Consider the following 144,179-nt stretch of genomic DNA (forward strand, 5'->3'; position numbering starts at 1 on the left):
AGGCTCTTCAAAAAATTAAAAATGGAACCACCATATGATCCAGCAATCCCACTTCTGGGATGTATCCGAAAGGGCTGAAATCACTACCTGGAAAAGATATCTGCACTCCTATGTTCACTGCAGGATTATTCACACTAGCCAAGATATGGAAGCGACCTAAGGGTGTGCCTATGGATGAAGGGATACAGATGCATGCACCTGAACAAGGAAATATTTTTCAGCCCTGCCAAGGTAGGAAACCCTGCCCTTTGCAACAACATGGATGGACCTTGTAGGCTAAGTAAAATAAGTCCGACATAGACAAATACCGTATGAACTTATTTATTATATGTGGAATATAAAGAAGCTAAAGTCACAGAAATAGAGACTAGGTGGGAGCTGCCAAGAGTTGGGTGGAAGAAATGGGTGAAGACGGTCAAAGGGTACCAGCTTCCAGTTATAAGATGAGTAAGTTCTGGAGATCTAAAGTACAGCACAGTGACAACAGTTAACAATACTATATTACATGCTCGTAAGTTGCTAAAGGACTAGATCTTAAATATCTCATTTCCCCCCCACACACCTCACAAAAAGCTACTTATGTAAAGCAGTATATATGTTAATCAACACTATTATAGTAACCATTTCACAATGTGTGTATCAAATCATCACATTGTACACCTCAAACTTACACAATGTTATATGTCAATTACATCTCAATAAAGCTAGAAAAAAAACAGTATAGACAAAACTGAAAAAGAAACTGCTGTTCAGTATTTAGTCACTTACACCCAGTCAAATTCACTAATAATCAGTGTGCCATAAACTAGAAAAATGTCATTTCCATGCTCTGCTCTTCAAACATGAGCCTAGAGCTTGGCAACACGTCCCCACAGATTTGACATTCTCTGCACCTGAGTTGTCTCGTCCCCTGGTCCTGTCTGGGTGACTCGTGCAACTGTCCATGACGGAGCCTCCCTCGGCACCTCAGCCAGGGGCCTGCTTCCTGTGGCCCAGCCTCCCAGACGTCAAGATCTCTGAATAGAAGGTTTAGACATTCCATTTCTTTTTGCCCCCGATTAGTAAATCGAGATTCAGCGGCTGAGGCCTCCTGTTAGAAACTGCTAAGTTTCCACGTTCATATGTGAAACGATGAGAAAGTGCCTATCATGTAAACAGCCTGTTTAAATGCTGCGAGGCGCTGTTTAAGTTATATCATTAAATGTTTTAATTGCAGTACAAAATGCATTCAGTCAGATGTGCCACCTTCGTAAATCTTAAGTTTATAGCTTGATGATTTTCAACACGTGTATATACCCATATTAACCACCCAGATAAAGATGCATAAATTTCCCGTATCCCAGTTTGTTCCTCCCTCCCAGTCAATACCCTTCTCTCCCACGCCGTGATTCCCCACACCGCCATCAACTAATTTTGCCGCTTATTAAACGAACGCTGGATGTATGGAGTCATATATTATCAACTCCTTTGTGTCAGGCTTCTTTCACTAAACATACTGTCTATGCATTTTCTCATGTTGTTGCATGTAACAGTAATCTATCCCTTTTTGTTGCTGAGTAGAATTCCACTGTATGAATATACCACAGCTGGTTGGTTAATCCAGTTCTCATGTCGATGGACATTTGGGTTGTTCTCACTTGGGGGCTAGAATTGATAAAGCTGCTATAAACATTCTTGTGCATGCTTTCATTTTTCTCGGGTAAACACCTCGCGGGGGAGTTGCCGGTCATAGAGTAGGAATGTATTTTAACCTTATAAGGAAATGCCAAACTGTTTTCTGTCATTGCCCTTTTACCCTACCAACAGCAATGCATTTTCTCGTTGCTCCACATTGTCACCAGGATCGAGTGTCATCTGTCATTCTAGTTCAAACCATTTCAGTACGGGCGTCGTGGTATTTCACTGTGGTTTTAATTTCTATTTCCCCGATGACTAATATGGTTGAGCAAGGTTTCATGTGCTCATTACCATCCTTTCATCTCCTCTTGTGAAGTGCCTTTTCAAGTCTTCTGTGCAAAAAAAAATTTTTTTTTTTTTTGGATTGTGTCTTTATTATTGAGTTGCAGTTCTTTGCGCATTCTGGATAAAAATCTTTTGCCAGATACGTGCATTGCAAATAATTTCTCCGAGGTTAAGGTTTGCCTTTTTGTTTCTTTACTGGCGTCTTCAGGAGAACGATTTTTTTTTTCTTGGTTTTGAAAAAAAAAAATCCAGTCAGAAGATATTTAATATAATGGTCAGTGCTTCTTACCTCTTTTCTAAGGAATCTTGGTTTACTCCAACTCCACAGAAATATCCTCTTTGGTTTTTCCCTTTTGCGAGTTTTATGGTTTGCGTTTACATTTAGAGTCTATCATCAATCTCAAATTAACTTTTGTGTGTTGTGCAGGGAATAAATCAAGGTCCCTTTTATTCCCCATTCAGATATCTAGTTTCCATTCAGATATCTAGTTTCTGGCACAATTTGTTGAAGAAATTACCTTTGCATTATTTAATTTCCTTTGTACCCTCGTCAAAAATCAAATGAACATATATGTGTGGGTCAATTTCTGGACTTTATGGTGTTCCATTAATCTGTTTTTTTTTTAATTTTTTAATGTTTATTTATTTTTGAGAGAGAGAGACAGAATGTGAGGTGGGGAGGGTCAGAAAGAGAGGGAGACACAGAATCCGAAGCAGGCTCCAGGCTCTGAGGGGTCAGCACAGAGCCCGACAGCACGTGGGGCTCGAACCCATGGACTGAGATCATGACCTGAGCCAAAGTCGGTCATCCAACCAACTGAGCCACCCAGGCGCCCCAGTCTGTTTGTTTATCCTTATGCCAATCCGGTACCGTCCGGATTACTGGAGCATTAACAGAAATTATGAAACCAGGTAGTGCAAAGGCTTCCACATTTCTTCAGCTTTCTCATAGTTGTTTTGGTTAGTTTAGGCCATTTACATTTCCATATGAGTTGTCACATCAGCCTGTGAGTTCCTACAAAAGTTCTGGCTGAGATGTTTGATTGAGATGGTGTTGAATCTATTGACCAATTTGAGGAGAATGAACATTATAGCAATATTGAGTTCTTCCATGCACAACATGGCATACTTCTCCATTTATTTAGGCTTTCTTTAATGATTTTCTGCAACTTTTTAAAAAAATTTTTTAATGTTTATTTATTTTTGAGAGAGACAGAGACAGAATGGGAGTGGGTTAGGGGCAGAGAGAGAGGGAGACACGGAATCCGAAGCAGGCTCCAGGCTCCGCGCTGTCAGCATAGAGCCCGAACTCAAACTCACAAGCTGAGAGCTCATGACCTGAGCCGATGTTGGACACTCAACCAACTAAGCCACCCAGCCGCCCCTACTTTCTGCAACAATTAAAGTTTTCAAGATCTAGATCTTGCATTGCTTGAATTTTTATTGTTAAATATATTCCTAAGAATTCATGCTTTTTTAATGACATCATAAATTTTATTTTTAAATTTTGTTTCCCAGTTGTTTATTGATGTTATGTAAAAATAAAATTTATTTTGGATATTGAGTTTGTACCCTGTAAACTATTGATTTATTAGTTCTGGTAGTATTTTGGGTTTTTCTGTTTTTTGGTAAATTCTCTCATATTTTCCATGTAAACAATTATTTCATCTGCAAATTAAGATAGACTTATTTCTTCCTTTACGATCTCTATGTCATTTATTTCTTTTTCCTGTCTTGTTGCCCAACTAGAATATCCAGTGTAATGTCAAATAGAAGTGGTAAAATGAACTTTCTTGCCTTGTTCTCTATTGTAAGGAAAATGTGCAATATTTCTTCATTAGATATGATGCCAACTATTGGTTTATTATAAATACGCTCTTTCAAAATTGAGGAAACCACTTTCTATTCCTAGTTTGCTAAGACTTTTTAAACATGAACCTGTGTTGGATATTGCCAAAATTCTTTTCTGCACTATATAATCATGTAATTTTTCTTCTTTATTTTGTCAATATTGCAATTTGCGTTCACAAACATATTTGAATGTTAATTCAAACTTGCATTCCTGGAAAAAACATCACTTGGTGATGTATTTTCTTTTATATACTGCTGGATTCGGCCATTAATATTTTATTATACATTTCTACCTGTATTCATAAAGAATATTGATTTATAATTTTTTTGTAATGTACTTATTAGTTCTTGGTATCATCAGTCATATGGTTTTTGAAAGAGTTTTGTGTAGGACTGGTATTTTTTTTATCTTTAAATTCTGATAAGATTCAACAGAAGAACCATCTGGACCTGGGGCTTTCTTTGTGGAATGTTCCCATTACAAATTAAATTCATTTAATAGGTATTTTTAGAGCTTCCATTTTTTGCTTGCTTTTGAAAGTTGTATTTTTCCAGGAGTTTGTTCTAAGTTCTTGAATGTATTTGCATAAAATTGTTCATAATATTCCCTTTTTGTGTTTTTAACATCTATCCTGTATGTTACAGTATCTCCTTTTCCATTCTTAATATTATTAGTGCTTTATCCCTTTTCTCTTGATCAATCTTGTTAAGGATCAATCAGTTTCATCAATCATTTTAAGAACACACTTAGATTTCTTGATTTTCTCTATAGTTTGCTTCCTACTTTATTAATTTCTTCCTAATCTTTATTGTTACCTTTATTCTACTTATTTTGCTCTTCCTTTTCTAGCTTCTTAAGGTAGAAGCTTCCTGCATTTATTTAAAATCTTTTTTTTTCACTTTCTAAGATAAATATTTCAAGTTCTAAATTTCCTTGTGAGGAAATTTCACTACACCCTACAAAATTTGGTATGTTGTGTTTTCATTATCATTTGGTTTGAAATACTTTCCATTTCCCATAGTGATTCCTTCTTTGATTCACAGATTATTTAGAATTGTGGGAGACTTTCCAGACATCATTTTGTTTTGATCTCTAATTTAATTCCATTGTTGATAGAAAAGACATTCTATCTTTTAATCTTTTGAAAAGTTTATTGACTGACATTACTGAGACTTATCTTATGGCAGCACTGTAATCCTGGGTGCAGTTTTCAAGAAATATCTATATATCCTAAATAGGTCAGGTTGAATGATAATGCTGTTCACAGTATTGTAGTCATACTGAACCTCTGTCTACTAGTCCCATCAGTTACTAGATTTGTCTGTCCCTCCTTTGAGTTCTGTCAATTTCTGCTTCGAGTATTTTAAATCTTTGTTATGGTGCATATCTGTTTCAGGCTATTCTCTCTTCTTGATGCAGTGACCTTTAAATCATCATGAAATGACCCTCTTTATCCTTGGTAATACTTTTTGTCTTAAAAGTTGGCTTTATCTGATATTAATATAGGCTCTCCTATGTTCTAGTTGCATGCTATATCCTTTTATTGTCTCTTTTTTTTTTTTAATTTTTTAATGTTTATTTATTTTTGAGACAGAGAGAGACAGAGCATGAATGGGGGAGGGGCAGAGAAAGAGGGAGACACAGAATCGGAAGCAGGCTCCAGGCTCTGAGCCATCAGCCCAGAGCCTGACGCGGGGCTCGAACTCACGAACCGTGAGATCGTGACCTGAGCTGAAGTCGGACGCTCAACCGACTGAGCCACCCAGGCGCCCCCCTTTTATTGTCTCTCTTTACCTTTAAGGCATATAGATGGAATTTTTGTATTTTTAACCCTCTGTGATGATGTTTGCCTTTCCATTGGAATGTTCAGTCCATTTACATGTAATGTAATTATTGACTGTGTTTGGTATAAGTCTACTTGTAGTCTATCTCTTTGGGTCTTTAATTTTTGTTCCTCCTTCTATGACTTCTTCTGGATTAACTAAAGAGTTTTCTTTTTGTCTCAGTCTACCTTCTCTATTATAATATGTATTATTTACTTATAACAGTCTGCCTTTAATTAATAACACTGCCTTTAATTAATAACATATAATATAAGAACCTTATAATAATATAATTCCATGTATACTACATCCCATCTTTTGTGCTATTGTTGTCATATATTTTACTTTTATGTACTCTGCAAACTCTAAATAATTATAATTATTTTTGCTTTAAATGACCAACTGAACTATAAAAAGTTGAAGATAAGAAGGAAAATTGCCAATAATATTTACCTATACATTTTGCATTTTCAGTGTTCTTCTTTTCTTTGGATTTGAGTTCCCATGTAATTTTGCTTTGTTCAGCTTGGAGAACTTTCCTTAGCATTTCTTGGAATACAGGTCCCTGGTAACAGTTCTCTCAGCTATCCTTTACCTGAAAATATCTTCAATTCTTTTTTGATATATGTCTTTGCTGGATCTACAACTCCAGGTAGACAGCTTTACTTTGTCTTTCTCTTGGCAGCCCTTTAGAGAGATCTTTTGCACTGGCTTTTGACTCTGTGGTTTTTAATGAAAGTCAATCCTCATTCTTATCATTGCTTTCGTATGTGTTTTCCTCTCTGGCTACTTTTACAAATTATTCTTTATCTTTGGTTTTCAGATATCTTTGGTTTTACTCTGATATGCTCCCGTTTTTGTGATTGTTTGTTTTTTAATCCTCTCTGCTTGAATCTTGCTGCATTTTTGAATTAAAAAAATTTTTTTTATGTTTATTTTTGAGAGCGAGCGAGCAGAGGAGGGGCAGGAAGAGAGAGGGAGACACAGAATCTGAAGCAGGCTCCAGGCTCTGAGCTGTCAGCACAGAGCCCAGTGTGGGGCTTGAACTCACGAACTGTGAGATCATGACCTGAGCTAAAGTCTGACGCTTAAGCTACTGAGCCACCCAGGTGCCCCTTGCTGAGCTTTTTGGATTTGCATGCTGTCATTTTTTTTTAAAAGAAAACATTTGGCTAATACTTTTTCTGTTCTGTTCTCTGTTCTCTTCTTCTAAGACTCCAATCACATATATACTAGAGTATGTGATCCTGCCCCACAGGTCATTGAGGCACTGTTCATTTTATCAATCTTTTTTATTTCTGTGCTTTAGTTCAAATTATTTCTATTGATTTGTCTGTTCACTGACTCTTCCCTCTGTTCTGTCCAATCTGTTGTTAATCTGTAATCTCATCCAATAAATTATTAATTTATTGATAATATTATCTTTTTTAGATTTATCCCATTTAGTTCTTTCTTTTTAAGAATTTCCAAAAGTCTTCTGAAATTTTAATGTATTATATCCCATCCACTCTTTAATAAATTCACTGTATGTTTTCAAAAGCTCTTTTCTTCTAATTTCAACACCTGGGTCATTTGGGGAGTCTTTTTCTATTTACTGGTTTTTCTCTTGATTATGCATTACATGTCCTTATTTCTTCACATGTCTGATAACATTCTATTGTATATTGGACAATGTGAATGATACTCATTCTAGATCCTGTTGTGTTCTTCTAAAGAGTGTTGAGGTTTTTTTCCAGCATTAAGTTAGATCACTAGCAGATAAACTTGGATTTGTGGAGGCTGTTTTATGCTTTGTCAGAAAGAATATTTTTGGTTTTGCCTTTAGTCTGTTTTAATTTTACCTTTAGTCCTTGGGTGAATCTCTTTTCCTGGGACATAGTCTTATACATAAGGTAGGGCCCTCCTAGGACTTCATTGGAAAGCCCCTTGACTTTGCCTTACCCTTCTAACTTGGCAGGATTCAAATTACAAATTCTGCTTCCTATGTAGTAGGCAACAGTTGAATTCTCTGCTCAGCTCTTTAATCCCTCCAGATTAAAAATCCCTTGAGTTCTTTGGGGTCTTGTCCATCCATGGATATTTCATACATGAGTCAAGGATTTGAATAATGTTCATACACATATTTTGAAGTTTCCTTCTCTGTGGTTCCCTCCTTGTTCTGGATTTTTCGCTTTGATTTTCAGTCTTTCTGACAGTCCCAGACTCCATCTGCTGAACTCCTCATGACATTAAGATTGTGGTTTCCGTGTGATAACTTCCTCTTTAACCTAAGTTCAGGAAAAGGCTTTCCAACTGTCAGTTACAATTCAGAGACAATAAAAACAAATATTACTACATTTAACTACATAAAAGTTAAAAAAAATTTTTTTTTGCATGGCAAAAATCACCACAAATGGTCAAAAGACAAGTGACAAACTGGGAGAAAAATTATGCAATGTGACAAAGGGCTAAGGTCTTTAATACAGAAAGTAGTCTTAAAGACGGATGGACAAAAGACCAAAAGCTCTATGGATAAATGGGAAAATGATATGAATAGACAATACATGAAAAATATGTTAAAATGGCCCTCACACTGACAAAAAATGTTCACTCACTTACTTACACTTTTTTAAAAAATTAGTTTAATGTTTTATTTATTTTTGAGACAGAGAGAGACAGAGCATGAGCAGGGGAGGGGCCGAGAGAGAGGGAGACACAGAATCCGAAGCAGGCTCCAGGCTCTGAGCTGTCAGCACAGAGCCCGACGCAGGGGTGGAACTCACGGGCTGGAACTCATGGAACTCATGACCTGACCTGAAGTCGGACGCTTAACCAACTGAGCCACCCAGGCGCCCCTCACTTACTTATACCTAAAGAAGTATAAGTTAGACCAAAACAGAGATACCATTTCTCACCTATCAAATTGGATCAAATTGGGGGTTGGGGGAAGCATGAGGACAGGTTCTGTTGATGAGACTGTGAAAAAATGAACATTATCTGGTGGTGAGGATGGGGGCTAGGGATGCAAAGTGGTACAACTGTTCCAAAGCAGAATTTGACAATATCTAACCAAACTACATATGCACTTACTTTGGGCCCAGTGGTCGAATTTCAAGACATCTTCCCTGGAGATACACATTAAGCAATACTAAAATTTATATGCATATGGCTATTTACTGCGGCATTATTTCTAGTTGAAAAGTACTGAGAGGAAGATTAAGTGCCCATGTATTAGAGAAGGGTTAAGTAGGTGACAGCACATCCACAGCATATTATTCTGATGCCATTTTTAAAAATGAGATGGATCTCTATGAAGTGATACAGAGTAATTCCCAAGACATACTACTGTTAAGTGGGGGTGTGGTGGGGGGAAGTCTAGAAGAGTATCTATGGCATGCTATCCTTCATGTAACAGAGAAAGCAATATAAGAAAATACACATGTTCCTGTGTATTTGGGGGGAGAAGAATAAAGGAAAAATAAGCTAAAAACTAAATAAAAATAAAAAGAACACCTCTAGGAGTATGTAGAGGGGAAAAAGGAAGAAATAAAAGTGTGGATGAGTATACCTTTCTAAAAGCTTTAAGTCCTGGAAACTTAGTAGTGCTTTACGTAGCTAAACCATGAATGGAGTAAAATCAACCAGGAAGATCCCAAAGTAGGAACAAATAGGAACAATTGAACTTACATAACAAACAACATAATCTCACTAAAGGATATGGAGAAGGAAACGAAAGTAAATTGGGAAATACTATTTTGTTTCGATACTATACGCTAAAAGAAGAATACGATATTCTAGTTAGTAAATGCGCTTCTCACAGAGGTATGGGTTAGCAATTCTGAAACTACTTACTGTGCATACTAAGGAAGATCAAATAAGTAAACACATATCAGACAATGAAATCCAGGTTTCTCACTGTCTCAGAGAAAGAAGTTACGAATAGCAAAGAGGGAAGGCTAGAATGAACCTTGTGGTTTTGGATTGGAATCAGAGGTATCAGCATAAGCTTGTGGTCTATACACACATACAGGTCTTGTGAGAACGTGTGAGTTAGTAAACATACATTTATTTCCTAGCTTAGAACAGCTAGAAGCAGTGACACCCCAGCAATCATCAGCACACCCAGAAACCAGGTGTTGGTTTTTAAATACCATTTTCCAATAAAAGGAAGCGGGGTTTCTTGGAAAATGATTATATGTCTGGCAGGGAAAATTCAAGATATGATACATTTTGTGGCAACAGAAAATAAGGAAGTGCTTACTAAAAAAGAGAATAGTGACATATCGAAGGGATATAAGGAATAAGTAGAAGGAGCTCTCAATAGCCAAAACTGGAACAATTTGAGCAAGAAAATAAATAATGATGGTATCAGACTGCAGCCCAAACACAGAAACGATATTGCTGAGTCTACACTGATATAAATAATAACTAATTGAATAAATAAGTAGTTGCAGGAGAAGGGACAGTTCTTGGTTCTAATTAACTAATGTAATCGGGATGGGGGACACAGAAATTCCCCACTAGGCATACACCATAGTATTCAACATTTCCAGGAAGATTCATAGATGGACACGGGTAAAAGTTTGAGGAAAAACAGGATATCTACATAATCAAGCATCAGTCTAATCTCTGCTCTTGGTGACTATGTTACCTTGAAGAAAACACTAGCCTTCTTCATCCTCAGGTTGCCTATCTGTAAATGAGCGAGTTTGACTAGTTCACCCTGAGGGACCCTTCTAGTTCTCACACTCCAAAGGAAATGACCACACCTCCCAGGGAGTAATCAGGAATACAATTTTCTTTTCCTTTCCTTTCTCTTCACTTCCCCTTCCTTCTTTCTTTTCCATTCGCTCCCCATAGTAGGTTTCCCTAGGAAGAGAATTTAGGGTGCTCTCTATGAGAGAAAGGTGGAGTAAGTCAGAAGTGAGGGAAAAAGAGAAAATGCAACTGGGCTGCTACAGGGCGGAGAAGAAAGTAAGAGAGAGGAACACATCACAGAACAGAAACATTTCCTATGACCAGCAGCAACAAGGGGAAAGTGCCAAGCTAATGCTTGGGAGCACCATCCACTGGGGAAGCAGGCGCAGTCAGCCTCAGATCTTCTTGCCCATCCACTCTGGGGTCTCACAAGACCAACATCTACCCTTTCCTCAGCCACCAAGTACGGCTTGCTGTGAGAAGTGGCAGTCAGTTACCCTCTCCCTTTCTCTGGAGTTGCAGGACTTTAAGCCTTATCTCTCACTGAGAAATGGGCACATGCTCCCCATTGAAGGAATTTCAAGCACCGGTCAGCAGAGAAGGAGCCACACTTCTGCACAGGTGGCCTTTGCATAGGCAGCACCCATGCTGCGAAGGTACAAAGGCCCCTCCATCAGACTGTCCTGGTCTTCTGATCATTTCCTCAACTCAACTTGAGTAAGAAGATGCATCAATATCAATGCAAAGTATGAACTCAGGAAATTTGGTTTCTAATCCTGTTTCCTAGCTTTGATGATCTGTCTCTGGAACAAAGCTCTTGGCATTTCTGTGCTATGAGATTTTTAGTAAAACACCTGCTATTCAGGCCACTGTATTGGCTTTTAAAAATGTAACAAACACAAGCCAGCTGCTGTCACTCTCTTGTTCCCTCTCCCGACCCTCAAACTCTCAGAGAAGCACAAACAAACCGGCACCAGAGTTTTTCCTCTCTTTGGGCTTGTCGACGATGGCAGTTCCAAGATCCTCTCCGGATCTACCAGCTACCTGGTGACCAAAGCTCCCGAGGACCTATGACCGATGGACATCATTACAGCCCTACCTGCAGCACCAGCCATGTGTATGCCATCCAATACCTAACACAGTACCTAACACATTTTGCACAGACAAGAACTCAGATAAGATTCCAAACCCCAACCTGCTGACCTGAGCGAAGATGCTGTCAGTCTAAAATTATAACAAACAAAATAGCTGGCATCATCTGTTAGAAAGACAGTCTTTACAGAAGTACTCTGGCTTTATTATGTTCTCAAGATCTAAATTAAGAGTTTTAAAGGCGCGCGCACACACACACACACACACACACACACACACACACACGCAGTCAGGTGGCGCGCTGACCACAACAGTAAAAAACCATATACAGAAAGCTCTAGAAAGTCACATCTCTGATAACCTTATTTCCAGCCTCCTCACCAATTCTTCTCCATCCAAATCTCAAACTCTGAATAAGGAAAAATAACTTAGGGTAGTTGTTTCCAAGTTAGTTTACTGCCCCTGGATTTTGAGAATGATTCATAATGTTCATCGGCAGACTGCTTCCCTTTTCACTTTAACTCAGACTTGCAGTGTGGTGGAGGGCACCATGAATCAGATTTGTAAAATCACTCTTTTCCAGGTCATTCTTACACACCCTACCAGTGTGGTAGAAGAAGGTTACAGGTGCTAAGAGATGGAACATGAATCAGCTCCCAGTGAACTAGAACTATCACCCGATCTGGATTCACATCCCTCTACCCACCCAATGTTTGTTATGTATATTTGGAAGTAAATAGTCATTTGTTAAACATATTGTTTACGGAGGGCCTATATTTTTCCCCATAGCTTTTTCTCCATACAATGACATAAGTCCTTAACAGAATATTCTCAAAGTGACAAGCCATTGTTTACGAGTTTACTTTTTCTTCCCACTAACGGGAAAATGATGTAGCAGTCTTGATGAGCGAGATTTGCAGCATGACTTTGGAAAATTGGAGAAGGGGGGCTTCTAAGGGAAGCTATGGGGCTGTGCTCCCTTTGTGGCCACCAGCACACTGAAGGACACTTCCTGGCCCTATTTTCAGTTTAATTCTGGGTAGGAGGCAGATAGGCTATCTAATGTGAGAAGAGGTTGGCTAAGTAACTCTAAAATAAAAAGAGCATTACAAAAAATGAAGAAGAAAAGCCGATTTCTGAAGCCCATTCATATTTTCACCCCTTTAAAAGATTCTGAACCAAATCACATGCTTGTTTTTACAAGATCTTGGCATTCTAGATGAAATCACCCACCTTTGGACATTGCACAAAGACTACTGTCCCACCTCCATGTGAGTTAGATGTTCAAATTACTGAACAGATTGTTTTATTTCAAGATATACCAAATTAATGTAGGTAGACATAAGCCAACATACAGCTAGCTGAATAAACAGCTGAATCAAAAATACAAACTAAGATATAGAAGTCAATATTCTTTCCTCTAAGCTTGTAGCTTTGGCATAATTTAGCACTTAAGTTATTTCATTTTCGTGGGTTACAACTAGCAGACTTATCCCAAGGCAGAAGCATATCTTAATAATTTGTGGTCTTCCCATGCTTAAGCCCTAGAAAATTGTCCTGCTCAATGAATATTTAAATTGACCATGAAAATAGTTACATTAATGATAGCAGCTAAGATAATTAACATGAGGGCAAGGTTTATTATTTTTAAAAAGTTCTTCTCCTTCTTCTCTTCCTTCTCCTTCTCCTTCTTCTTCTTCTTCCATGTTCTACCTTATTCCATCCTTGCAGCAAGTTTGTATTATGTCCACTCTTATCCCAAATGTATAGATATAGAAGCAGAGGCTCAGAAGCAGTAAAATATATTTGTCTGATTTGAAAACCCTTGTATTTCCTTGCCACGCCATGTGCCTAATTTTCTTTTATGTTCAGAAAACACGTGTGGGTGCAAATTTTCTTTCCTCAAAATTAGAAAATCAATACTCATGAACAATTTGCTCTCTTGCAGAGAACAATTATAAGTAAAAAATGGCTCTGAAAATTTAGTAAAGTACCAGGGAGCATCTAAATACCATGCCGAAAACAGAATAAAAAGTAGGTATTTTGCAGCGGACCTATGTTTCTAGTGTCAGTAAAATAAAAATACAAAGAGAAGATGACAGGCTCCCAAATCCTGAAGATAAAAAAGTTAGAAAGCTGGAGAAATAAAGTGTTAGGAAAATGAATGTGGAGAAATGCATGGCTGGGGAAGTACAATCTGGTTCGACATTTGTGGAGAACAATGTGGCAGTATGTAAAGCCTAAAAACTGCACACTGTTAAGAATGTTCCTAGTGGCACCGTCTGTAATATAAACTGAAACCCAAGAAGCATTAGAATATCATACAATCATGCTCTTATTGACAAAGAAAGAATGCCGTCTCATTTTATTAAGTGGAAATATTGATTAAAACATTACAAACTCCTTTTGTATTTTGCTTCAAAAAATGTGTGCATCAGTGCCGAAGCTCTTAAACAATTTTTGCTTGCAGATGCCATATTAGTTATCTATTGCTGTACAACAGATTATCTTCAAATTTAGCATCTTAAAACAAAGAAACTTTTGTTATCTGACATGGCTTCTGAGGCTTAGGAATCTGGGCATGTCTTGAGTGGGTGCTTCTGGCTCAGGCCTTCAGAAGGCTCCAGTCAAGTTGTTGACTGCCCTGGTCCCTGTCGTCTCTGAATATCTGAATATGGCTGGAAGAGGCACCTCCATGCTCATTCACATAGCTTTTGTCAAGACGGTTCAGTTCTTTGCCAAAGTTCTTGCTCATGACGTGGTTTCCCTCAGAGCGAGGGAGAGACCGAGAGAAAGAAACTAAGACAGAAGCCATGGTGTCTTTTTAACACGATCTCAGAAGGGACATCCCATTACTTCTACTGTATTCTATTGGTTGCACAGACCAGCTCTGGCACAATGTATAAGGATGTGAGTAGCAGGAGGGAGGGATCCTTGAAGGCCATCTTGGATTCTATCACAGCCCATCCTCATCCCTTCCCAAGGGCCTCAAAAATCTCATCCCATTACAGCAGTGATTCAAATCCCAGAATCCCATCATCTAAGTCTAGCCTGGGTACAGATTAGGTTTCCAAGATGTCACTCCTTAAGTACAGTTCCTTTTGATTTGAAGGCTTTTTTTTTAATATAAAATTTATTGTCAAATTGGTTTTCATACAGCATCTAGTGCTCATCCCAACAGGTGCCTTCCTCAATACCCGTCACCCACCCCCCCTCCCATCCACCCCCCATCAACCTCCAGATTGTTCTCAGTTTTTAAGAGTCTCTTAAAAACTGATTTGAAGGCTTTAAAGAGACAAGTTATCTGTATCTGGCTGTACATGGCCAATATACAATAGTGGGAGAGGACTGGATAACCACTATACATATTCATGCTCAAAAGGGAAGAAAATGAGAGGAATAAAGGGGTCAGTGATCCATAGAAATTCTGAAATCCAGCTGATCAAATGTCAGAAGTTTTTTTTTTTTTTTTTAATTAAGATTCAGTCCTACCCATGTCCAGCTGTTTTTATTCTCCACAGCCCTTGGTTTTCTTCCTCTGAGGCATTCTTTCCATTATCATGAAAGGTCCGCATCTTTGTGACTGAGTAGTTTTCTCAGCCTGCTCTCAGCTTGTAGAAGTTTCATGGCTCAAAGGCTCTATTCATTTTGTGCTATCTCTGTCCCTTTCAGCACAAACTGAAAAATGTGACTGATATAATTCTCTTAGAAACTTTATACATCTTCTGTGAATCTTTTTTGGGGTTCAGTCCATTAGACAAAAAAATCCATATCCACAAATCTCTTTGAGATAGGCCTTCGGGGTGTGGAGAAGGCTAAAGAAGGATGCCTTTAAAAGCACCCTAGAAGCCTACAGTTGGACTGAAAAGATCCGTGAGGCATACCCTTAATCTCTTCAGAGGGCCTTTTGCCCTACTGAAGACCCATCTTTGATCTTTCTCAGTTCTTAAAAGGATTTCACTTACATATTGGGCTTTATCTTTAGACCGTGCATTCCTGAGAGTGCTCTGGATTATATCTTTGCTCTGAAGCCATCTTCTATGCTTCTTTTGGGTAGGATTAGGTCTTCCAAAAATATATATTGAAGCACTAATCCCCAGTATCTGTGAATGACACCTTATTTGGAAATAGGGTCTTTGCAAGTTAAGATGAGGTCATCCTTGGAGTAGGGTCGGCCTTAGTCCATATGACTCGGTGTCCCCATAAGAAGAAAAGAAGATATAGACACACAGACTGAAGAATGCCACACGGTGACAGAAGCAGAGATTGGAGTGATGCGGAGACAAGCCAAGGAATACCAGTTGCCAGGAACCACCCCTGTGGTACTTTGTCATGGCAGCCACAAGAAATTACAAGATGGTGAGCCTGGGAATCTTCAAAACCACGGCAAGTCTTAGTTCCTTCCTGTTAAACACTGTTTCCTTCAGCTTCTCTCTGTCTTTTGGCGTTGTACTCTAAGCAGCCAGAAGAAAGCAGACCCTGTGGACACTTTCAGGCGCTGAGGTATGTTTTCCACTTTCTGTGTCACTACAGACACAACAGTGTTGCTTAAGTTCTGCCGCTCCATAGCAAGAATCCCCTTTCCTCCAGTTTCCAATAATATTTACTCACTTTCCTGTAAGTCCTCACCCACAGCTTTATCAAAGCCCAGACGGCTTCTATGAACGATTTCTTCAAGACATTTTAGGCTTCTATTGAGCTCTTCTTCTCTAAGACTCTTCTCGAAGCTCACTCCTGGTTCCAAGACCACACCCACATTTTGAGTTTGGGTTACATCATCACCTAGCTTGAGGTGCCCAAATCTGTGTGAGGTATCTATTACTCTGTAACACATTGCCCCCAGATTTAACAGATTAAAACAAACGCTCATTATTCAGAGTTTCTGGAAGTCAGGAATGCAGAAGCTGCTTAGCAGGGCCGTTCTGGCTTCATGTATCTCCAGGTTAAAACTTAAGTCAGTTAAAACTCAAGACAAGGTTTCCCACAGAGTGGGTAATCCAAGAAAGAGAGAAAGAATGAGCAACAGAGTGACCAACATGGAAGTCACCATGTTTGTTTTTTTTAATAATCTCATCTCAGAGGGGACATGTTATCACTTCTGCTGTATGTCACACAGACCAATTCTGGTACAATATGGGAAAGGACTACGCAAGGGTGTAAATACCAAGAGGGAAAGATTCTTGGGGGTACGTTGGAAGCTGGCTACCACAGATATATCTTATTTGGCACATAAAAGTTCACAGTTATAGCATCATCAATTTGGCTGTGTACTGTTTCACACTTTTGCATTTTTTGTAAGAGCAACATCACTAACGGTTATGAGGTGAATTATGTTTCCTCCAAAATCCATACTTGAAAGTCTCAATCTGCAGCACCTCAGAATGTGATGCTATTTGGAGATAAAGTCTTTAAAGAGGTGATTAAGTTAAAATGAGGCCATTAGGATGGGGCCCCAGTCTAGTCTGACTGATACGCTTAGAAGAGGAACAGACACCAGGAAGGGCATGCACAGAGGGAGAATCGTGTGAAAAGACATCAAGAGGGCAGCCATTTGGAAGCCATGGGGAAGACCTCAGAGGAAACCAACTCTGCTGACACCTTGGCCTTAAACTTCTAGCCTCCACAACTGTGAGAAAATAAATTCCTATTGTTTAGCCAACCAATCTGTGGTGTTTTGTTATGACAGCCCAAGTAGACTAAAACACCAACCTTCTGAAAGACATCTGAAAATATCTTGCTGTTGCCCAATCTGTATTTTTTTTTAAAAATCATTTTTGTTTTGATGTATATAAGTACACATCAACATATATAATTAGATTTTTCTATATAAAATGTATATAATTAGATTTATTTCTAAACTAAGCATCTATGCTTTCATTAGGAGAACTAAAACTCATTCATTTTATAGGCCATTTTAAATCTAATGCTCTAATCTAGAGGCGGATGCTGGAGGGATTTAAGTCTCTTTATAATGGAAATGTATGAGAAGATGCCTCTCCCATGATTTTTTTGTGGATTGAATTTAGGGATCATATTGTAATGGAAAAGGTGTTTTCAAGGAATTACCAGATCAGTGCAGTTGAAGACCAGATTGTTAATCTTTTGGGGCCAGAGACAGAGGACTTGCACTTAGCCAAATCAGACAAGAGTCAAGGGGATGTCACAATGATCAGGAAGCAGATTTCAAGAAGCAATCCTGGAGAAATTCTCAAACCAAGGAGCCCTCTTAAAACAGCCCTCTCGCCATGATGCAGGCAGAGCAAAAAAAAAAAAAAAAAAAAAAAAAGCAGCACTGGGGAATCTTTAAGGACACTAAGAACATGCTTTCTAATTTGTTCCTTGCTCTGCCTCTGATTACACAAGCTTCTGGTCGTTTATTTATCTTTGCTGTGTCTTCTGTAGCGATTTGGATAACAGGCATCCTGTGTTTGGTACTCATATTAACTTACAATGTAATGAGACGTATCTTAACCTAGGGTTCCTTTAATGATCAAAGTCAGAACAAAACAGTGTCTTTTGCCTACCCTGCAATTAAAGTAAGAGATTGAGCATGTTTTTACTCTAGCTTCTATCTCACCTTAAAATATATTATAAACCCAATCTATTGTAGAACCAGTGAGTCAAATTTTTTTAATTCATGTTTTTCCCCAAAACACATTTTTAGATTCTGAACTTTGCAACTATTTTTTTTTAATTTTTTAAAATGTTTCTTGTATTTTTGAGAGAGACAGAGTACAAGAAGGGGGAGGGGCAGAGAGTGAGGGGTACAGAGGATCTGAAGCGGGCTCTGTGCTGTCAGTACAGAGCCCATCGTGGGGCTTTAACTTGGGAACGGCGAGATCATGACCTGAGCCGAAGTCAGGCACTTAACCGACTGAACCACCCAGGCACCCCTGAACTTTGTAACTAGTTTTAAAAAAACACCTACTTATTGGTTGGATTTAGGGGGACCACAAATCCTTTTATATCTTGGCCTCCTTATGTTGGAGCTATCAATTTTGATTTTTTTTAATGTCCTATAGAGCATGTCTTTGAATAATTTTAAGAAAGGCAAAATGAGTAAAATTGTTCCCTTTTAAAAAATTTTTAATGTTTGTTTTTGAGAGAGAGAGAGAGAGAGAGAGCAAGCATGAGCAGGAGAGGGGCAGAGAGAGAGGGAGACACAAAACTCAAAGTGGGCTCCAGATTCTGTGCTGTCAGCACAGAGCGCGAACTCACGAACTATGAGATCATGACCTGAGCTGAAGTCGGACGCTCAGCTGACTGAGCCACTCAGGCACTCCCAATGGTTATTTTTTAAATATATCCGATGTACATTTCCCCCCCAGGGAACAATGTGTCCATTTAACACAGAGACCATGATTTTTCAATTCCAATAAGGGCTAAAAATTATTCCAGTCATCAACTTCGATGGCAGCCAAATGATGGCTTGCAGGCGGAATTCGAAAAGTCAACACAAAAGGGTTCAACAGCAGCATCAGGGCCTCAGAGCAAGTGGGGTTTTCAGGGCAGACAAATGCCCTGTAGGAACTCCAGCCACTTCCAGAAGCTTCTGATTATCCTGACTTATCCTCTACTACATTTAGCAGATAGTTCACCAGCAAGAATATGCCTTAAACACATGTCAAAAGGAAAAAAAGAAACACACACACACACACACACACACACACACACACACACACACACAACGTATCTTTACCTTGTAATGAATTCTGGCCACCAAACTCCGGCGAAGAGCCCTTTCGCGAAAATTCACTGCTTTCAACAGAAAGGCGAGATTACCGACTGTGTCCACATCAAATGCCAAGAAACTGATGGAAAAACACAGTGACCATTATTATTATTTTGTCCTCACCAAAGAATTCAATTTGAGAAAAACAGACAGGGTTTGTTCTGTCAAAAATAATTTTTTTTTTCCAATAGAAAAGTAGTGTAAGTACAGTTGAGCCCCCTTCACCTCTCTCACTCGCCGTATTCATGCTTCTTTCAATATTCTGATGGGTACCTGGCTCTAGTTTATCCTATGTGGTTGTCCTTATGGTGTAAAGATAATTTGGCTTCCTGCTTCTTTTCACTTACTATTGTATTAGAGATAGTTAGTCAATATTTTATATAGTCTTTCTTCATTAAGAACTATATAATTTGCATCCATTGGGTTTATGATAATTTTCTCAACCATTGTTGGGCATTTGTTCTAATGATTACAGTGAATATTGCTCATCAAATACATCTGTCACAAAGTATTTGTCAAAGGCTAACATTTCTTAAATACGTAATGTATCAGGACCTGTGCTAATTACCGCTGTGAATTATTCAACAATCTCAAAATTTCTACGATGCAGATACTATAATTATTCAATGTATAGTTTGGGAAACTGAGGCTCAGCAAGTTTCAGCAACCTGCTCAAGGACACATGGGCAGAACACGCTCAGGCTCGCGTTTTGTCTTAGGGAACACTTGTATTTGAGGAAAGAGGAGGCCAAGAGGTCAGTGAGTGGGCTGTGGGCAAGTGCAGGGTAGAGTGTCCGGCAGAGATAATGACTCTCTTCAGCAGGTAGTCATTTCTATCTTCCCTATCTGGCAATGAGGAAACTGAGGCACAGGGGAGGTAAGAGACTTTGGCACAAAGAGACTCAAAACACCTGTCTCCCTTAAAGCCCTGCAGGCTTTTCATGTGGCTGCCTTTTGTGCTAATTTTGCACCCTCCCATCCTCTGCCCCATGAAACGTCTGTCTTTGGAACTTGGACAGACAGTGAAGGGCTTAATTCACACTTACAGCTTCCCATAACTTAGCCACACCTTTGTGCCCCCCTTGCCCCATATTCTTGGAAAATAAGTTGTCATAAGACCCAAATAATTTAGAGTTTCACTAATTAAAATTAAACCCACAAGTAGCTGTTGTTGCTTAATCAGAAGCCATAAGAGAAACATTACGAAGCAATTGATACAGTGCTTTTGAGAATGTCAAGCACTGAATTAATAATTTCCCTCCGTGTAGACAGGAAAGATGGGAGGTCATTTTCATGCCAATTATCAGGAAATTTAACTTGTATCAATACTTATTCTGAATCTGGTCATTAGAAAGTTGAGCTTCTGTCCTAGTTTACTTAACAAAAAGTGAAAGAACTCTCACATTGTATTGAAAAGTATGTTTCAGTCATTCTAGAGACTTACTATGAAGCCTAGAGACTGTGAATTTTGTTATTAGAACCTATCTTTTTTGTAATGTTTACTGTGGAATACGATCCACTTGAGGTTGTGAACTACATGTGCTACAGGATGTGGATCTCACCCACCTGCCCTATCATGAGTCACATGCCAAGCACAACCACATCACATAGCTTTAGAAACCCACCCAGCATAAAAAACTGTGAAGACTCTTAAAATTAGGGATATCGCTAAAGGCAACCTCCTTGTATTTTATAAGAAGGTCAAAATGACTCTAAATTTAAGTTAAATTCGAGTGCACATCATTAGTCATCAAGGAAATGCAAATGAATACCACAGCAAGGTAGCATTATATGTCCACCAGAATGACTATAATTAAAATACTGACATCATCAAATGTTGACAAGGATATGGAGCAACCGGAACTCTCATACTTGTTGATGAGGTGTAGAATGGCAAACCACTTTGGAAAAAGTTCTCATAGTTTCTGATAAAACTAAAGAAACACATACCCTATGACCCAGCAATTCCACTCCTACTATTTACCTAAGAGAAATAAAAACATATCTTCACAAAAAGGCTTGCATATGAATATTCACAGCAGAGCTACTCAGAAGAATGAAAAATTCAAAACATCCCATGTGTCTCTCCATCAATAAGAAAATGGAAAGCAAATCCTAGTATATCCGTAAAATAGAATACTACTCAGCAATAAAAAGGAACAAGCTAGAACACATGACAACATGAATGAATCTCAGAAAGCATTATGTCATGTTAGTAAGCCAGCCACAAAAAATACATACTGTATGGTTCCACTTATACAAAATTCTAAAACAGGATAAACTAATCTGTGGTAGAAAAATATCAGATTAGTGGCTGCACCTGGGGAGGTGGTCACAGGAAATGACTGAAAAGGGACATAAGAGAACTTTCTGGAGCGGTGCTAGTGACCTATTACTTAACAAGAGTTATACAGGTATATATCTGCATTTGTCAAAATTCAGTTAATGCACAGTTAAGATTTGTGCATTTCATTGTATGTAAGCTCTACAAAGGAAGAAAAAAAACTGTAACCAAATTTTGAACTCTAGTGAATAATGTTCATGCTGAATCATTTAGAAGTATGCTGATGTCAGCTGTTTAGTTTGACATGCATCAGGGAAAAAAAGATGAATTGATAAGTGCGCTGAGGAATTGATACATGGATATACATGTGATATAACAAGCACAGTAACATGTTAATAGTAGAATCTATATGGTGGGTTTATAAATGTTCACTACACGTCTTTCAATTTGGTCAATACTTGAAAATGTTCATAATACAACATGGTAAAACTTTTCAGCATAGTGCAGAACTTCAACTTCCTCAGCTCCCACACCTCCTAAGGATCCATGGGGGTGATGAGGGCAGCCAGAGCTCCGCTGGCAGCCCCAGGGAGAGAGGGAGAGGCAGTCCCAGGGGGAGGGGAGAGGCAGCATTCATCAGGACAAGGGGGCAGAACTGAGCTGTTGCAGAACCAGCTATAGCCACTCTCAGAGCCACGCCCTGCCTCCCTCACCTAGTCTCTGGAGACTAATTCCTCCCACAGTCCAGATGAATGGGTAGCTTCTGAGTGTCCACACAAATGACTGCCTACTTGGAGGCATTTCAGGGCACCAGGAAGTCCTCAGCCCATCCTTCTTCACGCCCCCGCCTGCTCGTGGGTACGTCTCTCATGAGTTGTCAATATGACCGCCATCTGATTGTAGGTTCCATGAAGGCTGAGAACCCACAGTCACTGCTGCATCACCGACGCTGACAGAAGTGCCCAGGGCACTGAAAACATGTTGGATGATAAAGGCTTTTCTCAAGATACATAAAAACCAGAGCAAGGTTTGGGGATGTAAGTAGATAAACAGACAGACTGAATCAGTAAAACCTGGAGGTATGCGACAGAGATGTATACTGTTTTAGAGGTTAATAAGCGAGACAAAAATAAATGGACTGGAACTTTCCAAATATTTACAAGTGGAATACTGTCTTTGGCACATCTCAAGTCTATCCCAGAAAATTTGCTAGGAATATAAGTTTGCATATGGGTGAGGGTCTGCTGTGCCTTCAAAATGATGGAAAGGAGCCCTGCTCTGCTATGTGGAAAAGAAATGAAAGGGCAGATGATGTGCTGCCAGTTTGGGAACAAGTTTCCTGAACGAATGGAGCTGATTCCGATGGGAGTTGTACTGTTCTTTCAACTCCTTATATGTTCAATAATTTTCAAACTGAAGAATTGGAGGAGGGGGGGAAGCTAACAGTACTATACATTGCCCACTCAGGGCTAGAAATATTAAAAAGACGCAGTGGCTTTACAGAATGTACAAGGACAAATTGAGACATTACAACTAATAACGAGTTAAGTGAAACAGTCCTAGAATATGGGACCTGATGTTTTCAAGCTTTAAGATAGATTAGAGTTTGAAAAAACAGGAACCTGACCAGTATGAAGGAAGGAAGGAAGGAAGGAAGGAAGGAAGGAAAGAAAGAGAGGGAGAAAGAAAGGAAGAGAGAAAGGGAGAGAGAAAAAAGAAAAAAAAGGACAGATTACATATTTCTTAATTTCACTTTATGCTAATAGACATGAAAAGTGCCACACACTATCATTTATTGTGTTTCCCATGTTTTATTTATTTTTATTATTTTTATTTTTTTGAGAGAGAGACAGAGACAGAGACAGAGTGTGAGCAGGAGAGGGGCAGACAGGGAAGGAGACACGAAATCTGAAGCAGGCTCCAGGCTCCAAGCTGTCAGCACAGAGCCCGACGCAGGGCTCGAACTCATGAACTGTGAGATCATGACCTGAGCTGAAGTTGGACACTTAATCAACTGAGCCACCCAGGCACCCGTTTCCCATGTTTTAAATCAGGATGATAAAATGACATTTTCTTTTCTTTTTAAGTTTATTTATTTTGAGAAAAAGAGAGAGAGAACATGTGTGAGTGAGTGCAGGGCAGGGGTTGGGGGGGCACAGAGAGAGGGAGAGAATGTCCCAAGCAGGATCTGTGCTATCAGTACAGAGCCCAATATGTGGCTCAATCCCATGAATCATGAGATCATGACATACCCGAAATCAAGAGTTCGATGCCTAACCTACTGAGCCACCCAGACACCCCTAAATGACATTTTAAAATAAATAGTTTCCTTGGAAATTAGTTCAACACATTTTAGTTATGGAGACCAATAATCTTCCTCCAAATAAAAATAACAATTTAAAAAATGCACAAAAGTTGAAAAGCACAATAAACTCCTCAAAAGTAGGAAACAAAACATTTATGAGCATAGATCAATGAAATAAAAAACAAAGTTACCGCAGAGAGGATCAACAAAGAGGAAAGTTGGTTGTTTAAAATAACAACAACAACAACAACAACAACAACAACAAACAACCATCTGGTAAGATTAAGCAACAAAAAAGGAGAGAGAAAGCACATGAAATTAATTCTAGGAGTGACAAATGGGACAGAACTACAGATCTAGCAGAAGTTAAAAGGATAATCAGTGAACAGTATGAAAAACCTTATACAAATAAATTCAAATCTAAGTGGATAAATTCTTAGAAAATATTATTTATGAAAACTGACACAAGAAGAGGAAGCCTAAATGGTCTTAAAACAATTAAACTACACTTGATGCTGGAACAACATGAGGGTCGGGACCCTGACCCCTGTGCACTCGAAAATCTGCATATAACTTCTGACTCACCCAAAACTTAACTCCTCATAGCCTACTGTTGTCTGGAAGCTTTACCAATAACAAAAACGATCAATTAACACATATTTTGTATGTTATATGTATTATATACTATATTCTTGTAGTATAGTAAACTAGAGAAAAGAAAATGTTATTAAGAAAATCATAAGGGAGGGGCGCCTGGGTGGCTCAGTTGGTTGAGCGTCCGACTTCGGCTCAGGTCATGATCTCACAGTCCGTGAGTTCCAGCCCCGCGTTGGCTCTAGGTTGACAGCTCAGAGCCTGGAGCCTGCTTCAGAGTCTGTCTTCCTCTCTCTGCCACTCTTGTACTTGCAATCTGTCATTCTCTCTCTCAAAAATAAAGAAAAAGTTTTAAAAAAGGAAAAAAAAAAAAAGGAAATCATAAGGGAGAGAAAATACATTTACAGTACTGTATTATGTTTATCAAAGAAAGTCTGCATGTAAGTGGCCCTTTGTAGTTCAAACCCGTTTTGTTCAAGGGTCAACTATAATTGAATTAGTAGTTTAAATATTCCCCCAGGCCCAGATAGTTTTCAAATAGCTTATCAAATTCTCCCACAAAATAAGAAACTACTCCCAAAATAGCTTTATGAAACCAGTAAAACTTGACATGAATTCAAATCAGGGAACTACAAGAAAGGAAAACAGTAGGCCAATAAGTAAACAAAAACCCTAAAACAACACTAGCAAGCCAAACTCAGGAAAATATTAAAACAACGATGCAGCATAACAAAAGTGAATGTTTCTCAAGCATGCAAGAGTAGTTTAACATTAAAAGATTTATGAGGCTTATTTATCACATTAACAAGTTAAGGAAGAAATAGATCATTTCAATAGATGCAAAAAAAATCATTTGCAGTAAAATCAATAAAATTTGTCACCTACTAATGACAAAAAATGTATTAGAAATAACAGTAAGTGGAGCTTCTTTAGGAAGCAAAGTGTATCTATCAAAAACTTCAGCAAATATCCTTCTTAGTAGTGAAACGTTAAGCTAAGTCTTTTTAAAACCAGGAATAAGACAAAAGAACACCTTCTACATGAAAAAGAATAAAAGCAATAAAAAGTGGAAAGAAAGGCGTAAAAAGTCATCATTTGCAAATGGTATGCTTGTCTGTGTTAAAAAACACTCAAAGAATCTATAGACCCAGAAGAAATTTTTTTTATGGTCAGGTTTATAGACAAAAGTCAACTGCATTTATGATAAATGGGCAACAAAAAAACATAACTTCAAAACTATTCTTTTTACAATAACAAAATCATAAAGTACCTAGTAATCTATCGAAGAATGTACTATGTATGGAAAAAATTATAAATTTCTGGAAAACACTTAGAAAACGAAAATCTTTGAGACGAGGGTCAGTTTTATAAATATGTCAATTTTTCTGCAAAGCTATAAGACAAAACACTTTCAAAGAAAATTATAGCAGATTTTTAAAAAGTGTGGTAAGATATACATCGCATAAAATCAATCATTTTAACCCTTTACAAGAGTACAGTTCAGTGGCATTAAGTACATTCACAATGGTGCACAACCCTTACCACCATCCCTCTCCAGAACTTTTTCATCATCACAAATGGAAATTCTGTACCCACTCAATAATAACACCCATTCTCTCCTCCTCCCAGCCCTTGTAACCATGTTCTACTTCCTGTATCTATGAATCTGACTACCCTAGATGCCTCATAAAACCACAGTCATAGAATATTTTCCTTTTGTGTCTGCAGGTTTTTGTTTTTTGTTTTTTTTTTCTTTATCTCTCTCTCTTTTTTTTTTTTTTTTTTTTTTGAGAAATGTAACAAACTGATTCCAAAACTTGTATGAAAGGGCAAAAGTCAACACAACTCTGAATTATATTAAAACAATTTTTTTTAATGTTTATTTATTTTTGAGAGAGAGAGAGAGACAGACAGTGTGAGCAGGAGAGGGGCAGAGAGAGAGGAAGACAGAATCCAAAGCAGGCTCCAGGCTCTGAGCTGTCAGCACAGAGGCTGACATGGGGCTTGAACCCACGAACCAGAGGTCATGTCCTGAGCCGAAGTCAGATGCTTAACTGACTGAACCACCCAGGCGCCCCTCTGAATTATATTTTAGATACAATAATAAAGGTTATAATTACCAATCTAGTATAATTGCAACAATGTATTGTATTGTTGGATTAGGATACACAAACAGACTAGGAACAAAGCACCACCAGAATGGCCTCCCACATGTGTAGAAATCTATATGAATGCCAGAGCAGGCACTGAAGATCACTAGTAAAAGACAGTCAATTTGGTAAGTGGTGCTGGAACAACAGACAATCCCTACAGGAGGCAAAAAAATGAAGTTAGATCCCTTCCTCACACTACAGGCATAAACCTCTAACGGACTCGAGAATTAAATGTGGAAGGTGAAACGCTCAAACTGGTATTTCATGATCTCAAAGTAGACAAGATGCACAGAGTGTGGAATATAAAAGATTGATAAATTCAATAGTAATTTAAGAATTTATGTTAAAAGGCACCATAAAGAAAATATAAGACAAGGCACAAACTTGGAGGAGGTAGTTGTAACATCTGTAACAACAAAGGATAAAAAACAAAAACAAAAACAACAACAACAAAACTCAGTAAGAATTAAAAAAAAGAAAGAAAAAGAAAGATTGGCAAAACACACGGACAGGCATTTCACATGAGAGGAAATAAAAGTGGCAAATACACTTGTGAAAGCATGCTCAACTTTAATTAACAGTAATAAGGAAAATGCAATTTAAAGTCACAGTGAGAGATCTTTGCGTGTGTGTGTGTGTGTGTGTGTGTGTATTAAGGCTGATTAAGACTGATAATCCCACATGTTGGTGAGGATGGTTCCACGGGACACATGCTTCCGGTGAAGGTATACATCTGCAAAATGACTCTGAAAAATAATTTGTTATGATCTAGTGAACTTGAACACTGGTATACTCCCCACAACACAGCACTTTCACTCCTATGTACTACTGAGGAGTGTTTTTCAAACAACGGATTGCACATCTCTAATTGGTTGTGAAATCAGTTTAAAGGATTGAGGTCAGTATTTTTAAAAAATAAAATTGAAAACTATCAGAGACCATTACGAGTAACAGGAGAAGCAAGGTTTCATGAGATGTTTGCTTTGGTGGTGTCTGATTCGGGGTGTGTGTGGAGTGGGGAGCTCTATGGATGTGTGGGCGTCAGTGGTTGATGTAAAATTTATTTCTTATTCTGAGTCACAGCAACTAAATTTGAAGGCCCTGTAGAAACCCTTACACATATTACTCAGAAAACGTGCAAGATTTTTCACAGGAGATTTGTGCAAAATATCAAAAGCACAACCCTCATGTCATGTCCACTGATGTTGGTTATTAGAATGGCTACGTAGATGGGGACATATACACATGATTAAATATTATAAACAAAGAGAACAGTTCTTCATCCACACACATAACAGCTGAGATGAATCTTAGAAACAACATAGAGTGAAAACAGGAAGCTACAGAATACCACATACGCTACCCCTTACTTATCAAGCTTAAAGACAACACTAAAAAAATCAATAAAAACAAGCAAAAGCATGGATCCTGAAGCCAAACCACCTGCATTCAAATCCTAGCTCTGTCACTCCCTAGCAAGTAACCATGGGCAAAATAACCTCTATGCCTCAGTTTCCTCATCTGTGAAATGGAAACAGTAACTTACCTCATGGGGGTACTTAGGATTAAAATCTCTGAAGTGCTGGGAACAGTGGACACACAACGAAGAAGGCACAGGAGGAGAAAGAACAGAATTAACGGTGTTCTGGTTCTCAAGTTGGGGAGTGGGTGAACGAGCACTGATGCTACAACAATCGTGCATTGCTCGTCCGTATGGAATATTAAAAATTTCCACAAGAGTGGTTGTGCCACGACGAGGTTCCATGCACTCAGGCTCGATAGTAAGACACTGGGGGCCAAGGACGGTCACAGCCTGAGCAGTCACCTACCTGGTTCTCAGCTTGTCACTCCCAGACTCAGCCCAGTCTCGGAACACGGGGGAGAATGGTTTCTCTTGATGCTGTTTGGTATATCGAGCCAGCAGTTCCCGCACCACAACCTATGCAGACAGTTTATCACTTGTCAGTCATTTGTCAAGAATGTAAAGAGGTGCTAGGGTGTCTTTAAATGCTGGAGCCAGAGAAGGGCTAGTTGCTTCTAGCAAACTCCTTGAAAGGAATCAAATGCAAACCCTATCCTTCCGGAGGTCTCTGTCTCCCATGGCCAATGTGTGGTGCTTACACTCCCACTGTCCATCCCTCCTCTATGGCCAACTCGCCTAACTGGCTAACTACCTACTGCTCTCTCGCCCACCTGAGACATCAGCCTTTAATGCCAGTCCTGGGACCAAGCAGTTGAGTTGACACTTCAAATAAAACCTACTTGCCTTCCCTGAACCAGACAGATGGATGGTCTATTTTCTTTTTTGCCTCTAATATTCTATGGCTGATGAGGCTTTGGGGAATAGTATTAAAATGTACCCATAAAACAAGCTCCATCAATCCTCTCCCTCAGCAGCTTGAAACTTATAAGTTGACCCTAACATACCGCATGCTTTTCCAGTTTTGTTAAAAAAAAAAAAAATGATGTCCGTGTCTAGGCTGCTACAGATAGAGGTACACACAACAGTCGGCAGCAACTGCTAGATGTGTTGGTGAGACCACCTTGGACAAACCTGCCTGCCAAGCCTCTAGCTGACTGCCATAGTGTGAGTGGGGCCAGGCAAGGCCAGCAGAAGAACGACACCATATGAGCCCAACCCAGCCCAAATTGCTGACCCACAGAACCAGGAGCTAACAATTGTGTGCTGTTTTAAGTTACTCAATTTGGGGGGCACCTGGGTGGCTCAGTGGGTGAAGCGTCCGACTTTGGCTCAGGTCATGATCTCACGGCTTGGGGTTTGAGCCCCACATCTGGCTCTGTGTTGACAGCTCAGAGCCTGGAGCCTGGTTCTGAGTGTGTGTCTCCCTCCCTCCCTCCCTCCTTCCCTCCCTTCCTCTCTCTCTCTGTACCCTCACAGGTTGTGCTCTGTCTCTGTCAAAAATAAATAAGTAAATAAACATCAAAAAAAAATAAGTTACTCAATTTTGGGATGATTCGTTAGGTAGCAATTTATAGGTGATTCAATCACATACAGAACTACCTTTAGAATATTTCCTTCTTTCAGCCGTAGCAATCTCTTACTCGACACATCCCCAAAGGCAAGGGAATTAAAAGCAAAAATGAATTACTGGGACCTTATGAAGATAAAAAGCTTCTGCACAGCAAAGGAAACAACCAACAAAACTAAAAGGCAACCAACGGAATGGGAAAAGATATTTGCAAATGACATATCGGACAAAGGGCTAGTATCCAAAATCTATAAAGAGCTCACCAAACTCCACACCCGAAAAACAAATAACCCAGTGAAGAAATGGGCAGAAAACATGAATAGACACTTCTCTAAAGAAGACATCCGGATGGCCAACAGGCACATGAAAAGATGCTCAACGTCGCTCCTTATCAGGGAAATACAAATCAAAACCACACTCAGATATCACCTCACGCCAGTCGGAGTGGCCAAAATGAAGAAATCAGGGGACTATAGATGCTGGAGAGGATGTGGAGAAACGGGAACCCTCTTGCACTGTTGGTGGGAATGCAAATTGGTGCAGCCACTCTGGAAAGCAGTGTGGAGGTTCCTCAGAAAATTAAAAATAGACCTACCCTATGACCCAGCAATAGCACTGCTAGGAATTTACCCAAGGGATACAGGAGTACTGATGCATAGCGGCACTTGTACCCCAATGTTTATAGCAGCACTCTCAACAATAGCCAAATTATGGAAAGAGCCTAAATGTCCATCAACTGATGAATGGATAAAGAAATTGTGGTTTATATACACAATGGAGTACTACATGGCAATGAGAAAGAATGAAATATGGCCCTTTGTAGCAACGTGGATGGAACTGGAGAGTGTGATGCTAAGTGAAATAAGCCATACAGAGAAAGACAGATACCATATGTTTTCATTCTTATGTGGATCCTGAGAAACTTAACAGAAACCCATGGGGGAGGGGAAGGAAAAAAAAAAAAAGAGGTTAGAGTGGGAGGGAGCCAAAGTATAAGAGACTCTTAAAAACTGAGAACAAACTGAGGGTTGATGGGGGGTGGGAGGGAGGGGAGGGTGGGTGATGGGTATTGAGGAGGGCACCTGTTGGGATGAGCACTGGGTGTTGTATTGAAACCAATTTGACAATAAATTTCATATATTGAAAAAAATAAAATAAAATAAAGAATGTTTCCTTCTTTGTTTCAGATACATTTATGTTTCTACAGAGATTATATAAAATGTTGTATATACTTTCAGTCAACAGTATATCTTAAGTGATATTTTTGGTTCACACTGCTGTCTCTGATCCTAATTATCTGTTTAATGGCTGTACAATATTTTTTGTTTGGAACCATCACAGCTAATTAAAGATTCCTATTCACTTATTTAGATTGTTTCCAATTTTATACTGTCATTAATTTGATATCAGTATATTCAGACGAATAGCATTCATTGTCCCTTTTTTGTTGTTGTTACTACCTGAGAATAAATCACATGACCTCATGTGATGCAAAGATCCTTATAAAGGACCACCCAGCCTATAAGAAAGATGCTAGAAACTTGTCAAGGCAGATCTGCCTAGGGGAGCTTTATTGGCAGTGCTGGGCAGAGCCAGTCATGCAATTATTCATTGGCTCATCTTAACCAGCAGGGGATCATGTCACATCCAGGGTCCTGTCAAAACCCATGTCAAACCCATGCAGCCAATTGATAGCCCAGAGCCTAACTCAGTTATACCAAAGCTTTCAGGTTCTTCCCATCCCAGGCTCATGGAAGGACTAAAGTCCCTTGCTCTCTGAAGTTAGGGGTGGCCACAGGACTTGCTTTAGGCCAGTGACGTGCAAGCTGGTGGATGTTCCCAGTTGTAACACGTCCCTATCCCTGGGCTTCGGTCTCTGCTGGAGGCTGCCATGGTAATCCCATGCATTGGCTTCCAGACATTGTCTTACTGTGTTGTTATGTTTATTACAAATTCCTTTTGTTTCTTCGAAATATTGTCTTGAATTATTGAGATTATATCTCCAGATAAGTTATAGTATCCATGATTTCATTTCAGGATAGTAGAGGGGGTATTACAAAATATTGTTTACAAAAAACAGGGCATTAGGTCCAATACGTTTAAGAATCACAGTACTGTATTATGAGTCAAAGGACATGAACATTTTCACGTCCGCTGCTATACAAAACAAGTGTAAACATCAAAACACTCCCAGCAATGGGAAAAATGGGAGGGGAGAAATTAACTAACTTTAACTAGAATTCAAATTATATAGTGATCAAGTTTGCTTTCACTGACACATCACTAGGATTAAGTGTACATTCTTTGTTTTTGCTAATCTATTAAATTTATGATGGCTATAATTCCACGTCCCTTGTGTTACAAGAGCAACATCATTCCAAGCATTAAAAATTCCTTTCTCTGATTTCCACCCTTCTGTATCTTTACCTTCCTCTATTTTCCTTCATAGCAGTAATTGCTGCCTGATGATAAAGAGCAAAAGCAACTTGTTTCTTGGCTTCTTATCTTTTTACTGCCTGTAAGGTAAATGCCAGGTCACAGTTGGTTCATTCTTATGTCGTCAGACAACGGGCAACACGGAATGGAAAGCGGAAGGATCTTTCTTGAATGAATGAATAAATAAATAAATCCCCTTCCTGTTTTCAATATCTCATCCAACCTGCTCCATTCCTTAATCATTTCCTTTCCTTTTTGTCACTACTTCCACCTTTCCGTTTTAAGCAACTTAAATTGGAAAAAAATAACTCACCTTAGCTAGAATTAAAATTAGAATGATACAATAATCCAGCTCAGGGGCTAAACTTAAGAGAAAAAAAAAAAAACAGACAAGTTGGGCGCTGGCAGATCGGTTATTTTGGATCTTTGCTCCCTTTTCTTTCCCTTTTGTTCCTGGCTCTTGGCTTCTTTCCTCCTTTATTAGGTCACGTGACAAAAAAATATGATGTAAAAACAAGTTTATTTCCTGCTGTTGATACCCCTTGGTGAAAGATTAAATGACTAAAGTTATCAGCTACCATGCTGTTTGGGCATTACAGTCTCTAACTCCAACACTTTATTTGATAAATGACCAGAGAGGCAAAGAGATCAGTCACCATCTTGACTGGGCATGCCATGAAGATGTGCTTGTTTTCACTCATAGGTGTGCTCCTAAATACATTACAATATGCTATGGTGTGTGTGTGTGTGTGTGTGTGTGTGTGTGTGTGTATGTACACATACATATACACATATTTTAACTTCCTATTTTAAAATAATTATAGACCCACAAAAAGTTGAAAACCTAACATAGTACAGAGAGGTTTTATGTAGTCATCACTCAGATTCCTCCCAAAGTGATATCTTTCACAGTAATAATGACTACCCCAAATCAGGAAATTCAATATAATTTTTACACATTGACTATCTTAGTTATAGTAGAGATTTCATTATTTAAAAATGAACCCAGGGAACCTCAGTCGGTTAAGCATCTGACTCTTGATTTCAACTCAGGTCATGATCTCATGGTTCACTTCACGAGTTCAAGTCCCACACTGGGCTCTGCACTGTCAGTGCTTGGGATTCTCCCTCTCTCCCTCTCTGTGGCCCTTCCCCATTTGCACTCTCCCCCCACCCCCGTCTCAAAATAAATAACCTTTAAAAAGGAAAAAGAAAAATGAACCCAGTAGTAGATCATTTTGGGAAGTGAAATATTATCTTGTAATACAAGCTATTACACCCTTATCTAAGTCTGGTGTTTTGAATACTTACACAAGATTTTCTTAAGACAACTTGTGATGTTATTTCTTTCTAGGTGACTGTTTTTGTGGTCATGTTGTTTCTGTGGTTATCTGCGCAGTTAGTTCTCTGGTTCTAAATATGAATACTCTTTTTCTTCCATATACTTGATTAATTCCCAGCGCACCTGCTCAGGAACCCCTTTCTTAAGGGAACTCTAGGGGCCTGAGTAGTCAGAACAGCCATGTTCTTGCCTTTTAAAAAAGATCCCATCTGCAGGAGGAATCACGCTAATCTACAGCCAACATTTGGAAACTATGAGTCTAAGCAATTGTGCAGAATAATGACATCATAAACATGCATTTATAATGAATATCATATGTATCAGGCAACACTGATTATATAGCATCAATAAAACTTATTTTTTTTTAGGTCAAATGGCTTTTCAAGGTACCTATGAAGCAACTAGCATTTCTATATACTAAGTACCTCACTGATTTATGCCAGGTACAGTGAAACTTGGATGAAAAAGTCTTAACAAGTGGTATCGGCTGCCAAGACAGAAATCCTGAGAACCAATTAGAATAGAAAACATGGTGTCTTAGGAAAACCCCCCAGATATCATCCATTATGTAACAAGGATGAGCCAGGAAGTGGGGCTGCACTCAGGCTCGAGCCATATAGGGGGATGGAGCCACTCAAAGGGGCAATACTTATGGCATTGGGGTCCCAAATCATGCCCTAGGCAGGACTGGCTATGTAATTTGGAGCCCAGTGCAAAATGAGAATGCAGGGTCCCTTGCTCAAAAATTATTAAGAATTTCAAGATGGTGAGAGCAGAGTATTAAACCAAGCATAGGCCCTTCCTAGAATGAGGTCTCATACAACTATACAGGTTTCACCCCACAAAGCTGGACTTGGCCCTCAGGACCTCAGTAGGATTGCCAGACACAAATGTAACTGCGTGTCCTGTATCTTTATTACAACTACATCTGGCAACTCTAGGTTCCTGAGGACAGCTTAGGTGCCACTCAGGGTGTGAGGTTGTGAGAAAAAGCTAAGTGGACGCGATTCTCTAAGCCCTTAACTTTTTTCCTCTTTAAGGTGCTAGACATCCCATCAAAGTGAGATTTCTTTGAGGAGAATCTTTAAAAATTCCTTGCCCAGAAGAAAAGGAAGGAAGATAGGGAGGGAGGGAGGGAGGGAGGGAGGGAGGGAGGAAGGAAGGAAGGAAGGAAGGAAGGAAGGAAGGAAGGAAGGAAGGGAAAGGAGAGAGGGAGAGAGGGAGCCAGGGAGGGAGGGAGGGAGGGAGAGAGGGAGGAAGGAAGGAAGGAAGGAAGGAAGGAAGGAAGGAAGGAAGGAAGGAAGGAAGAGGGAAGAGGGAAGAAGAGGGAAAAGGAAGGCAGGGATAGGAGAGCGAGGAGAAAAGAGGAAGAGCTATTTTAACAGATAAACACACATGTACGATGCCGTGAGTAATTGTTGGGCCTTCAACATGGATTTGAACTTAATACTTTAGGAGGATGGATGAATCCAAAGCAGTGATATAAGCTCAGCAAAAATTCATGCACTGCTCAGTAGAACTTAGGAGTGATCAGTTTTCAGGAGGTTTTGTTGTTGTTGTAGTTGTTGTCGTTAAATCTGGATCAAATTTAACTTATTTTCCCAATGTCTTCTCCCAGTAGGAAATAAAGTACATCTTTGTGGTTTTCTTCCTTCATCCCACCCACATTTATGGAGCACACACTGTGTACAAGGCACCTACTGTCTATATTGAGTATAGGGGGATCACAAAGATGAATAAGAAACATCTGTCCTTCAAGGGGCATGGATAAGCTTTATTTATTTGTTCATCCATTTGTTCAGTACCTAATGGTAACAGCTGCCTTTTTTTTTTGGGGGGGGGGGTCATCTAGTAAGGCTAAGAACTGTTCCAAACTCTGTAAGTGGAATGATTAATTTAATCCTCCTGACAACTTTGGGTAGAATCATCCCATCACCTAGAAAGGCAACTGAGGCCTAAAGAGGTCAGCCTGCCAGGGTCACACAGCTAGAAAGTGGTGGCACTAGGACTTAAACCCAGGGTCCACGTGTTTAATAATCCCACACCTACACCGCACCTCCTGGGTGGCAGGTTCTGTGCTGGGCATTGGGGATACCAAGAGAATTCTAGAACCCCAGAATGCTGGGGAGACAGGCAGGAACGGTCAGTAGGACAGAATAATGGGATGAAGGTGACAGAGGAAATTCAAAGGCCACTGGGCACATGGTTTGTCTCCCTCTTTCTCTGTTTGAAACATTTTTCCCCTTCCCTTCCCCCATGGTCTTCTGTTAAGTTTCTCAAATTCTACATATGAGTGAAAACATATGATATCTGTCTTTCTCTGGCTGACTTACTTCACTCAGCATAATACCTTCCAGTACCATCCACGTTGCTACAAATGGCATGATTTCATTCCTTCTCATTGCCAAGTAGTATTCCATTGTATATATAAACCACACCTTCTTTATCCATTCATCAGTTGATGGAAATTTAGGCTCTTTCCATAATTCGGCTATTGTTGAAAGCACTGCTATAAACATTGGGGTACACGTGTCCCTATGAATCAGCACTCCTGTATCCTTTGGATAAATTCATAGTAGTGCTATTTCTAGGTTGTAGGGTAGTTCTCTTTTTAATTTTTTGAGGAACCCCCATGCTGTTTTCCAGAGCGGCTGCACCAGTTTGCATTCCCACCAACAGTGCAAGAGGGTTCCTGTTTCTCCACATCCTCTCCAGCATCCATAATCTCCTGATTTGTTCATTTTAGCCACTCTGACCGGCATGAGGTGGTATCTCAGCGTGGTTTTGATTTGTATTTCCCTGATGATGAATGACGTTGAGCATCTTTTTCATGTGTCCGTTGGCCATCTGGATGTTTTCTTTAGAAAAGTGTCTATTCATGTCTTCTGCCCATTTCTACACTGGATTGTATGTTGTTTGGGTGTTGAGTTTGGTAAGTTCTTTATAGATTTTGGATACTAATCCTTTATCTGATATTTCATTTGCAAATATCTTCTCCCATTCCATCAGTTGCCTTTTAGTTTTGTTGATTGTTTCCATCACTGTGCAGAAGCTTTTTAACTTGATGAGGTCCCAATAGTTCATTTTTTGCAGGAAGGGAACTCTTAAAAAGCTTACCCCCTTGTCGGCACTCCCCCCTCCAGGGATAGGCACAACCTCATCTATCAGCTTCTGGGGCCATGTTTGCGAGAACAGAAGCTTTCAAAGGAGGTGAGCAGGCTAAGGCTAGGAGGTCTGCAACCTACCGAGTGCCAGGCCCTGTGGCTCAGTGCACCCCACAGACATGTTTTCTTTGGCCTCCTCCTCCCCCACCATTTCACATTAAAAACCAATGATGTGTTTCCTCTTCTCTTGAAAAATTGGGAATTTATGGGAAGCCTAAACCCATGTTCCCTTGAGGCAGCAGTCCATGGGAAGTAAGTAGCAGCAGCCCCCTGGAGAGGGGCAGGGGCCCACATCTGCCCCAGTTCCCCACTGCACTCTGAGATTTCAGGGGCCTACTGCAGTTACATAGATCTCTGCCTGGCTCTGAAGACCCTTGATCTGGTGACCCCTGGTGTGAGCCTCATCCAAGGATCCCAAGGATCCCTATGTAGCCAGTTGTAGGGAGCCTGGAGATGGGCCCCCACTCCCACTGCCTAGCCTCATAAATCAGCCATTTGTGGCCAGCCCACTTCTCCCTGAATGGTGGAGCCCAGCTCAGGAGCATACCTACCTCGCAGGACAGATGCTACTGGTCCGCTATCTGAGACTAGCTGCCATTGACCCCCACATAGTCTTTTCTTTCTGGCCCACACCTTCTCTCACTAAAGAGGTGGAAAATGCCCAGTGCTCACCACCCACCCACCCCCCCCCCCAGTTCCCCTGCAGCTAAGGCATTGGCAAGCTGCACAGTCCTAGCCAGTGGGACCTGAGAGGAATTTAGCGGAGGGCTTCCGCACAAGGTTTCTGGAATGTCCTCTAAGATGCAGATGAGACCACCCAGGGACCACTCCTGTCACTGGAGTTGAATGCTAGAAAGAGGCTTGGGCCTTAAGGACAAACAGGCCACTGAGTCAGCTCTCGGGTTACCATGGAGGATGATATACATTCTTATGGTGTAGACCATGTTGGTGTGTATTCTATTACACCAGTGGGACTGGTGTATTCTATTACCAGTGGGACTGGTAGCCCCACTGGCAGCTGGGTCCAAGTTGAACTCCCTGACTAGTTTGCCCATGTTCCCCTATACAGGGCTGCTGCTGCTGTCCCAGGCCTTCTCAGCCCCATCCTCCAACCCTTGCCTCCCCTTCGGCTCCACGCGCTCATATCTGCCCCTTGAGGCCAAGTTTCCCTGTAGTGCACCACACATGTGTCCAGCTTCTCCTGAAGTCCACCCCCTAACAACAACAAAATGTCCAGTGTAGTTGGAAGAGATATTACTGGTACACTTATTTTCTTCTATTTAAAAGGTAAAGCAACTGAAGTTTTAAATCTGCAGCAAAAGAAATAAATGGGAATACGGAGAATGTTAAAACGAAACAAAAAAGAAACACTATGAAGTTTTCTACATCTTGAGTAAGGCACAAACCCCTTCTGAAGGAAAACAAGAATTCTCCTTAACCCCCAATGTTGACTTAAGTTGTTTCAAATTATAATGTTCCTTAAACATGTTCAAACATTTAACCAGATATAAACACCTTATGTTTGTGGCTCTTGTTCCATTATAAACTATGAAATGAAATACAAGCAAAACTATAAAACTAATGAGATTCACATCAACAGACCTAATAACATGTGGCAGACTGTTTTGCAGCATGAACTTGGCCCTCCCTGGCCGTGGGGGTTCCTATGGATGGGCTATGCCCCATGCCACTGGGGGCTGCGGGGAAAGGACCTTCTCCTTCCAGTCTCTGACTACGAAACCTTCCGTTAACAGCACATCATACCAACCCATTGGCCTTCACCTGGCACAAAGACCTTGTTTTAGTCATAGAAAACCTACACCAGTTCCTTCTTCGTTGGTTCCTGGTGAGCAAGGTGAATGTTATTTGGTGCCAAAGGGCTTGCAAATATGAAGATGAAGGCCAGCATCCCCTGGCAGTCTCTGGTTTTGTGGTTGTTATCCAGACAACTGACATAACTCACTTAGATTATTTCTGTTTAGAGTATCATCAGAATTAAAACAAATAATTAACACATTCTTGTAAAGTACTCATAGATCCCAACTTGAAAAACAATGCCAAGACCAATCTCACTGTACAGAAAATGAAGTCACTTTGGGGAGCAGAGAAGGAAAGACAAACAAGTAGGCCAGATTCAGAAGGCTCCCTTTCTTCAAAATCTCACACGTGGGGTCCTTGAGGACAGGGTTCAATATTTAGCTGCTAAAACATCTGGTTTTGAAAAAAAATGATGCCAGCTTTGTGTATTGGTCATTGGATTTAAAAAATAGAAAAACAGAATGCCTGTTCAAATTACTTTGGTTAGCTTTTCTAAGAGGGCATCGTCCCCAAGTCCCTCCAAGTTCCCCCTAATGATCACATTTTGTAAATACTTCATATCAGTTCTATCCCCTAAGCAGATCTTCAAGCTGTCCTCCTCACTCCATTTCAATGCCACCACCCTGGCCTGGGCACCACCACCTTCCTAGAGGGTGACACTTGGTCCCAACCCTACTCTTGGCTGCCCCACCCATAACCTTCACATCCTTCACTAGGCAGCCTCTGCCTGCCTCTCTGGTCTCATTTCATGCACTTCCCCTTAATTTTTACTGCTATCATCAGAGGTGATTCTGGGCACAACCCTATCTGCAGGTCTTGGGGAAGATCTCTTGAACCATTTGCCCCTGATTCTGCTGGGTCCAGCAGGCCCTCAGCCTACCCCTTTCTTCTTTCTCCCCAAGAGCCCTCAGAATAAGAAGGCAGCTGATCCTTCAGGTAAGCAGACGTGTTATCCACAGCCCCATCAACCCCTGTACCAGCCGCTCCTTAGACCCCTGCTTTTGCCATCCAGATCTCAAGCCCTTTAGAACTGGTGCTCCATGACCCTGCAATTGGGTTTGAACCAAATTTCACCTTTGATTTTAGGGGTATCTGCACTTTTCTCCTTCTGTCATCTCAACCTCACCACCTGCTGCTCAGCTACAACCAGAAGGTTGGGACCCCAGAGAGAATGTTCTTTCCAGTTTACTGCATGGGTCCTTCCAGGAACAGGGGGAGTCCAGGTTCAGCCAATGCTCTATCCTCATCTAACATCATACTGGTCCCAAGGCCCCATTCTAACCCCCGAGGTCCCAGCTGTCTAGGAGAATGTGGAATTCTCTCCAGTGGTGGAGGGGGGGAGAACACTAGGGCTGGAGGGTAAGGGGTGTGCATGCATGTGCATGTGTGTGTGTGTGTGTGTGTGTGTGTGTGACAGAGAGAGAAACACACCGGCCTTTGTTCTCTCTCTCATAGAGGTCTTCCTTTTTTGTTACTCTTCATTCCTTCTCTTTCCTCACTTCTTATACTTAAAGGAGGGATTTTTTTTAATGGTTTTAAATATACCCAATTTTTAAACTTCAAGCCATACTAAGTGGTCTTAAGTAAAAAGTAAAAGTCTCTTGCCCAATCCCTTTTCTCTAGGGCCTCACTCCAAAAACAACCATTTTTAAGTGGGTTTTGTTCTGCTAGAAGGAGAAGCTTTCAAGTGTCAAGGTGAAACAGATTCTCATGTCATGTTTTAGTTTGCTTCGTATCTGGAGCATGCTTCTTTTGAGTGGTTTTATTTTTCCTGGAATCTTAATGGATTTCCCCCCACCCCATCACCTTGTTTCAAGAAGAAACATAGGCCTTTTCCATCATATCACTAAGATCTTCCTATTTCTTAATCATTCTATTTGTTGAACCGAAATAATTTCCCTCTTGAAGCCATTCTTTTGATCCCTCTGACTTCCTGTTCTAATTTGGACTAATCGTGTTCCAGACTTGCCACACAACTACTATCCAGGTATTTCTTTATACATACTCCCCTGGGATTAGCTCCAGAAGGCACACATTTCTTTATAATTCTTAATTCCTTTTATGCTTTTCTGCAGTTCGTCGACAAGCAATACTTTTCAGGAAGTACATGGCAGGTAAACTTACTGAGCAACTGAATATCTATACATCTTTATTTTGTTTCATATTTGATTAATAATGTGGCTACCTATGAAATTTTACATTCAGGATAACTTCATTCCAAATTCCTTTTTTTTTTTTTTTAAGAAATCTCTACACCCAACATGGAGCTCAAACAACCCCAAGACTGAGTCACATGCTCTACTGACTGAACCAGCCAGGAGCTCCACTTTCTTCCAAATTCTAAAAGCATTGTTTCATTTTATTTTAGACTCTTGCCACTCAAAATGTGGTCTGCAAGCCAGCAGTCTCAGCAAGGAGCTTGCTGGAAATACAGAACCCCAGACCCACCCCAGAATCTGAATGTCAACTGGATCTCTAGGGATGTGTGGGTGTGTTAGACTTGAGAAGTAATGTTTCAGCCTTCAGCACTGCTGCTAAGAGGACTGAGTCAATCTGCTCTCTTTTCTTGGTAAGTAACCTGAAGTGTTTTTCAGTCTAGGATTTAGGGACTTTCTCTTTGTCCTTACCTGGTGATCTGAAATTCTCCAGGCTGCTTTTAGGCTGTGACCTTTTCCATTAGGTCCTGCCAATTTCAAGACTTGTGCCTTTCTTCAGATCTGGGGGATTTTCTTCTTTTATTTCTCTAATTTTGTCTGCCTCTCTGTCTTCTCTTTCAGGAATGTCATTGATTTCTCTGTTTGATCATCCGTATCTTTCAGCCTTTCCCTTTTATTTCCCTTCACTAGTTTTTATGATCTTCATTCTGAAAAAAATGTTTTTTCAATTGATCCTTCAGCCCTTCTATTGGATTTTTAAAAATTTGCAAACATCTAACTTTAATTTACTGTGTTTCTCTGCACTGTGGTTACTATGGTTTAATGTAATGCTCATTTTTCATAGCAGGCTGTTCTTATTTCATGGATGCAGTGTTGTCACACGTCTTTAAGGATACTAATTCATTTTCATTTTTCTGTTTTGTTTCTTCCAGTGCCAGCAGTTCTGTTTGTTAATCTTGCTCCTTCTTTATGATATTGTTGATTTTCCTTAAATGTCTGATCATCCTCATTAGATAATATCACAGAATTATTGTTCATTTGCTTAGGTATGATGATGGCATTGTGCTCATGTAAGAAACTGTATTTTAGAAAATGAATGTTGAAGTTTTTAGAGATGTCTGCAATTTACTTTCACAGGTTACACATGCGCACACACACACACACACACACACACACACACACAGAAGAGAGAAAGAGAGAACACTTAAATATAGCAAAGTATTAACACTTGGCAGTGGAGACTATACCCAAGTGGAGAATATAGTCCAAGAGTTACTGTACTAGTCTTTCAATTTTTCTCTTGAAATTTCTACTTGGAATTTTTCTAAGTAAAATTTGGAAATAATAAGAAAAACAAAAGAAAAATATCTGAATATGTTTGGGAGAATACCTCTGAGGGGGCCTAAAATCTCTAAGGAATCTGTTTTCCTATAGGAAACCAGAAGCTTACATGGTCTTTAAGCAAGTTAGACTACAAGTTATTTGCATTTTTGCATATTTGCTCTGCTTGCAGAGTAATGAACAATGTATGCAAAGACTCTGAATGATAATCTTTAGGAAATCTGCCAGAGCGGATTAGGAAGGCACCTGTCCTGCTGTATCTCTAATGAAGCAAAGGAAGTTATAATGGGATTTCATGGGTGTGGGTAGTAATTGGATTTGGTGGAGGATGTAATTAAATTTCACCAAGGGCCTACAACCTCTGCCCCAGGAAAATGATGAAAGGGTCAGAGGACATTCCATCTTGCTTAAAGGGAAATATGTAAAGCCTGTAGAAACTCTATAGTGCATGCCTACTCTGTCCCCATCTCCTCAATCATGGGAGGGCAGCCCCACCATTTTCAAGATCACTAGAGTCTCACCTTCAGGCAGAGGGCTGAAAGCACTGTAGATAAGCCTGGTATACTGTAAAAGTCCCTGACCAGTTTCTGCTGTCCCCTAGTCTCCTGAATTTTCTATTTCTACTTCAGGAAGTGGAATCAGAGCAAAATCCAGCCCAGAGGAAGGTAGCCTCCCCAATACGGGCAGATTCCAACACTCAAGTGGAAGGTGGTCAGGTTGACCACTGCAGGCAGCTAGAGCCACCTTCGCCATCATTGTGTGGTGCCAGGTAGCCTGAAAGCTCTGGGAACAAAACAGGACATGTCGATTGATAGGTTTCCTATAGGGTGTTTCAACTGGTGGCAAGCAGGCAGGCTGACCCTCTCCCCAGCACAGAGCTAATGTGCTTAGGGGTCTCAGTCTCTCACCCCAGGAGACCAAACCTTCCCTGGGAAGGCTATCAAGTGTCGTTTCCGGAGCAGGTTTCCAGAGTTGTGGCAGATGTTACTGGTGCAGTCAGGTGCTCTGATGTGGGAGCCTGGCCACCTTGCTGTGAGGCAGGCCTTTACAGAAATGCCTGGCTCTCTGCACCAACCCCTCTTCTGCTCTCAATCCCTGTGACTCAGTGTCTCTCCAAAGACACCCCAAAGTAACAGCTCTCACCTCAGGCCCTCTCCACTTCAGTTGACTCATCAATTCCATCCCATCTGCTTTCCGTTTTGCAGAACTATGTCAAGTTCCTTAAAACGACCTGGTTTGAAGGTCATTGGCTATCTCCTTCCTAGCAGACTGAACCATTCCTGGCTTCCTTCCTCAGCCTGGACCTTGAAGTCTTTCTGTGGGTTCTTACTGCAAGGATACTCTGCCTCTTTGTGCTGGCACACAGCCTCCCTCTAGCGCAGCATCCCTGCGTTACTGCCCACTGTTGTCATCAGACCATCCCTCTCATTGCTCATGCACCCATTTACATGACAAATGGCAAGCAGTCCCTATTTCTACCTATGCTTCCACTTTCACTCATAGTGAGAAACTGTGACCATCCCATAAGTAAACTAAAACAACCTGTCCACGGTGCCCACAAGCTAAAGTTTGCAGTTAAAGCACTGAATCATAACTTCAGACTCAGGTGATGCTGAACCACATGCTAAGGTTTAAAACATACTCCCCAAAGAGAAGGTTGTTGAAAAACCTCACACACTTGGATCACCAGCTGAGATGGAGAATGTGGATTAGTGCAATGTCTGATTAGTGAATATTCTGAAGGAGAGGTTTGTTTTACTTTGTTTTGTTTTGTTTTTAAGCAATGTTTAGGTAGGAGGGAGAAAAAAAGAGCAGGGAACTGTCAGTCTATCCCAAATTAAATGGCAATTCTTAAATAATTCCCCCTAAATTATTTGCTTAACTATAGATATCTCTGAAAGCTAAAAGGGGGCAGGGGAGAGCTGCCAGTACGTATCCTGTAACATTTTAGTTTTCAACAGACTAAACTTATAACTGAATAGCATTCCAAAAACTTCTGCATTACTCTTTAAGTTAGCCATTTCTTCATTGTAAATTTTATTTATTATAAAAATTCATTTCAATATAAACAATTTTTCAATCATCCAGTGCCTTTACAACATAATGATCTCCAATATTTTTATTTCTTTTTAAACTTATTCATGCAGAGTTTTCTATTTGTTTTCTTCTTTCATTTTTTGTTTTTTCTTTACTTTCTATTGTCATGTAATTGTAAGAATGCAGTTGTAAGAAAGGATTCAGAGAGACCCCATGTACCCTTTATCATAACATCTTACAGAACACTGTATTGTTCACAGTTCAATATCACCAGGAAAAACGATGCTGGTACAATCCACAGAGGTCACTCAGTTTTTGCTACTTTTACATGCAGTTGTATGTGTGTGTATGCGTGTACGCATGCATGTGTGTGTGTGTAGTTCTATGCAGTTTTATCATGTATGTTGATCTATGTGACCACCACCACAAGCAAGATACAGAAAATTTCCATCCCAAAGATCCCTCATGCTACCTTTTTATAATTACAGCCACTTCCCTGTCTTTTCCCTCCCTCACCCCTGGCAACACTGACCTGATCTCCATCACTGTAACTTTGTCATTCCAAGAATGTTCTAGAAATGGGATCCGGGTGCCTGGGTGGCTAGGTCGGTTGAGCATATGACTTCGGTTCAGGTCATGATCTCATGGCTTGTGTGTTCAAGCCCTGCATCAGGCTCTATGCTGATAGCTTGGAGCCTGGAACCTGCTTAGGATTCTCTCTCTCCCTCTGTCTCAGCACCCCCCCTCCCCACCAAATAAATAAATGTTAAAAATTTAAAAAAAAGAAATGTTAAGAAATGGGATTATACAGTATGGGACCTTTTTGGATTGGTTTCTCTCACTCAGCATCCAAGTTGTTGAGAGTATTACAATTCTTTGTTTTTTTCTTGCTGAGTAGTACTCCATGAACATACCACTGTCAGTCTGACTGGTCACCCAGTGAAGGACATTTAGGTTGTTTCCAGTTTGGCATCACTACGAATACACTGTCTATGAGCACTCGTGTGCAATGCAGGTTTTTGTGTAAACAGAAGTTTTCACTTCTCTGAGAGTAACTGCCCAAGAGTATCACTGCTGGGTTTTATGGTAAGTACATGTTTAGTTTCTTAAGAAACTGCATACTTTTCTAAAGTGGCTGTAACATTTCATGTACCCACTAGTAAATGGGTATATATGAGTGATCCAGTTTCTCTGCTTCTTTTGGCATTATAAAAATATTAATATTTTTAAGATATTAGCATTTTGATAGGTTTACCGTGGTATCTCATGGTGGTTTAAATGTGCAATTCCCTGATGGCTAAGGATGTTACCTATCTTTTCATGGTCCCATCTGTCATTGGCATTCCTCTTCAGTGAAATGTCTGTTCATGTCTTTTGTCTATTTCATAATTGGATTGGTTTTTGTTGTTGAGTTTTGAGGGCTCTTTCTATATTCCGGACCCAAGTCCTTTGTCAGATATATGGCTTGCAAATATTTTCTCCTAGTCTTTAGCTTGTCTTTTCATCCCTATTCCTAGTCTTTCACAAAGAAAAAGGTTTTAAGTTTGATAAAGTCTAGGGGTTTTTTTTTCTTCCATTTATGAATTGTGCTTTTGATGTCAAATCTAAGAATTTTTTCTGGTCTGAGCTCTCAAAGATTTTCTCTCACGTTTTTTTGGAGAAGTTTTTATAATTTTATGTTCTATATTTAAGTAGTTTATTTTGAGTCAAAACTTTTATAAGGTAGGAAACTTAGGCTGAGGTTCATCTTACTGCCTATGTATGCTCTATTTCTCTAGCACTAGTTTTTGAGAAGGCTATCATTCATGCATTGATCTGTTTTTGCAACTTTGTTAAAAATCAGTAGGGCATATTTGCATGGATTGATCCATTGATGGGCACTTAGTTTCCATAACTTAGCTATTATGAATGATGCTACAATGAACATGGGTGTGCAGATGATCCCTTCGAGATACTGGTTTCAATTCCTTTGGACATATACACACGAGTGGGATTGCTGGATCATAGAGTGGTTCTATTTTTAATATTTTGAAGATCCTCCATACTATTTTCTATATTGGCTGTACCAACTTACATTCCTACCAACAGTGCACAAGTGTACAAGGGTTCTCTTTTTTTTGCATTCTTGCCAATATTTTTTATCTTTTTTTTTTTTTAAATAAAAGTCATCCTAACATGTGTAACCTGTTATCTCATTGTGGTTTTGATTTGCATTTCCCTGGTGATTAGTGATGTTAAGCACCTTTTTATATATCTCCTGGCCACTTTTAGGTCTTCTTTAGAAAAATATCTATTCAGTATTTTGTCCATTTTTAAATTGGGTTATTTTTTTTTTTTGCCATTGAGTTGTACAGTTTCCTTGTGTATTTTGTATATTAACCCCTTATCCAATATATGGTTTGCAAATATTCCCTCCCATTCTATAGGTTGCCTTTTCATTTTGTTGATTGTTTCTTTCTGAGCACAAGCTTTTTAGAATGATGTAGTTCCATTTGTTTACTTTCACTTTTGTTGTGTTTTGGGTATCATACCCCAAAAATTGTTGCCAAGACCAATGTCTAGGAGACATCGGTTTTCTTCTGGCAGTTTTACAGTTTCGGGTCTTATGCTTAAGTATCTAATCCATTTCAAGCTAATTTTTGTGAGTGGTGTAAGACAGGGGTCCAATTTCATTCTTTTGTATGTCAATATCCAGTTTTCCCAGCACCAGGTATTGAAGTGATTTTCCTTTCTCCACTGTGTGTTCTTAGCTCCCTTGTCAGATACTAGTTGACTGCACATGCATGGATTTACTTCTGGGCTCTTGATTCTGTTCCATTGGTCCACATGCCCTTCTTTATGCCAGTACCACCACCGTTTGACTATATTTGTAATAGAGTTGGAAATCAGGAAGTATGAGGCCTCCAGCTTTGTTCTTTCTCAGGATTGCTTTGCCTATTCGGGGTCCTTTGTGGTTCCCTACAAATCTTAGGATTGTTTTTTCTATCTGTGAAAAATAACATTGGAATTTTGATAGGAATTATGTAGAATGTATGGGTGGCTTTGGGTAGTATGAACATTTTAATAATATTAATTCTTCCAATCCACGAAATGGAATATTTTTCTATCTATTGTGCCTTCTTAAATTTCTTTCTTCAAAGCCTTATAGTTTTCAGTGTTCAGATCTTTCACCTCCTTGGTTATATTTAGTTCTAACTATTTTATTGTCTTTGATGCTGTTATAAATGGGATCGCTTTTCTTTATTTCTTTTTCAGATATTTTGTTGTTAATGTACAGAAATGCAACTGAATTTTGTATGTTGATTTTGCATTCTGTAACTTTACTAAATTCATTTATTGGTTCTAGAAATTTTTGGTGGATTCTTTAGGATTTCTATATACAAGATCATGTCATCTGCAAACAGAACAACGGTAATTCTTCCTTTCCAATTTAGATGCCCTTTCTTTTTCTTGCCTAATTTCTCTGGCAAGGACTTCCAGCACTATGTACAGTAGGAGTAGTGACAGTTTGCACCGTCTTGTTCCTGACATTAGAGGAAAAGCTCTCAACATTGCACTGTTGAGTATGTTATTGATTTTTAGTTTCATACAATTGTGGTTGGAAAAGATACATGGTAGGATCTCAATTTTCTGAAATTTGCTAAGATTTGTTTGTGACCTAACATGATCTATCCTGGAGAATGTTTCACGTGCATTTGAACAAAAAAATGTGCATTCTGCTGTTGTTGGCTGGAATGTTCTGTATATATCTGTTATATCCATTTGATCTAAAGTATACTTCAGGTCTAAAGTTTCCCTATTGCTTTTCTATCTGAATGACCTATGCATTATTAAAAGTGAGATGTTGAAGTCCCCTACAATTACTGCACTATTTCTCCCTTCAGATCTACTAGCATTTGCTTAATATGCTTAGGTACTCCAATGTTGGGTCCATTATATTTACAATTGTGATAACCTCTTAATGACTTGACCCACTTATCATTACATAATGACCTTCTTGCCACCCATTAGATTTTGACTTAAATTCTATTTTGTCTGATATAAGCGTAGCTACCCCTGCTCCCTTTTGGTTTCTATCTGCATGGAATATCTTTTCCATCCTTTCATTTTGAGCCTTTATATGTCCTTAAAGTTGAAGTAAGTCTCTTATATGCAGCATGTACTTGGGTCTTGTGGGATTTATTTTAATCCATTCAGCCATTTTATGCCTTTTGACTAGAGAATGTAATCTGTTTACATTTAAATAATTATTTATATGTAAGGACTTACACCATCTTATTGTTTTCTGGATGTTTTGTAGTCTCCTTGCTCCTTTTTTCTTCTTGCCATCTTCCTTTGTGATTTGATGATTTTCCATACAGAAAATCACTTTGCTTCTCTTCTTCTTACCTTTCGTGTCTACTGTAGGTTTTTGCTTTGTAATTACCATGAGACCTACGTAAAATATTTTGAGCTAATAGCAACTTCAATCACACACAAAAATTCTACCTTTTTGCTTTACATTTTTTTAGAGAGAGAGAGAGAGAGAGAGAGAGAGAGGATCCCAACCAGGCTCCACACTCAGCGCTGAGCCTAACAAAGGGCTTGATCCCACAACCGCGAGATCATGACCTGAGCCTATATCAAGAGTTAGACGCTCATCTGACTGAACCACCCAGATGCCTCTACATCTTTTTATATTGTGTATCTCTTAACAAATTATTGTAGTTATACTAGTTTTTAATACTTTGTCCTTTAATCTTTATACTAGGGTTGAATGATTAACATGCCACCATATTACAGTATCAGAATATTCTGAATCTGGCTATACGCTTACTTTTACTATTTTTATGTTTTATGTTTTCTTACTAATCATGTCCTTTCATTTCAGCTCAAAGAATTCCTTTCATCATCTCTTTTAAGGCAGGCCTAGTGGTGAAGAACTCTCTCGGCTTTGGTTGCTTGAGAAAGTCTATAGTTCTCCTTCATTTTTGAAGGACAACTTTGCTAGGTTAAATATTTCTGTTTAGCAGGGTTTTTTTCTTTCAGCATTTCAATATATCATCTCACTCTCTCCTGGCCTGCAAAGTTTCTGCTGAGAAATCCACTGACAGCCTTATGGGGGTCCCCTTGTATTTGAGGATTTTTTTTCTCTTGTTGCTTTTAAAATTATTTGTCTTTTAATTTAGACCATTTGATTATAATATACATTGAAGAAGATCTCTTTGAGTTGAACGTCTTGGAGGGCTTATGAGCTTCTTGAACTTGGATATCCAAATCTCTCCCCAGATTTGGGACATTCTCAGCCATCATTTCTTTAATAAACTTTCTACCCTTATCTCCCTCTCTTCTCCTTTTGCGATTCCAATATGCATAGACTGTTCCTCTTGATGGTGGCCCATAGTTCATGTAGGCTTTCTTCACTTTTTTTCCTTCTTTTTTCCTTTGTTCTCCTCTGACTGGATAATTTCAAATGATCTGTAGCCCCCTTCACAAAATCTTTTTCTGCTCAATCAGGTCTGCTGCTGATGTTCTCTACTGCATCTTTCACTTTATTCATTGTATTTCCCAACTTTGTAATTCCTATTTGGTTCTTTTTAATGATTCATATATTTTTGTTAAATTTCTAATTTTTTTCATGTATTGCTTTACTTATTTCATTGAATTATCTTTCTGTGTTCTTGTAGCTCATTGAACTTCCTTAAAACAGCTATTTTGCATTGCTTATCAGGAAAATTGCAGATCTCCATTTCTTTGGGGTCAGTCACTAGAAAATCCATATGTCCCTTTGGTGGTGTCATGTTTCCTTCATTTCTCGTGTTCCTTGAAGTCTTCCACTGCTGTCTTCACATTTGAAGAAGTTATCACCTCCTCTAGTCTTTACTGACTGGCTTTGGGAGAGAAATACCTTCCACCGGTCCTCTTATGAATTGAAGCTTTCTCAGACCTTCTATAGATACACATGTTCCACACCTCTTATTCCCTCTTAGGGAATAGTTCTTAAGACTGTATTACTTTTTTTGATCCTGCAAAACCAGGATTCGTGCTTATAGTTTCTCGTTTGCTCCCCCCTTGGGTGGTACTGAGGGCTCAAGTTTGTATGCTTTCTTCTAACCCCACAGGGTCAGGCTGGCTTTCTTCAGGTGCTCACTAGCTGTCTGCAGAGGCTGGCTCTTGCTGCCCTTGGGAATGTACACTGATAACTGGCCATGGAGTAGCAATGAGTGTGACTCGGCATGTAGAGTGTTGTGGGTGTCCGTGGACCAAGCTGGAAGATCTGTAAGTGAAGGGTCCCCAGTGGTTCATAAGTGGGTTTCCTGAAGGAGTCTGCAAAGCAGTTAGTAGGATCCATATCCGACTGATGTCAGCCCTGGCTGCTATTCTCCCAGCTACTCCTTGCAGTCCATGTCATGCAACACACCTCAGAAATCTGGGTAAGAGGAGAAAGAAATGGGTCTCTTGGGCAATGTCCCACACATCTGGGGAAGCTGGGTGTTCACTTACACACTCTCACTTTCCCCTGTGAGGAAAATCACAGGCCGAAAGATCTCTTTTGTCACTGAGCTGTGTTGCCTCAAGGGAGAGGTAACATGGCTAAAGTGAAACTGTTCCTCTTACTCTCTTCAATGCATCCAATCTCAGATTATTTTTTGCTCCAACAATGTGCTGGAACTTGGTGGACTCATGGACTTATACAAAGGCACTGTTACCCTTGGATGATTATCAAAATTGGTGTTCTCTGGGGGTAAGATGGCAGAAAACTCCTATTCCACTGTTTTGATGTCGTCAATAAACTTGTCTATGTCTACAAAAATCCTTTGTTGTGATTTTGATGGGGATTTCACTAAACCTATAGATCAATTTGGGCAGAACTGACATCTTCCTACACAGAGTCCTCCAACTGATGAATATAGTATATCTCTCCATTTATTTAGGATTTCTTTGATTTCTTTCAAGCATTTTGTAATTTTCAGCATATAGATCCTATGCATGTCAATTGAATTTAAACCTAAGTATTTCATTTTCTTTGGGATAATTGTAAATAATATTGTGTGATTAATTTCAGTTTTCATGCTTGTTATTAGTATATAGAAATGAAATTGATTTTTGTGTATTGATCTTATATGTTGCAGTCTTGCTGAACTCAGTTATAGGAGTTTGGGGATAGCTTCTCTGAATTTCCTATGTAGATAATCATATAATGTGGAAACAGGGACAGTTTTTATTTCTTCCTTTATAATATCTAGGTCTTTTATTTCTTTTTCTTGCCTTATTGCGCTGGTATAACTTCCAGCCCTATGTTGAATAACAGTGGTGTCAGTGGACATCCTTGACTTGTTCCTGACCTTAGGGGAAAAGCATACAGTGATTCACCAGTAAGCATGATGTTGCTTATATTTTTTGTATACACTTCTTATCAAGCGAAAGAAGTTCCTTCCTAATCCTGGTTTGATAAGATTTTACACTGTGATTTCGTCAAAAACTTTAACTGTGGAAACCAATATGTCCATGTGATTTTTTTCTCTTATAGTCTAATGATACGATGGACTACAACAATTGATTTTTGAATGCTAAAGCAGTCTTGCATATAAAGAATAAATTCCATTTCGTAATGGTGTATAATTCATTTTATACACTGTTAGATTCAATCTGTTAATATTTTGTTGAAGATTCTTATATCTAAATTTACGAGACTTATTGATGTGTATTTTTCCCTTTTTCGTAATGTCTGCTTTTGGTTCCAGAGTAATACAAGCTATATAAAATGAGTTGGGAAGTGTTCCCTTCTTTCCTATTTTCTGGAAGAGATTGTGCAAAATTCTTCTTCAAATGTTTGACAGAATTCTTCAATGAAACCTAAGCCTGGAGACTTTTTGAGGAAGTATTTTATTATTAATAAAAATTCAATTTGTGAGATTATAGGACTATTCAGGTTGTCCATTTCAAGTTGGTGTTTGTGGTTTTTGAGGAATTGGTCAATTTGACTAAGTCATCAAATGTATTAATGTAAAGTTGTTTTCTAGTATTCCTTCATTATTCTTTTAATTCCTGCAAGATACCTAGTGACATATCCATGTTCATTCCTAATATTGGTTATTTGAATCTTCTTGGGTTTTTTTTTTTTTTTATCACACCTCCTGGGTTAGTCTAGTTGATGACCTCCATTCTAGTTATGGAAGGAGGGGCTCAACTCTCCACTGGATCCTGCTAACACTGGGGTACAGGGTTAAATCATACTGGTGATTTGCTTCATTTTACATCACCTCAAAGGGTCTTGCTGCTGCTGAGTAGAGGTGGAGGCTTAGCTCACCAATGGGCCCTGCTGACATTACCCTGATGTAAAAATCTGACTTCCAATTGCTTCCACTAGGCAGGGGATAGAATATTAGATCTCTGCCCAGCCCCACCAATAGCACCAGGTTGGGTAATGGCAGTGCTACCTGCTACCTGCTTCTGCCTACTTCCTTGGATCAGAGGTCAGGTAAAAGGTCAGTTCCTGCCAGGCCCTGCTGAAATAGGTGTGTGTGTGTGTGTGTGTGTGTGTGTGTGTGTGTGTGTGTGCGTGTGTGTGCGTGTGTGTGCGTGTGTGTGTGTGTGTGTTCAGTTTTTCTCTTTTGTTTGACTGATGTAGGGAGGGTATTTCTAGAAAGGTGTTTTTGTTTTTTTGGAGGGGGTTGGGGTTTTTTGTTTGTTTGTTTGTTTGTTTCGGTTTTGGTTTTGGTTTTGGTTTTGGTTTGTTTGATTATTATGACTGTTAGGCCACCATCTTCCCTATCCTTTGGCTGGGGAGAACAGGCTCTTCCTGGAGTTTGTGCCTATTAGAGATTCAGGGCATACATATATGCCCTATCCAGGATTTAGGGGAGACAATAACGAAACCCAGAAAACTTATAGCCGTTGCCTTCCCCCAGCTCCAAGATCTCTAGGCAGCCTGCTTTCTTCCTTCTCCCTTTCAGAATTTTCTTACATTTGTTTGCTGTATTATGTATTAATTATGTATTTATGTATTAAATTTGTATTATGTATATGTACGTGTGTATATGTATATGTATATCATGTAATATGTATAATTATGTATTAATTATTAAGAGGGAGAACCTGGGAGGAATAGGGCCATTCCATCTTAGCAGAACCAGAAGTCCCTATTTTTCTTTTTTAAAAACACCAAATTACGATCACATTGTATATATAATTTTATATCATTTTTACTTACCATATCATAAGTTTTTAATTTCTGTAATAAACTCTTTGTAAGTACAATTTTAAAAGCTATATAATTCCCAACTGAGTGGCCAGAAGATGATTTACATAATCATTTTCCTATTGTTGAAAATTTAGATTCCAACATTATTGCTGTAATAAATAATGTACTAATGAAAACGTTTGTGCCTTAACGTTTTTCTGTATTTTAGGATTATTACCTTAGATAGTCCCAGAAGTAGAATCACACACAGCCTAATAGGAACATGGAAGAGTGCCTCTTTTGTTCTCAACAACACTGGGACTTCAATATACTCTTAAACATGAATCAGTCTGATAGAGAAAACAGTATTATAGTATGCCCTAATGTGCATTTCTCTGATCGCCAGTGAGGTTGATCAATTGCCCTCCTTTTGTAAATTGCCTTTTCATGTCTTTGTGCCTGTTCATCTTCTGGGTCTTCATATACTCTTTTGGAATAGCCTTCCCAGTACAAGAACTGACTAATTGTGTCTAAGAAGCTGTTTTCTTAAAGCAAAAAAGATATAGTTCAATGTCAACGATCAGCTAGGAGAGAAATAATTTCATCCCGTGTTCAACTACTGCAAAGATCAAGCGCTTAACAGGAAAACACCTACCAATTAAATGAAGACATCAGATGAAAATAAAACGTACGAAACACTTTAGATTTCTGGGTAACTCTTAATCTTGAAAGTTACACTGTTTAAGAAGAATAAACATTTCCAAGAGGCACCTAGGTGGCTCAGTCAGTTAAGCATCCGACTCTTTTTCTTTTCTTTTTTTTTTTTTTTTAGCTGTTTGTGCACAGGGACTTTATTAGCATTTTGAGTAATAATCAGAGGAGTCTTCCAGCCAACAAGTCCTTTCTTGTATGTCTATTTGCTTATTTTGTTTTTATTTTTTATTTTATTATTATTTTTTAATATGAAATTTATTGTCAAATTGGTTTCCATACAACACCCAATGCAATAAGTCATACAGAGAAAGACAGATACCATATGTTTTCACTCTTATGTGGATCCTGAGAAACTTAACAGAAGACCATAGGGGAGGGGAAGAGGAAAAAACAAAGAGAAGGAGGGAAGCAAACCATAAGAAACTCTTAAAAACTGAGAATAAACTGAGGGTTGATGGGGGTTGGAGGGACGGGTAAGTGGGTGATGGGCATTGAGGAGGGCACCTGCTGGGAGGAGCACTGACTCTTGATTTTAGCACAGGTTATGATCTCAAGGTTCATGAGATCAAGCCCCATGTCGGGCTCTGTCCTGACAGTGCAGAGCCTGCTTGGGATTCTCTCTCTCCCTCCAAATCTGCCCCTCCCCTACTAGCACTAACACACTCATGCATGCTCACTCTCTCTCTCAAAGTAAATAAATAAACTTTTTTAAAAAAAAAAAGAATAGGGGCGCCTGGGTGGCTCGGTCGGTTAAGCGTCCGACTTCGTCTCAGGTCATGATCTCACGGTCCGTGGGTTCGAGCCCCGCGTCGGGCTCTGTGCTGACAGCTCAGAGCCTGGAGCCTGTTTCAGATTCTGTGTCTCCCTCTCTCTGTGACCCTCCCCCGTTCATGCTCTGTCTCTCTCTGTCTCAAAAATAAATAAACGTTAAAAAAAAATTAAAAAAAATAAATAAAAAGAAGAATAAACATTTCCTGAATCTTACCTGCAGCATAACAACATTGTCGCCTTCAAAAGTTACAAACACATCCGTGTCACATTTTAGGCCTGAGATTTGGTTTTCCATCATGTAACCCTATTGCAGAAAAAAGAAAAGAAATATATTTTAAATGTGCAATCCCATCATCATAAAAGACTAACCTTTTCTTTGAAATTATACAAAAATACAGAAAATGGAAAAGAATACAGTAACTATAGTTCTCCTGCCCAGAGTAACCATTCTAAGAGTTTTAAGCCATCACACTTGCTTTTGATCTATAAATATTATTTCAGATTTGCCTTCATTATTAGTAAAAACATTTGGACATAGTCATGTCACATTTTTCCCCCAAAATATTTCAACAAATTGTGCTGATTTTTTTCTACCTCTCTTCCAAATCTTATGAATTCTAATAAATGTCAAGAAATTAGTGATTGTGCCCTAAATATATGCAGGAGAATGATGCCTCCTCCACCCCAACCTTTTCGAAATTAGCAAATGTACCTGATTCTCAGGACACCACACAAAAATCCTAAATTGCCACTCTGCGTGTTAATATCATTAACTACTCTGAGTCATAAATTCACACCCCAGTTTCCAGCTAGTGTTTTTTCTTTTTTTATTTCCTGAAATCCTTATTTAAATGGCAGTAGCCTGCTGCTCATTTTCAAAGTGTTGACAGTAGTTCTGCACACAAACTGGGAGAAGCAGCTGCTCAGGAGAAAGTCGATCGGCCCCAGGCAAAACATAGAGCAGCAAAGTTTGCCTGTGTTTGGCCTCGGGCCCTTCCCCTTCTGAAGGCCCCTGCACGGTATTTCTTCCAGTTCCTTGCTCTCCCCATTAAATCTCTAGAATCTTTCCCACTCTCGAAATCGGCTTCCACAAATCAATCCTGCCTGAGTAAGTTATATCAGAGGTGACTGCCAGGCTACTTCTCCCAGGACTATTTGCATTTAGCACTTCAGCTCTGGAGAGGGAATGACAAGATTCAGCCTCTGCTGAAATTTGCAAGCCGCACCGAGCAGCGCAGAAGGGCGCTCCCGTGGGCAGCCATACGCTCCCATCTCAGGGTACCTTGCTTTCTTTCTGAAAATGGCCACTTGAGTCACAGAAGCCAGCACTTCCGGGGGGTTGCTGCCTGCAGAAGTCTGGAGCATCAGTCAGTGCTTCCTGACCCGGCAGCCGTCTTCGGATGCCCCTACTTTCCCAGACCCCCACCCAGGCCAGCATCACAGCGGTCTACGCAGGCCGAAGTGCACAGTGTAAGCATCTGCAGGGCTCCTTAACAGTTACATAAACGTAAACAGGCTGTATTTACGGAGAAATAAATCAATAACATTGCGAACCTCCCCAGCCCCTGCCCCATAACCATAGGGATAAACCCGCCCCACAGGCAGACCACGTAAACTTAGGTGCCCACTGAATGTGACCAGGCTCCAGAATGTTTCCCTGCCACAAGGCCACAGCTGACTCAACGTTCATCATTGTGACACCGCCATTCGTCGAGTGCCCGCTACAACTAGGTTCTGGACTGGGTGCTCTACCCGAATTTCACTGGCTGTTTCACATAATCCTCTTTTTTTTCTCACAACAGCCACGTGAGACATCACCCCATCTCACAGGCGAAGAAAGTGAAGCTTGAGAGCCATGTTGGAATGTTCTTGAATAATCTCCTAAGTTCTGGTGTAGAAAAGATGAACACTACATATATCACCTCAGTATTAGGAAGAAGCCTTTGTACTTAAGAAGCTTAGCTGCTAAGTGCTCAAAAGAATGATTCTGAAGAAACAACATACTTTTTCTTTGAGGATTGTGCTCCGGTCTATCCCAGTAGGGGTGCGAGTGTCAAATTCTTTGCCGTTCTCTGACACTTCTGAATCTGTTCACACTCCGCTCCAGGAAGCCAGGCCACAAGGCTGTAAAATGACCTGAGAGATAATCTACTCAAGACGCAGCAGAATCAGCAAATGAATACTGACAGCCTCTCAGAGAAGGGGCAATAGAGTCCTGAGAACATGAAGATGCTCTATCTTATATATTAGTTCTTCCAACGCAGTATCATTTATTTCTCTTCCGGATGGCGAAACTCAACATTGAAATCCTCCGCATGTTTGAAACCCGAGTAAAACCGCGTCACTGCTTCTCAATGATTCCAGACTCTCCAAGGCCTGGACAGAGCTGAGGTACAAGGCTCACAGCCCTCACAGAGCTTGCAGGCAGCTGAAGGAGAAACAGCACGGAGAAAACCCAAAGCCAACTGCGTGCAAGACACGGTTGTGGCCAGCACATCGCTTCCAATGTCCTGAAACTACCAAGGGCATAGTTCTGATCGAATTTCCTTAGACTAGGCCAGAGAGACCTACCCTCATAAAAATCTAAATCTTTGAAGTATCCGAGGTGACCCGTTGAGAAACTAACAAGGTTCAACACATTCTAGGCAGCTGCGTTCCGTGTGAACACGCTCTCAAGTTTAAGGAGAGACACGCAATGCAGAGAAGTTACTCAATGCAGACTTGCAGCTGTCTTCTGGAGGGACTAAATTCTAAACTTGGGACCCTAAATTCTTTGGAGACAAATGATTATAACCACTGTGTGTGCGTGTGTGTGTGTGTGTGTGTGTGTGTGTGTGATTTTCTAATTAAAAATGAACTTGAGGTTTTTAATAAATGACTAAAAGCAATACATAAGCATTATTTTAAAAAACCAGAACACAGGAAAACCCAACAGAAAAAAAGATAAAGTCATCTGTAATCTCAGGATGTGGAGATAAAAGGGTGTCTGGGAAAGAAAGCCCCCAAGAAAAAGGCTTGGAATAGGAGCTGAGATTGCGAGGGCAGAGACAAGTGTTAGGAGGAGGAAAGTGGGGCGGGACTGGGAAACCAGCAGATCAGATCTGGGCAAAGGGAGCCATGGAGTGTTTTGGAGGGAGGGGGAATGTGACTGAGCATGTTACAGTTAGAGAAGGCTGAGGAGTGAGTTGGGTGTGAGGAAAGCCAGAACCCGGTGAGCAAGACAGGAAAGTAAGAGTGCTGGATTTGGGGAAGGAGGAAATATGTTAACCTCATAGTCACCTATATAGCACCCATCGGTGGCAAGCTGAAGGGCAGTCCTGGGCTCTGCAGCCTAAGATACTTTCCATGCTGGGTCATAACCCGGCACTTTGTACCTTCATCAGGATTTTTTTTATGTCTATTTATTTTTGAGAGACAGAGAGAGAGAGAGAGAGAGAGAGAGAGAGAGCATAAGCAGGGGAGGGGCAGAGAGAGAGAGAGAGACAGACAGAATCTGAAGCAGGTCCCAGGCTCTGAGCTGTCAGCACAGAGCCCTACGTAGGGCTCGACCCCATGAACTGCATGATCATGACCTGAGCCAAAGTTGGATGCTTAACCCGCTGAGCCACCCAGGCGCCCCTCCAGGTGTCTTTCTAAGCAGAGGACACTGAGGCAGAGACACATAGAGGGAAGACCATGGAAGACATGTCATCTACAAACCACAGGGAGAAGCCTCAGAAGAAACCACCCCTGCCAAGAAAGAGCCTGGTGTTGGACTTTCAGCCTCCAGAATAAATTTCTGTTTTTTAAGGCATTCAGTCTGACATACGTGGTCATGGCAGACCAAGCAGACTGAGGCAGTGCAGGGGGCGTGTGCACACACACAGAGCAAGAAATCAATGTGAACTGCTTCTCCGACGTCAACATATCCTTTGGGAGTCCAAGGAAATCCTTCTCTAAGCCATCATCTCAAGGTACTCGACAGCATGTTGGGAAATGAAATGGTAGTCCCATGAATCTTCTTTTTTTTCCACACCGGACTCCTAAGTAGGGGCATTTTGCTTATACATTTCTGGTGGGGGGAGGCAGATGCGAGAAAGGAGGGAAGTGGGGGAAGAAACAGGTTTCATCTCCAAAAAAGTGAATAATATTTTCCATTAGCTTATTTCACTCTTAATTAAAAAAAGAAATATAGAATAGACAGAGGGAACTCTAAACTCCACGCTCCCAAAGCCAACAGAATCCTCAGGGGGCAATGTAGCCCGGAATCTGGTCTCCATGAAGAGAGAGCACGCTGGGTAGATGTGTTACTCTATCTCTGCCTTCTGGGTTACATCGAGCCTCTTAGCAAGTAATTGCGAATGTCATTAAGGTTGTGTCCCATTTCAGTAAGAGCCCCATGAAACATATTTTATGATTCAAGCTTTGTACACTGCAAGTTTAATATTTTCCTGCTGTTTTTAACATCTCTGAATTTTTTTACTATATGATTATATTTAATAAATGGATAAGAACAAATTAGAAACAGGCTTTCTTCCTTCCTTTTAAACAAATTGAGAGTAAATCTTGTTAATTTGAAGGAGAAGAAACAGACAGAAATCAATCTTATTTGTAAGAGGAGGGTCAATTGGAAATACAGGATGGACTGTTTCTTAGAGTTGTGTTAATTTATGCCTATGTATCTCCACACCTTGAATGGGGCAGAGCCCGTGTGCAAGGTCAGCCGATGTGTGTGAGATTCAATACAGCCTTTCCTGTGACAGCCGTGGTCTGAGTGGGATCTTCTGACAGCCAGAATTCAACGCCCAGCAGATGACGGATGTTCCTATGGAGGTGATGACGAGTTGTCCCGCCCTGCCCTGTTTGCTTTGAGATGACCCTACAGTGTCAGGGCTTATAAACTGGGGAAACGGAGAGGAGGGAGTTCATTCATAGGTCCTGTCACCAAAGGTATAGTGAGGGTCTCACTTCGCAGGCCCTATACTACCCACTGCAACCACAGACATGTGTTGCAGGAGAGAGACAGGTGTTGGTCAGGTAGACAAATAAAATAGGCAATTAAACAATCTCTGGGAAGTGCCAGAAAGGAGAAGATCTGGGTTCCATAGGGAAAAAATAACGAGAAAGACCTCTTCTAACCTAGATAGATGTTGAAGAATATTTTCAGAGGGCTTGTTTAACTTGGAAACTTAAAGAAGAGGAGTCAGCCACACCAGGAATGGAGAAAGCTTGCTCCCGGTGAAAGAACAGCGTGTGCAAACACCCTGAGGCCAAGAAGAAGCACAGAATGTTCAGGGACTAGGAAGAAGGCTGAGCTGGAGGTGGTCAGTTGGGGGAGAGTGGCCCAAAGTTAAGGTAGAAGAGGTAGATAGGGGTCAAGTGACTCGGGAGCCATCAGGAGTTCATTTTAGGTTAGTGTAGGTGCTAAGCCATAAAATAATTTTGAGCTTTGGAGTGAGATAACTTGTGACTTTACAAGTTGGCTCTAGCTGCTGCGTGAACACAGCCTAGAGAGAGAGAGAAGTTGGGCTAGTTGGTGGCATGGATGGGAGACATGGGGGCATGGAGGTGGAGGGAGAAGGGCTCGGAGAGGATTGAGAGTGGGCATGAGAACAAGGAAGCCTGGGCCACATGAACAGTAGGTGTATGGTGTGGTGTCTACTGAGTTGGAGAATCCTGGGGCAGAAGGATATTTGAGGGAAAGATCAAATTTTCACGTCCGTCGGTGTGAGGTATGAGAGTCTGTGAGCGATGAAAGTCAGATACGAGACTCCGGACATGTGAAAAGGGGTCTGGGATGGAGATGTAAATTAGAAAGGCCTCACCATACAGGTCGTATTTAAGACCTCAGGAGAAGACGGGCTCATCAAGAGTGTGAATACACTCAGAATGTGTGAATACACACAGAAGAGAGGACTCAGGCTCACATTCTGAAAAATGCCAACATTCAGAGGTCACACAGAAGAACACTGGCAGAGGAGACTAAGAAGACAAAGAAGCCAGAAGAAAGCCAAAGGGTACTGTGTCCTGAAGGCTGAGAATGTGTCCAGGAGGAACAGGCATGCTTTGGCGGGTGAGGACCGAGAAGTGTCCTTTGGACTAAGCCATGGGGAATCAATGGCAGCTGGACTAAAACTGTTTAGGGAGCATGGAGGAGGGGAAGTTAGATTTGTCTCTGGCAATATGGCAGGCTAGATATTCTTTTTTTTTAAATTCTCCAGTAGAAATCACAAAATCAGAGCCTGGCACAGGGCTCAATTCCACGGCCCTGGGATCATGGCCTGAGCCAAAATCAGGAGTCAGACACGCAACTGAGCCACCCAGGTGCCCTACTCATAAAATATTTTTAAAAAATCATTTTGAATGCATGGTTAAGCTAATAAAGAGAAACCTTCACAGGCTGGACACAATGAGAGACCACGGACTCCAAGAGGGTACCATGTGTTGAGGCCAGATAAGAGGTTATGTAAAGACCCCTACATATACATAGTCTCCTGGAAAACAACACCTACCGTGGGTGAAATAAGAAAACACCACCCCTCACCCAAGAACATAATGAGGAACTTGGCTAGTCTTAGCTCTGGCTGTGGGGGGCGGGGGGGAGGGGGGCAGGTGCAGAAAACATCTTTCCTTAGAGTTTTCAACCATGGCTCTGTGGCCAGAATCCATACTTCCTATGAGGCCCCTCAAAGTCCCAAACAAAGGAGCCAGTTTAAAGTGGGTTGTTGAGATCATCGGGCAGCTGGCAGAGGTAAATATAGATCCTCACTGTCCTGAAAAAACTATCCAGATGAAGTTCCAAATATCACAGGATCAATTTAAAAAAAAATCACAAATCACAAGGGGAAATAAAGAATAATCAGAAGAGCTAGACCATAACAGAATCAAACCTGCAGAGGTAGCACACATAGATATTAGCCTAATATACCTAGAAGTGGATAAAATCAAGAACACGGAGATAACAATGACCTAAAATTTCCAAAATGATCAAGTGACACAAATCCACATATTTAGCAAACTCAAATAACCCCAAATAGTTGTATGGAAACCAATTTGACAGTAAATTTCATATATTGAAAAAAAAAAAAAACAATACTTAGGCACATTAAGTCAAATCACAGATCACCAAAAAATAAACTATCTTGAAAGAAGCAGAGATCCCCAACCCCCGCAATAGCTTGCCATGAAAAATTAGACAGATATCTGATTCCTCAGTGACAAGGGAATCCAGAATGATTGTAAAAACTTGAAAATACTGAGAGAAAATAGCTGCCAACCGTGAAATCTATACTTAATAGTACTTAATCTTTTAAGGTTGAGCATAAAAGGAAGACATTCAGACAAATAAAACTGAAGTTCACTACCCCAAACCCACACTAAATGGTATTCTGAACGCAGGGGTAAGGGCAATGGCTCAAGAGATGCCAGAAGGAATTGTAAGCAAAGACACTGGTAGAAGGCAAAAGTTCTAAAGAAACCGTGGTTCCATAGAATAATAAATACAAAGGCTAGTCGGTGGAATTAAAAAACATAGCGCTGAAGTAATGGACACAATAGCACAGAGGTGGGGAACTGGTATTTAGGGAAAGCAATCTAAGCCCTGTGTTGTTGGAAGAAAGATGATAATTAACTTTCAACTTCACATGCTAAATGTGCATAATAAAATTGCCAGATTGGGGGCATCTGGGTGGCTCAGCCAGTTGAACGTCAAACTCTTGATTTTGACTCATGTCATGATCTCGCGGTTCATGAGATCGAGTCCCATGTCAGACTGCACTGACAGCAGGGAGCCTGCTTGGGATTCTCTCTCGCCCTCTCTCTCTGCACCTCCCCTGCTCTCTCTCTCTCAAAATAAAGAAATAAACATTAAAAAATTTTTGATTGCTAGGTTGACCACAAAATGAACATAATTAGAATGAAAACCAGACGAGGGAAGAGTGGAAAAGGGGCAGAAATAATAAATCTGAAAGAAAGTAAGAAGTCCAAACAAGCAGAGATAAGACACAAAAATAGCAAAGAGTAAGATGGAAGAAATGAATTCAAATATATCAGTGATGACAATAAATACTGAGACTAAAAAGATAAAAATGAGGTTGTCAGAGTAAATTAAATTTAAAAACCAGATATATGTTATTTATAAGAAACAATACAACACAATAACAGAAAAGTTTGAAGTGAAAGGATATAACAGATAAACACCAACCAAATAGAAGGCTCTGTCCTTGTATTACTATTGGGCAAAATACATTTTAAGGCCTTGCTAGAGCTAAAGAGAGTCACTGCAGCAGGACCAAACATTCAATTCAGGCGGAAGCTAGAACAATTCCAAAATTGTAAACATCAAATAACACAACTTGAAACTCATGAGACCAAAACTGGCAGAATTTTAAGGAGACACTGACAAATCTACCATGAAAGTGGGAGATTTTAGCCCACTCAGTATTTGATAGGTCAGACACACCAAAACCTCAGTAAGAATAGGGAATATTTGAATAATGCCATTAATAACCTTAATCTATTGGTCACATTTAAAACTCTGCATCCAATTACTGAATGCACATTCTTTTGAAGCACACATGGAAACTGTCCATGTTTCTAGGCCACAAAGTAGACCATAACAAATTTCAAAAAAATCTGTATCTCATTGGCCATTTCCTCTGACTACAATGGAATTAAGTGGAAAAATCAATATAATAATAATTATTACTATAACAACAAGATAATGAGAACATTTACTAAAAAGAAGGCGGTATTGCACAGTGGTTGTACCCTATAGCCCAACTGGATGGGTTTAGATCTGCCAATTCAGGAGCTGTGTAATTCTGGGCAAATTGCTTAAACTCTCAGTGCCTCATTCTTCACATACGCAACACTGGGATTGTAAGAGTCCTACTTTGTGGGGTTGTTGTGAGGATTATATAAAGGTTAGTTATTATTTTTTTAAAAAAACATTAGATATTAGGAAATCTGAAAACATTCCTGGGTCAAATAAGTCACGATGGAAATTAAAATTTACTTAGAATTGATAAACAGAACTTTTTATTTATCAAATTATGGTTGATCCAGCCAAAGCAGTATTTAAAAAGAAATGTTACAACTTTAAATGTTTATAATAGAAAAGGAGAAACAACAAAAATTAATGAGCAATATCCAAGCTAAGGTACTAGAATAACAGCAGGAAAATAAACACACGAAAAGTAGGAGAAAATAAATAATAAAGATAAAAACCAATTAAATAGAAAAACCAGATACAATCTGGACAGGATCAAGTGAACCAAAAGTTTATTGTTTGAAAAAAATACAAAAATAGAGCACAAGATAAGGGGATGGGAAAAATAAACAATATTAGGAATGGCAAAGGGAGCATAACTATAGATACAGTGAGGACTGAAAAGATAAAAGGACATTATGAATTTATGCCAATAAATTTTAAAACTAAGAATAATTGGAAAAATTACTGGAAAGATATAAATGATGAAAACAGACTCAAGAGGAATAGAAAACCTGAGTAGCTATACCACTAAAGAAAGAGAATCAATCATCTTTAAATGTTCCCAGAAATAAACTATTAACCCTATACAGCTTTACAGGTATTTGTACCAAATATTCAAGGAGCAGATGATTTAATTTTATGTAAACTCTTTGAGCAAATAGAAAAAAAGAAACACTCCTTCCCCAAGTCATTTAATGAAAATGGTATAACTTTGATATCCAAATTGGACAAAGGCAGTGCTAGAAAGGAATAATACTCTTATTATTGAAGATGGAAAAATCCTCAATAAATCTTAGCAGACAGAATCTACAATGTATTACACACACACACACACACACACACACACACATACGTACACTCACACACACTCATACACACCCCATGACTGTGTTTATATCCCCAAACTCAAGATTTGCTAAACAGTAGAAAATCTACTAATATAGGGGTGCCTGGGTGGCTCAGTCGGTTGAGCGTCCAACTTTGGCTCAGGTCATGATCTCGCAGTCTGTGAGTTCGAGCCCTGCGTTGGGCTCTGTGCTGACAGCTCAGAGCTTGGAGCCTGCTTCGGATTCTGTGTCTCCCTCTCTCTACCCCTTCCCCGCTCATGCTCTGTCTTTCTCTCTCTGTCAAAAATGAATAAACATTAAAAAATTTTTTTTAAGAAAATCTAATATAAGTTCACTACATTAACAGACTAAAAGGAGGAAAAGGTACAATTATCTCAATAAAATAAATGCACATAATTCCCTAAGAGTCAAATCTGTTCATAATTTTAAAACCAGTAGAAAAATAAACATAAGTACACAAAAGCCTCCTCACAACTAAAGATAAAACAGACCTTCCTTGACATAACAAAGAATATTTGCAACTATAAACAACTATATGCCAACAAACCGGACATATAGAAGAAATGGAAAAATTCTTAGAAACATTCAAGTTACCAAGACTGAATCAGGAAGAAATAGAAAATCTGAATAGATCAGTTACTAGTAAGGAGACTAAATCAGTAATCAAAAATCTCCCAATAAAGAAAAACCTTGGAACAGATGGTTTCACTGATCAATTTTACAAAACATTTGGAGAAGAATTAACACCAATCCTTTTTAAATTCTTCCAAACATATCAAAGAGGAGGGAACCCTCCCAAACTCATTTTATGAGGCCTGTATTATCCTGATACCAAAACTAGAAAAAGCACACTACTAGCAAAGAAGACTGTAGACTAATATCTTGAATATGGTATAAAAATTCTCAATAAGATAGAAGCAAACTGAATTCAGCAGCACATGAGAAGAATTACTCACCATGATCAAGTGGGATTTATCCCTGGGATGCAAGGATGGTTCAACATATGCAAATCAATCAGAGTAATACATCACATTAATAGAATAAAGAAAAGAATCATATGACTATCTCATAGATGCAGAAAAATCGCTTGACAAAAGCCAACATTCATTCATGATAAACTCTTTTTTTAGATGTTTATTTATTTTGAGATAGAGCACAAGCAGGGTAGGGGCAGAGACAGAGGGTGAGAGAGAATCCTAAGCAGGCTCCACACTCAGCACAGAGCTTGATGTGGAGCTCAACATGGGGCTCAACGCAGGGCTTGATCTCATGACTGTAAGATCACAACCTGAGCCAAAACCAAGAGTCGGACACTTAACCGATTGAGCCACCCAGGTGCCCCCATGATAAAACTCTTAACAAATTAGGCATAGAAGGAACAAATCTGAACATAACAAAGGCCATATATGACAAGCCCACAGCTAACATCATACTCAACATATGATGAAAGGATGAAAGCATTTTTTCTAATACCAGGAGCAAGACAAAGGTGCCTACTCTCATCACTCCTACTCAACATAGTACTGGAAGTCCTAGATAGAGCAATCAGGCAAGAAAAAGAAATAAAAAGTATCAAAATTGAAAAGAAAGAAGTAAAATACTAATAACCAAATTTCTAAAAAAGCAATAAAAAATCAGTCACATTTACAACAGCATCAAAAACAATAAAATACTTAGGAATAAATTTAACTAAGGGAGTAAAAGGTCTCTATGCTGCAAATTATAAGACATTAATGCAAGAAATCAAAGAAGACATATATAAATAAAATAATATCCCATGTTCATGGATTGGAAGACATTTAATATTGTTAAAATGTCAATACTACCAAAAGCCATCTATAGATTCAGTGCAATCCCTACTAAGCTTCCAATGGTATTTTTTACAAAAGTAGAAAAAACACTCTTTTTATATAGAACAACAAAAGACCCCAAATAACCAAAGAAACCCCAAGGAAGAAGGACAAAGCATGAGGTATCACACTTCTTGATTTTAAGCTATACTATAATATTACATTCATCAAAATAGTATGGTTCTGACATAAAAACATACAAATAGATCAATGGAACAGAACTGAGAGCCCAGAAATTAACCCAAACATATACAGTCAACTAATATCTGACAAGGGAGCAAAGAATACTTAATGGAGAAAAGACAGTCTTTCCAATAAATGGTGCTGGGATAATTGGATATTCACATGTAAAGAATGAAACTGACCCACCATTCTGGAAGAAATTAACTGAAAATAGATTAAAGACTTAAATGTAAGACCAGAGACCATGATACTTCTAGAAGAAAATATAGGAACAAAGCTCCTCGACATGGGTTTTGGTAATGTATTTTTGGATATGATACCAAAGCACAAGCAACAAAATAAAAAATAAATAAGTGAGACTACATCAAACTAAAAAGACTCTGTACCATGAAAAAAACATTAACAAATGAAAAGACAACGTATGGAATGGGAAAAAATATTTGCAAACCATGTATCTGATAAGGGGCTAATATCTGACATATAAAACATAAAGAACTCATGTATAACTCGACAGCAAAAAACTCCAACCCAAAACAATAGATAACCCAATTAAAAATGGGCAAAAGACTCGAATAGACATTTCACCAATGAAGATATAAAAAGACCAACAAGTACATGAAAAGATGCTCGACATCACTAGTCATTAGAGAAATGTGAGTTGAAATTACAATGAAACATCACCTCATGCCAGTTAAAATGGCCGTCATCACAAAGAAACAACAAATGCTGGTGTGAATGGAGAGAGAAAAGGGGGCCCTGTGCCCTGATGGTCGGATTATCTGTGGAAAACAGTATGGAAGACCCTCAAAAAATTAAAAATAAAACTACCAATTCCACTTCTGGGAATATATTCAAAGGTAATGAAAACACTAACTCAAGATATCTGCATCCTCAGGTGTGTAGCAGCATTGTTTACTGCTGCTTTACATTTACATTATAGTCAAGGTAAGAAAACAAGATGAGCATCAGTGGATGGATGAATGGATAAAGAAGCTGTGGTACACACACACCACACACACACACACACACACACACACACAGAGGAATATTATTCAGCCATTAAAAAAACAAGGAAACCCTACCATTTGCAGCAACATGAATGGACACTGAAGGCGTTATGCTAAGTGAAATAAGTCAGACAAAGACATACTGTGTGATCTCATTGATACGTGGAATATTAAAAAAAAAAAACTCTCACAGAAAAAGAGGCAAAACTTGTGGTTAGCAGAGGCAGGGAGGAAGGAGGAATTCCTGGAGAAAGGTTGTCAAAGGTTCAAACTTCCAGTTATAAAATAAATTAGTACTAGGGATGTGATATAAAACATGATGACTATAGCTAACACTGTTATATGATATATAGGAAAGAACGTAATTAAGAGTGTAAAATCTTGAGTTCTCATCACAAGGAGAAAGTTCTTTCCCTGTATTATTTTCTTCTTTCTTTACTTTTTATTTCATCTATATGAGAAGATTAATGTTAGCTGAACCTACTATGGTAATCATTTCATAATGTACACAAATCGAACTATCATGCTGGATGCCTTAAACTTATACAGTGATATATGTCAATTATTTCTCAATGAAACTGGGGGAAAAAGAATATTTGTAACATACCCACACCAAATAACATCCTTAATGGGGAAATAGTAAACACATGCCTTTTAAAGTCAAGAATAAAATTCATGTGCCTGTTATCAATCACTTGTTTTAACCATTGCACAGGAGGTCCTTGCCACTTTAATAATATGACAAAAAAATAAATGTAAATAATTGTAAAGGAAGAAACAAGCTATCGTTTTCCGCTGATGATATGATTATGTACATAGGAAATGCAAAAAAAAAAACAACTACAAACAGATTATTACTATTACAATTATTGTGACAGTACAACAAGGTTGCTGGATATAAGATCAATGTACAAAGTTGAGCTCCATATCTATACACCAGCCTGAAAGGATTAGTGAGAAAGTCTCTTAAAAGCTATCATATATACTTTAATAGATTTCTGCTCAGCTATTCTCTGAGAGCTGTCTCACCACCCATACAATCAAAGCATCAGTAGGCATGTTCATAATATGTGGCCCCATTCTCTAACCAAAAGCAACTGGGTTGGGAGGTACTGCAAATCATCTCAGATTTGAGTCAAATTGAGCCAGGAATTCAGTGCTAGATCTTTGAGACACCATCTTGGAGTACAGCTGGAATGGAGATGCTATAAACTTCATGGCCAAAGATCAGTCACAAATGCAGAGGAACAAGGAGAACGAGCAGACACTCAGCAAAGGCTGAGAATATGGGCATGAGAGAATGAGAGGCCAAGAGCAGACCTGCCTCCACTCCAGACCCCCTTCCCAGCCCCTGGTCCTTGGGAGACCTGGATTCCAGAACACATCTCTGTCTCACACTCTCGTTCTCACTCTCTCTTTCTCTCTCTCTATCTGTATTCTCCTTTCCTGATTGAGCAAGTCTGTAATGAGTCTCCCTAACTTGCCTCCAAAAGAATTTTAACTAAGATGATTACAAATTCAGAAGTCAACTTGTGAAACTTCATTCCCCAGCCCTTTATTTTCTTGATGTGATGAGTGAATCCTTGTGGCGAGTTATGAACCATCTCAAGGGAGGCTAAAATAAGAATACAGTAGATTCAAAATTTGGCAAATTGGCCTAGGATGGACGCCAGCTTTATCCATTATCCTCTCATATGTCTGAATGCTATCCATTTCATACAAAATTTATAATCGCCTTCTTTATGCCCTTAAGAAGTTTGGGCTGAGCTCTTCAAAGGAATGTTGCCAATAAAACGGATTGTCTTTGGGTCATTTTAGTAATCTCTCTTTTCTTTATCAATGATGAGGGTCAGTTTTACTGCCTGCTACTCTCCCACTCTAATTTACCTGACAAGATAAGACCTACTAACATAAGACACTCACAGATATGACATGTGGATTTTCTCACTGGGAGATTATTTTTTCCAATGACCACAGGTTGACAGCAAAACACAGAGGTTTTTATTTATTTATTTATTTTTTATTTTTTTTTTAATTTTTTTTAACATTTATTCATTTTTGAGACAGAGAGAGACAGAGCATGAACGGGGGAAGGTCAGAGAGAGAGGGAGACACAGAATCCGAAACAGGCTCCAGGCTCTGAGCTGTCAGCACAGAGCCCGGTGCGGGGCTCGAACTCACGGACCGCGAGATCATGACCTGAGTCGAAGTTGGACGTCCAACCGACTGAGCCACCCAGGCGCCCCAACACAGAGGTTTTTAAAATAGTGGGTTATGTTAAATGAAGGTTAAGCATAGAACATTGATTAAAATGGCACCCGGGCACCAGAAACAAAGTTATTATCCTCCCAAGGTCCTGAATTAGGAGTGAGAGCCTTGGATTTGGGAGACCTGAATCAGAACGCGCCTCCATCTTCTACTAGATCTGGAGAAATAGCATCTCACCTCTGGTCTTAGTTCTTCAATCCATGGGAGAACCATAAGGATAATAATTCTTGCTCATAGGACTGTTGGAGGATTAAAGGTGGCAACATGTATACAGGCTCTGGCACCTTACCTAGCAGGGACTCAGAGGATGTTAGGGAGTCAAAAACAAAACTTTTCTGAAAAACAACCACAACAAAAAAGAGCTGAGTCCTCTAATCTTGGAGCAAGGGTCTTTCAAAGTTGAGAAACAATTTATCATCATAAAGCATTTTTATTGTGCTGTCTTTCTAAATCCCTACAATCAAACAGGTTGTTGTCTGCATAATGACCAGAAAGTGAGAGCAGCAATGAGGAGAAACCTAGGATTTTAATCCAGAGGCCCAAAATGTTGAGATTCTTCTTCAAGGCCCTAACTCTGTCCAGAGAAAGGATTCTCTGATCAATGAAATGTAAAGGGACTAAGTCGATCAGAGACCTACCGGTGTTCTAGAAAATTGGGTTGGGGCTGAGCAAAGAGTCTGACTGAAGAAGCTGTCGTAGTAGCACAGAGAGGGCCCTTCTACTGCGATCAGCATTTGGATCCTAGCCAGTCCCTCCTCAGGAGGTCTGCCAGATCCTTGCACCATTTCTGAGTGAGGGCCATGCATGAACCCCTTTCACTCTGTTACCCAGTCACTTGGCACTAGGGTGAAGCCCAACTCACCCCTACCCTGCCCACACATGCAATCCTAGCCAGCTGGACCCATGACGTCCATGCCTAGAATCCTCCACAAGGACGGCTAGTGCCACGTGGCCCAGGCACCAGCCAGGACTTTTCTTGGCTCTGTTTCTACTTAAGATATTGGACGGGGAGTAAAATGGTCTCTGCCATATTAGATCCAAGTCAGGCTGACCTACTTATCTGTTTTGAGCAATCCACGTCCAGGGGATTACTATGAAAAGCTGAGCAGTTAAAGAACACCATCTATTTTGTTCCAGGGAATAGTAAATCTGCCGCATCGAGGACAGAGAGGGGACCCTCAAACAGCTATGTTCCTTGCACCAGCCTGCCTGCCTGCACAGAGCCCACTCTGCCTGAAGGACTTCATATTCCACAAGAGTTCCAATTCCTCCTTGGGCCTAAAGTGGGCCTACTCCACTCTTGTGTTTTTGAGTCTGGTTTTTCTAGTTCTTCTGGCTCTTCTTTGGTCAGCAGCGCTCTTAGCTGCTTGCATTCAGATACCCTCTCTCCTTACTACTCTGCAGCACCCCCAGGAAATCAGGAACCATGTGTGAGAGTCAACAAGCATGACCAGGCTCCAGAGAAGCTGGCCAGGCTCCTTCGGGAACGAGTAAGGGCTTGAGCTTCAGCACATGGACTTCATGTCCTCTCTTTGGGATTCCCAGAGTTCTGTTTTGCTTATTTCAGGCCTTGGCTCTGTTCCAAGAAATGGTCAATGCCAGATAAATGAGGTGGTGTTGAATCTCCCTGAGGAATTAGTCTTGGGATTAAGTCTACTAAATAACCGAGGGGCTCCACATCACATCACTTTTTTTTTTTTTAATTTACAAACACTTGTAATTGTTTTAGTGTTCTCTTATGCAATCTTTAAAATATAACGATTCAGTCATTGCCCAGCTGGATGACGTCTCCAAACAGCAAACAGCAGCTCTGTGTCTAACATGAAAGGAATGGTCAATGCATGTCTGCTGATAACCTTAGCATCACGCTGGGTCATAGATCTCTTCTGAGACTTTCCCCTGCTCCAATTTTGTACAGATATTTCTTTATTCTGCTTCAGCCAGTTCTGCTCTTTCATGCGGGATTCTGAAACACACTGAGGAGAAATGGAGCAGCCAGGGGCTGAGATGGGAAGGCTCTCACAAAGGGGCCCTGATGGAGGGGGTGGCATCTTCCACTGTTGATATCAAGGGGACCACACAGACAGCACAGCCCCCGGTCATGGGCATCCAGGTACAGGTAACAATCAAGGGCCAAAGGACATTGTAGCAGGCCCCTGTGAAGAATGTGGCTGTGTAGGGCCAAGGTCAACAGCCAGGGCTCCCGTTAAGTTCTACTCCAGTGGAAGAAACAGCAGGAACTATGCAGTTTCTAGGCCCCACACCTGTTTTTGCAGACCCTGATGATTTGGAGTCAGATCTGCTGAGAATGTGACTTGCTTCTACTCTCCAAGGCCGCACCCTGAGGAGCCCTAACCAGGCAGTTCCCACATGTGTCTAATGGGTCATGGTGGGAGGACGATGAGAGAGCTGGGATTCACATCCAGGAAAAAAAAGCAGAGGAGATTCTAGTATTTTCCTGAGTGCCTATCAGATGCTAGGTTTCAAGAGGTGAGGAAACTGAGGCTCCAAGTGGTAAGATCCAAGGTCACAGAGCCCTGACCAAAAGGTCCCACCCCTTCTGTGATGAGTGCTCCCCTCACCACCTCTCATACTGCCCCTTTTCATGATGCAGCCTCCTAAAAAGGTTCTGCAATCCAGGGTTCTGCTTCGTTATTCCTCTCTCAGACAACGGTAGGAAATTCAATCTGAGTTTGCTTGGATATGGAGAAAAGAGACAATGCGTAAGGATAGTCGAATAGCAACAATCCTAGGAACTTGGTTGACCCTGTCAATCCTTAAAGAAAGAAGGTGGAAGCAAAGAGAAGCAGCTGAGGCCTGAGTCATGTGACTAACCAGAGCCCACAGAATTTGATTCTCGGTGTTCCCACACGGGCAGGTGAAGGGTTTTCATCATGTCCAAATGAGGCCAGTTGGGTTCTCCACTTACATATGGAGATTAAAAGCCAAAATGCAGAACACGTGTGAGCACAAAGCCCTGGCCGTTGGGAATGGTGCCCGGCTGCACGCCAGGAGTGGGCTTTGCTTTCCCAGCTCCTGTTCCAGCCCCTCCCTGACTTACCAAAGAGGTTTGGGGTGAGTAATCTAACCACATCCCGCCTCACCTCCCCCAGCCCTGTAACAGGGGGCAAGAGCAGAGAGTCACCTCAGAGGGTCTGATAGGAAGAGGGTCTGGTCCTGCCAGCCAACCTCCCCCATGATGGGAGGATCCGGTTTAATGCTAACTTCCGGGCAGTTCAGCAAGAGTCGTCTATAGGCTCAGGAAGGGGAGAGACCTGTCCAAGGTCACATAGCTGCGAAGTGGCATGCTAGATTTAAACTGCGCTCATCCCATTAACGTGAGCCCAGCTATCTTCTGGAGCATGGGGCACATCTGGTTTGCATATGGCACAGTGGTTTCGAGCATGGCCTCTGGAGACAGACTCTCTGGCTTTAAAGGCTAACTCTGCCACATTTTAGCTGCTTAACCGTGGGCCAGTTGTTTCATCCCGATCTGGCCTCAGTTTTCTCCTGTGGAAAGTTAGTCTGATTAATAGTACTCATCTAATTTGAGAGTTAGCTAAGTTACTACATGGAAAGCACTTATAAAGGTGCCTACATATATAGAAGGTGCTTAATGACTGTTAACTAAAACAAATACAAAGTAAAGAGACCCCACAGCCCCTGGATCCTGGGCCCCTGCATGTGCTGTGTCTGACATGGGAAGAGGCTGCCGTTCATCAGCATGAAGCATCAGTTGGAAGGGCAGGGCTGGAGTACCAGAGGCACTGAGCCCCATGGAGCTCAGACCTCATCTTTGGTTAAGTGTGGGCTTTGTAACATTCTGTTAAACTGAAGTAGGACCTGCGTGCAATGGGTGTCTCATTCACTCCGTGGCATTTGTTCACTCCACACAGAGAAGGTGAACTTCACCTCCTTGGCGAGCCTCCCAGGCAGCTCCGTGTGATTTCCCACTCCTGCTCAGGGCATTGCTTCACCACAGCAACATGGGCTCGGGGATCAGACGAATCAGGCTTCAACTCCCCCGGCAGCCTGTGGGAGCTCGGGCAAGTCCAACTGCTCTGAGCCCCCATTTCCTCATCTGCAAAGTGGGGATAAGCAAAGTAGCCGCCTGCAAAGGTCGTTATTGGGTTTAGGGTTATTACATCCTCTGGAATTGGCCCCTCTGTCGTGATGAAATGGCCACGGCAGCGTTCTTGGCTCTGAAATCCATTTTCTCTGATATTAAGTCACTCCAGCTCTCCTTTGAGGAGTGTGTGCATGGCATCTCTTTTTCCACCTTTTTTACTTTTAACCTCTTTGTGTCTTTAAATTCGAAGTGTGTTTCTTGGAGGCATATAGTTTGGTCTTGCTTTTTCTATCCAATCTGGCAAGCTCTGCCTTTCAATTGGGGTATTTGCATTTAAAGCGTTTTCGAACACGGTTTGGCTTACATCTACCATACGGCTGTTTGTTTTCTACTTGAACAATCTCTTCATTCTCTGCTACTTCTTTTCCTGCCTTCTTTTGGATTGATTTAGGATTGCTGGATTCCATTTTAACTCCTTTGTTGGCCGATTAGCTATAACTCTTCATTATTTTAGTGGCGGCTTTAGGGTTTATAGTATAAATCTTCAACTTCCCACGGTCAGTCTCCTTCCAGGTGATGTGATACCACATTAGGTATAGCATAAAAACCTCACCATAGTATTACTGCCTTTTCTCCCTTCCGGCCTTTATGTGATTATTGTCACACATTTTGCTTTTACGTATGTTATAAACCTCACTCTACATGATTATTATGTTTTGTTGAGAGAGTCCATTACCTTTTAAAGAGATGTAAACACTAGGACAAATCTTCTACATTGGCCCAGAAAGTTACCATTTTGGGCACTTTTCATTGCTTTCTGCAGATCTACGTTTCTATCTTGTATCATTTTCCCTCTGTGTGAAGAACGTCCTCTAATATTTCTTATAGTGAAAGTCCCCTGGTGACGAATCCTTTCAACTCTGCCAAGACTGAATATGTCTTTATTATACCTTTTTTTTTTGAAATATAATTTCGCTGAGTATAGATCTTTTTTTTTTTTTCCTTTAGTACTTTGTAAAATGGTGGTCCACTATCTTCTTGCTTGTAATTTTTTTTCCGGTGAGAAATCTGCTATCAACCTGTATCTTTTTTCTTTCATACATAACATTTCTTTTTTTCTTAGGCTGAGCCTTAAGGTATTCCAGACTGGCCTGTGGGAAAAGGCGCTATTCTCAGTCCCATGTGAGGACCCGATACCTCTCCCTCCGTTCCTTCCACATGATTCTTTCCCTCACACACATGCAATAATCCGTGCTCAGCTGAACGGTCAAAGGGGACCACTGCAGATGCCTGAATTCTCTCTCTGACCGACCAGTTCTCTTCTGTCCCCTACCCTATTCTGTGAATTCCAGATGCTTTGGTTGCCCTGGAATCTCAGCATCTTCAAATCGGGGAGTTTGCTGCGCTCTGCCTCGGCTGCCCCACCTAAGGGATGGTGTGGAAACTCTCTCAAGGCAGTAAAATTGGGGCAAACGTAGGGCTCATCTGGCGCATTTCCTCGCTGTCAGAGATCACTGTCCCTCACTGCCTGATGTCCAGTGTCTTGAAAACCGTTTAGTTCACATATACCATCCACCTTCTGGCTGTTTCAGTCAGGAGGGTATACTTGCCACATGGAACTTCAACCTGGTCGGAGCGGGAGCCCCCAAATGCTCATTTGACAGAATCGTAGGGTCACGCAATTCCATGCACAGCATACAGTGTCCCCCCTCACATTATCTGGGCCTCAGGATAGGGAACGTGTACCTACTACACTGCTCCACACACAGAGACGGAACTTAGAAATACTTAGCAATGACTCCTAATCAGCAGTTGTTAAGGCAATGGTGTGCTTGCATGAACAGGAATTATGAAAATTCCAATCAGTATTGTTCACTTGATCTAATTGTGGGGAAAAAATGGTATGAAATGTCATTTATGTCAGGCTTTATGCACAAAAAGTGACAGACTACGCTTCCACTCGTGCTCTGCATTTGTCTACTTCATTGCTAAAAATGTTCTTTTAGCAACTAAATGTCACTCTTGCAACATTCAACCTATCACCCAAAGAAAGCGACAATTGCTGAGGCTCCTGTAGAAAGAGCCAACCTAAGGCTTTCTCATGGTTTCCTGACACACAGTGATAATATTATTAAAGGAGACCACCAAGTGCTATAGATATTAAATGTGGAGAGAAAGAACTTCAGAACCCACACGTTTGCACACACAGTTTAAGAGCAACCGTGCAGGGATGGTGAACTCTCTCCTAGACCAAACGTTGGAGGCCGCTGGGTCTTGAATCTTCCCCTCAGTCCCAAGAAAAGCCAAGCAGACAGGAAGAACTGATCACTTTTGTAAGTGGCAATGCTTGGGAGACATTATAATAGCCTTTTTCTCTTTCCCATTTGCAAATACATAATCTGAAATCCCAAAGAGCCAAATTAGTAACATTCCACTGAAACTAAATTATCAGAGATAATGAATGCACAGGGCAACAGTGCAATCAACGAGTCTGTCTGTTCATCATCCTATTTGCCATCAGTCCATCTGCCCATCAGTCCAGCTGTCCATCATTCTGTCTGTCCTTCAGGTCATCCAGGAGGTTATGAAGGCCCAGGGGCAGAAGGCCACTGGGCATGTCAGCCTATGAAATGCATCAAAGGGAATGAGCCAAGGGAGGAAGACTAGAAGACCACAGGTGGTTTTGAGCACACCCTCGGGTTGAGTCACCTGTCGGAAGCCACAATATCTGCATCTGCTCAATACTCCCGGCAGAGCCCTAACCCTCCCCTGTGTGGGCTACCTCTGCCTGAGGTGGCAGGGGGTCACTTCCGGTCTTACCTCCCACCTGCTAACCTAAATTTTCTTGCTGTACCCCACAATCCCTGTTCAAAGAGACAGCCACCTCCCTGGAGCTACAGGTGGAAACGAGCCATGTGGCAGGAGGCTTCCACCTTGTCGGGTCACTAAGGAATGTCACAATGAGCCACTGCACCTAGCTGCCTCAGAGGACCTCGGCTCCTGGTCCAGCTGTGCCCCGGGGCCAGCTGTTATTTTGTTCTCCATTCTCTTTCTTTCCATGTGGACTCCCACACAACAGCCCCACAGGAGCAAAGCAAGCATGCCCGTCACCAATGTCACCACCACCACCATCGTGGACAGAGTGCACACCTACCTAACTGAGGCCTCCCTGCATCACGGGCACATCTTTACGTGGCTACCTTAAGAGAAATGATTACACTGGCTCTCAGATGAGAGAACGCAGGAGGCTCTCCTTCCCATCCACATGGTTCGTGTGGGACAAACCCTGGGGCTCTGCCTATTGTGAAGGTCCAGCCCTTCCTCACCTCTCTCCTTACCCCTCCAGAGGCCCCAGCTCTGATACACAGAGGCAGGGTGACAGGCTTTCTGGAAACTTAGCCTTTCCCTTTTGTTTCCCACCAACGTCCTTAACTTGCTCTTGAGCCCTTCGTTCTCACTGAGGCCAAAACTCTTCCTCTTCCTTCCTCTGCAAGTTCAGAGCTGCCGTCTGTAGGCCAATATTCAGCCAGATTCAGGATTAAACTCGGGCCAAAAACCCAGCAGGGGCTCCCTGTCCCCTCCTTCCTCCAGGAAGTGTTTTTTGGAGGCTCCAGCAGCACCTGCATCCTTCCTGCACGTGGAGGAAGCAACGCAGCCCCTGGGGGTCGCCAATGCAGGGCTGTCATCTGGGGATAAACCCCAGGCGCCACCGCAGCTGATGCCCGGAGCCCTGCCATGCCACCGTGTCACGGGTCCACAACCCCACACCACATCTGCCATGCCTTCACACACTCCCCCGTGGGTCCCCCTTCTCCCCAGCTCTGAACCCCCATAGGGTTGCAGAGACTCCCCATCTCCTATTTGTTTCCCCGAACCTCGCCGGCACCTGTGCTCTCAGGGTTGTGGGGGGATTGGGCACAGATTCTAGCTGTTCTCAACGTCCCCCTCAACTCTCCAAAGACTCATACTGACACTTCTCAACACCTCGTGCCCCTCACAGCACAATCCAGGCTGAGGCCCAGGGCTGGGGACATACTAAGCAGTCTCCAAATGCTCGGCACATCCCGGTCTGCCTTCTTCCCAGGGCTGGATAGCCCCGGGGTCACTTCCTGTATCCTCCGCAAGGGGGATTTCAAACACTGGAGCGGTGCTTTCATCAGCCGACCCTCATTGGCCCTTTCCCATACTGTCCACAGCGGCCACCGCAAGCTTAACGATATATAGACTGCGGGCCTCCACGGGCCAGGCCATCCGGCCAGCATTTTACAATTACCGTCCGCACCAGTCCTCGCAGCAGGGTAGGGGGCGGACACGCGTGATGCACCCCGGGTCACCCGGGCTCCGGGTTTCCTCCCGGCTCCGAAGCCGGTGCTCTGCTCGCTGGCGCACAGGGCTGGCCTGGCACGCGCACTGCAGCAGGGGGGACCTGCGGGGCTCACCATGCCTCCTGTGCACTCGGGGCAGTCCTGCAGGCAGCTGACGTTCTCCCACGTACTGTAGGCCTTCAGCCCCGCCACCAGAGCCTGCAAGGGGCGACTGTCCACGAGCTCCTTCCCACGGAAGGCGTCCTTGTCCAGGAGGCCCCCGGCATACCTGTGAGAGGAGCGCAGGCCTGTGATGGAAGCAGCAGCCCCGCCCACCACCACAGCACCACGGCGCAGGCGCATCTGAGGCCGGGCGCAGGTGCCACCTGCTCCTTCCTCAAGACGCTCCCGAAGGCTCCATGTGCCCTTCAGAACTGTCACCCTGCACCCTGCCACCGTGAGGCTGCACCACGCCACCTCTCCTGGGAAATCTCCCTTGCCTTCTGTCCAGGTTCACTTTCCTGCCGGTCCCTCAGAGGCCCCATGGTTCACACTGACGTTTGTCTTCGCACCCCTCGACCCCACGAAAAGCAGGCACTCGGTTTCACGCTCTCCCTGTTTCGGTCTACCATATAGGATCATATTCTAAACTACCTCCCTCTGCCCTTCACACACAAAAGTTTTACATGTCTCTCGTATTTTTAATTTGTCTAATGCTACTGCCACTGAACGTGTGCTAGGTGGAATAAATAATGCCCCTCCCCCAAGATGTCCACGTCCTCGTCCCTGAAACCTGGAGTATGTTACCCCCACGTGGCAGAAGGGATTTTTCACTTGCGATTAAATCGAGGATCTTGCGCTCGCTCGGAAGATCATCCTGGATTATCCAGGGGAGCCCAGTGTAATCACGAGGTTCCTTATAAGCGAGAGGGAGGCCAGAGAAGAAGATGTGACAACAAAGCAGTCAGGGAGACGCAGCGAGAGACTCGACTGGCCATTGCTGGTTTTGAAACGGGGGAAAGGGCCATGAGCCAAGTAATGAGGTGGCTTCCAGAAGCTAGAAAAGGCAAGGAAGCAGATTCTCCCCTAGAGTCTCCGGAAGGAGTGCAGCCTGCTAACGCTTTGATTTTTCATGGAGACCCACTCCAGACTTCTGATCTCCAGAGCTACAACAAATTTGTGTTATTTTAAGCCACCAAGTTTGTGCAATTTGTTTTAGCGCCGATAGGTATACAGAAATGAATAATTTCTTCCTTCAAAGTGGTAAAAGTCACTGTTTCCCTTCACCTCTCAGCCACCTGTGGCCACAACTGCTGCACAGTGCAATCTCTACGGGCCTCCTCCCTCCATCTGCACACCTCCCCCTCAGGTTTTCTTCTTTGTCATATTTCAAAATGCTGTAATGGAGAGTATAGGTTCCCCTCTCTCTCCCTGCTGAACACCTTCCTATTGACCTGTTTTTAAAGTCTCTTAAAATGAGTTATTGTTTGTAACAACTCCTGGGAACAAAATCCTTAGTGAACTCTTTCTCTCTATGCTCAACCAAACTCCAGGACCTAAAGTCAAGTGTGGTAAACACACTGGGGTGGGTACTTTCCTCTAAGCACCTCAAACTCATGGAAAGTACCATGAAGTATGGCCTTACTGGTCTTCTCAACTGAAGCCCCAGACTCAGGAGATTGATAAGAGTGTTTGCCGTTAGACGTGATGATTCATTGTTTTCTATCAACTGAGTGTCATCTGTTGAGATACTTACATGGGGTTTCTCGTTTATAAGGTGACTATGGTAAATCATACAAATTGATTTTCAAATGTTACACAAACCTAACACTCCTAGCATAAACCCCACATGTTTGCTATATATTATTTTACAGTAAAATATACGGATCTACTAACATTTTGTTCACAAGGGATATTAGTCTCACAGTGTCTTTGTCTGGTGTTTGATGTCAGGGTGATACTCCTAAAGTGAGTTAGAAAGGTTTCCCTTCTCTTTCATTTTCTGAAGGAGTTTGTGTAAAGTTAGTATGTTTTATTTTCTTAAGTATTTGGTAGATTTCACCAGCAATGCCAGATGAAGCTATTCAGATTTTTTAGTTCTTTCTGAGTCACTTTTAGTAACATGTATCTTTCATGAAATTTTCTATTTCATATCTGTTGTCAAACATATTGGCATTACATTGACATGACACCAATAATAATAATATTTAATTTTATCCTTTCAGTGTCTGTAGGATGTGTACTGATGTCTTCTCATTTATTTCAGATCCTGACCATTTGTCTCTTTTTTTCTTAATGAATCTAGCTGAAGGTTTATCAATTTTATCTATCTTTTGAAAGAAAAAATAATTTTTGGCTTAATTAGGTTTATTTTTGGCTATTCTTTCAAAGTCTTCTCTCATTTTTCTTATTCTTTGTGCTTACTTTGATTTGATCCTTTTTTTTCTAACTTCTTACAATGGAAATTTATACCATTGGTTTTCCACTTCTCTTTTTTTCTTTCTTTTTTCTTTTTTTTTTTAAAGTAGGCTCCACGCCCAGTGTGGAGGCCAACTCAGAGCTTAAAGTCATGACCCTGAGATCAAGACCTAAGCTGAGATCAAGAGGTGGGTGCTTAACTGACTGAGCCACCCAGGTGCCCCTCTACCTTTCTTCTTTTCTAATGTAACTATTTAAATTATAAATTTTTGTCTAAGCACTGCGCTAGCTGTGTACCACATATTCTGATATGTTCTGTTTCATTTTCATTTTGTTCAAAATATTTTCTGATTTCCCTGTGATTTCTTTTTTGACCTATAAAGTATGTGTGTTGTCTAATTTCCTAATGTATGGAATTATTCCGGATGTTTTCATTATTAATTTCTAATTTAATTTCATTATAATCAGAAAACATATTTTGCATGATTTCAATCCTTTACATTTACATGGTCTGTCTTAATAAATGTTCTATGTGCACTCGAAAAGAATAGACATTTTCTCAAAGAAAGACATACAGATGGCTAACTACCATGAAAATATGCTCGACATCACAAATCATCAGGGAAATGCAAATTAAAACCACAATGAGATATCATCTCACACCTGTCAGAATGGCTAAAATAAAAAACACAAGAAATAACAAGTATTGGTGAGGATATGAAGAAAAAAAGGAACCCTTGTGCATGGTTGGTGGGAATGCACAGTGGTGCAGCCACTGTGGAAAACAGTATGGTGGTTTCTTAAAAAAATAAAAATAAAATTACCACATGATCCAGTAATTCCACTACTGGGCATTTATCCAAAGAAAATGAAAACACTAATTCAAAAAGATACATGTACCCCTACGTTTACTGTAGTATTATTTACAATAGCCAAGATATGGAAGCAATCCAAGTGTCCATTAATAGGTGAATGGATACAGAAGATCTGGTATATATACCTACAATAGAATATTATTCAGCCATAAAAAAAAAAGAATGAAATCTTGCCATTTGCAATAATATGGATGGACACAGAAGGTATAATGCTTAGTGAAATAAGTCAGCCAGAGAAAGACATATCCCATATGATTTCACTCATATGTGGAATTTAAGAAATGAAACAAGTGAACAAAGCAAAAAGAAAGAGAGAACAAAAAAACCCAGACTCTTAACTACAAAGAACAAACTGATGGTTACCAGAGGGGAGGTGGGTGGAGGGGGGACGGGTGAAATAGATGAAGAGGATTAAGAATATGCATATCTTGGGGCGCCTGGGTGGCTCAGTCGGTTGGGCGTCCGACTTTCGGCTCAGTTCATGATCTCGCGGTCTGTGAGTTCGAGCCCCGCGTCGGGCTCTGCGCTGACAGCTCGGAGCCTGGAGCCTGCTTTGGATTCTGGGTCTCCCTCTCCCTCTGCCCCTCCCCCACTCACACTCTGTCTCTATCAAAAAATGAATAAACGTTAAAAAAATTTAAAAAAAGAATATGCATATCTTGATGAACACTGAGTAATGTACAGAATTGTTGAATCGGACATGTATTGTTCACCTGAAACTAATATAACCCTGTATATTAATTATACCTAAATAAAATAAATAAAATAAAAGAGAAAAGAGAAAAGAAAAGTGCATTATGTTGTTGGGTATTCTGTAAATGTCATTTAGGTCAGGCTCATTAGTAATATTGTTCATATGTTTTGTATCATTACTGTTTATTATATCGATTTTTAAATTGATTTTATTATATCACTTATTCAGAAGGACTGAGGTCTGCAACTTTAATTTTAGATTTGTCAATTTCTCCTTTCAATACTTGCCACTTTTGCTTCAAGTATTTTGAAGCTATTTTGTGAGTCCAAGTCCATACACATTTGATTTTTATGTCTTTCTGATGAGTAGACTGTTTATCATTATGAAGTGTTCCTCTTCATTTCTGGTAATATTATTTTTTCTGAGTCTACTTTATCTGATAATAATATATCCACTCCAGCTCTCTTACGGTTAATGTTTGCAGGTGTAAATGTTTTATTCTCACACTTCTAATCTCAGATTTTATATTTTAAGTGGGTTTCGTATAGAAAGCATCTAGTTCACTCTTCATTTTTTATCATGTCTAACAATCTGCAAATTAAAGAGGAGGGTTTAAACCATTTATACCTAATGTAATTATCAACATGATTAAGTATGAAACTATTATCTTGCAATATCCCCCTCTATTTATCCCATATGTTCTTTGTTCTCTTTTCCCTCTGCTTCCGTCTTCTTTTGATTAATGGAATCGGTTTTAGTATTCCACTGTTGTTCCAGCTTTAACTATGTTACTTTTATGTTTTTTAGTGATTTTTATGGTCTAACCTATGTGTCTTTAGCCTAACACATTCTTCTCTCAAATAACATTGCACCACTTCTCCGATAATGTAATAACTTTGTAATACAACAATACACTTCCATTTTATTCTCCCCCCCATTGTGCTACTTTTGAGATTATATATATATATATATATATATATATATACATATACATATTCTATGCATATATAGAGAATATATTCTATGCATATATAGAGAATATATTCTATATATTCTGCATGTTTTAAAATTCATTGCATTTTTGCTTTACATAATTTATCTTTCTTCCTTATCAACATCATTGAGGATAATTTATTTTACGACAGACTGCATTCATTCAAAGCATGCCATTTAAAGAGTTTTGATGACTGTAAATACCCATAATACTAGAGTCAAGCTACAGAACATTTCCAACACCTTCCAAAAAAAATGCTTCATGTCTTTTTGCGGTCCATCCTTTCCTTGATCCCCATTCTCCAGCCAACCACTAACCTGCTGCTTGTCGGTAAAGATTAGTTTACATTTTATGTAAATAAGATTATACAATATGTTATGTCTTGCTTCTTTCAATCAGTACGCTATTTTGAGATTCATCCTTACTGTAGCATTTGTTCCTTTTTATTGCTGACCAGAATTCCACTCTGTGCAATGCACAGATCACCCATCATTTTTGCATTCACGGTTGATGAACATTCTGGTTGTTTCCAGTTGAGGGCTGTTACAAAGAAAACACTATGGAAACTCATGTAAAAAATCTTAGAGGAGACATATGTCTTTATTTCTCTTTAGTAAATATGTAGGAGGGAAGTGACTGCGTCATATGGCAGATACATTTTCAACGTTTGAAGAAACTGCCAAACAGTTTTCCAAAGTGTTTGCGCAATTTTACATTCCTACCCGCAGTGCAGAATTCTAGTTGTTCCACGTCTGCCAATAGTTGGTCTTTTCAGTCTTTTTAATTTTAGTCAGTCTAGTGGATATGGAATGGCGTATCGTCATGGCTTTAATTTACATTTCCCTGATAACTAGCATCTTTTTATGTATGCATTGGCTCATCAGTCATACATTTGCTTTTGTTAAGCGTCTATTTGATTCTTTTGTGCATACTCTATTGGCTTGCCCCTCTTGTTTTTAGCTGAATTTTATTTTCCATGTTTTTACATGTCCCTTTCGTGTTCCCTTGTAAGATACATGTATGGCAAACATTTCCTCCCATTCTGGGGCTTGCCTCTTCATTTAAGTAATGACAAAATCAATTTTGGCTCAAGGTATTTACCTTTTTCCATCCACGGGATAATATTGCAATGTCTGAATATCCTTGTTTCCTCAGTGAAACCTGAACATGCAAAAGATGTTGCATTGGACCTCATTCTACAGCAAACAGGAAAGACTGCCATGTTCAGTGAAACCTGAACATGCAAAAGATGTTGCATTGGACCTCATTCTACAGCAAACAGGAAAGACTGCTGAGACCAATAAGCTGGGACAAATGGAAATACAGGGAAATCATCATTTGTTTCATTGACACTTCATCTAACTTTGTCCTTTCAACAACCCCATGAAACAGGAAATTATATCCCCATTTTATAGATGGGGAAACAGAGGTCCGAGTGAGGCTACATACCTAAGTCTAGGTCTCCCAGAGCAGAGCGGTGCTAGGATTCAAGCCCAGGACTCTCTAGTCCTAAACATGCTCTTTTCATGATGAATAACGAGTTTGCCAGTGCCCTGAGGAAGTTAATAGCATTCTTGATCTGCTATAGTACCACCCCCCATGCCTTTCACTGTGACTGCCATACAATAATTCTCAGAGAATCCCAGAGCTGAGCATTTAAAAAAAAATGTATATATGACTCCCTGCTGACATCCCTAAACACACACACACACACACACACAGAGCCCTAGACATTCTCTAGGGTAGAAATGGGTGGGGAATAAGAAATAAATCTGCTTTAAGAAAAGAAAGACTCATGAGACTCTCTCCTAGCAGAGGTCTAGTGAGATTTCTTTCCAATGCTGGCCTGTGATTTTACTTAACATTGACAAGACATAGACCCCGCGGAGGGGAGCCTCTGTCTCCCAGACACAAAGGTGCACCCAGTGACTCTAATTCTTTAATATACTCTCATGTCTGCTTGCAAAGGGGAACTGAGAAGCCTCCCACGTGCAGGGTATGGTAGAGTCCAGAAGGTGCGTATCTTGAGACTATCTGATACGAGAAACTCAGAGTGGCCCAGAGGATCAATTAGGATTTATGGGTTCTGTGGAAAAATTATTCCTCATTTCGAAATACGTTTATTTTATAGGCAATGCCTCTAGAAATGCAAGGTATTTGTTACAGCCACTTGAATTATTAGAACCCACCCACAGGGTGAGATTCAGGAGAAATGCGGAGTATCTCTAAAACTGTTAAGTCAGTGAGAGGGCAGGATTCAATTTACAAAAGTCTGTTTTACATAAAAACAGCAGACAAGACTTTTTGGCAATAAGGTTTCAGGATTATATTAAAAACACAGTTCAATGCACAAATGGTGGTGTTCATTTGCTGAGGAATATCCAAAGCACTTAAATATCCTGGACTCCATTCTTTGACAAGGACAGGACTTTGGTGAGTTTCTGAAGTCATAAAGTATCATTTCACCTTAATGAGATCTTATTTTGTGCCAGGCACTGTTCTAGGTATTATGGAAACATCAATTAAAAAACAAGGAGACACTTGGTGAGTTGTCTGAGGTGTTAAAGAAGTTACTAAGGACAGTATGTGATACATGATAAGCAATAGAATATGTTAGTTATTATTGTAATTTTATTCTTAAAGATGTTGGGTAGGGGTGCCTGGGTGGCTCAGTCAGTTAAGTGTCTGACTCTTAATTTCAGCTCAGGTCATGATCATACGGTTTGTGAGATTGAGCCCCATGTTGGGCTCTGAGCTGACAGCGTGGAGCTTGCGTCAGATTCTCTCTCTCTCTCTCTCTCTCTCTCTCTCTCTCTCTCTCAAAAATAAATAAAAAGGGGCACCTGGGTAGCTCAGTCGGTTGAGCGTCCAACTTCGGCTCAGGTCCCAATCTCTCGGTACATAAGTTTGAGCCCCACATCGGGTTCTGTGCTGACAGCTCAGAGCCTGGAGCCTGCTTCAGATTCTATGTCTCCCTCTCTCTGCCCCTCCTGTGCTCGTGCTCTGTCTCTCAAAAATAAATAAACATTTTAAACAAATAAAAAAACAAACATTAAAAAAAAGATGTTGGGTAAGAAGAGACTGTGAGAGAAAATGAGAGAATCCCAGTGAAAGATAACAGCGATGGTGCTGTGACCCACCCCCCACCACCCCCACCGGCCTGGAACCCAGCCTTGAATGAATAAGAGGTGAGGTGGGCCCAAAATACTCCTTTTGGCTGGTACACTTAAAATACTGAAATTAAAAGCTAGGAAATTCATTGTAGTAGCAAATCCCCCTAAACGACTCCCAGGAGAGGTATCAGCTACCAACTGCACTGGCCAGCGAGCTCTTGGACTAACTCCTTCCCGCCATATAACTGCTGCTTTAGGGACCAACAGAAAGTTGAAAAGCAAAGCTTCGAACAACTACGTGGCCAAGTGTGACGTAATTACACAAGGCAATTTCATTCAGTGCAGCGGAAGCAACCTGTGCAGAGAGCTAGGTACCTACCGTTAGGTGTGGAGATGCCAAATTAAGGACCCACAGCTTCTATGTGTGAAGCCTGCACAACCTCAGACCAATCATAATGGTGCAGTGACAAGAGGGGGCCCAGGCTGCTGCTCCAAGAAGCTTCTAAAGGGGCTCCTTATTCCAAGAGAGATTCAGAGAAGGTGTCCCGGAGGAGATGCCGGTCTGAACTGTATCTACGAACTGCCAGTGAGGAAAGACCAAGACGTGAGAGATGAATGTGGAGACAGGCTGAGGACGCTGCTTGCAGGGAAGGCCAAAGCAGGGCAGAGGCCGAGTACAGAACCTCAAGGTAGAGGAGAGAAGACACAGTGGGGTGGAGGCTGGCAAGGGGCCAGACAGAGGAAAGTGCCACAGGAGAGAGCTTAAGGGTATCCAGTACGGAAGGCTTTGGAGGGTTCTAGGAGGGTCCAGCAGTCAAGTGGAGTTCAGATTCTATTCAGGTTAGTTGCTTGTGGAGAATGTATCTGATGAGGCCAGGCTGCATGTGGGGGACAGGGTGCAGGAAGGGGAGCTGGGGAGGGTCCAGGTGAGATGATAAAGAGGGAGGGCCTTGAGTGATTTCCATGCAGGAGGAAACCTTGTCACAATGTGGCTATTGGTAAGGTGAGGGTAGGAAACTTGAGTTTCAGCGGTGATGGCAACAACAACAGCTGACATTTACTGAGCATTATGGCCACCTCAGGAGGGGTTCTGCCATCGCAGTCAGTGGATGAGAACATAGAGGGCATCAGCCGGGCGGTGCAAGACCCGCATGCCAAGATGCCCACCAGTGTGCCCCCGAGCCAGGAAGCATGCAGGGTGCCATCGGTACTCAGCAGTGGGAAGCCGGCTTGGGATGTCCTGGGCCCTATGGGAGGAGTTTAGTAAGAGACCCAAGGATAGCACCCATGGCCAAAGGCAGAAAACAGGAATCCTACCTGGCCACCCAGGCAGGGCTGTTGGTTGCCGGTCCTCAGGGGCTGGAAAGGTGCCTGACACACAGGTCGTGTGAAGAAGGGAGGAGGGAACACATCTGCCAGTTCTGGAGAGGGTAGGCAGGGAAAAAAGCCTTGGCAGGCTCTTCAGGAGCCCATCGTCTCTCTCAGAGGCCCCCACCCCACCAGCCCTTGCCTCATCAAGCCAGCCCCGCTAGCCAGTGGCTGACGAGCCGGTGGGGAGAAGGGTCCCATCTCTTCCTGAACTGAACAGGCTCCAAAGGACATCCTCTCCTTGTTAAAGGCAAGGGAATGTGAGTGATGTGGGGGGGGTGGGGGTTGGGTAGTGGTACTCACTAAGGGCTAGACAGGTCCTCCCTGTCTCCAGACCTGTGAGGGCAATGGCGAAGAAAGGGGATAAGGAAGAGGGTAAGTGGCTTGCCCACCTGCTACTGCCAGACCCCAGACAAGGCATGGCATACTCCGTGCGGCAGGGACCGTGTCTGACTCGAGCCCTAGCACACGTCCAGGACCTAGCAAGGACCACCGCCAGATTTAACAAGTAGAAACAGGAGAATTTCAGTTAAGCAATGCATAAGTTTTAGTTCAGGTGCTGGGATGTACTTAGACTAAAAAATCATACATTGGACGTCTGAGATTCGAATTTGGGGGACTGTATTTTACCTGGTGAACCTACCAGCGAGGTCCCGTGTGCTTACTAAATATGTAAACGCACGTGCACTGACAGAAGCCATTCGACCTCATTTCTATTACCTACCTTTTAACTGTGAAGCGAAGCGCTAATTATTCATTTTTGTCACATTAGAAGGGAGGAGAGGCAGGGCCAGCTGACCTAGCCGGTGGTACTTTTCCTGCTCACTCAACTCCAGACCCAGACACTTAAGGTGTAGGCTACTCTCACGAGTGTTTCTCTGTGCTTGAGGAGGACCCAGCACATTGACTAAACATTGAACTCATCAAACCTGAGGTTACCCAGACCCTGAAACTTGAAGCCAGTTGACTGGCATCATTATACCCATGAGAATTAGGAGATGGGGGCTAGAAGCAAGGTCTGATAGCTTTCTTAAAAAATGGGTGTGAAGGGGCACCTGGGTGGCTCAGTCGGTTAAGGGTCCGACTTCGGCTCAGGTCATGATCTCACAGTCTGTGAGTTTGAGCCCCGTGTCAGGCTCTGTGCTGACAGCTCAGAGCCTGGAGCCTGCTTCGGATTCTGTGTCTCCCTCTCTCTCTGTCTCAAAAATAAATAAAAACATTTAAAAAATTTTTTAAAAATTAAAAAATGGGTGTGCAGTGGGGAGAGGTACTTAGCATAAAGTTTTATCATGTTACAACCAGCTTCATTGAACTATTTCCTCACAAGTCAGAGAAGAGACAACAGGGGCTATAAACTAGAGAGAAACAAGAAAGCCAGGATATGTTACAGAAAACACCAGCTTCTCTCTGGGCTTGTTTTAAAACACAGACAGCCTTTTCCTCCACAGTTGAAGTGTTTCTTCCTGGAGATTCCAATAGCCAGATTTTCAGTGGGTCAACCCCTGCTGCAGTAGGTGGGTAGAGAGAAGGGTTGGGGGGGAGAGAGGTGGGAGGAGTAAGAGAGAGAGAGAGAGAGAGAGGGAAAGGAAAGGAAAGGAAGGGAAGGGAAGGGAAGGGAAGGGAAGGGAAGGGAAGGGAAGGGAAGGGAAGGGAAAGGAAAGGAAAGGAAAGGAAAGGAAAGGAAAGGAAAGGAAAGGAAAGGAAAGGAAAGGAAAGGAAAGGAAAGGAAAGGCAAGGCAAGGCAAGGCAAGACAAGATGAAGGATCAACAGAGCCACAATGGAGACCCTGAGCAAGGCCAGAAACCAGAGTGTGTAAGGAGGTGAAGGTCAGGAAAGTCTGGAAGGTCTTGGGGTCAATTAGACTGACATCTTGATGAGGTGTGGACCTGACCCTGTCCTGTTCAGTACTATTACCCATGCATGGCATGTGATTTTTTTTTTTTTTAGGATTCCGTGATTTTTTACTAATTAATTAATTTCCATTAATCACCTTTTATTGCTCCCCTTGAAACCTTAAGCTAGAATTGTGACCTCTCTATTTCTCTGATCTTGGCATTTGTGGGGTGTCTCTCTAAAAATCAAGAGAAACTTTAATTTTTACTAATAGTATCAATACAGAGCTTATAAAATAAAGATAAATTAAGTTTAAACCAAGATAAAAAATAAATAGAGCTGAAGAAAAAGGAAACGTGTTGTACATATCACACTTCTGTTACACAGGTGCACATATATATGTGTATATATACACATATAAATGTGGAATATATAGCGGCTCTTCGTTATGTGATCTATTAACTTCATGGGCCATGGATTTGTAAATAGCGGACAGAGAAGTAAATGTGTAGATTCTCTTGCCTCTTTGTAATACTTACCAGTAACGCTGGGCAAAAAATTCAAAGATGAATTTTATTTTCCTTTGCTATACATGTGAAAAATTATCAGGTTTCATCATCAGATTACTTTGACCCAATGTAAATTTTCATGATAATTTAATGCTGCTGCCTTTTATCTGTTAGTGAAGTTTATTTTCAGGTCACACTAGGAAGCTCCCCAAAAAGCTCCTGTGGTTCTCAACTCTGTTGGCTCGCTAGAATCACCCTTAAAGGAGCTTAAATACACACACTCCAGATTCTTGGGGAAAAGAAAAAGCAAACAAGTACGGGTAAAAGCAGAGAGGAGATCATATGGAACTAAGAAATTACTCAATAACCCCCTAAAAAAGAAAGAATTACAGTCTTTTAAGTTTACATTATATATAAAGTGGTATAATGCCAATTCAAGGTGGATACTGGCAAGATAAGGATGCATATTACAATACTTACAGTATTCACAAGAAGAAGAAAGAGGGAATGAAGAAACCAAGAAAAGACAGGACAAGGCAAGTACCAAAACGGAAGACTTAACTATATTAGGAACTACGGTAAATAAAAATGAACTTAACATTCCAAATTAAAAGATTATCAAATTGTATAAAAAAGCAAGATCTCACCATGTGCTATTTATAAAAATCTTACTGTGACCCACATAGGTTGATACAATGACAGGTTAAAATAAAAGGTTGGGAAGAGATATACCACGAAAACACTAAGCATAAAAAAACCAGTATGGTTGTATCAATACCAAAGAAAGTAGACTTCAAGACAAGAAAAATGACCAGAAATGAAGAGAAATATTAATGAATATAACAGGCTAACTTCCTCTAGAAGAAATAATAACCCCAAAATCTGTATGTGCTAAAAAACAAAGCTTAAAAATACACATAATAAAATTAGCAGAAATTTTGTTAACAATACATTTTTATTTTATACAGAAAGGTTTTAGAGCAACAAGCTAGAAAAAAAGAGCAAATTAATTCCCAACTAAATAGAAAAGAGAACATAATAAAGACAAGAAATTAAATCAATAACAAAAAATGCATAAAAATATAACAAAAGCATTCAAGACAAAAGTATATTATTTGAAAAGATTAACAAAACTGATAAATGGCTGGCAAAATTGACCCCCCTCAAAAAGCCAAAAATTATATTAGGAATAAGGTCATCACTACAGATCCTATAGACATTAATATTATGATAAGAAAATATTATTGACAACTTAAAGTTTACAAATTAGCAGAAAAGGACAAACTCCTTGAAATACACAAAGTAACAAAACTAACACAGAAGAACTTGGTAATCTTTTTCTTTTTAATTAATTTATTTACTTTCAGAGAAAGAGAGAGAGAGCACGCAGGGAGGAGCAGAGAGGGAGAGAAAGAGAGAGAATCCCAAGCAGACGCCATGCTGCCAACACAGAGCCCAATGTGGGGCTCAAACTCACAAACCGTGATATCATGACCTGAACTTAAATCAAGCTTTGGATGCTTAACCAACTGAGCCATGCAGGTGCCCCTAACAACTTGGTAATCTTAAGATTCATATTTGTTGAAGAAATTAATAGAGTAATCAAAAATCTTTGTATTAAAAAAAATGCCCAGATGGCTTCTTAGTAAACACTATCAAATTTAAGGAAGAAATAATACCAATCTTATAAAAACTCCTTGAGAAAATATAGAAGGGACCACTTTCTTATTCATGTTATGAGGACAGCATAACCCTTATACCAAAACCTAACAAGGACATTTCAAAGGAAAGAAAAGTATATTCTTCACAGATATAAACACAAAAATCCTTATCCAAACATGACCAATTTGAATCCAATAATATAAAAATATTATAATACATTATGACCAATTAAAGAATGCAAATCCAGCTCAATATTTGAAAAGTAATCAATGTAACTCACTTCATTAATAGAATGAAGAAATCTCATATGATCAGCTAAATAGAAAAATTAAGTCAAAATCCAATATTCATGATAAAAATATCCAGCCAACTAGGAGTAGAAAGGAACTTCCTCAGTCTAATAAAAGGCATTCCACAAAAACCCTTCAGTGAATGTTCACACTTAATAGGGAAATATGGAATACTTTTCTTACAAAATCAGGAACAAAATAAGAATGTCCACTCTCACCATTGTTATTCAATATTTTACTGTCAATATTTTCAGTCCAGTCCAATAAGACAAGAAAAAGAATTTTTAAAAGGCATAAATATTGGCAAGGAAGAAGTAAAACTCTCTTCATGTACATGTGACATGACGATATATATAGAAAATCCTAAAGAGTCTATAATGAAACTACTAAATCTACTAAATGAATTCAGTGAGAATATAAGAGGTTAATATAAAAAATTCAATTATATTTTTACATGACATTAAGAAACATTTGATAATTAAATTTTAAAAGCAATTCTATTTGAATAAATTTAGTAAAAAATGTGAAAGACCTCTACACTGTAAATTATAAAACACTAAGAAAAATTAAATTCCTATATAAAGAGAGATAAACCATCTTCTTAGATTTGAAAGACCCAGAACTGCCCAAATTGCTTAATAGATTCCATGCAAGGGGCATATGTACCCCAATGTTTATAGCAGCACTTTCAATAATAGCCAAATTATGAAAAAAAGCCTAAATGTCCATCAACTGACGAATGGATAGAGAAGATGTGGTTTATATATACAATGGAATACTACTTGGCGATGAGAAAGAATGAAATCTGTCCATTTGTAGCAACACAGATGGAACTGGAGGGTATTATGCTAAGTGAAATAAGTCAGTCAGAGAAAGACAGGTACCATATGTTTTCGCTCATATGTGGATCCTGAGAAACTTAACAGAAGACCATGGGGGAGAGGGGCAAAAAAAAAGTTACAGAGAGGGAGGGAGGCAAACCATAAGAGACTCTTAAATACTGAGAACAAACTGAGGATTGATGGGGAGTGGGAAAGAGGGGAAAGTGGGTGATGGGCATTGAGGAGGACACCTGTTAGGATGAGCACTGGGTCTTGTATGGAAACCAATTTGACAAATTATATTTAATAAAAAAAAATAGATTCCATGCAATCTCAAATAAATCCAATCAGGCTTTGTGTTCAAAAAAACAAAAAACCAAAAACTGAAAACCTGGTAAGCAGATCCAAAATTGTATACGGAAATACAAAGTGCCCAAACGAGTCAAAACACCCAAGAAAATTTTGAAAAAGAACAGACTTAGATGACTCATACAACCTGATTTTTTTTGCAACAGTTTTGAGACACCAAACAGTTTTTATCTCAGAATAGAGTAACCAGGACTCTCATGCATAGCTGAAATGAATATAAAATGGTACTACCTCTCTGAAAAATGGCAGTTTCTATAAATTTAGACATACACATATGCAATTACCCTGCAAGTAAATACCCTAAGAAAAATGAAAACCTTGGATGAGAATATTCACTGGTGTCTTAGTCACAGTAGCTAAAAGATTAGACACAACCCAAATGTCCAGCCCTGGGAGAATGTATTAAAAAATTGTGGTTTATTTATTTAATGTTACTACTCAGCACTAAAAATTAATAAACTATCAACAGCATTGAGGAACATTAAGACATTATGTGGGATGAAATAAACTGGACACACGCAAAAAATATATACTGTATGTTTCCATTTACAGGAAGCTCAAGAACTGACAAAATTAAGCTCTGGGAGTGGAACTCAGAAAGGTGGTTGTCTCTCGAGGTGAGGGCCAACTGCAAAGAGGGAAATTTTTTTTTAATTTTTTAATTTAAAAAAATGTTAATGTTTATTTTTGAGAGAGAGACAGAGACAGAGACAGAAAGTGTGTGGGGGAGAGGCAGAGAGTGAGGGAGGCACGTAATGCAAAGCAGGCTCCAGGCTGAGCTGTCAGCACAGAGCCTGACGTGGGACTCGAACCCACCAGCCGTGAGATCATGACCTGAGTGAAGCTGGACGCTTAACTGATTGAGCGAGCCACCCAGGTGCCCCAAAGAGGGAAATGTTTCATATTTGGTTTGAGCATTCATTACACAAGGGTATATGCTTGTCATTGAACTATACCCTAAAATCTGTGCATTTTACCATGTGCAAATTAAATCTCAAAAACCACTGAAAAATATTTTAAGTAAGATGTTGGGTGTGAGTGATTTACATTTATTTTCTTCTGGGTGGCTTGGATTGATTGATCTTAGTGGTACCTGAAGCTCAGTCTGTAGGATTTGCTGTTCGAGAACCGTGGAATGCCAGGCTTGAGTGCAGTAAGAGCAGAGGTGTGCCCGCTCATGCCCCTCCCAGCCAGGCAGCCCCTCAAGCTAGCTGCACACCAGACTGGCAGGGCCCTCCGATTACCCTCCTTTTGTAAAGCCTGGCACCAGCCTACCCATCGGTGCAGTAAATTTCAAACACACACCAATTCTCAATTACTCAGAAATTAATTCCCTAAGAAGCAGGATTGCATAGGGAGGAAAGAACACAGGATAAAGGTCCAAAGTGTGGAGTTATATTCCCAGTGCATCTGCTCCCAGACCCTGTGATCTTAGGCAAATCCCCAATTTTCTGACCTTCAGAAGGTGGTGATAGCACACAACTGCCCAGGCAACATTCCAGGGCTTTGCGGAGGAATAGCTGAGAGGCAGAGATGGAAGCCTGCTATAAAATGCAAAGCTCCGTGTGAATTTACAGGACTATCACCGTTATTTTATTCAGTAGCCTGACTCCGACCCCCCTCCCCAATCCTACATGTGCACACAACCTTGACCTATTTTTGAAAAATTTAAATTAGAACCTTTATCAGAGGTAGAGAAATTTTAACAGCCAAGTCTGTTTCTTTTAGAAAATATGGAGAAACATTGGTTCAAGGTTTTTCAAATCCTCTGTGGATCCCATCCACCCAGATACACAGACAATCAAGATTCAGACATCACTTTTAACCTGAACATCAGATTTTAGCCACAGACTTTCCTGTCCCCACTTAGAAAATGAAGTCCCCACCTGCCTCTCCCCTCACTCCTTACTAATGCCAGGCAGGACCTCACACTCATTTTTACAGAGCAAACCCTGAGAGCCATCTCACCTGCTGGCGAAGGTCAAGGCCAAGGCTGTGGCCAGGTGAGGCATCAGCCTGAAGGGTCTGTGTTTGGTGCTCAATGATCTTGACTTCTTTCTTGGCTTTAGGCCCAAACTGCCTCCGGCTAGAGAGAATCAAGCAGGCACAAATTTTATCAAAATTCAATAGGCAACTTCATTTCCAGAGCTAAAAGTGCTAAGCAGCCATTTGCCTTTAAAACACTTCAGAATACAGAATGCCCGGGTCTCCTAAACTGTGGTTGAGATAATTAGATATCAAAAGTTTCTTAGGATAGTCCAACAGAAAAGCTTTTTGGCTCTTCTGGAAATTAATCTTCCCACCATGGACTATTTTTAAAGCAGCCTATCTGTTTAATTAATACACAGAGTAATTTTTACTCCTTAACATTTACATGGCATTTTATAGTTCCGGGTGCCCCGCGATCATTAATTATTCAGCTTTGCTAAGTTTGTGACATAATTAATAGGACGGGAGCAATATCTTAGAATGTATTTCAAAAGGACATTCTCAACAAGGAGGCAACTCTAACCCCGCTGCTCCCGTCAGATTCACAGGCAGGTCATTACTTTCAGCCCACCTAAATCCCCCTGCAGTTCCACACAGAAAGGTGTCCACATCCCGCCGCAAGTACTGTGCTTTATGAACAGCTGCTGCTCTAAGGCAGTGGTGTCCGGGCAAATCGAGGCCTTCCTTAGAGCAGTTCGTGAGTGGGGGGGGGGGGGGGAGGGGGGGATTATCCCCACAGGCAACACCCAGGGTCTAATCCTACAGAATCCCTCCACCGCAGACTGCAAAAAGCCTGGCCTGTCGGAAGTCACCTCCCTCCCCAGCCCTGTGATGGCTCTACAGCCCCGGGTTCGGCAGCCTCCCCTCTGAACATCTCTGATCTTCACGCTGATTTTTGAAAGGACACCTCACGCACGTGCACATGCACACACACACACACACACACACACACACAGGCGCACGTAATGCTATATTATCAAACCGGCAGAGCAAAATTCGTGCTTCAGACACCGGTGAGGTGAGGGTATCTATGAGTCACAAGGAGAGAAGGGAAACGGGAGTTTTTAAACATTTTTATACTCGATAGACTTTCTTAAACATAATTTGATGCTTTCCTGTTGCCTTTGTTTGTTCTTAAAAGACCACCATGATCGTGTAGTGCATATGGTGGTCTAGAATTCATAACCTGTTCCTGTTGTGTGGGTGGGGGGGTGGTAAGGGCGACCAGACGCTCGCACGGGGAGAACCGCTCTTAAGTACCGTGAGCACAGGCTTGTTTTCTAGGCGCACAGACCTCCCCGGGCACGGCCTAACCACCCTGCAGCTGCTTGTCCAAGGATCGCTACCCAACTCTGCCCTCCGTCCACACCGGCGGACCCCAACGCCTGCAGGCCCTGGTGCCAAACGAGGCCAGACAGCCTGCAGGGAAACGTCTCAGCTTTTGCTGGATCACTACAAAACCAGCAAGGAAATCACAGATCCAATAATGGTGTCATCATAATGTCGGGGCATTTTAAATTCCATTTGTCCCCACTCTCTCAATTTCCATTTTTAAGTGCTATGATTATACTGTATCTTTTCTCTACGGTCACTGTGGCTAAAACGTTTGTCTGCTGAAGGTAGACACTGCCACACGACACTGGGGGACATCCGCGTGCCTGCTCTGTGCAGGCATCCCCTAAGGTGCTGGGCGTCCACCAGGGTCAAGGAGGCCCGGCCCAGCTGCTGAGCCCCCAGCCCCGGACACGGAGACAACAAGACCAAGTGACGTGGGCAGGACAGCCTTGTGCAGACCCCCACGACCCCAACCCTGTACTCCGCTCACCCTGCCCTATCAATCACCAGTCGTCCTTATGTGCTCCTAGAACATCACTGCAGGGAACTTCTCCACACAGCCTGGAAAAGAAGTCGCTGATCGCAGCACCTTTTAGCTTTTGTTTTGCTATAAAATAATTTCAGTAGCAATACCACTTTGGACAGCATCCCATCAAAACCTCTGTTTTTGTATGTGAAGCATTTGTCTTGGCCTCCCACACAGCAAGAATGAATGAAAGAATGAATGAATGGGTTTTGCCAGTGAGGAAATGCAGACGAAGCACCACAGAGTGGCTGACTCAAGACCTCAGGGAAGGTCTTCGGGTGACAGATCCGACCCCTGACCTGGTGTGCCTCAGTTTCCCAGGTTAGGCCATACCTTATAACCATCCCATTTCCTCTTTGACCCTCACGGTAAAATTAGGGTGACAGGTGCAGAGCAGAAAGAGGCCACCAGGAGCCCATGTGGCAGGCCTCGCCGTGCCTTTCTTTGTGCTCTGTGGGAGTAAAGAGTGTCACTAATGAGCTGCCACAGACTTGCCAGGCAATGTCACAAAACTCGGGACATTACACAAGACTCTGAATTTCCAGCTTTCCTTGAAAACTAGGAAGATCTGGCGATTCTGGACCCCATTCCCGTGATCTGTTCCACTGGAGCTCAGAAGCTGCTGACTTCTCTGTCTGGGGCATGGCTGTTCCCCGTGGTCCCCAGGGTCCTTTCCGCTCACTGCAGGCCTGGGAGGCACTGAGTTTTCAACCCCTGCCGCGGGGGATTTCTTTTTTTCATCCAGAATACATTTACATCAGCATCCTTACTTGTTAATTAAGTTCTGAGATTATGATATACGGCCAAGCGTAGGCATTCTCTGCGGCTATGAATTCATTAACAGAACTAGAGGGCAAAAGAGAACAGCTCTGGACAGCTCACACAGCATGGAATCCAAATGCTTTGGCTTGGCATTCAACAGACTACTTTGGCCTTGTTTGAGTGTCCCAACTGGTTTTCCTGCTAAGCCCCTTCAGACACTTCCCATCCTGGGCCTCTGTCCAGGCAGGGCTCTCCGCCAATCTCATTCGGCTGCCACACGTCATATTTCTGGTGGCTTAGCCGAATGCCCTCTCCTCCCACTGACACGTTCTCCTATTCGTGACATGCCCCCTTCGAAACCCAAACCAGACCAATCAAAGCAGGAAGCTACTTCTCCTCAGGGTGCCCTGGGCACTTCCCCTGTTAATTCCTGCCCCCCTGGGAACGCTTCTCCCTTTTAGGCTGGTGTGAGGGACACCTGTACTGACCACATGTCTTCTCGCACTGCCATCTGGGGCCCTGCTGACTGGCCCTTGGGCGGGCCAGTGCCTAAGGAGAACAAAGGACTACTCTGCTTGAGTAGTGTTTCCATCTTTCATATGCAAACTAACCAGTTCAAAGCCCACACCCCCAGCCACCTCCTTTACCAGACTTTTTACTCTGGGCCGCTATCCCCCCAGGCCAGGTACCAGACAACTAGGGACAGCCCCTATGCCCCAGAACCTTCTGAAATTATTCAAACTAGCCAAACCTAAACGTGCTTAGCCTGCTTGCCCTGCCTCCCCCATTCCTTCTCACAAAAACCACAGTAAAGGTTCTTGTCCCTGCTTCCCCCTTGCTCCCTCTGCCTCTTAACCATCCCTGCTGCTTCCCCATATGGCCCGCGTGGCACAGCACCCCCCCTCCCCTTGGGAACTGTGAGTTAACAGCTATCTTTTCAATGGCGGTCACCCCCTGCTCTGTTGGCCTCACCGGACCCCAACAATAGTAAAACCCAAGAGGCCAGCCTATTCCGTCTTGACATGCCCCAGGCTGGCCAAGTGTGCGTTCTTGGGAAAGAGAAGGCAGGTGAAATGTCCCACCATCCCCCAGCAGCTCCACACCCAACTCCGCGCCCACCTCCAGGTCTCCTTGGAATGCTCACGAGTTGCTAGATGTGAACATCTAGTTGCTAGATGCCGACAAAAGGCCAACGGTCAGACACTGGAGTGCCAAATGGGAGCCAGGGGCAGTTAGGACAGGGATGGAAGAAGCAAATAAGATGAGGAATCCACTCCGCTTTTATGCCCAACAACCCACCCCACCGCTGCTTTGTTTTGTCTGCTTTTGTTTTTTGTTTTTTGCTAGGGACCAGAAGGAAAGACATGAGCGGGAGAGAAAGCACAGCACCCGCCCTCTCTCCCTCCCTCTCTCTGGCCCAAGACAGTGACAGTCCCCAAAGCTTTGGGCTGAGGGTTCCTGCTGGCTTCTCACCCATCAGATATGTTCTTTGGCAGGACAAAAGTGATACTAAAGTCAAGTGACCCTTCTCCTGCCCAGAGACCCAGCCAGAGGTCACCCCTATGACTGCCACTATCAGCCTCCAAACTGGTAGCCTGGCTCCTTCAGAGGCAGCAGAGAGAAGGTGCCTCATGTCTCTGTGCTCTGAGAGGGTGTGGTCAGTGCAGGAACCCTGCCATGCCGCTGTGTGGTCACCCTCCTATTTATGCTCTCAGACCTAGCAATGGCACTGCGGGTCATGATGGTCCAGGCCCGACTTCTGGTTGCCAGCGTCCTGGCGGGCTGCCCTGAACACAGCTCACAGGACTGTAATCCCTGCAGCTGGCCAGCAATTACTGCCTGCCAGACGTTTTTACTGCTCCAGTATGATCTATATGGGCACAATCCTCTTCCTGTCCTTTTCCTCCGCTGGGTTACTATTTTTCCTTAAAAACACATGTAAAGGCTGTATTTTTCTCTGTAATCATAATTTTTATTTCAGCGCCAAGAAAACCTCAAAGTCACTGAGCTCAAACCTTTGGTGCTTTTTAAAAACGAAAAGTGATGCATGTGCGTGTGCACACGACAACATCCATGTGAAAATAAAGCCACGGCCCTGAGGATGCTGTGAACGGTGCCATTTAAAATTACAGATTTGAAAGGCTATTTCTGGATTGTAGCAACTCATCAGGAAGAGAGGAAATATCTATTTTGGGGTGTTTTATTTCATTCCCACTCCATTTTGAACACGGCTGCTTAAAGCAACATTCATGGAAAGTGACACGGCTATTAATCACCAGCTCAGCTACTGCGCGCGCAGCCTCTGGGGGTGGCTGAGCTGCCCGCCTTCCCATCTCCCTCTGGTCTCTTCTCCCAAAGGAGGCCAGTGACCTACTAAAAAGATAATTGCTTCACATGTTTCCTGCTCTGCAGCATCATTGCATCAGTATACTCTGAATGACATCCAGTCAAATTGGAAGAAGGAGAGGAGCTTTGTGGCTGGGGCTCGCCCTTGACCCTGAGACTTCTTGGTGCAAGCTGGTTCACGGGCATCCCTGCTGCCGGAGGGAGGAAGGACAAGACCTTCCTCCTTCACTGTCAAAGTGCTGACCTCTGCAGACAAAAGCTGAGCAAATTCCTGGGCCCCGGCCACACTCCCTGTGGCCACCTTCCCTCATTAATCTCGGCCACAGACAGGCTTCAAGTGAACCTGTGAATGCCCCACAGATGGACCACTGCAGCCCCACTGGCCCCCAAAAGAGACCCTCCAACCACTCAGAGAGCCCACAGCCCATCTATCCCTTTCTCCCCTTCTCTGGGATGCTCCTGAACATAGAAACCCACAGAGAAAATAAGTTACAAAGCAGGATATTTTAACACCACTGGTTGGACCCGGCAGATTTGGTTCAGCTGTCCAGCCAGGATGTAAAAACCTGGCTTCTTATTATCAAGTAATGTCAACAGACACCTTGATTCCCAGCACCAAGCCTTACCACACCCAACCCCAACTAACCCCACCCTGGGGTCAAGCTTGGGATCATGGAAGGGGCCTGGCTACACACAACCCTTGCTATTTTTTTTTTTTTTTTTTTGAAGCTGAGCATTTAAATAGCGTGTCCTCGGGTTCTGACAAAGCAATCCTGCATTAAAACATCAGGCTCAAGATGTTACATTACCATGTTTTCACTGCAATTCTTCAAATGGCATCTTTAAATCTGTCTGTAGGAAAGATAGACGGTGTATTTGCATGCACGTGTGTGTGTGTGTGCGCGTGTGTGTGTAGCATAAAAGTACATGCTTTTTTAACAGTAGCCTTGATTGTCACGAAGTGTGCAAAATGACCTCAAGAAAGAGTTCTTAAAGCACCCCCCGATCCCGTGGAAATCCCAAATAACTTTCGCACCTTCCAGACACTTTATTTCTCTGACCCCTCCAAAGTCTCTCACTCCAACCACCACAGAATAGAATAGGTGATCCTTAATGGTTGTGATGGAGTCCATGATGATGGCAATTTATAAACATGAAAATATCTCCGACATGAAAAGAAATGAGGGTGCTTTGTTGTCAGGGTCGAAGTCTACATAGAGAGGGCAGAGACAGCCACCCCAAGCCCATAAACAGACAGTAGAGCCCATGTTCTCTTGGCCAGAGAACACAGAGAGGAAGAGCCTTTGCCATACCTTCTTCCCCTTTCTCAAAGGTCACACCGTATCAAATCCCCAGGAATACAAAGGCCCTCCCCAACAGGAAACTTGTGGTTCTAAAGTCATGGCCGGTGCCAGGTGGGGACTGACATCCTGCCACCCGGGGCTGCAAAGACTGTCCACCTTGTAAATTCGCATTGGAAGAGAAGTGCCAAGTGGAGCAGGCTGCAGGAACCATAAGGGATTAGGATCAGGCCACTCCTCCCACCAGCGGATGGATGACCCCAGTGGAGATGCCAGCAACCCTTCAGATAAGAGGCAACACAAGGCAGAGTAAACCTGCAGTGCTCATATTTCCGTTGAGTGGGCCACTTCTGGTCAACATTATAATCCTGGAATATAACCACTATAAGCCTGACCATGAAGGCCTAGTAGAGAGCAAGGCTTGGGTCACTCTGAATCTGAAGATTGGCCAACTCCAGGTTCTTCTGTGAGGATTCAGTTACACAAACACCAGTGGGTCTGACCTGACACACAAAGGTTCAAACCCCTTCAAATTAAACACCCATGAATCTGGCTGCCTCTCCACTGAATTTGTTCTTACCCTCTTCCAGTGCCTCATGCTGCCCACGGGAGGCTATCCTGGGACCAAGTCAACATCCCATCACCCCAGGCATCACCAGAGGGGAGGCAGGAAATAGTGGTTAAACCCCAGGCTTTGGATCAGACAAATCTGGTTTGCATACAGATCCTGACATTTGCTATGTTAACCTGAGTGAGTTACACAAACTCGTTGAGCCCATTAAATAAGGCTGACGATGATGGTAAAGACTAAGTGAGATAGTGCTCATATGTGTTTAGTATCACGCCTGACACATAGTAGGTCTTCAAGGCATGTCTTCATCAACATAGTCATTACCATTATCCTGAGTCCCTAAAATTACCCTCTCTTCTACTCAGCGTTGATCTAGAAAAAATCATTTTGATATTTCCCAAAAGAAGTCCCCCTTTTATTCCTTTAACCCAAACAAAGCACCAATGTATTCTGCATCACTAAAACTGTTGTAAAAAAAAAGTTAGAGTCAAGGGGAAAGTCTCTTCCACCCAATCTTAAATTAAAGATAATGAAATTACAGAAAAGAAGATAAGCTGTTTACTGCTGTGTTAGAAAAATTGTGTGTGTGTGTGTGTGTGTGTGTGTGTGTGTGTGTGTGTGTGTGTGTACTGGAAAGCAATATGAAGCGTTCTAAAAGCACCTGACACTTCTATGTATCCAAGAACACCAGCCAAATTTTCTTCTTCCCAAATTTCAGGGAAGGACAAAAGGGTGGACAAAATAAAGCCAGAGAAGTTGGGGTGGGCAGAGCCTTCCAGTACATCATGTTGCCATAGAAGCAGCAGGTTCTTTCCAGAGTCAATCAGCCCACCCTAGAGAGGAATGTGAATGTTATTCAGATGGTTCCCACACAAGGGAAATTAATTTACTTTTCAGAATAACAGCCTCAGCAATATCTATGAGTGACATGGTGGTTAATGTTAGTCGTCAGAACTATGATTCCTTGAGATTGTTCTTTAAAAAAAAATCATATCCTAATGAATGCAAAACAAAATTACAATGGTGGGAGACGCGGAGCCCTAAATTATAGCTGAGACTGCCTGGGGTGGGCTAATAATTTCACTATTGAATTATTTTCATATTTTAAAAAATTATACAGAGAGAGAGAAAGTCTTCCATCATCAACACCACTGCAGAGATACCACAGAAGCCCCCAGCACCTCAGCCGTTAGAGTCAGGAAGCAAGAGGGCCAACCACCTTGGGATCCAGCCTTCCTCTCCACTGTATGGCAGGTGCAGGGTATATATGCATCCTGCCTTGCCCCAAGAGCCGTCCAGAGCCTGCTGTCATCCTGGAGACAGCAAACCAGGCCACCATGTGTGTTCAGTGAAGGAAAGGAGACAAATACTGAGCTGCCACACTCTCCAGGTAACCCCTTCACTGAGGTTGATTGTCAAAAAATGAAAACCAAGCAGTGAAGTACTCTTTAGGGGCTGGCATCCATTTAGTAATGCTTTAGTCTGGCTTTAGACTGTTCTTGGCAATGGGACATTACCCAAGTAGCTTAAGGACTGGCTACTGCCTCTGCTTTCCCTCTCAATCCATAGTCTTAAAGTAAAGGGTACCCATAGGTTCTTAAAACAACACCAGAGTCTTTCAATTTATAAACATAGTATGTCTTTCCATTTATTTAGATCTTTGATTTCTTTCATCAGTGTTCTGCAGTTTTCAGAATATAAGCCCTACACGTGTTCTGTTAAATTTGCCCATAAGTATTTCAATTTTTATAAGCAATCGTGAACGGTATCATATTTTAAATTCTGGTACTCTTGCATTCATTGCTGGTAGATAAAAACTACAATTGATTTGTGCATATTTATGTTGTATCCTGTGACCTTGTTCAATTCACTTCTTAGTTCTAGGACTTTTTTGTAAACACTTTGAGATTTTCTTTTTTTTTTTTTTTTTTTTTTTTAAGTAGGCTTCATGCCCAGCACAGAGCCAAAAGTGGGGCTTGGACTCATGATCCTGAGAACGGGACCTAAGCTGAGATCAAGAATCAGACATTCAACCAACTGGGCCACCCAGGTACCCCTTTGAGATTTTCTATATAAACAATCATATCATCTGAATGTAGAAACAACTGTTTTACTTGCTTCCCAATCTGTATGGTTTTTATTTCCTTTTCCTGTCTTATTGCACTGGCTATAACTTCCATCACTCTATTGAATGACAGTGATAAGAGCAGATATTCTTGCCTTATTCCCAATCTTAGGAGGAAAGCATTCAGTCTTTCACCATTAAGTACGCGGACTGTACTTTTTTTATAGATGGTCTTTATCAGGTTTAGCACATTTCTTGGTATTTCTGTTTGAATGAGAATTTTTGTGAAGAATGTATATTGAATTTTACAAATGCTTTTTCTGCACCAATTGATAATGATTATGTGATTTTTCTAGTTTTATTTGTTAACATTTTGTATTCCATGGATTTTTAAATATTAAACCAGCATCCAGCATTATATACCTGGAATAAATCCCATTTGCTCATGTGTGTAATTCTTTTTACATATTGCTAAATTCTATTTCCCAATATTTTGCTAAGAATTCTTGTGTTTATATTCAGAAGAATATTGTGCTGTATTGTCTTAATTTGTTTTGGGGATCAGGATATGACTGGTTTCATAAGGTGAATTGGAAAGCATTTCTTCCTCTTCCACTTTCTAGAAGAGTTATATAGAATTATTGTTAATTCTTCTTTAAATGTTTGGCAGAATTCTCCAATAAAATCATCTGGCCTGAGATTTTTTTAGGAGTTTTAAAATTACTGACTCAATTTCCTTAATAATTATAGAGTTATTCAAATTGTCTTATATATTGGGTAAAATATGGTATTTCATGTTTTTTTGAAACATTGGTCCATTTCATCAAAATTTTCAAATTTATGTATACGAAGCTGTTCCTAATATGCCCTTATTACCCTTTTGATATTTTCAGTGTCTGTAGTAATATCCCACCTCATTCCTAATATTAGTAATTTGCGCTTTCTCTCTTTTTTCTTTGACAGTCTTGCTAGAGGTTTGTCAAGTTTACTGATCTTTTCAAAGAACCAGCTCTTTGCTTCATTGGTATTCTCTATTTTTCTGTCTTCAGTTTCATTGATTTCTGCTCTTAATTTTATTATTTCATTCCTTCTGCCTCCTTTCAGTTTTGTTCTTTTTCTAGGTTAAAAGGGGGTGCTTAGATATTAATTTGAGGCGGAGCTTAGATATTGATTTAAGACTTTCCTCAATGTATGCATTTGGTGCTATAACTTTCCCTCTCAGAATTGCCTTAGCTGCGCCCCACAAATTTTGATACATTGTATTTTCATTTCTATCTGGTTCAGTGTATTTTTTTAAAGTTTATTTATTTACTTTGAGAGAGCACACACAGTCAAGCTGGGGAGGGAAAGAGAGAGAGAGGGAGAGAGAGAATCCCAAGCAGGCTCCATGCTGTCAGCACAGAGCCCAGTGCAGTGCTCGATCTCACAACAGTGAGACCATAACCCCAGCAGAAATCAAGAGTCAGATGATTAACCAACTGAGCCACCCAGGCACCCTTTCTTCAGTGTATTTTTAAAAAACTGCTTGAGAGTTCTTCTTTTTATTCTAGTCACTTAAGTAACTTTTACTTAATTACTTACGTGACTTTTACTTACACTTACTTAAGTCTATTGTTTAGTTTGCAAGTTTTTAGAGGTCCTTCCTGTTATCTTTCTGTTACAGATTCCTAATTTGAATACACTCCAGTCAGAAAACACTCTGTATAACTTCAACATTTAAAAATTTGTTGCAGTTTCTTTTATGGCACATGTTATATGGTCTATCTTGGCAATGTTAGGCACTCGAAAAGAAAATGTATTCTGCTTTTGTTTGATGGAGTGTCTTATAAATGTTGATTAGATCTTACTGCTTGAAAGTATTGTAGAGTTTTTCTATACCTTTGCTGATTTCCTGTCTAGTCACATGAGTTGTGAAAAGAAGGATGCTGAAATCTCCCACTATAATTGTGAATTGGTCTATTTCTCCTTTCAGTTCTATCAGCTTTTACTTTATGTATTTTTCAGCCTGTTGTGTTTTACATGCACATTTAGGATTGTTATAACTTTTTGATGGATTGACTCTTTTTATCATTATTAAATGTCCTTGTCCTTGATAATTTCCTTTGCTCCGAAGCCTACTTTATATGAAATTTATAGAGCCACTCCCGCTTTTCTTTAGTTAATCTTTGCATAATGTATCTTTTTTTCATTCTTTCACATTCAGTGTGCCTGTATGACTTTACATGAAGTGAGTTTCTTACAGAGGACATAGGGTTTGGTCATGTTTTAAAATCTACTTTGCCAAGTTCTGTTTTTTAACTGAGTTATTTAGACTAGTTAAATTTAATGTAGTTATTTTTTAATGTTTATTTATTTATTTTGCAAGAGAGACAGAGAATGCACGTGTACATGTGTGAGCAGGGCAGGGGCAGAGAGAGAAGGAGACAAACAATCTCAGCAGGCTCCATGCTATCAGCACAGAGCCCATCACAGGGCTCAGACTGTGAGATCATGACCTGAGCCAAAATCAAGAGTTGGACATTTAACAACCTGAGCCACCCAGGTGCCCCTAATGTAATTATTGATACATTAGGGCTTAAGCCTGACTTTTTTGTTGTTGTTCCCTCTGTTTTTAATTTCTGCTTTATTTTTCCTAATTTTCTATAGATTACTTAAACATTTTAAAAAATTCTTTGTTATCTATTTGTACAGTTTTGTTTTGTTTTTTTCCAGATTGGGTGATTTCCATTGCCTTATCTTCTAGTTCACCAATTCTCTGTCCCTTCCATTCTTCTGTTAAGACCATCGACTGAGTGTTTTGCTTAGGTTATTATATTTTTCTGTTCTAAAACTTCCACTTGGTTCCCCTGTATATTTTCTGTCTCTTTGCTTAGACTCTATTTCTTTGTCAAGACTTCCTTTTTCTTCCCCCCATGCTTCCAGTGTACTTGTAATTGATGTTTCAAGCATTTTTATGATGGCTACCTTAAAGTGCTTTTCAGACTGCCTAACATCTTTGTTATCTCAGTGTTGGCAACTATTTCTTACCTTTTGTCATTTGGTTTGAGCTCTTCACGGTTGTTGGTATGACATGCAGTTTTTTTAATGAAACAGATACATTACATTTTCACATTATATTGCAAGACTCTGGATCTTAAACCTTTGGGATTTCTCTGACACTACTGTGGCGGGGAAAGGAGTCACTACTTTCAAGTGGAGGTAGAAGTCCAGATTCGCCACATGGCTTCCACTGACACCCAAATGATGGGCAAGCTCTTCTTGTTGCTGTGTCGGGATGGGAGTTCTAGCTCCCCATGTAGTCTCCACCGACATGGCAGTAGGTGCGGTGTCATTATTGCTGAGTAGTAGTGAAAGTCCTAACCTTCCATTCAGCTTCCCCTACATCACTACAGCAGGAGGTGGAAAGAGGTGATGGGTAGGGGTAGATGTCCGGGCTCTCCACATGGTCTCTACTGACAACACAGGGGTAGGGCCTGTTTCTTTCTTGAAGGAATAAAATTTCCAGCTCTCTGCTTGGCCTTCTCTGATACCACCATGGTGGCAGAGTTGATGCAACTCTAGGCTCCGCATTTAGCCTTTGCTGGCATGTGTGGGGTGGGACCACAGAGGAAGCAGACTTGGATGGGCATTTTATTTTTCTTTTGCTTGTTTGTTCTCATTGGCGTTTCTGGATCGTCAGCCTCATCAGTATGCAATTTGGGATATATGAGGCCAAAGGAAACAAGGGAACTCCCTACTGTGTCATTCCTCAGGTCTCAAGGTCCTAGTTGGTCTGCTTTCTTGTCTCCATCTTTCAAGGTCTTCTTATGTTTGTTTCATATGTGATGTCCAGGCTTTTCCATTGTCCTTAGTGGGAAGATTAGAGAAGAGCACATCTACTCATCTCTCCAGAAGTGAACGTCCTATTGCAAATTTCTAAACATGACGTGTTTAGATTTGAATTTCAGTAAGTTTGTCTGTTAAAAGTGTACTAATTGACTGATAACATTAGATTTATTTAGTTTCCATATACGTAAAGAGACAGTGAGAGAGATCATGTATAGATGTTAGTATATGATATAAGTGTCATATTTCCTCCAATAAAAAATCTCTTAAAGATATACTGCTAATTTAATAATAATTGATCTGTAAATAAGGAAATACTACATGGTTAATGTGTGCCAAATTACAGATACATCAACATCAGAAAAAAATAAAGTGAACAGGTGTGTGTTTTGCAATCAAGGGATAATTTCTATCTCCAATGCATATTAATATATTTGATTAGTAGTATAGATGGAGAGTTCTACATCCTGATTTTCTGTTTACCTAATATTTCACTGTATGCAACTTCTTACGTTATTCAATATCCTTGAAGTCACATCTTAATGATTACTTCCATAGGGTAACTTTCTATAAAAAAAAAAAAAAGTACTGGATTGAAAAATGTGAACCTTTTGAATAGTTCCTGTCACGTATCACCAACTCACTTTCCAAAAGGATTGTGGCGATTTTCATTCCTTCTCCCAGTGTATAAGCTTGCCCATCTTATACATTTCTTCTAGATCTGAGTATTGCCCTTTCAAATTCTTTGCTAATTTAACAAAGTAAAAAATTATCTTACTTTTACTGGGCTTTCTTTGATTACTAATAATGTAATTAATTTGTTCATATATTTACTGTCTATAGTTAGGTCTTCTTCAAAATGTTATATACCATGTACCCATTTATAGACTGTGATACTAGTATTTTTTCTTATTTATTTATAGAGGTTCTTTATATATTAAGGAAATTAAACCACTGTCAGTGCTATTTATTTAGCTATTTTTCTACCGTGTCCTGTTTTTAGCATTGCTTTTGAAATATGTACATCTCTCCATTTTTATATAACCACCTTAATACTTTTGGGATTCCTTTTTTCTATTTGGAAGGTTTGTCAAACTGCACAAACGTATGAGTCACCTTTTCCTTTCATCTATGTAATTTTGTGGCTTATTTCAATGTGAGAAATAGGCAGAGATGAGAGATGTAGGTCTACCCCAGTGGGATACAGGAATAAATCTCCCAACATAGTTAACTGTAGAAAGTGCCACTAGGTAGACCCGAGAAGGATCTATGAAGGTGAACTGACTTTGGTTCATGTATGCTTAAAATAGCCATTCCCTCATCCCAGACAATTCCCTTGATCTTCCTCCTTCCAACTGACTTGGCAGACAAGTCCTTGCTTTAACCTCTCTCCCACTTTATTCTCTAATCTGCCAGGAAATTAATGCAAGCCCTGAGCCCCTCTAAACACAGCGTATTCCAGCCATCCTTTTTCATCTTTGTTTCTAAGATTGAAATAATAGGTAAAAACAAACTTTGCTATTCTGTTGGCAACAAAATAGGTGCCTTCAAGGAATATTTATTTAAGGAGAAAAAAATCTCTTTGAGTGAGTCTATGCTATAATAACCACCCATCCCAGCAAAACCTAAATAGTTCATCCTCCATCTAACAGTTTTCTATCTACTCAGTTATTAGGCCTCATTTATGTCCAGAATCCGTACGTCAGGTGTAGGATGAACACATCTGTCATTAAGGCCTAGAACACAGCAATGAAAAGTTCCCTCGGCTGGAGTTTTCCCGAGACCCACCATTAGTTTGCTGCCTTTAGCCACAGAGAGACCTGCGTGGTGCAATGACATCAGCAGGTTCCCCAGGATTTCATTTCCGGACACTCTTCCTTCACCACCCAGGTTTCTCTGCCATACTTTGCCCAGAAATGCCTGTCTAATCTGTCTCACCTGGCTCCCATCTTCCCCGGGCATTCCCGAAGGGCAGTGCTGTCATCCAGGTTATGACAAGCTTATCTCATTTCTCTGTACTGATGCATCCTTACACATCATTGAAATTAAAAAGAAAATGACCTGACGGTTGTTTTCTTTACAAAAGCACGTTTCCAAAATTAACAATTTATTATGCCTGTGACAAGAATAATTCATCCGCTTTGCAGGGAAACTGCCCCCAAATAAACTTCTACAAGGTCATTTGAGTTTCTATGTATGATCTTGGGAAGTTGGAAATTACCCAAAACATGGGATGACAAAAAATGCACTACAAGGTGACGGCCTGGGTGAATGTGTTCCAAAGAGGTTCAGGGAGGCTAGTGGAGGCTGGACCACAGAGACCCTGCCAGAAGCCAAGAGGTCAGGTTCTTGTACCACTTCTTTCAGGACTGAACCTGAGATAACAGCACACATCTAAACTTTGCCCAAAAAGGAAACCCAATTTTCATCCCTAGCTGGACTCCACGATTTTTGCTGACCTGCACAGAATGGTACTGATATTCAAATGCTTTTCACTTAGTCAATAAAAAATTATGTCTAAAACAACACTTCAAGTCTCTGGACACTATCCTAAGGGTGTTAAGCAAATGGAGAAACATCTATTCAAGAATGTCTAAACTTAAATCTCATTTGAACCACGACCCACTCATGTCCCCTTCACCCCCCATCCTCCAAGAGCTCAGTGTGATGGAAACTGTGCCCAGGGCAGGTGCCGCCGAGAATATGGGGAACCTTCTCCTTCTGGCTTACAGTTTAGGGCTATGACTTCCTGCAGGCCAGTGGCATCTCTAATTCCCTTCACTGCTTCACCTCCAGTTCTATGTTACAGGAGCTCTATTCCAGACAGGTACAGCCAAGAGGACTGGGGTTCCCTTTCTCCACTCAGCCCCCCTTCACAGGGCAGAAACTCTACTCCAAACAGAGCAGGCCAGGAATACTGGATCCTGAACATCCCTGCCCCAGCTTACTTCAGGGAGGAGGTCTCATGCCAAGAAGGATAAACCGAGAAAACAAGGGGCCACCATTCCTGTCCAGAGTCCCGCTTGCAGGGTTGTCACTTTGGGGAAAGCAAGTCATTGCCTTACCCCCAGCTCTGATGTAGTGGTACAGAGGTTCTGACGCGAAAGAGAAGCAGGTGACAAGAACAGAGAGCTCTGCAGCTTGGCCTACAGAGTCTAATTTTATTTGGAAAAAAAGCATGGGGAAGATCACGCCCATGAGTGTTGTTTAAAACAATGGAGATCTGGGAGGTGAGCGATTCAGAGTTGCTCTTAGTTCCAGAACTCTTTTGGCAACAGGCAAAAAGATGATTGGCTCAGCCAGATGGTAGATCAGCAAGAAGGTTAACAGAAAGAATCAGGGAAAGGGGCACCTGGGTGGCTCAGTCAGTTAAGCGTCCAACTTCAGCTCAGGTCACGATCTCGCGGTCCGTGAGTTCGAGCCCCGCGTCGGGCTCTATGCTGACTGCTCAGAGCCTGGAGCTTGCTTCCGATTCTGTGTCTCCCTCTCTCCCTGCCCCTCCCCCATTCATGCTGTGTCTCTCTCTGTCTCAAAAATAAATAAACGTTAAAAAATTTTAAAAAAAAATTAAAAAAAAAAAGAATCAGGGAAAGGAATAGCTAAGAACCTCTGTGGCTGGAGCAGCCTCAAAGACTGACAGCACTTTGTTTCTGCAAAGAAGCCTAACTTTAACTGGAACAGACTGTGGCATAAAATATGCCCCAGGTCATTACTGAATACAATATAGCAATCAGCTGGTGATTAATTGGGGCTAATAACTGCTATGATACCAACAGAGACAGATAATCCAAAAGCTTATGGGGGAAATGAGAAAAGGAGACAGTTAAACAGAGCTCAGCTAAAACCACAGTCATCCAAGGCATCAGGGAGACAGTCACATGCTCAAGGCTGCACCCTCTCCAGAGTGACATCAGAGACCGCACACTGGAGAACAGATTTCACTGAAACAGTCTAGCCACATCATAAACAAATGAATAAACAAACAACAACAAATCCCAGAAGGGGGGGATCAATATTCAGAGTTGCTACAATATTTATCTAAAATGTCCAGTTTTCAAAAAAAAAATGACAAAACTTGCAAAGAAACAAATAAGTGTGACTCAGACACAGGAAAGAAGCAGGTAATAAAAACTGCCTTTGAGGCAACCCAGATACTGAAGTTAGTAAACAAAGAATTCAAAGCAGTTACTATAAGCGTGTTTAAAAAAACTAAATGACATAATGTTTAAAGAGTTAAAGATAGGAATGCAAGCTGGTGCTGCCACTCTGGAAAACAGTATGGAGGTTCCTCAAAAAACTAAAAACAGAACTACCCTATGACCCAGCAATTGCACTACTAGGCATTTATCCAGGGGATACAGGTGTGCTGTTTCGAAGGGACACATGCACCCCCATGTTTATAGCAGCACTGTCGACAATAGCCAAAGTACGGAAAGAGCCCAAATGTCCATTGATGGATGAATGGATAAAGAAGATGTGGTATATATAGACAATGGAGTATTACTCGGCAATCAAAAAGAATGAAATCTTGCCATTTGCAACTACGTGGATGGAACTGGAGGGTATTATATGCTAAGTGAAATTAGCCAGTCAGAGAAAGGCAAAAATCATATGACTTCACTCCTATGAGGACTTCAAGAGACAAAACAGATGAACATAAGGGAAGGGAAACAAAAATAATATACAAACAGGGAGGGGGACAAAACAGAAGAGACTCATAAATATGGAGAACAAACTGAGGGTTACGGGAGGGGTTGTGGGAGGGGGGATGGGCTAAATGGGTAAGGGACACTAAGGAATCTACTCCTAAAATCATTGTTTCACTATATGTTAACTAATTTGGATGTAAATTTTTTAAAAATAAAAAATAAAGTTACAAAATAAAAAGTACCTTGGAATTTTAAAAAAAGAGAGGGGAAGATGTGATATATACCTATACAATGGAACATCACTCAGCCATAATGAAAGAATGAAATCTTGTCATTTTATTTTATTTTATTTTTAAAAATTTTTTTTTTTACATTTATTTATTTTTGAGACAGAGAGAGACAGAGCATGAATGGGGGAGGGTCAGAGAGAGAGGGAGACACAGAATCTGAAACAGGCTCCAGGCTCTGAGCAGTCCGCACAGAGACTGACACGGGGCTCGAACTCACGGACTGTGAGATCATGACCTGAGCCGAAGTCGGACGCTTAACCGACTGAGCCACCCAGGTGCCCCAAATCTTGTCATTTTAAATGACGTGGATGGAACTAGAGATTATTATATGAAGCAAAATAAGTCATTTAGAGAAAGACAAAAGCCATATGTTTTCACTCATATATGGAATGTAAGTAACAAAACAAATGAACAAGGGAGGGCAGGGGCAAACCAAAACCAAACTTCCAAATATAGAGAAAATACTGATTGTTACTGGAGGGGAGGTGTGAAGGCGGATGGGTTAAATCAGTGATGGGGATTAAAGAGGGCACTCGTGATGAGCACCCAGTGTTGTATGTAAGTGTTGAATCACTAAATTCTACACCTGAAACTAATATTACACTGTATTATAACCAACTATAATTTAAATAAAAACTTGGAGAACAATTTAAAAAGAAGTTAAAGAGAAGTATGATGAGAATGTTCAGTCAGATAGAGAATATCACTGAAAAAGAAACAAATGAAAACTCTGGAGTTGAAAAATAAATAATTTAAGTGAAAATTATTTCACCAGAGAAGCTCAACAGTAGGTATGAGCTGGTGGAAGAAAGAATCAGTGAGTTTAAACATAAATCTAGAGATTATGCAATCAGAAAAACAGATAAAAGAACAAAGAAAAGTAAACATAGAATGGAATAATGAGAGAAGCCATGAAGTTTACCAGCATACACATAAAGGAAGGAGGAGGGAGCAGAAAAAAATATGTGAAGAAATAATGGCAAAAAACCTAACCAAAGCTGATAAAAAAGATAATCTGTACATCCAAGGAACTCAATGAACTTATAAGTAGGAGAGATCTAAGAGATCCACACCCAGACGCACAGTAAACACGTTGAAGACAAAGACAAAACTCTTAACAAAGCAAGAGAAAAATGCCTCATCACATACACAGGAATACCACTAAGATTAACAGCCGACCTCTCATCAGACACGATGGAGGCCCAAAGGCAGTTTATAGTGCTGAAAAAAAACAAACAAACAAACGAACAAGAATCTTATATCCCACAAAATTATCTTTCAGAAATTAAAGCAAAATACAGACATTCCCAAATAAACAAAAACTTAGAATCAATTGCTAGCAGACTCACCTTGTAAGAAATACTAAAGGAAGTTCTTCAGGGTGAAAGCAAGTTACACCAGAGAGTAACTTAAATCCACATACAAAAAACAAGCAGCACCGGTAAAGTAATTATGTAGGCAATTGTATAAGATAATTGGATATTTCTTCTCCTTTCTTCATTGAACTGATTTAAAAAAAACTTTTGAATATGGGGGCCCCGGGGTGGCTCAGTCGGGTAATCGTCTGACTTCAGCTCAGGTCATGATCTCACAGTTTGTGGGTCTGAGCCTTCCATCAGGCTCTCTGCTGTCAGCACAGAGCCCGCTCTGTCCCCCTCTCTCTCTCTGCCCCTCCCTTGATGGTTCTCTCTCTCTCTCTCAGAAAATAAATAAATACGCTTTAAAAAAAATCTAAAAAAATCAAACGATTGAATAGGAACCAACAAACAAACAGAAAGCAGAAATCAGACCTATAAATAGAAAGGGCAAACCGATAGTTGCCAGAGGGAAGGTGCCAGAGGGACGGGCAAAATGGATTTTAAGGGGAGTAGGAAACATAGGCTTCCAGTTATGGAATGAATAAGTCATGGGCATAAAAGCTACAGCACAGGGAATATAGCCAGTGATACTGTAATAGAATTCTATGGTGACAGGTGGTAGATTAACTTGTGAGCATAGAATAATGTTATAGAGATGCTGAATCACTATGTTGTACACCTGAAACTAATGTAACATTGTCAATTATACTCAAAAAAAATTAAAATCAAAAAATTCTAAATATGAATAAAAAAATAAAAAAGCCTAAACCCTGAACAAAAAATAAGTATGAAAAACAAAAACAAAAAATTGTGAACAGAGCATTACGAATGTAATTGTGTTATGAGGACTATAACATATAGTAATGTAATATATTTGACAATAACTGCACAAAAAAGTAGGTGGGAACGAGTTGTATTACAGTAAAGAACCGATGCCAACAAGGACTTAAAATCCATATCAAGAGATCCAGAAATGGTAAATAAGAAGTTTAATATAACAAACTCTATAAATGTACACTTGCTCTCATTTATTCCCTTACCTCAATAGAAGAAATAAAATTATACAAAATAACTATAACAGTGTATTGTTGAGTTTGTAACGCATATAAGAATAATAAAACAAAAAGGGAAGAAAGGCATAGAGCTCTACAGAAATAAAGTTTCTATACCTCACTGGAATTAAGTCAGTATAAATCAGAAGTAGACTCCAATAAGTTAACATGTACATCATAAACTATAGAACAACCACTAAGAAAATAACACAAAAAATACAGTGTTAAAAATAATTGAAGGAATTAAGGGCTGCCCTGGGTGGTCAGTCAGTTAAGCGTCCGACTCTTGATCTCAGCTCAGGTCTTGATCTCGGGATCATGAGTTCAAGCCCTGCATCGGGCTCCATTCTGGGCATGGAGCCTACTTAAAAATTAATAATAAAATTTTTAAAAAATAATAATAAAATTGTAGGAATTAAAATGTTGCACTAGAAAATGTTCATTTAATGAAAAAGAAGGCAGTAAGGGAGGAACAGAAGAACAAAAAGACATGGAAAACAAAAAGCAAAATGACAAATGTAAATCCAACATTATCAGTAACATTAAATTCAAATGGATTAAGTATCCAGTAAAAAGGCAGAAATTATCATACCAGATTAAAAAAAAAACAAGATTTAACAATATACTCTCTATAACAGACACTTTAGATTCAAAGACACAAATAAGTTTAAAGTAAAAAAGACAGAAAAAGATACACTATGCAAACAGCAACCATAAGAGCTGGAGTGCATATATTAATATCAGAAAACAGTCTTAAAACCAAAAATGTTACTAGGGATATAGAGGAGGAGCATTTTATAATTGTCCTTAAGGTATCCAGATTGGAAAGGAAGGTGTAAAACTATCTCTGTTTGCAGATGTCATGATTTTGTATATAGAAAATCCTAAGGAATCTATTAAAAATCTGTTAGAAATAATAAATTCAGCAAGGTTGCAGGATACAAGATTAATATACAAAATTAAGCATATTTCTATACGCTAACAATGAATAATCCAAAATGAAATTAAAAAAATAATTCCACTCATAAAAGCACCAAAAAGAATAAAATACTTAGGAAAAAATTTAACAAAATTATACACTGAAAACTATAAAATATGATTGAAAGAAATTAACTAAATAAATGAAAAGACATCCCACATTCATGGGTTGGAATATTTAATATCATTAAGGTAACAATACTGCCCAAATTGATCTACAGATTCAGTGAAATCCCCATCAGAATCCAAGCTGCCTTTTCCCCCCCAGAAATTGACATGATGCTCCTAAAATTCACATGGAAATATAAGGGACCCAGAATAGCCGAACCAATGCCGAAAAGAAAAGTAATGTTGTGGGACTCACACTACTCATTTGAAAACCACTGCATAGCCACAATAATCAAGACAGTGGGGTACTGGCATGGGATAGACATATAGATTAATGGAATAGAACTGAAAATCAAAAAATAAATCTTTACATTTGTATCCATTGATTTTTCAACAAGCATGCCAAGCCAAATCAACAGTAAAGAATAGTCTTTCAACAAATACTATTGGGACAACTGGATACCCCATGCAAAAGATTGGAGTTGGAGTCCTACTGGACACCATACACAAAAATTAATTCAAAATGAATCTAGGAACTAAAATGATAACACTCTTAGAAGAGAGCACCAAAGTAAATCTTTATGACCTTGGTTTAGACAATAGTTTCTTAGATATGATGGTAAAAGCAAAAGCAACAAAAGAATAAACAGATAAGCTGGGCTTTATCAAAATTAAAAATTTGGGGGCGCCTGGGTGGCTCAGTCGGTTAAGCATCCGACTTTGGCTCAGGTCATGATCTCACGGTTTGTGAATGTAAGTCCGCGTCAGGCTCTGTGCTGACAGCTGGGAGCCTGAAACCTGCTTCGGATTCTGTGTCTCCTTCTCTCTGCTCCTCCCCCCACTTGTGCTCTGTCTCTGTCTCTGTCTCTGTCTCTCTCTGAAGAATAAACAAACATTAAATTTTTTTAAATAAATTAAAAATGTTGTACTTCAAAGGACATCATCAAGAGAGTGAAAAGACAACCCACAAAGTGGGAGAGAAGATTTTCAAATGATATATCTGACAAGGAAATTTATCCAGCATACATAAAGAACTTTTGAAACTCACTAGTAAAAATATCAATAATGCATTTTTTTAAACGGGTATGGGATCTGCACAGACATTTCCCCAAATAACATACACAAATGGCCAATAACCACGGAGAAAGCTGCTCAATATCATTAGCTGTTAGAGGAATGCAAATCAAAACCCTGATAAGATACCACTTCACACCCACTAAATGGTTATGATAAAAAAGATAGACAATAACAAGTGATGAGCCCTTATATACCGCTGGTGGGAATGTATAATTGTGTAGCCACTTTGGAAAAAAGTCTGGCAGTCCCTCAAAGTGTTAAATATATGGTTACATATAGTTAAATACGTAGTTAAACATATATGACTTAGTAATTCCACTAAGTAGAGAAATGTAGAGAAATGAAAACATACATCAACACAAAAACGTGTGCATGACTGTTGATAGAAGCATTATTCACAATAGCCAAGAAGTGGAAGCTACTCGATATCCATCAATTGATGAATGGATAAAGAAAATATGGTATAATCCGCAGAAGGGAATATTATTTGGAATATAAAAAGGAATGAAGCTTTGATACATACTGTGACATAAAGAAATCTGAAAAACATTATGCTAAGGGAATGACATCACTCACAAAAGACCATATCTTGTATTATCTCCTTAGTATATGAAATGCCATAGTAGGCAAATGTGTAAGAGACAGAAAGTAGACTAGTTCTTGCCTAAAGAACTGGGATTAAAGAATTGGGATTAAAGGGTAACTGGAAATGACTGCTAATGGGCACAGGGTTTCTTTTGACAACAATTTTGTAAAATCAGACTGTGGTGATGGATGCACAACCCTGAATATACTAAAAAGCACTGAATCCTAGAATTTAAATGGGCAAATTTGATAGTATGAGAATTGTATCTCCATAAAGCGGTTTTACGGGGTGCCTGGCTGCCTCACTTGGAAGAGCATGCAACTCTGGATCTCAGGGTTGTGAGTTCAAGGCCCACACTGGGTGTAGAGATTACTAAAACAAGCAAGCAAGCAAGCAAGCAAACAAACAAACCTTAACCAATTAAAGTAAAATAAATCTGTTTAAAAAAAAACAACAGTTGGAACAGCTAATATGACTTCATCATGAGCTCTTAATTTCCAATCCTACACAATCAGAAAGTTGCTGCTACTGACGAGGTACTGTCTGCATCTCATCATCATACACATCTAGACATCCATGAGAAGCCTATGTGGTAAATGCACCAAGTACTTGGAGATCCTACAGAACTGAGTGTAAAAGAGCATTTAAAACGCTCCCAGGTGTTGATTTTGATGATAAAATGCAAGGCTTCTGAAATGTAAGACAGAACCCACTCCAGGAACGCTCCATGCAGAAGGTATTCTAAATTTAGCTGTCCTATTAAGCTAATTTGTTGAACAAAAGCTATGGGGCTGGCATCTTTGGCTTTTACTGCAATTCTCTTTAGACAGACAGGTTTGGTCTCCTAACTATGAATTTCCTTTGGCTCGTACATTATTCATAAGTTTTAAATGGCACCTTCTGTCACGGTTTTCCCCCAGACACTGAAAACTTCCTTCAAGTTCTATTATAATTTGAACCTGCAGTTTCCTCTTCATAAGCAAACCACGAAAATAACTTCAGTTGCAATGAGACCGTTCCTCTTCTTCCCTGCCCTGCAGATGTAGACACGTCTTTGGATAATCAGCAGCCCAGGTAATGGGGAAGTAGAAGGATTTAAGGCTGGCACAGATCAGATAGAGTCCACCAGAACAACTTCTAGCACTGCCATCATCAATGAGGATCTTGGCCCCATTGTACCCTAACGGCCATATGTGTATCCATATGGGTTACAGCAGTTAATCCACAGAGGTATTAGTAAGCCTAGATTTCTAGAAGAACCAAATCCCAGCAGAGCCAAATTGTTTGCCTGAAGTCCCAGGGCACCCCCAGGCCATGTTGGAACTCGATCCTCCCTTCCACCTAGGCCTGTGCTGGGACAATTTGTGGAGGCACTGGACCCAGTTTCCGCTGGCCAGGAATTTGGGTTTGGGTCAGCCATGAGGCCTCCATTTCGGAGAGAAAGTAAATGTCTGAGACTTTAGTTGACTAAAAACTGGCTGAAAAAGAGACAAAGCAGATGCAGCCTAATTATTATAAGTACACGAGATATTTACCAGCAGGTAAAGTCTTTTGAAAAGAGTTTAAAATATGTATTCATTCAAATTATTTGAATAATTGTCGTTCTCTTCAAATGCATGTTGGCAGTTTCGTGTGCCTATGAGGAGAGTATTACAGATAGATGCCCTCCACTGTCAGCAAGAAAGCACCACTTCCCACCATGGAAAAGAGAAAAACTTGGATATTATCCAAAAGAAGAATGGCAAACGTTTTGCCCAAACTAGAATGGCAACACATACCTTCAAAGTAATAGTAAATTGACTCCCCATGTTGGGATTCCAGAAACGACCCCTGGTAATTGGCCAACACCGAGCAGCCATGTGTCATAGCGTCCACTCAGAGGATATGCTGGAGGTGGGTCCAAGGCTGGGGCCCCGGGCTGGGTTTTTTGCTCTCCATTCTCATTGAAAGTTGGGAACGTGATCAAAGTAGGCAGAGGAACGGAGTCAGTGCCCTGCTCTTTGTACCAGCTGTCCGGTCCTCTATAAAAGCATTTTGATGTATTTTATAAAAGAGGCCAAACTTCCACCTCTCGAAACAAGATCTGAAAATTCAGAACATGCTAGCACACTCAACAATTTCACTTTCAGATCAAGGTTTTACCCATTCCAGATCATCCGTAATATGGGGAGGCAGGCCACCTTCCCGGAGAAGCATAAACAGTGGGACCTGTTCACACCATGCCAGCATTTCCTAAACTGCATTCTGCAGACTTCTCACAAAACAACAATATTCTCAGGGTCATGGTCAGGAAGCACTGAAAAAAACTCTTGGGGTAAAGCAATGGCGAGCCTGAATGAATACACTGGGAAGAGCCAGCACAGTGACTGGCAGATTTCGTGAGCAAGTGAAAGAAACGTTCACCAAAAACCAGTTTTCAGGAAACGGGCCTGGCCTGCAGTAGGGGCTCAATAAAAACCAGCTGAAAGCCAAAGGAGATGAGTCTGGGCCCAGAAAAGGGGGGCGGAAATCTGAAATAATGCACTCAGTTCTTCTTGCAAGGGTAAATCCAGTTGAATGCTCAAACATGGTGTGCAGAAGGATCTTGGGGGAAAGTGTAGTAGGCTGGTGGGGAAGAACACTGGGACACAAGGCAATGGGCGACAGGCTACACCTGCTCACCGACTGTTAAAAATGCCGCCAATCAATTGTTAAAAATGCTAGAGTTTAATATTAAAGTTATATGGACACATGGTTTAAAAACTGGTATAAAAAAGGCCTTCTCCTTCTCCATCCCTGCCCATACCCTATAAATAACTATTAATGACAATCTCTGATATATCTTATCAGATTGTGTGTGTGTGTGTGTGTGTGTGTGTGTGTGTGTGTGTGTCCCCCCCATCCTTTTCTTTTCACAAATAGGATCACACAGTACCTCCTATTCTGTACCTTGCTTTCTTCACTTAATAACGTTATCTTTGAGCTCTTTTCATACCAGTGCCTATTACCACGCCCCCTCATCCTTCATTCTGTGTAACGATCACATGGTGCTTCATTACATGAATGAACACTTTTTATTTATCAGTCTCCCCTTATAGATATTTAAGTGCTTACCGGATGTTTCCATGGTGAGCAATGTTATCCTTTAACTTACATTTTTGCTCTTCTACAAAGGATATGGTATCTTTAAGTACATTTCTAGAGGAGAAATTTCTGCTACAGAAATGAACATTCAACTCCCCAGAGAGTGTTAATGTCTATTTAACAGCACCATTATGCTCTGAGAATGGCTCTGAGAAATACGGCAGTAAGGAAACCTTCTTACTCCAGAGTTTTCCTAAGTTACTTGAACATCTAAACCAATTTTGCAGAGCACATTTTTAGCATTCTGGGGTGTACCTTTTGGAAACGCCAGGTTGGATGGTGCCTAAGGTCACTTTTATCCCCATCCTGTATGTACAGCCAGCAGGACTCCAAGGGGCCGCCTGTTCAAGGCCACACCAGGACGCTGATAAGGATAAGGCAGGCCAGAGTCGGTGTGTGACCTTGTTCCTCTATCTGACAGAAAAATACCAAGCTCTGGCTAAAGAAGGTAGGGACAAGGGAGAGGTCCTGAAGAGGTGGGAAGTGCTCTTCCCAAAGAAATAAAAATGCAGAGGTCCAGCAACAGAGAAACTTTTTGACTGGTCAGAATTGAAACACAAAACTTTTATGCACATCTTTCCATCTCTCGGCTCACTGGAGAAAAGAGCTAGATTTACCATTTCATCATTTACCCCATCGATAAGTTTCTATTGAGAACTTTCTGTCTGCTGGGTACCTTCCTGGAACTGAGGATACAGCAGTAAGCAACCAGTCTCTGCCCTCAAGAAGTTTACAGTCAATGAGAGGGAGAAATAATATGCATGGAACAAGCAAATAAAGGATTAGCACCTGGAGGTATTCTTCTGGGTTGAATTGTTGCTAAGAAGGCTCTTTCAACCCTCTTGGAAAATCCATCACTCTCTGGAAGCCTGCTCTCCAGTTCAATACAATGGGGTTGGATGTAGATTTCTTTTCATTCATTATCTTTGGGCTTGATTGGGCTTTCGACTCAGAATTTGTGTCTTTCACCAATTCTGGAACATTCTTAATCAATATTTCTTTTAATATTTCCTCCTTTCACTTCTCTGTATTTACTATTTCTGCAATACCAATGAAATATGTGTGAAAACTTCTCACTCTTTCCCACATTTCCTTAACCCCTCACATATTTTCCATTTCTTTGTCTCCTTGTAATGTATGATGCTTAATTTCTTCAGGTAAAACTTCTCATTTACTAATTTTCTCTTTGGTTGTATCTGATTTATTTAACCAACCTTGTGAGTTTCCATTTTCAATTATTATGTTTTTTATTTCTAAAAGTTTTACTTATTTATTTTTTATGTTCTTGGTCATTTCTGATAGCTTCTTATTCCTTGGTCATTGTTTTGATAACTTCTTTTGTTTATTTACATATATTAGACATACGTTATTTTCTAAATCTGGTAATATTTGCAGTCTTTGCAGGTCTATATTATTATTTACCATTTCTGCTGATGTGTTCATTGTAGCTCATATCCTCATGTGCTCTGTGAGTTTAGATTGTGAGCCCATGTGCCTTTGAAAATCATCTCCGGAAATCTAGGTTTAATATGTTTTCTCCAGAGAAGATAGTAGATTGGTTTCCAGGGCTTGGAGGTATTCTCAACCCAGGGTGACCTTAGACTAAACCAAGAGTACATATATCTAGACTCCATTTGGGTTTTCTGACCCTTCCATCAGATCCAAGGTCAAGACAGGAAATTTCCCTATCTGTCCCATCTTTTATTCTGGTTATACCTTTCATTGACAACATCACTCTGCCAGGTCCCAGCTTTATGCACAATTCCCAACCTGACTCCTAATCTTGTGCTGGCCCTTGGTTTTGTATCCCATTTTCCCAGCGCGCAGCCTGATAAAACAGATTAGCAGATACACGCGGGGCACCATGGTGTTTCCTGCCTCTTCACCTCCCTTTATCTGGAATGGTGTTTCCTTACCTCTTCACCTCCCTTTATCTGTTACCTTTGTGAAGCATTAAAAAATGCTTTTTACATTTTCTCCAGCATTTTCATGTGTCCACTACTTTCTGGAAGGGCTATTCTAAGTTACCTTGTCTGCTATTCACCCAAATGGAATTTGTTTTCAACGGACAATACACAACCCAGAAGAGTATTTAGCTCTGGGCATACACAGGGTCTAAGTATTAGTTCCCATTCTACCCTCAGCTAGGGTAGAACTGGCAAGCCAGTTACCTGTTTATACAAATATTGTTTCACTGAAGTCAGCCATGCTCATTTATTGATGTATTATTTATGGCTAATCTTGAGCTATAATATTAGATTTGAGTAGTTGTGACAGAATCACCTAGCCTTCAAAGCCTAAAATATTTACCATCTGGCCCTATACAGAAAAAGTCTACCAACTCCTGAACTAGAAAGTGCCCAGAAAAAAAAAAACACAACACTTCTTCTGTTGTATATTTATTTTCCCTATCTTGTGAAATGGGCATGTCGATCCTTTCTGCTGTTCTCTCTCTTCGCCATGAAGGGTAACCATGAAGAAGGCATTGGCAAAAACTTTTTAAAACGCAAGCTGAAACCTTGCAAAACCTAGGTTTTTAAACCTTTGTTTAAAGCAGAAACTCAGAAGAAAAACTCCTGATTTTCATACAGCAGGAAGATTGTTTTAAATTTTGACGTAAGAGATTGATGACATATTCAAAATGAGCTTTTGTTTAACATTTTGTCTGAGAAATAATCCAAATAATCCAAAAAGCTACCCTGCCTGGCTAGCTTCCTGCTTTTCCCACACCCAACCTTTTAGCTCCTGGGGGAGAGCTTGGAACATCTGCCCCTTAGATCAAGGGCATGGTACACCTGCTTTAAATGAAGGGTCGCTGCACAGCTGTGGGATGCAGCATTGTCCCCAGAAGGCACCACAGCGCACAGGAGCCAAGGTGCATCTCCAGTGGGTGAGACACCAGCTGGCACCCCTCCCGTCCTGTCTTCACCATCCCAGGGGCCAATCTCGTGCCAGGGGGACTTTTTGGCCTCCAGTGCTTTATCAAAGGAATGTGTAGCATCAGTATCAGTAGAGGCCTGACCTTTGCAAAGATAAGACAACCTGGTAACATTTCATCTCTGTGGTGACCCAAGTGGTGTGGGAGTGTGTCGGAAAAGGAAATCCTGTGTGCTTGTGAGCTATATCTACTTGGTGGTTATGTTCAAAGGGTTAAGTTCTGTTTTCAGCTAGGTATGCAGTGTTTGAAAAAACAACAATCACACGAAAACTCACTTGTGCAGATCGTAGAGAAGAGTGATTTCTTACTAGACCAACATGAAAAATGGACACAAGTTACAGACCTGTCTACAAATACTGTATCTAGCAAGCCAGTATGTGGACCCCAACGGAAGCCTGAGCTGACTCTAGTGATCCCAGAGACACTGAAGAGTCAAGGGCAGCTGGCATGAAGATGATCCAGCAATCACACAGCTGGGTATTTACCCAAAGAATATAAGAACAGGAAGTGCAAGGAATACATGCACCCCTATATTTATTTATAGCAGCATTATTTAAAATAGCCAAATTATGGAAGCAGCCCGAATGTCCATCTACAGATGAATGGATGAGAAAGATATGAGATACACACACACACACACACACACACACACACACACACACACACATGCATATATACACCTATGCATATATGCATAGGTGCATATATGCATATATATAGGAATATTATTAGAGCCATAGAAAAGAGGGAAGTCTTGCCATTAGCAATGACATGGGTAGAGCCAGAGAGTATAATGCTAAGCACCCCAAGTCAGTCAGAAAAAGACAAATACCATATGATTTCACTCATGTGTGGAATTTAAGAAACAAAACAAACACGCAAAGGGGAAAAAAATAAAAGAGAGATCGAGAAACCAAGAGGCAGACTCTTAACTATAGAGAACAAACCGACGGTTACCAGAAAGGGGGTGGGAGGGATGGGTTAGAGAGGTGATGGGGGTTAAGGCGTGCACTTACGATGAGCACAGGGTGATATACGGAAGTGTCAACATACTATGTTGTACGCCTGAAATTAATATAACGCTGCATGTTAACTAGCTGGAATGAAAACAAGAGCAAAAAAAAAATTTTTTTTAATGGAAAAAAGAAAATATGTAGAGACACCCTGCTCCCTGCAGAGCAGAGGGCGGATAACAGCCAGCTCTGGACTGACCGTGAGGCGGAGGCCCGGAAGAAGTTCCTATGCAGCCGGCTTTAACCTCTGTGTGCCTGACTACTGGACCACCTTGGAGAGGCAGGAGCAGCCAGAGAGCCACATCCGTGGCTGCTGGCCACGTGGAAGGCAGCTGACCACTTGGAAGATCCCGGAGCAGCCAGAGAGCCACATCCGTGGCTGCTGGCCACGTGGAAGGCAGGAGGGTCCCTCTGCAGCGAACAACCAAACTCACCTGATCATTCTTCCTTTCGTTCGCTTCACTGTCGCCTACAGAGCACGTCCCGAGGTTGTGTGATGTGGGAGGCCACAGAGCCACGGGCAGGCACAGCCTGGGGTGGCCGCTGCCGTCAGGAGGAGTGCGAGCGAGGTGCCAAAGGAACGCCAGGCAGGGAGCAGCGGAGAGAACTGAGCTGAGAGCCTCCAAGTTGCCCCTGCCTCCCGCTCCCAGTTTAAATATCACCGTATCAGTTTAAACACAATTCGTATTGTACGTATCTCTTCTTTGTTTTCGGTACTAGCACATCGGCTCCAGAAGGCAGGCATTTTCACCTGTGTTTGTTCACCACCGAATCCCTGGTGCCTAGAATCAGGCCTGGCGCATAGTAGGCCCTCAACAAAAATTGCTAAAAGCCTAGGGGCGCCTGGGTGGCTCGGTCGGTTAAGCGTCTGACTTCGGCTCAGGTCATGATCTCACGGTCCGTGAGTTCGAGCCCCGCGTCGGGCTCTGTGCTGACAGCTCAGAGCCTGGAGCCTGTTTCAGATTCTGTGTCTCCCTCTCTCTCTGCTCCTCCTCTGTTCATGCTCTGTCTCTCTCTGTCTCAAAAATAAATAAACGTTAAAAAAAAAAAAATTAAAAAAAAAAAACTGCTAAAAGCCTAAACGAACGGGCTGAAAAGCACGAGTCTTGTCCTTCATTCTGACTTGCTGGGCCACTATATCAAGGGTGTCAGCGTGCTGTCACACAGGGAGACCAGACATCCGGCCACCGGGTCCCAGGGCCCATCCATCGTGCTCAGCCTGGACACCTGGGTGCTGAGCCCCTCCCCCACCCTGGTCCGCAGGAAAGCCCCTGGCAGCTCACAGCACAAACGACAGGGTGCAGGGGGGCCTGGGCAGAGCACAGGGAGAAGCTGCACACGGTGCCGCCTCCCCTGCATCTGACAGAGGTGGGCTCCCTGCCCAAGCCGGGACCCCACCGCCCAGCCTGTTGTCTCCCTCCCACACCATCCTCTGCCGTGGCAGGAAGCAGCCCGGTCCCTTCTGCCCCAACCTGCAGGCCCAAGCATCTCCACTTCACACACACGCTCCCCTCAGGGGTGGCCTCTCTCCATCACAGAGGCTGTGTCCAGCCCTTAGGACTTTGGGAGGGACATTTTTTAAAGCGCCCTGAAATTCAAGGAAAGAGGCGTGGATACAATGACGACGGAAGTATCCTCGAAAGCAGAGGCCGCTGTGGCGCGCCTCCCTTTCCTCAAGAATGTGAGCTGATGCTTTGCAAGATACAGCAGAGTGGGATTATGCAGGCTCTGGGGCCAGAGGGGCCAGAAAGCGTCCTGCTATTTCTTCCCTGTGTGTCCTCAAGCCGGTAATTTACCTCCTCTGTGCCCTAAATCCCTCACCTTTAGTACAGAATAAGAATGTCTTTTACAGGCCTTAGTCAGACACAAAGTAGGTGGAGTGTGCTATCCACATTTCACACATGAAGAACCCAAGGTTCAGAGAGGTTAGACAACCTGCCCTAAATCACACAGCACTAGGATCGCAGGGAACCCTGCCCACCCTAAGCCCAGGCTGAGTGTGGTCACGAGGGCTGACAGAGGTGGGCCCACTACGGGATGCAATTCTGCCTGGGCTGCTGGCAAAGCAGGTCTCCCCTTGGAAGGACAGGGGTGAGGTGGGAGGGAAGGGGGTCCCAGAGGACAGGAGGTAGAAAACGCATCCAGAAGCCAGACTCATTCACCTACACACTAGGACCTCACACACACACACACACACACACACACACACACACACACACACCACGTCCACACCACCTGCTAGGTCAGTGAGTCCAGGCCCCAAGCCCCGCCCGTCTCCTGCATTTGTAAGTGTCTTGCGTGTCAGAGGTGTAAAGAGGAGGACGGTCAAAATCTTGTGGCTTGTGGTGACCCGGTTTTCAAAGTTAACATTCTTCTTTGCCCGAAACTATATTTACTTTTAAAAAAGTAGAAGTGCGTCCTGACTCACAGAAACCTGAAATAATGCTCACCGTGGGCCTTCCCACGTAAAGAGTCAAGGGAAATAAAGGGTGACACTGCTAGCTTATTCATTTACGCACGTGTAGCCGTTCTTTGTCCCTATGAAGCTGAGTTTCCATCCCAGGCGAGGTGTCCGTGTGGGCAGCAGACCCGCTCTCTAACTCCCCTGCCTCACCTGCCTGGGCGCAGACACTCGTCTCGGGCCACTCGGCAGGCGGGCGGCTGAACTTGAGTTTAGAGCCATGATTACATCGTGTACAAAATCACCAGGGGAGTGCTGTTCCTGGGAAAGAGTGAACAGCAGGACAAGGGAGTGAGAGAACCCAGGAGAAACCTCAGCCGTCTCCCAGCTCAGGACTCAGAGACCGGAAGCAGCTGTTTCACAAAAGGCAGATTCCCAGGTCCTACCCCCAGGGAGGCTGATTCAGGGGGTCCGCTAATAGGCAGATTACAAAACCGATAATTCTACAATAACAGCATCTGTGGCCTTCACCATGCGCTGAGCCCTGCTCGCAACACCCCTGTGCTGTGGGAACGGTGATGCATTAGTGCCTTTCTTACTATTTTAACGACCAGTCCCCTCGCACCCCACGTGGCCCTAGGTGATCCACAGAGGCTCCTCCAGAAACGCCCGTCAAGTCCACCCCTTCACTTTGTAACGAGGACGGTGACGGATCTGCTGAAGGCCACAGTCTCTGCGTGGCCGCGATGGGCTCTTGAGGCCTCCGCACTCCAATTTCTTTGCTCACTCTGCCTCCTAGAGACAACATCACCATCTCCGTCTTGCTGCCCAGTTGCGCCCTCCAGCGTCTGAGCCCAGCCCTGCCTGTGGGAGAAGCAGGGGTTGGGGCCCAGCTGCGGCTGGGGTGGGAGAGGTGCATTTGCAACCGGCATGAAACCAACCACAGAACAAAATGATCTCTTGTCTTGCTGATGCCTCCCAACGTGCAGCACGCAAATGTCATGCCACGTCCCTGTTCCTCCCCCTCTCAGAGCTTCCGGCTGCTTCCACTGCCTCCTGCTGGCCTCCAGTCCAGCAGGTGGTTTGGGGGGGTGGGGAGTCTCCCCTTGGCAACACTCCTTCCCAAGGCAAGCAGTGCCCACCTGGTCACAGGAGCATCCCCTACCCCTCTTGCTCTGGGGTGGGTTGCCTTGTTTTGTTTTCCTCTCAGCCTCCTAGCCTCTCTCATCGGGCTGCTCACCGGGCACAGTGAGGGCACAGGCAGGGCCCTGGGGATGACTGGTGCCCACACGGTGGAGCTACCCCGTGCCCTGTCCTCAGCCTCCAACCCTGGTCAGGGAAGGGCTGCATGACCTTTCCCATAGACATTCCAGAAACTGGGGGAGAGAGGCAAGTTGTTTCTCCGGAGAGTCTGTCTCCTGTATACAAACCCGAGCTCTTGGACAGGTGCAGACAATACCGCGAGGCCTGTGTTCTGCCCCTCCTGCGCTGCCCACCCCCCGACCAGCTGCCAACAGAGGCCCCCTCGCCCCCTCCCGCTGCAGGAGCTAGGGCCATCTGAATGCTGAGCGCTGGAGCTCAGAGCCTCCTCTGGCCCTGCTCACCTGCTCTGGAGAGAGGCAGTGGGATCAGTGGTTGAGGGGGCCCTGGGTCAAATCCTGTCCTTCTTCTCACCCACTGCGTGCCTTAAAGAGAGATGGGGATAATCCCAGGACTTCCACCATACGGTTGTTGAGAGGCGTAAATAAGATAATACTTAGAGAAGCTTCTAAGAACAGGCTCAATAAATTCCCTGGCACCTGGGACTCACACGTCCTGTGGACCCTAACCTACAACACTGTTCCCCCAAGCCATGTGTGAGCCCATGCTCAGGCCCCCCCCCCCACTGCCACGGGGACTGCCCCACACCTGCCACCAGACAAACCTGGGTGCCCACAACCCCTCACCACCCAACGGACCTCCTACCAGCCACAGACAGGGCCCCGAGGGGATGCCACCTCCAGTGGGGCCTGGTATGGACAAAACAGTTTCATGACAAGGGCTTCCCAGGCTTGCTCACCCTTCTTGGAGATGCGAGGCCCCAGTGGCGTGGGAGGGGCACTGACTGAGAAACAGCACTTCCACCTAGAGTGCCAGTGAGACTCTACAACAAGCAATTTAAAACCTTTGTTTTATATTCAAACCAATGCAGACAGAAAAGGCAACGCAAAAACGCTACATGAATTTCTACTATGAAAGTAAAACTGGGGCGCTTGGGTGGCTCAGCCGGTGAGGCGTCGGACTCCTGATCTCAGCTCAGGTCATGATCTCATGGTTCGTGCGTTCAAGCCTCTGCCATCAACGCACGGCCTGCTTGGGCTTTTCTGTCTGTCTGTCTGTCTGTCTGTCTCTCTCTCTCTCTCTAAGTAAAGAAACATGAAAAAAAAATTTTTAAGAAAGTAAAAAATATTTCGATTGTCATTTAGGGAACCTGCCACTATCCCCACAAGTCCCATGGAGAATCCCTCCCTCCTCTCCTTGGAGACATGTCCTGGAACTGAGCAAGGAACAAGGTCTCACTGTCCAGAAGTTCCGAGGTGAACCAAGAAGCTGTCCCCTCCCTCCATTCCCCTCTACAACATCCACATACCAAGGGTTTCCAAAAGCCAGGCTAACAGAGATGCCACAAGGTCACTCGTTGTTCCAAAGAACTAAAACTCGGGCCTCTGACTAGGACTTAAGGCAAACAGAGCCACGGCGACCCTCTGCCTCCTGGAGCCCAGGGTAGGGGGCCTATGACACACGGCTCTCCTAGAGGCCTGCCGATCTGCAGGGTTCGCCTCCCTTCATCCACCCATGAGACCAGGAGCTAGGCACCTCTCCAACCTGGGGCAGGCCCAAACTGCACCTGCGGGGCAAGTTGAAGATAGCCACACATTCTTGGCTCTCACTCAGCAAGAGATGGCCTCTATTTCCCCTCCTCTTGATCGGAGCAGGCCTCAGGCTTGCTTCGACCAGAAGAATACAGAATAAGTGATACAATACCCATTCCAGGTTCCGTGGTTGTTATCTGAAAACCCACAGAGGTGAGATTCCCTCAGGGAGGCACTGGCTTGATACGGAAGAGCATCTGGGTCAAAGGAAACCAATCCCTTATTTTTTACTGTTGATGGTTGGCTTCTTTTCCCAGGAGGGAGAGAGGGGCAGGAGGTTCAACCACTCTTGAACCAGGATTCAGAGGCCCCAGCTCTGGAGAAAAAGCTCCAGTGACACAAATGGTGGGCCTGGAGGAATTCGGGAAAATGACAAAGCCAGGCAAAGCAACCATAAAAACTGAAGCTTTTAAAATAAGTTTCATTTAGAAACTGTCTTTATGGGGGCGCCCGGCGTGGCTCAGTCAGTTAAGCATCTGACTTCCGCTCAGGTCATGATCTGGCGGTCTGTGGGTTCAAGCCCCGCATCGGGCTCCCTGCTGACAGCTCGGAGCCTGGAGCCTGCTTCGGATTCTGTGTCTCCCTCTCTCTCTCTGCCCCTCCCCTGTTCACACTCTGTCTGTCTCTCTCCCTCTCTCAAAAGTAAATAAACATTAAAAAAAAAAATTAGAAACTGTCTTTATGATTTTTCTGTCACTTTATGTTTAAAACAATTCTGAAGCTAAACTACCTTTTCTCCACTGACCACGTGAAATTCTTTACAAATTCAGTCAACAGAAAATTATACAAGTGTAAATAAATCAGTTCCATGGCATTCACATGGGGAATTGAATTTTTGCTATATATCAAAAAGTACTCATTATTCCTCCTCCAGTTTGTAAGTCACAAAGATTCTTTTGACCCTAGGATTCAAAAGAAATCCTTCTCTGTCCCCCACCCCCTACCCAGAACTGCTCACCTTCCCATTTCCTGTCTACTCCTCCTGGCAAGCCAGTCCCTTCCTCCCTCCCTCCTTCCTCTCAGTTCCAGATTCTCCCAGTCCTCCTCCAGCGGCGGCCCTGTTTTCTGGCCTCTCCCCTCTTTCACCTGCTATAGTCTAGAGCCTGGCTTCCTTTCAGAGCACTGACTCGTCCCTCATCAAAGGTGAACGGGTACCTACTTTGGGCAAGACGCCATCCACGGCCTATAGATCCCTACCGATCGGGGGCCGCATCTTACTAGTCACTGGGTTCCCGGAATCTGGAACAGAACAAGTCCTCTGGAAGTGCTAAGGATGGACAGATGGGACACACAGAGAGATGCACAGAGGAACACGCCCCGGTCCGAATCCCAGCCTCCCCCTCTCCTGCTCCAGCACGTCAATTTCTGCACCCCCGTGCCTCTTCCTCCAGGAGTAAATCAGGTGCTAGTTCTCCCCCCGGTTACTGAGACCGGCTGAAGGCAGAACCCCAGCTCTGCGTTCTCAACCCCTTCCTGCTCTGCCTCCTGGCCAGTTCCCTCGCCTCCCTCCTCTGCCCCTCCTGGCCTTATTATTCTTCAACCACACGGGCTTCGGCCATCCCACTGACCCTTCCTTTGTCCACTCCGCAAAGCCCTGTTCGTCCTTCAAGGCCAGACAAGCGTCCGTGGGGCCTTCCTCCCCCGACACCCGAGGCAGCCATTCATATACCACATCTGTGCACATCCTTCTCTGTGACCAGACGGGAGGCTCTGAAGGATAGAATCTCCGGCACCATGGGGTCCCCAGCGCCTCGCCTGGGCTTGGGACAGTTTATGCTGAGTGAGTGAATGAACGAAGAGACAGGCAAAAGGACAATGGCCACCTTGAGTTTCTGCCCCCTCAACTCAAAGACGTTCCTTCTGTTTGAGCCACCCTGGCAAGCCCCAACTCCGTCTTCGGACGGCTGCATGGTCCTCCTTGCTGCCCCTCCATGCCTGGCGCAGGCCTCCACCACTGCCGTGATGCCTCACGCCCTGCTGACCACAAATCAGGTGCCACACCTCAGCCCTGGACCCTCTCAGTCTCAGACAAGAGACAAGCCTGGTTGTTTCTCTTGCAATGGTGAATCAGTCTTTCTTCAGTGTTTCCTTTCTTAAAAAAAAAAAAATAGGGGGCATCTAGGTGGTTCAGTCGGTTAAGTGTTGGACTTCAGCTCAGTTCACAGTCTCGTGGTTCATGGGTTCGAGCCTCGTTTCGGGCTCTGTGCTGGTGGTGCAGAGTCTGCTTGGGATTCTCTCTCTCCCTCCCTCTCTCTCCTCCTCCCCCGCTTGCTCTCTGTCTCTCCCTCAAAAATAAATAAATAAATAAACAAACACACAAACACTTAAAAAAATAGTACCTACCACTCTGGAGAGGGGAAAAAAATACGTGAAACAGAGCTTCACTTAGATACCCTGAGAAATACAATCATTTTCTATCTACCAAGAGGGGGCAGGTTAAGTGAATCTACCATAAAATATGTGTCACCAGTTAAAAACAAGGCAGATCTTTTTCCCATGATATGGAATGTTGTCTAAGATATAGTGTTCTGTGGAAAAAACAAGTTACAGAACAAGGTACAGATTACACTATCACTTGTGTGCAAAAATACACACCCACATAAATAAACCCATATATTTATCTCCACACACAAATGGATAAATGCATACAAATCATCCTGAAACATACACATTAAATTGTGGATGTGGCGACCTCAGGGAAGGGGTCCAGAATGGGGGTGGGGGGTGCAAGGAAGACTGAATTTTAGAGTAAGAAGGGGCTCCAAGTTGCACATTAAAATCAAAACTTAGGGGCGCCTGGGTGGCTCAGTCGGTTAAGCGTCCGACTTCGGCTCAGGTCATGATCTCGCGGTTCGTGAGTTCAAGCCCCGCGTCAGGCTCTGTGCTGATGGCTCAGAGTCTGGAGCCTGTTTCAGATTCTGTGTCTCCCTCTCTCTCTGCCCCTCCCCGTTCATGGTCTGTCTCTCTCTGTCTCAAAAATAAATAAACGTTAAAAAAAATTTTTTAAAATCAGAACTTAAAAACAGATACAATCATCCTGAAATACAACAGATGCTCATTCCGTTAATGCCTCTTAGATCGTATTCTTCTCAATGGGCTCAAAATAAAAGGCACATCATCACTCCTCTGAAACAGTCTTTTCTTCACAGCACTGAGAGATACACTCTTAGTTTCAGAACGTGAAATCGGGCTGTAATTCAACAGTGTAGAAACACAAAGTTAAGGTAAAGTAGAAACAAAAGCGTTTGGAGGCAGATCTGAAAGGGCAGACCCACCCTGCACACAACACTGTCCTGCTCTGACCCCGTGCCAGCCACAGGACAGGGACCCAGGGCGAGGGTGCCTCATTCCTCCCTTCACCATTGCCCACTGGAAACAAACAATTCTATTTTTCAGCAGACGAATTTAGGTGTTTGGATATCGATTCCCATGGTTCCACTTCGTATCAGTTTCCCCAGCAACCAAAAAGTCTCCTGAAGTCCCCGGTTTTAGAAGTCCTTTCGGAAACGTGAAAAAAAAATAGAAATCATCCACCTTCCTTCCAGAATTATGAGAGAAATTGAACCGCCAGTCAGCAGAGCAGGGAGGCAGCTGCCTACCTCGACACCTCGCTCACACGACTGCTCTGAGGTCCCTATCGGCACATCCACCCCACGTGCTAGAGACGCTGACTACCAGGTGCCTGATCAGAGCAAGCTTTGTTGACCACGAACCCAAGAACCTGGGTGCAAAGCGGCTTGGGATGAAACCACTAATGCCCACCCAACCCTGGAGCTCCCATCAGGTGAGCCAGCTTTCTTTCCAGTCTCTCCAGGCGCAGGGCCAAAAGTGGCGCTGTATTATAGTCAGTGAAAGCCTGATTAACTGCACAGCCACGTTGCAAGGGAAAGATGCTCAGCCTGGGAAACACTACAGGGGCTGCGTTTTGGAGGCCACTGGCAGTGCTCTCTCCTTGGGAGAGACAGTCACAGCTAAGGTGAGCAAGCATTTGATCCCCCTGAAAAGACTACTCCCACGTGGGTAGGAAAGCCTCATATTCCCTCAGGTGCGAGGCACTTCTGAAGATCCAATAACTCAGCCGCCCTGAAAAAGAATTGGACCTCCCAAGGACATGTCTACAGGGATAGAATGTTCTGGTGGGTCTGCCTTGGCTTTCTGGATCAAGGGAATACTCAATTTCTTGCTGACAAGAATGAAAAGCTTTGGGTCCCTGTGTGTTTAGTTAAACGTGAGCCCACCCTTGCAAGGTGGAGATAGATCGTCTTGTGTTCAATTCTGGGGACTCCTCCTCAGGAACCATGAAAACCTTTCCTGAGGGTCCCATCAGACATCTCCCACACACCCTAGAGAAAGTCATTCAACATAAAATATTCTCCTTCCCATTTGACAGTACGGGAGACGCCCTGAGAGAGGACAGATTGCCCAGGCTCGCTAAAGCAGTCAGTGACAGAAATTGGGAAGGGGGCTCAGGTCTTCAGACCTCAAGGTGCTCGCTGAAACCATTGCCATTTTGGTGCAAAGTCAATGGGTATACTTGGGTGCTCTTTGCATCATCACTTCCCTGCCTCAATGAAGGGACCTGAGCTGCTGTGACTTGTCCTCCCCAATGGAGAAGAAGCAAAGAGGGAGGAATAACAGAAATTGGAGAAGACCTAGCCTAGGTGCGCCCCCAAGGAAATTCGCCCACAGATCACACAGTCGTGAAGCTCGCCCAGCATGGTGTTACATCTAAATGAGGTCTAATACCTACTGAAGGGGCACAGGTGTCTGGTTCTCGAAGATTGTTCATGACGGTGAAACTGAAGGCAAACAAAGGACATACAACTACACATGCTCCCCATACAGATGAGCACGCCCAAATAAAGCAAGATCCGTGGGGCCCTAAATCCCAGGTGCACAGCTGCAGGTAGCCTGACCATCAGGAGTGGGCCAAGTCCCTATCGGTATCAGAAATGGGAAACTTGAGTTTGGCTCCTGCCTTTTCACCACCCAGCCGAGACTCAGGGAAAACCTCCTAATTTTCTAGGTTTCTGTTTTTTCTTTATGCTTTAATGTTTTTTTTTTTAATATAAAAGCTATGCACATTCGTTGTAGAAAATGTGGAAAGCCCAGAATAAAATAAAGAGGAAATAATCACGGGTATTTTCGTTGCTAAGAAGCAAATGCTGTTAATATTTTGACAAATTTCCTTCTGGTCTTAGTTTATGCATATTGATAACTGCTATCACATTTTGGGAGATAAGAGGAGCGTGTACTGCAAAAACAACTTGATGTTGGCTTTTTTTTTTTTTAAATCCAACATGATATAATGTAAGCATCCTTCTGTGTTATTAAGAATTCTGAGTAGGCAACACTTTCATGGCCGCGTAATACTCCATTATGGGAGCGCATCAGAATTTAGTTAACCACTCCCATTGTTACGTGGCGTCCCATTCTGTTTAACATGAATAATGGAGGGAGACGTCTTTGTAGCATAAATGCTTCCTGCGTCTTGGATTGTTTTATTAGGATGGATTCTAAAGGTTCTTGTCACATGTTTACGTTTCAGTTTCTCTGAAAAGATTATCACCGATGGGAGCTTTGCGAACTCAAATGCCTCCAGGGGTTAGTCAGGGAAATGAGTTCAGTTGGCCGGAGGTAAGAAGAAGCGAAAAACTAGGGGCGCCTGGGTGGCTCAGTCGGTTGAGCGTCCGACTCCGGCTCGGGTCATGATCTCCCAGTCCGTGAGTTCGAGCCCTGCGTCGGGCTCTGTGCTGGCAGCTCAGAGCCTGGAGCCTGCTTCGGATTCTGTGTCTCCCTCTCTCTGCCCTTTCCCTGCTTATGCTCTGTCTCTCAAAGATGAATAAACATTAAAAAAAAAAAAATTTTTTTTTTTTTAAAAAGAAACAAAAAACTAGTGAGTGTGAGCTATCAGAGGAGGCGGCTGCTACAGGGCTCCAGCTGGAGGCTGCCATGAGGGATGGGGCCAGGGTCCTGCTGGCCAGCCCGGTGTTCCAAAGAAGCCAGCGATCCAGAATGTCTGCTCACGTGTAAACATTGGCAACAGAGATCTACTTGCGCCTTCAGGCTGGCCGGGAGCCGGCCACAGCCTCTCCACCGTAGGTGACTCTTTTCTGAGAGCCTGTGGGGTTTTCCTCAGCCGTGAGAAACGACCCCGGGCTCTAAATCTCAGCCAGAGTCTAGAAAGCGGCCAGTTACAGACGTCCATTTCACACGCAGAATCACAGAGGCCCCCCTTTTTTTGCTCTCCTTGATAACCCTGGCCCTCTAATCTCCAGAAACCAGGTGAAATGCCTGTCAAATGAAACCCCAGGGCTTCGGGGTGCCAAGCTGCCAGGGAAGAACCTGCTTTTCCAAGCAGGCAAGTGGCTGAGACCTTCAGATCTGCTGAGGCTTGCCTGCGAGGGACGCGTGTGTCCGGGAGCGGGTGTGCGTGGACACGCGAGGGTTCTCAGTCTCCGAGGCCTCGCGACTCTAAACGGGCCGCCTCGCCGCCCTGACAGCAATCACAGCGGTGCCTCCAGAACGGAGACGGAAAAAAAGATTCTGAGAACCCAAATCCCCTTTCAGAAAGCCCATGGAGGTGCCTTTTATGCCTCTGCCATCTGTCATCACAAAATTCACAACAGCTCCCGAGTCTCACGACACGGACACTTCTGCAGGGGTCACCCGGAGCAGTTCAGACGCCCTGACAGCAGAACAATGTGCAGCAAGGTGAAGACCAGTGAGAAAATCCTGCTAAACAAACAAGAGGGGTCAACGGCTCAGAGAGCAGGATCCACTTAAACCCCCTAATTGGAAATAATTCCAAGTTTTTCAGACATTACGTAGTGACAATAAGGTGCAAACACCGGATTAGTGACCTCCAAGAGACAGAGCGCTTTTGTTCCGTCTTTATAAGAGCAGAATTTCACCCTGTGTTTTGAAGTTCCCATCAACCGCCCTGGGTGAATTTAAAAGTTTACAATTTAATAACATAGCCAGGGTTACATGTTGAGTTTCCCGTTCCAGGTCAAGAAGCAGAACGTATGTAAGGAAGGTTGTGGGGGGCGGGGGGAGGGAATCAAGGAAGCACCGAAGGGAGCCAGGGAGCCACGTTCATTCTGGTCGTTCTCAGAGGTCAGCGAACCAAAAGGACACCTTGAATGGCCATCCCGACCGGAAAAGCCATGAGTATTTTCAGGGGGTGTGGGTTTTGGTTGCTCTTAGTTTTATGTCAGTCTTGTCAAGCCATATTTGTCAAGGACCTTAGTCCTAGACTAAAGTTTTTTGGTTTTTTTTTTTAATTGCTTTAATGTGCTGTAGAATTTCGTTGAGCTTTATAAGCAACCTAAAAGAAAATAAGAGCTTTCTGAAAATGCCTTATGAGTCTGGAACCTTGTTTCACTCGGGAACTAGGAACATTTTGCAAAAATCAATACTGAAACAGAGCCATGAAAAAAGAAACATCTTGTTACCATGGGCTCTGAATTTACCATGGGTTCTGATTCTGTAGAGTTACACTCACTTCCAGGTGGGAAGAACGGGGGAGTCACTGGGTAAAAGGGGGGGATAATGTAATCAACCAACTCCATGTGTGGTCCCCAAGATGGAGACAGAGCCAGTCGCACTTCCTGGGTATTCTTTGCCAGGGTCTCTGTGAAGTGCTTGCCTTGCACAGAATCACCTATAGAGTGGAGGAACCAAGCTTGGACCCAAGTCTGTCTGTGTGTCTGTCTCTCCAAAGCTCCTGGTCTCTGCAGTGCAGACCTGTGTGGAGTTCTGGACCAAGAGGAAGGCTCTTAGGTCCCCCCAAATTCCATCTTCGCACCAAGATCCATGACCTTGAGTTAAAGACACAGTGATGTTCTCCAAAGACCCGTGAGCAAGCTGGGGACCACAAGCCATGTCTCAGCCCAGACCAGGCTTAGAGTGGCCACCCTGAAAAGGCCTGAGTAACTAAGGTGACACAGACATGCCAGCTGCAGTGAGAAGGTGCAGCTGAGGAGGTGAGGGACCCTCCCCTGGGAGAGGCTTTAGGCAAAAATACAAAATGGCTGTTTGGGTGACAACCTCACGTATGCACGCAAAATGGAAAGCTGGCTGCGCTGGACAAAAGAGCAAAGTGTGAAGCCACCGCTGCAAAATCACAAATAGGAAGTAGGAAGAGGAAGAGGGGGTTGGGGGCCAGGCAGGTTGTGAACCGGGTTGAGGTTACTAGAACATCCTGTGGCCAAAGAAAAGCTTTCCAAGGATTCCAGAAGCTGCCTCCTCTCTTCCTTCCTTGGGGAGCCTGAGGGGTGTCTGGGGAGATCCAGCACGGTCTGGCAGGTCAGGAACCTCAGATGCAAAGTGAGCTTCGCACATGCCTTTGGCCGGGTTGCCACTGAGCACCAAGTGCCCGGTGAGCATAGACCAGCACTGACAAGTAAGACCTCAGTCCCGTCATCCAAGCCTCCTGTGTGCGGAGCATCCTAAAGTAAGATTCCACCAGTTGGAGATGGAATCGGGTTTCACCTTTGGCCAAGCCCCCAGCCATGCGCAGCATCAGAGGTCAACGGCAGCTGTGTTTCCTCCTCCCTGCTCCCTGGGCGCCCGGTTGGTTTCCCTCCTCTCCTTCCTCCAGGTGCGTTCCTGCCAGAGCCTGCCCAGAAAGCCTTCCTTTCACAGGGTTCTGATGAATAGATTGTCTGTGTTTTCTTTTGCATTCTTTTTAATGGCCTGGACTGTGCTCCAGCGACCCAGCTGTGCATGTCAAATAAAATGTATTGGGGTCGGATGGATTCTCACATAGCACCGAAATGCACAGCGCGTGAAACAAAGGGCACCCAACCACAACATGCACATTCTAGAAAGCTCCGCGAAGAACGGTGCAACTGCTAAAAAGCCACCTGAACTACACGAGCATCAAGTCAAATGGCACTATTTCATGTCATTACTCCAGTCTCTCTCTCTCTTTTTTTTTAAGGTTTTTTTCAAATATAGTTATGCAAAAGACTTTTGTTTTTAATCACTGTGCAAATAGTAACAGTTTACAAAGCCTAGGCAGATAAAATCAGCTCAGGTTGAGTATATACTGAACATGGACCTATAACTGATCCAGCTTTGCAATCTGACCTTTAATTGCCGGGTAGAAATGGAGAACTGCATTTGCAGAAATGGTGAATTTATTTTTATGTGATATACAAAGGTACCGCCCCTCCTGAGGCATGTGAACTCTCGTCAAAGGGGCAAATGTTGAAAAACTGAAGGAAAATAAGAAGGCAGGCTTCCTGTTTCATGCACACGGAGGAAGAGGGGTCTTTTAAACTTATCATAAAACAGGTGGCCTCAAGAAACTCAGAAAAGGGTGCATGGAAATGTACCCTTACTGCCACCGTGATATTTTAAAGAAATAACATTTGTATTTTGTTCCATAACTGAACGAAATGAGCTAGAGCCATAGGGAAAGTACATGTGTTTACAACCCAGCCCAGAGTCAGCTTGTTGTAGCTGACTTTCTGTTCTGGTTAAAAACACCTCTTTCTTCAGCTGGCTGTTGAATATGCCCTCACAGCTGAGGACAGATGTGGCTAGCAATGCCTTGTGAAACAAATGCCAAGCAGCAGACCGCTACCACAGGCTCACACACCTGCAGGTGACATCACCAGGCTCTGTCTTACCCCAGAAATCTATTAACATGCAGAAACAGGTGTCATCAAATCAAAACCCACTCTTAGAAAGCATTCACCTCATCCGCCTGAGAGTGGAAATGACAAACGAGATGGCGAACTTCCACTCACCTTCCATGTGTGACTAAGAGGGCAGCCCCCTCGCCCCCCCACCTAAACCTCGCAGGACACCTGTTCCCTGACATCCCAAGGATTCCAGATGCGGCCAGAACAAAAACTCTGCTCTGTGGAGGGTGCGTTTTCCTTTGTTTCGGGGAGTTTAGTCTTTTCTTGTTGGCAAAAAGTAGTTAATACCAGCTCAGGTCTTTACTGATAGCTTACCCCTGAAATGGCATTTCTCTTTGGATCTGTAACCAGACATAGAGAAGGTACTCAGTATACACACGGAGTCATTAAAGAATGATACGTCTGGGATTTGTTTCAAAATACTTCGGCAGGAGATGAAAGGCAATATAGAAATAAACTAAAATTTTCAAAATGCTGGCAACTATAGAAATCGGGAGATGAGTAATTGGGACTCCACTCTGCTATTTCTCCTTGTGTGTGAAAATTTCTGTAATCAATATAATTTTTAAATACGTAGCAGTATTTCCAGGCATTGATCCACCTCCTCTCCCTTCTCCTTAGTAATGGAATCCCAATTTTGTTCATGTAATTCACCCTCCTCTAAGGAGCCACTGTGCTTCACTAAGCCAGTCATAGTCATCCCAATTCCCCTTGCTTCTGTTAGCCTTAGGGCTGGAAGGATGGTTTATCTGGCCAATGAAAGAAGGGGGGACGTTTCCCGAAGGGTTTCTGGAAAAAGAAAAGCTCCCATGCTGCTACAAAGTGGCATATAGGAAGACATGGGTCTTCCTCTTTTGCTAAAATTTGTTGTATCCGCATGTGACAGCAAGAACCTCAGCAGCCATTTTGTGACCATGAGGGAGTCAGCCAAAGACAAAACTAATTTGCTGAGGGCTGCAGAGAGGAAAGATCAAAGCAACCCTGTCCTTTGAGGATGTCATTGAGTTACTGAAATAACCACCCTGAAACTGCCTCACTTCAGGAATCATTAAGTGAGAAAACAACCCACTTACTGTTTAAAACAGTTGAGCCAGGGTTTCCTGTTACTCATAACTAAAGGCATCCTACTTGTTACAAAATAACTGTTCAACCAACGAAGAAAAGAATGGATGAAGGCTGACATGTAGAGAAATTACCAGTTTTAGCTGCATCATTTGAGTCTTAGTAAAGTGAATATTGTAATCCCACGGACAAGTTGAGATTTATATTCCGTTTCCCCTTAGTACATAGGATCTTCTTTCTTGTTTTATAGCACACATTGTACATCTTAGTTCATTGGCAGCCAATCAGATACTTCCTGGTATCCTCTCCAGGAAAGTTGCTCTTTGATTTGTTTGGAGCTTTTCCTCCACCAGACCCTCATATTCATAGCTATGCCCAGGTCAGTGGGGGCTCCCAGTATACTGGAAAGTGCAGGATCTCTATTAAGTGGCTCTGTGGTCTTGGACAAATCCCTCAACCTCCTGAGCATTAACATCCTCATCTACAAGACAGAATCAGTAATGCCCATCTTAGGGATTGAGAGAGTTAAATGGGAAAGCATGCAGCGAATCATTTAAAGCATCATTGCACAGTGCCATTTCATCCACACCAAGACTGGTTTTAAGGTTCACAGTAACTGTTGGCAACTTGCAGAATCGCTGTTTTATTCTTCTACCCTTGCTTTCGGGTATACAAAAAAAAAAAAAAAAAAAAAGGAACGAATTTCCCTCTTTATGAGCAGTTTGGTCTCCAACACCTAACATTCCTTTTTTTTCCTACCTATTTTCATCACAGAGGACATGTGACTAAAAAGACTGAATCACTATAATGTACACCTGAAATTATTAGAATCTTGGATGTCAATTATACTGCAATAAAAAAAATGTTCTGGAAACAGACAACGGTGATGGTGGCACAACCTTGTGAATGTATTAAACAACGCTGAATTGTACACTTTAAAACAGTTAAGATGGTGGGGCACCTGGGTGGCTCAGTCGGTTAATCGGCTTGATTTCAGCTCAGGTCATGATCCCAGGGTCGTGGGATCAAGCCCTGTGTCAGGTTCTGTGCTAAAGTGCTTGGGATTCTCTCTCTCCCCCTCTCCCCATCTCTACCCTCCCCCACTCGTGCAGACAAGCCCGCACGTACTCTCTCTCTATCTCAAAAACAAACAAACTTTAAAATCGTTAAAATGGTAGGTTTTATGTGCTTTTTTACCACAATAAAAAATAATTTAAAATTGTCATTTGAAAAAAAAAAAGAAGATCCCGAATGGTTTCCTTTCGGACAACATAGGCCCCTTGGGGTTAGTCAGCTCTCTCAAATGGGAAAGTTTCCTGAACACAGGTTGGTAGCTCCCTACCCCTCAGCCCCCACCCGGTCTGACCATCAGGTGTGATGGATTGGGGGTAGGGGCAGGCTGAGCAGAGCAGTGGTCTCGGAATCTTCGATCCCCACCAGTGGGACAGGAACCACTGCCTGCCTCCCTCCCTTTTCTCAAGTGAGGGTATGAAAACTCAGAAAATTCTGGTCCCTCCTGGATCACTTGAGGAGGGCCACCTCTCCCCTGAGGTTGAGCGGGCGCTTTCCAGACCACGGCCACATGGATGGCCCTCCACGGTTTGTGTCACATCATCACACTGCCTGAAGTCTTCTTAACACTCTTCCATGTATCTACTCAGCTTCTACTTAAGTAAATGTATTTTATTATTTATTTTTAGACAGAGAGAGAGATATAGAGTTGCTCAAGTGAGCAGGGGAGGGACAGAAGGCCAGTGGCGGAGAATCCCAAGCAGACTCCACGATCAGCACAGAGCCCAACGCCAGGCTCAATCTCATGACCCTGGGGATCACGACCCGAGCCGAAATCAAGAGTCGGCCATTCAACTGACTGAGCCACCCTGGCGCCCCCTAAGTGGATGTATTTCAAACAGAAGTTTCCATCAGCATTAGCTGTCCCTTCCAGCCCAAACGTGACTGAATTGCTTTCCCGCCAGGCCCTGGCCCCTGCAAGTGACCAGCAAACAAGAGCCTGAGGCTAGATCACAGCTGTAAGCCACACGAAATCATCCCCGGGACTCCCAGCGGTGTCACACACTTTGGTGAGACATGAGTTCAAATCCCCACATCCACTTGGCTTAAAACCATCACGTCCTGCATCCTTCACGAGGGTACAGCAAGTCTCTGCCTGGACAGTCACAAACAGCTACAGACGGGAGGGGGTTCTAGAATTTGTACTGACAATGCTGATGAAATTCTCCACCTGCCCATCTGCCCGCCAAGCTCCTCTTCCTCCTCCAGAAGTTGCCTCCAGCCCGTCCTGTGGAACCTGGCATGGCCAACTACACAACCCCCACCCCTCACACACACATATATATACATTCATGCCTTACTACATTGAACACTTCCATTATCACCCCTACCATACAGTATTCCCACGGGAGTCACCCGAGGTAGATGTGGTATGGTTTCAACTTCACTCATGGTAGATAATCCCAATAATCCCAGTTGAATAATCCCAATAATCCCAATAATCCCAGTTGAATAATCCCAATAATCCCAATAATCCCAGTTGAATAATCCCAATAATCCCAGTTGAATAATCCCAATAATCCCAGTTGAATAATCCCAATAATCCCAGTTGAATGAACACATGAATGATTTTACATTCAACGGGAATTTTTTTTTCAGTGTCCCGGATTTTATTTGTTTCTCATTTTAAGATTTTATAAGGGGGCAAAGGTGAGAAGAAGCCTGGAAATATTGTCAAGGTACAATAACCAACTGCCTTCCAGTTACCTGTCACACCTTGTGGATTATCAACAGGGCAGAGCCCTCCCGTGTGTCTCCAATGAAAGCCCAACTAGGGTTGGAAGAGGGCTGGCTCCAGAGAGGGACAAACGAGTCTAACTGTTGATTTTGTGCCTCTCTCCCATTGCCTAGACAACCAAAAATCAATTCTGGGTGATACACCATTTAGGAGAGGCTACATGCTCTCCGGCCCATTAGCATGATTAATTGAAAGCTGATTTGATTTCTGTGTTGAAACAAACAGGCAAACCAAAGAGAACAAAGAGGTTTCCAGGGGAGTATTTTGTCAACACAGAGCCAACACAGCGTGTGAGCCTTTTAACAACAGATTTGATTCAATCTCTGTTGACTGCACATGCGATTGATAACTGCCAAGCCATCAAGATTGAAAGAGGAATAAATAACTGTGTAGATCTGGGGCACCTGGGTGGCTCGGTCAGTTAAGTCTCCGACTCTTGGTTCTGGCTCAGGTCACGATCTCACGGCTCGTGGGTTCAAGCCCAGGATCGGGTTCTGCACTGACAGTGTGGAATTCTGCTTGGGATTCTCATTCTTTCCCTCTCTCTCTGCCCTTCCCATGCTCTCTCTCTCTCTCTCTCTCTCTCTCTTTTTC

General features: G+C 42.0%; 1 protein-coding gene across 1 annotated transcript; it reads right to left on the reverse strand.

Moving 5' to 3' along the window:
* Positions 1–11,262: 11,262 nt before the first annotated feature.
* Positions 11,263–100,944, reverse strand: LOC122237115 (acyl-coenzyme A oxidase-like protein). Its single transcript, XM_042979845.1, has 9 exons — positions 100,848–100,944; positions 96,189–96,294; positions 94,822–94,939; positions 83,989–84,029; positions 78,042–78,195; positions 54,621–54,710; positions 28,304–28,413; positions 19,106–19,217; positions 11,263–11,382 (listed from the first exon to the last, which is right to left on the reverse strand). The coding sequence occupies exons 1-9, from the start codon at positions 100,942–100,944 to the stop codon at positions 11,263–11,265; spliced, it is 948 nt and encodes a 315-aa protein (XP_042835779.1).
* Between the last annotated feature and the right edge of the window lie 43,235 nt (positions 100,945–144,179).

This window comes from Panthera tigris, chromosome A3, assembly GCF_018350195.1.
Source record: "Panthera tigris isolate Pti1 chromosome A3, P.tigris_Pti1_mat1.1, whole genome shotgun sequence".
Classification (NCBI taxonomy): Eukaryota; Metazoa; Chordata; class Mammalia; order Carnivora; family Felidae; genus Panthera; species Panthera tigris.

Excerpts from the sequence above, each read along its gene's own strand:
- LOC122237115 (XM_042979845.1), bottom strand. The coding sequence starts at position 100,944 with ATGGACTCCATCACAACCATTAAGGATCACCTATTCTATTCTGTGGTG. Across the intron at positions 94,940-96,188 it reads TGGACGGAGGGCAGAGTTGG|CCGGAGGCAGTTTGGGCCTA; the intron begins GTAGCGATCCTT and ends GATTCTCTCTAG. Across the intron at positions 78,196-83,988 it reads TATCCCGTGGATGGAAAAAG|GTATGCCGGGGGCCTCCTGG; the intron begins GTAAATACCTTG and ends CTCCTCTCACAG.